We start from the raw sequence: 144,179 nt of genomic DNA, 5'->3' as shown, positions 1-144,179 counted from the left end.
GCTATTGGCAGACTCCACTAAGCTGGCAGGTTGGCTAACAGCCTGCTGCCTGGCCTGCACCCTATTTCACTGTGGGGCTAGAGGAGTTAGAGCCCTATCTATGTTGGTAGATAAGAGGAGAGCACCCCTCCAGTTAGGATGGAGTCCGTCACTCCTCAGCAGGTCAGGCTTGATCCTGTTTGTGGGTGAGTCCCAGAAAGAGGGCCAATTATCCACAAATGTTATCTTTTGGGAGGGGCAGAAAACAGTTTTCAACCAGCGATTGAGTGCTGAGACTCTGCTGTAGAGCTCGTCACTTCCCCTAACTGGGAGGGGGCCAGAGACAATTACTCGATGCCGACACATCTTTCTAGCTGATTTACACGCTGAAGCTATGTTGCACTTGGTGACCTTGGTGACCTGATGATAGTGTGACTTAATGACGTATTTTCTATTGAATAAAGGATAAAAGAGACAATGGAATCATCACAGACAGTTCAACGGCAGAACAGAGGGTTTTCCCACACTAGCAGTTGATAGAATGAAAAGTGGCACATCATACAACATTTTATTTTCTCCTACCATGCACCATTGGCTCAGCCAGCCTGTGGAATTGTCTGTTTAAAATGTCCAGCTGGCCCGCCTAACCAGGCGGCATTCACACATGTAAATACAGACGCACACACATATTCATGGAAACACCTAGGCAGGCGCGCGCACACACACCCAAACACACACTGATTTTTTTTTTTAATGTTTTTCTACTAACTCGTTGCTGTAACACCTCTATGGACCTCTCTATTGACCTTCAGCTCCCTGGACAGCTCCAGTATGTTGCTTGTCTTGTTATTGAGGAAATGAAGGGATTCTTGTTATAGGGATTCTGGCTGTGGAATTGAACAAACAAATAATGTCACAACAGGACATTTCAGGAACAGGATGCCGGCAGTTTGGTCTACAATAAGTGGTCATTTTAGTCTGTTATGCACCATAAAACCGTGGAGTATAATTAAAGCGTGTAAAAACAAAACAATATAGGAGTTCACAAATTCACATTTCATCATTTGTTATTTCCAAATTGCTCCTATGTCCTGTCAAGACCTGAGGGGTATTCTACGAAGCAAGCTAGATCTACTCAGGGTTTTCTAAAGCTAACCAGCTTGACTGTCTCTGGCCGGCTACCACCCGGTTACTCAACCCTGAACCATAGAGACTGCTGCCCTATGTACAGTACATAGACATGGAATCACTATAGTCAATGAACAGCATTCTTACATAGGTATTCCTCTTGTCCAGATGGGATAGGGCAGTGTGCAGTGTGATGGCGATTGCATCGTCTGTGGATCTATTGGGGCGGTAAGCAAATTTAAGTGGGTCTAGGGTGATAGGTAAGATAGAGGTGATATGATCCTTGACTAGTCTCTCAAAGCACTTCATGATGACAGAGGTGAGTGCTACGGGGCGATAGTCATTTAGTTCAGTTACCTTTACTTTCTTGGGTACAGGAACAATGGTGGCCATCTTGAAGCATGTGGGAACAGCAGACTGGGAAAGGGAGATATTGAATATGTCCGTAAACTCACCAGCCAGCTGGTCAGTGCATGCTCTGAGGACGCGGTTAGGGATGACGTCTAGGCCGGCAGCCTTACGGGGGTTAACATGCTGAAATGTCTTACTCACGTTGGCCACAGAGAAGGAGAGGCCACAGTCCTTGGTAGTGGGCCTCATCAATGGCACTGTGTTATCCTCAAAGCGGGCGAAGAAGGTGTTTAGCTTGTCTGGAAGCGAGACATCGGTGTCGGCGACGTGGCTGGTTTTCCTTTTGTAGTCTGTGATTGTCTGTAGACCCTGCCACATACGCCTCGTGTTTGAGCCGTTGAATTGCGACTCCACTTTGTCTCTATACTGATGTTTTGCCAGTTTAATTGCCTTGCGGAGTGAGTAGCTACACTGTTTGTATTCTGACATATTCCCAGTCACCTTGCCATGGTTAAATGCGGTGGTTCGCGCTTCCAGGTTTGCGCGAATGCTGCCATCTATCCACGGTTTCTGGTTAGGGTAGGTTTTAATAGTCACAGTGGGCACAACATCACCTATACACTTCCTGATAAACTCAGTCACTGTTTCAGTGTATTCGTCAAAAAAATTACAAGTTACCCAGAACATATCCCAGTACGCGTGATCAAAACAATCAGTTTGCATAAAGTCGAGTGAAGTTCTTTGAGGGCCGTTGTGGTATCAGCGTGAGGGGGGATATACACGGCCATGACTATAACCAAAGAAAATTATCCTGGGAGATAATACGTCGGCATTTGATAGTGAGGTATTCTAGGTCGGGTGAACAAAAGGACTTGAGTTCCTGTATGTTGGTACAATTACACCACGAGTCGTTAATCATGAAACACACACCTCCGCCCTTCTGCTTCCCGGAGAGATATTTATTCCTGTCTGCGCGATGAACTGAGAACCCATCTGGCTGGACCGATTTCGACAGAATATCCCCAGAGAGCCATGTTTCCGTGAAACAAAGTATGTTACAGGCCTTGTTGTCTCTCTGGAAAGAAATCCTTGCCTGGAGCTCGTCGACCTTGTTAACCAGAGACTGAACGTTAGCGAGAATTATACTTGGAAGCGGTGGGTGGTGTGCGCGCCTCCTAAGTCGAACCAGCAGGCCGCTCCGAGTGCCTCTCCTCCGCCGGCGATGTTTTGGGCCAGCCGTTGGAATCAGTTCAATTGCTCTGGGGAGAGCAAACAAAGGATCTGCTTCGGGAAAGTCGTATTCCTGGTCGTAATTCTGGTGAGTTACCGCCACTCTGATATCCAATAGTTTTTCCCGGCTGTATGTAATGATACAAAACATTTTCTGAGCTAATAATGTAAAAAATAATACATAAAAAAACAAAATACCGCAAATTCGTCGGTGCCAGGATCCCCTTATCCCAATTTACAGAGGCTAGGTCATGAAGGAAGGCTTGCTCATTACAAATCAGGACAGGTCGTTTAACTCAGCAGCCATTATGAATACAGGCCGTAAAACAGTGATCACTAAGGTGATCTCTAAACACCAGACTGATACCAGTGATCACAGTGGTCACTAAACACCAGACTGAGACCTATCAGGATTATTTGTGAGGATAACATCGAGTAGCCTTTTTCTGGGTGTTTGGAGTCATACCTTGTGGGATTGGTAATAATCTGAGAGAGATTTAGGGAGTCCCATTGTTTTAAGACTTGGTCAGGTGGTTTAAGCACCTAGCAAGACACATTCAGACTCAGTGTAAGGGGCCAGGAGAGAGCTTAGGGCAGGTAGGGTACAGGCCGGTGCTGATGGTGGACAATAGCTCCCAGCAACAGTCAACAAAGAGCTATTTGAAAGTGTAATGCTTAAAACCAGCAAATCAAATTGTTTGGGGACAGACTTAGTGGAGACAACCGAGCACTGAAGGTGTTCCTTTGTAAAGATTTCCACTCCACCACCTTTGAAAGATCTGTCTTGCCGAAAAAGGTTATAACCAGAAAGGTTAACATCAGTGTCTCAGTAATGACCAACTCATCTGCATTGGAGATGTGAACCTACACTTTCAATTGATACATTTTAGGTAATAAGCTTCTAGTCTTAATGTGCAGAAAACCCCGACTTTTACGAGATCAGAAAGTCAGAATTGGGGCTAGCAACAGTAGACGGGCCAGGTTGTACTATAGCAACAGTAGACGGGCCAGGCTGTACTATAGCAACAGTAGACGGGCCAGGCTGTACTATAGCAACAGTAGACGGGCCAGGCTGTACTATAGCAACAGTAGACGGGCCAGGCTGTACTATAGCAACAGTAGACGGGCCAGGCTGTACTATAGCAACAGTAGACGGGCCAGGCTGTAATATAGCAACAGTAGACGGGCCAGGGTGTGCATGCACATTTCCATATATCATCAGCAGTCGAAATAGCAAAAATGTATTTACAAAAATAGGGGGCAGGCAAAGAACAGGTCAAGGGCAGGCAGAGGTCAGTAATCCAGAGCAGAGTCCAAAAAGTACAGAAACGGCAGGCAGGCTCAGGGTCGGGGAAGGCAGAGGTCAGTAATCCAGAACAGTGTCACAAGGTACAGAATGGCAGGCAGGCTCAGGATCAGGACAGGCAGAATGGTCAAAAACAGGAAAAACAGGAACACAGGGGCTAGAGCAAAACAGGAGTACGTGAAAAACGCTGGTAGGCTTGACAAGACGAACTGGCAACAGGCAACCAGAAAACACAGGTATAAATACACAGGGGATAATGGGGAAGATGGGCGACACCTGGAGGGGGTGGAGACAAGCACGACAAGATCATATTGTACAGCAATTTCATCAGGTAACATGAATACAAAGCCACCGAGAGGGAGTTAGAAAAGGATGGGATGCCAAGTCGCGAGTGTGGGAACAAACATTGTCTGTCCCACGGTCGGGTAAACGAGCAAGTTCATAGTCAACAAAGCGTGCAGGAGTTATGGAGTAAATAGCACAAAGCACAAGAAAAAAGTAAAATGGCTTGGGGCTAGCCATTGTAAGTTCAAAAAGTCACTCGCCCCAACAAAATAACGTGAGAGTAGCTCTCTATGAATCCAGTAGGCTATAAAAGTCTGCGATAAAATAAATAAATAGTAGGCCTATGCTAGTTAATTAAAGCGTTTCTGAGTAAAGCTCACATAATAAGATTCACAAGTTAATTAGCCTACATAAAATTCAGATCAGTCCAAAGTCTGTGGTGTGTGTATGTGCGCGTGTGCTGGATGAGAGAGAGAGAGAGAGAGAGAGAGAGAGAGAGAGAGAGAGAGAGAGAGAGAGAGAGGCGGGGGTACCTGTACTAGATAGGGGGAGAGGCCAGGGCAGATGGGGAGAAGATTGCCGGATGGGATCAAAGCAGCAGTGCAGCAGGCAACAGGAGTAGCTGTCACACCTGCTTTCAACCTTACAAGACAGGTGCGTGGTGGAGCAGATAAAAACGCCCTAAGCGAAAAGCTGAACGAAAAAACGTTGGGCAAAGACAAAACCAAGATGCCAGTAAAAATGCTAAATTCCAAAGCCAGATCAAACAGCAATTAAAGTAAGGAGAGAAAAGTAAGCGTCCTTAGCCAGCAGTCATTTTCCGGCAAACAGAGCTTGTCCAAATGTCACACATAGAGGACGGGGGCATGCATGCCTCAAAGCCGGGTTGCATAGCTGGTTGCATAGTATCAGTGTCAATGCCCTGAATCTATTCTGTAGATAAACTAGAGAAAATTATTTTTTCTCGCTATATGTTTATTGACTGATGATACACTACATGGCCAAAAGTATGTGGACGCCTGCTTGTCGAACATCTCATTCCAAAATCATGGGCATTAATATGGAGTTAGTCACCCCTTTGCTGCTATAACAGCCTCCACTCTTCTGGGAAGGCTTTCCACTAGATGTTGGAACATTGCTGTGGGGACTTGCTTCCATTCAGCCACAAAAGCATTAGTGAGGTCAGGCACTGATGTAGGGCGGCCTGGCTCGCAGTCGGCGTTCCAATTCATCCCAAAGGTGTTCGATGGGGTTGAGATCAGGGCTCTGTGCAGGCCAGTCAAGCTCTTCCACCGATCTTGACAAACCATTTCTGTATGGACCTCGCTTTGTACATGGGGGCATTGTCATGCTGAAACAGGAAAGGGCCTTCCCCAAACTGTTGCCACAAAGTTGGAAGTACAGAATCATCTAGAATGTCATTGTATGCTGTAGCGTTAAGATTTCCCTTCACTGGAACTAAGGGGCCTAGTCCTAACCATGAAAAACAGCCCCAGACCATTATTCCTCCTCCACCAAACTTTACAGTTGGCACTATGTATTGAGGCAGGTAGTGTTCTCTTGGCATCCGCCAAACCCAGATTCATCCGTCGGACTGCCAGATGGTGAGGCGTGATTCATCACTCCAGAGAACGTGTTTCCACTGCTCCAATGGCGACAAGCTTTACACCACTCCAGCCGATGCTTGGCATTGCGCACGGGGATCTTAGGCTTGTGTGCGGCTGCTCGGCCATGGAAACCCATTTCATGAATCTCCCGACGAACAGTTCTTCTGCTGATGTTGCTTCCATAGGCAGTTTGAAACTCGGTAGTGAGTTTTGCAACTGATGACAGAAGATTTGTACGCGCTACGCGCTTCAGCACTGGGCAGTCCCGTTCTGTGAGCTTGTGTGGCCTACCACTTCGTGGCTGAGCCGTTACGTTACGTGCCGTTACGTGCTCCTAGACGTTTCCACTTCACAATAACAGCACTTACAGTTGCCCGGGGCAGCTCTAGCAGGGCAGAAATATGACGAGCTGACTTGTTCGAAAGGTGACATCCTATGACGGTGCCACGTTGAAAGTCACTGAGCTCTTCGGTACGGGTCATTCTACTGGCAATGTTTGTCTATGGAGATTGCATGGCTGTGTGCTCGATTTTATACATCTGTCAGCAATGGGTATGGCTGAAATAGCCAAATCCACTAATTTTGTCCATGTAGTGTATTTTATTTCATTCTAAGGCTACTTACAAAACCTGGTGGATTTGCTGTTCAGCAGTGTCGTGGGAACCCCCCTACCATATCAGGAGCAGAAGGCTGAGGCAGTACGTGGGCAGAAACCAGTCCCACTTCAGGGTGGTCACATTTGATCTGGTCACAGGTCAAAATATTTATCACTTGTCTGTCCTGGAATTCGACCTAACAACCATTGATAATGTAATCAGTGCTGTGTGTATCAACTCTACCTTGTTTTACTACAGGTGGAGGACAGGAGAGATGGTTTGTCATGGAGTCCCCTGACTAAAAGACTGGTTGATACAGATGTCTGAACTGGGACAGAGACCTTGCACTCAGCATTAAAAATATACAAGACACATCTATTACTTTTCATCATCTTTTGTTATTATCAGTGGCGGCTGGCCGATAGAGGGCGCTAGGGCGCCGCCCTTAAATAAAATTATTTTAAAAAATAAAAAAATAAAAAAATAATAATAATAATAATAAAAACATCAGTATGTCAATATTTGTGTGTTTGAAATATGGAATGCACACAGTAATATGTGTAAGATATGATAGAAAATCATATTCGCAACCTTTCCTCTGCCTGTCAAACGCCTCGTCAGCTCTGGGCGATACAGAAAGTGCCCCGAGGAGGCGGGTCTACGTAGCAGTTAAGCCAATTGCTAATTTAAGATATGAATGTATGACATAAAATGTAGTCAATAAGCGATCTTAAATCGAATCCAAGGAGGGCGATTATTTTACCGCCCCAAGCTCGCCCCTGATAAAATAAGGACCGGGGTCCAGTGACGCCATTTTTACTAGACAACAATGGCGAACGCAAACGTTACTCCTCCAAGACCCAACCCTAACTCGGTGAAATCTCTCCTCCAAGATCCGTTTGAGAGGAGAACTTTGTCAGAGAAAGTTCGGGTGAAAGAGCTGGGCCCAGATCAACCTGACCTCTCAATCAGACAGCAGGCTAGCGAGAAAGGGAAGCAGTATATGCGCGGCTTCTCCCGTAGCTGGTACACCAGGAAGGCTTGGCTAGCTGGGTGCACTGATGCTAATGCTTTATTTTGCTTTCCGTGCTTGCTTTTTAAAACGACGGGTCAGATTCAGCATGGACAGGTACCGGAGTGAGGGATATGAAGCACCTGTCAGAGAAGGTAAAGAAACATGAGAACACCAGGGCACACATGGACAACTCTGTAAAGCTAGCTGTATTAGGAAGGGTGAACATTGCTACGCAGCTGGATGACGGCCACAGGATTGCGGTGAGGAAACACAATGAGGAGGTGGATAAAAACAGGCACATTCTATCCAAAATTATCGATTGTGTGAAGTTCTGTGGGGCTTTTGAGTTGGCCTTGCGTGGGCACGAGGAGACTGACTCCTCAGACAACCCCGGCATTTTCCGGGGCTTAGTGGATTTTGTTGCCTCCCTCGACAGTGTGCTGGAGGAGCACCTGAAGACAGCTACCGTTTTTAAGGGCACGTCAAAGACGATACAGAACGAGCTGTTGGACTGTATGCTGTCAATGCTTAAGGATTACATCCTGGAGGAAGTAAAGAGTGCTGATTTTATCGCCATTCAAGCTGACGAGACGACTGACGTTTTCCACCCACTGCCAGTTGGTGCTTGTGTGAGTGATTATCATAGAGCCGTCACAATTATATTTGTTTTAGTATTTTAAAAGGAAAGAGAAGACACAATCAGACGTTGATAATAATGCAGGAAAGTACTACACAGTTTGTAATAATTATTCAGGTGTCCACCAGGTCAATTTCTAGAAGAGGCCTAGTTGTTATTGAATATTAACTTTATTGCTAAGTGAACAGCAGAACAAAATTATGTTGCATCCCTCTCACAAATGTAATAGAAAAAGGCTTTAAAACGTAATAACATCAGTTAATTATGTACATCACAGGTTAAAAGCAGTTACTAGACATAGTTTGTGTGTATATACACACTGTCTGTCTGTCTGTCTGTCTGTCTGTCTGTCTATATATATATATATAAGTCACTGGTTGTGTGTTGAGGGGGAATTACAGTGAGTTAAGAAGTCTGATTGCAAGTTATCAAATTAAACTTTATTTTTTGGACCCAGGGCCTCAATTCCCTCTTTGTGTGGGGACAGCGCATCTGACGAGCAGCAACAGCCCATCAAGCGACGGAGGATGCTGGGACCAGGAGAACAACAGAGGTTGGCTATAGAGGTAAGTTGTGATGTAATTGTCAGTGTTTCCCACCTAGAACTTTTTTCAGGCCTGGTAGTATGTAGCCAAAACCCTGAACAATCAGCACCTTGGTAATCATATACTTGAGTTGGACATAGGCATGTGTCAGTCAGGATCACTTGCATCAAAATAGCTTAATTGCAAATTAAAGCTGATGATGTATCTTTTACAGGTATGTGATACCATCCTGAGTCATGCCAAAGAGAGGTTCTCCTTCACCCAGCACCTCATCAGCGCAACACTATTGCACGGAGAGTTGTTCCCACAACACAGTGTGAAGTTCCCGATACAGCGCTTGAAACAACCGTGGAGGCGTACCCCATGTTGAACAAGGCCAAGCTCAAAACCAAACTGTCCCTCATCTATGAGAACAGTGAGTTCAAGGCTTGTAGTGGTGCAGTGCCCCTGTACCAGTTCTTCATGGAGAACAACCTTCAGAGCACTTTCACAGAGACTGCCAGCCTCCTCAAGATCCTCATCACCACACCCATGACAACTGCTGAGTCAGAAAGGTGCTTCTCTACACTGAAAAGGATCAAGACCTTCCTGAGAAACAGCATGACACAGGATCGCCTGAACGCTCTGGCCATGCTCTCCATGGAGAAGAAACTTGTCAGGGACATTCCTGACTTTAATCAAAGGGTCATTGAGAGGTTTGCCACTCAGAAGGACAGACGGGCAAAATTCCTGTACAAATAAGATGACAGACACACACACACAGAGCAGCTCTGGCCGCATGTTTCTTTGTATATAGTTGACCTTAGCATAAAAAATCCAGTTATATATGGTACTCTAGAAAGTCTTAATAGTGTCTTTGCTAATATTACTGTATATATGTTGTTTTGTATCAATTAATTGTTGCAGTTCTGGAGCACATTAACAATTAGTCACATTTAGTATGATCATAAAATACTGTATGCTATTCTTCCAGTCAAAGGTTTGAGTTCATCCACTTGATATCCATTTCTATATTATACATCCTTTCATACAGTGTAAGATTTCCTATAAACTTTATAATAATTTCATGTTATTGTCCACTTTCCACTCTGTTCTGACAGCATGCCTGTTGCGTTGCCTGTTTACTACCAATGGTGAAAAGTTCACTTTAAATGCAAATGAAAGGCTTGGGTTTGTGTAATATGTTTTTGTGTAAGAATGCCTCAACTTTTTAATATTGGCATTAAATAATTACTGAATGTTTCACTGAGCACTGCTGTCCTGCAGTTTGTGTTAAAATATATCGCGATGGTTACAGGAAAAAAAAGTATGGCACAGCCCCACCGAGAATATTTTTCACCAGCCGCCACTGGTTATTATTGAAATAAATTTAATTGAATGGTACGGGGGGATGACGACTAACATGCACCACCAGACAAAATGCTAATAGGTCCAGTCTCTGTATTGCTTGGGAATGACAATAGAAGATGGAAGACAAGTGTAATATTTGCACATTGTTATATCAGCAGAACACTGCTTCTACAGTGTTATGTGAAGGATGGTTTATTCTACATGGAACTGTTACACTTGAAAGTTATCAAAACACTTTGTTTAGAATATCTACATAAGTTCAGCAATTGCACTCTTCTTATATTACTCTGTATGCTACTGACCGATTCAAAGCTTCCTCCTGCATTCCAGCCGGTGTCTGTTCCACAAGTTACCACCGGCTAAATCTACGATGTTAAAATGACTATTTATTCTGTTCCATTTGACTGTGCAATCCACTGTCTCATCAGCCCAGCCAGGCAATTTATAAACTTGATCTCCACAATAAAAAGCATCTAGACATTATCTCACATTTCTTTTAGACTAACATTTCATTTTCAACAGCGGAGATTTGTAAAAACCTTTGCTGTCTATCTCTGCGACATTTCCAACATGGTTTCAATATTTAAATTCAATCTCCAGCTGTCCCATAGTAATGAACGTGTCGGGAGTCGGGCCTAGACAGACAGGCAGGCAGCATTTCTCAGCCAGTCAAAATCATGAATCAGCTGGCATCATTTTTATGGATATATACAAAGAAATGTTAATAGATTTATTTTTTTTACTAAATGAAGTGCAGCTAGTTTGCAGTCTTTCCAGCTTCAGTTTGAAGTGATTGTGTTAGATGTGTTGTTGGCTAGCTCCTCTGAACAACAGTGTCCTGACGAGAGAGCACATGTTCTATGCCAGGCGAAATCACGCCTCATTAGCTAATTGTTATGGATGTGTCCAAATAAATGTCACTAGAAAACATCTTAAACAAATGCAAATGCAGCTACTGTTGTTATTCTGGCTGCACTGTTTGATGTGACTGTAAATTAGCCGTAGTTGGCTAGTTAGCAAGCAAGGGATAAGAACGTTGCCAGCCAGTATGGCAATGGTCGCGACTGGGACGCGTCCATAGATACAGAACAAAAAGACTGAACGACTGGGTTGCATCTCTAGCAACCGAACCGATAGAACGAACGACCAACCGGCTTAAGTAGCAACCCTAGATTTATGTTGGGACTTCGTCTCGGGCCTAACAACACCCGTGCCAGTATATCCACCAAACACCAGCTTCTCGAGCATTATTTAAGATTTAAAATGTAAGTCATTTAGCAGACGCTCTTATCCAAAGCGACTTACAAATTGGTGCATTCAACTGTCCCCAGTGGGACAACCACCCTTTAAAAAAAAAAAAGTATGGGGGGGTGGGGGAGGGGGGGTAGAAGGATTACTGTTATACTATTCCAGGTATTCCTTAAAGAGGTAGGGTTTCAAGGGTCTCCGGAAGGTGGTCAGTGACTCCGCTGTCCTGACGTCGTGGGGAAGCTTGTTCCATCATTGTGTTGACAGCTGAGCTGACTGAAGACCGGGAATTCAACTCGCAGTTGTTGATATCATTTCCACAGTAACATGTCTTACATAACTGATAAAACTTTGAGTCGCAAGCTACATTGGTAGCAAGGTTATGATGAGGTGGTGTTGAAGGAGTCAGGCGCAGGAGGGTAAATCACAGAATAACAGGCTTTAATCCGCAAAATATAGGTTTACGCAGAAATGCGTCAAACACACTCCAGGGCACAAAACAGGCGCCCTGGAAAATACAAGGCACACGGGAAATACTCCCGTCGATACAAAATACATGAGCTCCACCGAGCTTCACTAACCTCCACAATAAACAATCACCCACACAGACAAGGAAGCAGAGGGAACACTTATACAATGACTAATGAGGGAATAAGGACCAGGTGTGTGTGATTGAAGACAAGACAAATGGAGTGATGATACATGGATCGGCAGTAGCTAGTAAGCCGGTGACGCCAAAACCTGCCCGAACAAGGAGGGGAGGCAGCCTCGTCGGAAGTCGTGACAGTACCCCCTCCCTTGACGCGCGGCTCCAGCAGCGCGCCGACCCCGGGCCTCGGGGATGGCCAGGAGGACACGGAGCAGGGCGAGCTGGATGGCGACGGTGGAAATCCCGTAACATGGAGGGATCGAGGATATCCCTCACCGGGACCCAGCACCGTTCCTCCGGACCGTACCCCTCCCACTCCACGAGGTACTGAAGGCCCCCCACCCGACGCCTCGAATCCAGGATGGAATGGACAGAGTACGCCGGGGCCCCCTCGATGTCCAGAGGAGGTGGAGGGACCTCCTGCACCTCAGCCTCCTGGACCTGATACCACCGTCCTAAGGAGAGACACATGAAACTAGGGGTTAATACGGTAATCAGGGGGAAGTAATAACCTATAAGTGACCTTGTTGACTCTCCTCAGGACTTTGAACGGCCCCACAAACTGCGGGCTCAGCTTCCCTTCCGGCAGGGCAGGCGGAGGGGCAGATTCCGGGTCGAGAGCCAGACCCGATCCCCCGGTACAAAGATTGGGGCCTCACTGCGATGGCGGTCAGCGTTGGCCTTCTGACGATGCACGGTGCGTTGGAGGTGAACGTGAGCAGCATCCCACGTCTCCTCCGCGCGCCGAAACCAGTCATCCACCGCAGGAGCCTCGGTCTGGCTCTGGTGCCACGGTACCAGAACCGGTTTGTAACCTAGAACACACTGGAAAGGCGTTAGGTTAGTGGAGGAGTGGCGGAGAGAGTTCTGGGCATATTCTGCCCATGGCAAGAACACCGACCACTCCCCCGGCCGGTCCTGTCAGTAGGACCGCAGCAACCTACCCACGTCCTGATTTACCTGTTCCACCTGCCCATTACTCTCGGGGTGGAACCCAGAGGTCAGGCTGACCGAGACCCCCAGACGTTCCATGAACGCCTTCCAGACCTTGGACGTGAACTGGGGACCTCAGTCAGACACTATATCCTCTGGTACCCCATAGTGCCGGAAGACGTGTGAAAACAGGGCCTCCGCAATTTGCAGAGCCGTGGGGAGACCGGGCAGAGGAAGGAGGCGGCAGGCTTTAGAAAAGTGGTCCACAACGACCAGGATGGTGGTGTTACCTTGGGAGAGGGGAAGATCAGTTAGAAAATCAACACTTAGGTGAGACCATGGTCGTTGTGGAACTGGTAAAGGTTGTAACTTACCAGCTGGGAGGTGCCTAGGTGCCTTACTCTGGGCTCACACTGAGCAGGAGGAGACATACACCCTCACATCCTTAGCCAAGGTAGGCCACCAGTACTTTCCGGTCAGGCAGCGCACTTTATGGCTGATACCTGGGTGACCAGAGGAGGGTGACGTGTGTGCCCAGTAGACCAGACGATCACGGATAAGAGCAGGCACGTACTGTAGCCCATCTGGACACTGAGGTGGAGAGGGATCCGTGCGTAATGCCTGCTTTATATCCGCGTCCATCGCCCATACTACCGGCGCCACAATGCAGGAGGCCGGCAGTATGGGGGTGTTGTCGCTGGGCCTCTCCTCTGTGTCATACAGACGGGACATTGCATCTGCCTTCACGTTCTACCCAGGATGTATGATAGAGTGAAATCAAACCGGGTGAAGAATAGGGCCCACCTGGCCTGGCGAGGATTCAGCCTCCTCGCTGCCCGGATGTACTCCAGGTTACGATGGTCTGTCGAGACGAGGAAAGGGTGTTTCGCCCCCTCGAGCCAATGCCTCCACACGGTCAAAGCTCGGACGACAGCCAACAGCTCCCGATCACCAATGCCGTAGTTCTGCTCCACCGGGCTGAGCTTCTTCGAGAAGAACTCACAGGGGCAGAGCTTGGGTGGCTTACCCGAGCGTTGAGACAGGACAGCTCCTATCCCAACCTCGGAAGCATCCACCTCCACTACGAACGGTAGTGATGAATCGGGGTGGGCCAGTACTGGGGCTGAGGTGATCAGACCCCGCAGTTTGCTGAAGGCCAGGTCAGCCTCAGCAGACCAGCGGAGCCGGGACAGCCCACCCTTCAACAGGGAGGTAATGGGAGCTGCGACCTTGCCAAATCCCCGGATAAACCTCCGATAGTAGTTGGCAAAGCCATGGAAGCGCTGAACCTCCTTAACCGTGGTTGGAGTCGGCCAATTACGCACGGCTGAAATGCGATCTCCCTCCATCTGCGGTCTGATGGAAAAACATACACTTCTCTGCCTTAGCATGAAGATCATTTTCCAACAGTCGGGCCAGCACCTTGCGAACCAGGGACACATGCTCAGGCGCGTAGCGGAATACACCAGGATGTCATCGATGTAGACCACTACAACGCGACCAAGCATGTCCCGAAACACCTCGTTCACAAAGGAATGGAAAACTGAGGGAGCATTCATCAAACCATAGGGCATCACCAGGTATTCATAATGCCCCATGGTTGTGCTGAATGCTGTCTTCTTCTCATCTCCTTCTCGGATACATACCAGGTTGTACGCACTCCTGAGATCTAATTTGGTGAAGAAGCACGCCCCATGCATTGATTCAATCACTGAAGGAATGAGGGGGAGAGGATAACTAAATCTTATCGTCTCCCTGTTCAGTGGTCGATAATCAATGCACGGGCGCAGACCTCCGTCCTTCTTCTTCACAAAGAAGAAACTCGAGGAGGCAGGTGAAGTGGAGGGACGTATATACACCTGGCACAGGGACTCGGTGACATATGTCTCCATAGCCACCGTTTCAGCCTGTGACATGGGGTATATATGACTCCTGGGAGGTACAGCGTCTACCCGGAGGTTTATCGCGCCCAATGAGGTGGTAACTTAGTCGCCTGCGTTTTAGAGAACGCTTGCGCCAGATCGAGGTATTCAGTGAGAATGCGCACGGTGGAGGTACTGTCTGGACTTTCTACTGTGGTTGCACCAACGGAAACACCTAGACATCTACCCTGACACTCTCGCGACCACCCCGTGAGAACCCTCTGCGGCCATGAGAAGGTGGGGTTGTGGAGTGCTAGCCAAGGGATACTTAATACCACAAGGAAAGCAGGAGACTCAATAATGGAAAAAGTAACCTGCTCACAATGAGTCTCCTGAGTAATCATGGTGACTGGTGCAGTAACTTCCTTAACCAACCCGGACCCTAATGGTCGACTATCAAGTGCTCTGATGGGGCGTAGAATGGATAGGGGGAGTGCCTATACGGTGGGCGAATGCGCTGTCCATAAAGTCCCAGCTGCGCCTGAATCGACTAGCGCCTTACACTGGGGAACTACCATGTGCTCAGGAAAGGAGATGTGTATTTTACAGTGCGCAGCAGAGGGCTCTGAACGAGTGTGGGTGTTCGATACCTGGGGTGATGCAAGAGTGCCCTGCCTGCCGCCTCCAAACCCAGAAGAGCGTTGATGAAAACGTGTGGTGAAATGTCCATTCGCGCCACCAGTGTGGCACTGGCACTGTAATCCTCCGCTCTCTCGGCTAGCGGTTCCACCCATCTCCATCGGTTCTGGATCCGAGTCGGCCGGGATGGAAACGGGCAGACCTCCTCCAGGACGTCCTCTGGTTGCCAGCAGGTTGTCCAAACGAATGGCCATGTCCACCAGTTGCGAGAAGGACAACATGGTGTCACAGCAGGCTAGCTACCGTCGGACATCCTCTCGCAGATGGCACCGGAAATGGTCGATCAAGGCCCGCTCATTCCACCCGGACCCAGCTGCCAGAGTTCGAAACTCCAATGCGAAGTCCTGCGCAGTCCTCGTCCCCTGCCTCAGGTGGACCAGCCGCTCGCCCGCCTCTCGACCCTCGGGCGGGTGTCCCGTCGAACTCCCGTGGTCGGGATATCTGGATCCCTCCGGATCGGGCTCTCTCCTCTCCAGGCGTTGGACGACCTGAAGAACCCGATCCATCGCTTCACCCAAGCTGGCTAGCATAGTTGAATGCTCCTGGACCCGTTCCACGACTCCAGGCATGCGTGTCTCTCCCGCTGACTCCATAGCGGGTGGGTGATTCTGTGATGAGGTGGTGTTGAAGGAGTCAGGCGCAGGAGGGTAAATCACAGAATAACAGGCTTTAATCCGCAAAATACAGGTTTACGGCAGTAGCTAGTAAGCCGGTGACGCCGAAACCTGCCCAAACAAGGAGGGGAGGCAGCCTCGGCAGAAGTCGTGACAAAGGTGTTGTAGAACGAGTGTCTCATGAAACACATTCCAGACACTGGTACTTTTTGCTATCTTGGCATAACTGTGATTTGACATAGAAATATCAGCTAGCTAGATAGCCTATCCAGCTGTAGCTATCCCCAAGCTATGCTAGCTAGCTAGTTAGCTGCTGTCAGGGTGGCTAAGCACAAGGTCAGTGCAGGCTTTAGTTTACACATAGAACTGAATTAGCAGATTATCTTGAGATGGTGAGTCAGGAGGGGAGAAGTCCTCAACTTCAAAACTTCTCTCCGTAGCAAAGCTAGCTTAGCTTACCTCGCTGTCACTAAGTTACTCACTACTGCCCTTGTTTGTTGTGATTGAATGGCAAAGAAACACCCAAGAAACACCCACATTAAACCACATCCCTAAGACAACTCTCGTTTGGGCTTCAGTAATGGCCGCTGCATTTCTTAATGAGCACCGGAAGAAACGGAATTGGTAGGTGCAGTTCACCTTTAAGATGAATGCACTAACTTAGTCACTCTGGATAAGAGGGTCTGCTAAATGACTAAAATGCAATAAAATGACGTCCATGTGGTGTGATGGTGCTCTTTTCCACTGAATTGTCCATGTCATCTAGATGGTAATTTCAGGTTCGAAAAAGTTACTTATCATTATCAATCTGGTTAAGGGAGTTTCAAGGTCTGTTTGGAATTAGTCAATAACAACGTTTCAGTCTAGTGACATTTTGATCATTTTTGTCTTGCCATGCAAACAATAAGAGGTTTGCCATACAGTATTCCACCACATTATTTCCTAAAGTATTATACATCAAAGCAAAACTTTCAGTTGTTTTTCATGCTCAAGTAACCGTGTCCGACCTCTCATAACATATTGCATACTAATAACAGTTGTGGTCCGACAGGGGGTCCCTCAAGGCTCGGTCCTGGGTCCACTAGTGTTTTGTATCTACATGCTGCCACTGGGACACATCTTGAGGAAATACCAGTGGTGTAGTGGAGGGTATACACTGTATACCCACTTATGTTTCAGCGTATACTCACTTCTTAATCCCCACTGATACGTATCAAAGTAGTGTAGTGGAGGTACTGTATACGCTGTATCTATTAATAGGGCTGATGCAACAGATTGAAATGTTTAGCTTAAAATGTTGATAAACTATTATTTCTTCACATTTTAGGCGCAGCAATGTACACACTGCAGTAGGCCTATGTGTGAATGTTCCAAAATGCAATTTGCGGGAAAACACCTTTCTAAAATGAGCACTGCACATGCAAGCGGTTTCATGGACTGAGATGGAAATATCAGTTAGGAAGAGGGGGGATTAAAAGTGTTGCTAATCATGGGTTGCTAATATAATTAGGATAATGCCATTTGGCTGCTAGACAATGAAAGAAAGTTTAAAGAAAACCAATAGAACAGGAGAACGCATAATGAGTACATCTTTATACAAATAATTGCCTCCACGTTTCTATGGTGGGATTTTGGCTATTGTCTACTTTGAAGAAAGGTAAGACATGCCTCATCAATCAATCAATCAATTTTATTTTATATAGCCCTTCTTACATCAGCTAATATCTCGAAGTGCTGTACAGAAACCCAGCCTAAAACCCCAAACAGCTAGTAATGCAGGTGTAGAAGCACGGTGGCTAGGAAAAACTCCCTAGAAAGGCAAAACCTAGGAAGAAACCTAGAGAGGAACCAGGCTATGAGGGGTGGCCAGTCCTCTTCTGGCTGTGCCGGGTGGAGATTATAACAGAACCATGCCAAGATGTTCAAAAATGTTCATAAGTGACAAGCATGGTCAAATAATAATCAGGAATAAATCTCAGTTGGCTTTTCATAGCCGATCATTAGAGTTTAAAACAGCAGGTCTGGGACAGGTAGGGGTTCCATAACCGCAGGCAGAACAGTTTAAACTGGAATAGCAGCAAGGCCAGGCGGACTGGGGACAGCAAGGAGTCACCACGGCCGGTAGTCCCGACGTATGGTCCTAGGGCTCAGGTCTCTCAGTTGGCTTTTCATAGCCGATCATTTAGAGTTGAAAACAGCAGGTCTGGGACAGGTAGGGGGTTTCGTAGCCGCAGGCAGAACAGTTGAAACTGGAATAGCAGCAAGGCCAGGCGGACTGGGGACAGCAAGGTGTCATCATGCCCGGTAGTCCTGACGTATGGTCCTAGGGCTCAGGTTCTCAGAGAGAAAGAGAGAACGAGAGAATTAGAGAGAGCATACTTAAATTCACACAGGACACTGGATAAGACAGAGAAGTACTCCAGGTATAACCAACTAACCCCAGCCCCCGACACATAAACTACTGCAGCATAAATACTGGAGGCCGAGACAGGAGCGGTCCGGAGACACTGTGGCCCCATCCGAAGAAACCCGGACAGGGCCAAACAGGAAGGATATAACCCCACCCACTCCGCCAAAGCACAGCCCCCCGCACCACTAGAGGGATATCCCCAACCACCAACTTACAATCCTGAGACAAGGCCGAGTATAGCCTACAGAGGTCTCCACCACAGCACAAACCAAGGGGGGCGCCAACCCAGACAGGAAGATCACGTCAGTAACTCAACCCACTCAAGTGACGCACCCCTCCCAGGGACGGCATGAAAGAGCACCAGCAAGCCAGTGACTCAGCCCCTGCAACAGGGTTAGAGGCAGAGAACCCCAGTGGAGAGGGGAACCGGCCTGGCAGAGACAGCAAGGGCTGTTCGTTGCTCCAGCCTTTCCGTTCACCTTCACACTCCTGGGCCAGACTACACTCAATCATATGACCTACTGAAGAGATAAGTCTTCAGTAAAGACTTAAAGGTTGAGACCGAGTCTGCGTCTCTCACATGGGTAGGCAGACTGTTCCATAAAAATGGAGATCTATAGGAGAAAGCCCTGCCTCCCGCTGTTTGCTTAGAAATTCTAGGGACAATTAGGAGGCCTGCGTCTTGTGACCGTAGCGCACGTATTGGTATGTACGGCAGGACCAACTCGGAAAGATAGGTAGGAGCAAGCCCATGTAACGCTTTATAGGTTAACAGTAAAACCTTGAAATCAGCCCTTGCCTTAACAGGAAGCCAGTGTAGGGAAGCTAGCACTGGAGTAATATGATCAAATTTCTTGGTTCTAGTCAGGATTCTAGCAGCCGTATTTAGCACTAACTGAAGTTTATTTAGTGCTTTATCCGGTAGCCGGAAAATAGAGCATTGCAGTAGTCCAATCTAGAAGTAACAAATGCATGGATCAATTTTTCTGCATCATTTTTGGACAGAAAATTTCTGATTTTTGCAATGTTACGTAGATGGAAAAAAGCTGTCCTTGAAACAGTCTTGATATGTTCGTCAAAAGAGAGATCAGGGTCAAGAGTAACGCCTAGGTCCTTCACAGTTTTATTTGAGACGACTTTACAACCATCAAGATTAATTGTCAGATTTAACAGAAGATCTCTTTGTTTCTTGGGACCTAGAACAAGCATCTCTGTTTTGTCCGAGTTTAAAAGTAAAAGTTTTCAGCCATCCACTTCCTTATGTCTGAAACACAGGCTTCTAGCGAGGGCAATTTTGGGGCTTCACCATGCTTCATTGAAATGTACAGCTGTGTGTCATCCGCATAGCAGTGAAAGTTAACATTATGTTTTCGAATAACATCCCCAAGAGGTAAAATATATAGTGAAAACAATAGTGGTCCTAAAACGGAACCTTGAGGAACACCGAAATGTACAGTTGATTTGTCGGAGGACAGACCATTCACAGAGACAAACTGATATCTTTCCGACAGGTAGGATCTAAACCAGGCCAGAACTTGTCCGTGAGACCAATTTGGGTTTCCCAGTCTCTCCAAAAGAATGTGGTGATCGATGGTGTCAAAGGCAGCACTAAGGTCTAGTAGCACGAGGACAGATGCAGAGCCTCGGTCTGACGCCATTAAAAGGTCATTTACCACCTTCACAAGTGCAGTCTCAGTGCTATGATGGGGTCTAAAACCAGACTGAAGCATTTCGTATACATTGTTTGTCTTCAGAAAGGCAGTGAGTTGCTGCAGCAACAGCTTTTTCTAAAATTTTGAGAGGAATGGAAGATTCGATATAGGCCGATAGTTTTTTTATATTTTCCGGGTCAAGGTTTGGCTTTTTCAAGAGAGGCTTTATCACTGCCACTTTTAGTGAGTTTGGTACACATCCGGTGGATAGAGAGCTGTTTATTATGTTCAACATAGGAGGGCCAAGCACAGGAAGCAGCTCCTTCAGCAGTTTAGTAGGAATAGGATCCAGTATGCAGCTTGAAGGTTTAGAGGCCATGATTATTTTCATCATTGTGTCAAGAGATATAGTACTAAAACACTTAAGTGTCTCTCCCGATCCCAGGCCCTCGCAGAGCTGCGCAGATCCAGGGACAGCTAAGCCCTGGAGGAATACGCAGATTCAAAGAGGAGTCCGTAATTTGCTTTCTAATGGTCATGATCTTTTCCTCAAAGAAGTTCATGAATTTATCACTGCTGAAGTGAAAACCATCCTCTCTTGGGGAATGCTGCTTTTAGTTAGCTTTGCAACAGTATCAAAAAGAAATTTTTGGATTGTTCTTATTTTCCTCGATTAATTTGGAAAAGTAGGATGATCGAGCAGCAGTGAGGGCTCTTCGGTACTGCACGGTACTGTCTTTCCAAGCTAGTCGGAAGACTTCCAGTTTGGTGTGGCGCCATTTCCGTTCCAATTTCCTGGAAGCTTGCTTCAAAGCTCGGGTATTTTCTGTATACCAGGAGCTAGTTTCTTATGACAAATGTTTTTCGTTTTTAGGGTGCAACTGCATCTAGGGTATTGCGCAAGGTTAAATTGAGTTCCTCAGTTAAGTGGTTAACTGATTTTTGTCCTCTGACGTCCTTGGGTAGGCAGAAGGAGTCTGGAAGGGCATCAATGAATTTTTGTGTTGTCTGAGAATTTATAGCACGACTTTTGATGCTCCTTGGTTGGGGTCTGAGCAGATTATTTGTTGCGATTGCAAACGTAATAAAATGGTGGTCCGATAGTCCAGGATTTTGTGGAAAAACATTAAGATCTACAACATTTATTCCATGGGACAAAACTAGGTCCAGAGTATGACTGTGGCAGTGAGTAGGTCCAGAGACATGTTGGACAAAACCCACTGAGTCGATAATGGCTCCGAAAGACTTTTGGAGTGGGTCTGTGGACTTCTCCATGTGAATATTAAAATCACCAAAAATTAGAATATGATCTGCTATGACTACAAGGTCTGATAGGAATTCAGGAAACTCAGAGAGGAACGCTGTATATGGCCCAGGAGGCCTGTAAACAGTAGCTATAAAAAGTGATTGAGTAGGCTGCATAGATTTCATGACTAGAAGCTCGAAAGATGAAAACGTCATTTTTTTTTTGTAAATTGAAATTTGCTATCGTAAATGTTAGCAACACCTCCGCCTTTGCGGGATGCACGGGGAATATGGTCACTAGTGTAACCAGGAGGTGAGGCCTCATTTAACACAGCAAATTCATCAGGCTTAAGCCATGTTTCAGTCAGGCCAATCACATCAAGATTATGATCAGTGATTAGTTCATTGACTATGACTGCCTTTGAAGTGAGGGATCTAACATTAAGTAACCCTATTTTGAGATGTGAGGTATCACGATCTCTTTCAATAATGGCAGGAATGGAGGAGGTCTTTATCCTAATAAGATTGCTAGGGTGAACACCACCATGTTTAGTTTTGCCCAACCTAGGTCGAGGCACAGACACAGTCTCAATGGGTATGGCTGAGCTGACTACACTGACTATGCTATTGGCAGACTCCACTAAGCTGGCAGGTTGGCTAACAGCCTGCTGCCTGGCCTGCACCCTATTTCACTGTGGGGCTAGAGGAGTTAGAGCCCTATCTATGTTGGTAGATAAGAGGAGAGCACCCCTCCAGCTAGGATGGAGTCCGTCACTCCTCAGCAGGTCAGGCTTGATCCTGTTTGTGGGTGAGTCCCAGAAAGAGGGCCAATTATCCACAAATGTTATCTTTTGGGAGGGGCAGAAAACAGTTTTCAACCAGCGATTGAGTGCTGAGACTCTGCTGTAGAGCTCGTCACTTCCCCTAACTGGGAGGGGGCCAGAGACAATTACTCGATGCCGACACATCTTTCTAGCTGATTTACACGCTGAAGCTATGTTGCACTTGGTGACCTCTGACTGTTTCATCCTAACATCGTTGGTGCCGACGTGGATAACAATATCTCTATACTCTCTACACTCGCCAGTTTTAGCTTTAGCCAGCACCATCTTTAGATTAGCCTTAACGTCGGTAGCCCTGCCCCCTGGTAAACAGTGTATGATCGCTGGGTGATTCGTTTTAAGTCTAATACTGCGGGTAATGGAGTCGCCAATGACTAGGGTTTTCAATTTGTCAGAGCTAATGGTGGAGCCTTCGAGTCTCAGACCCCGTAACGGGAGGAGTAGAGACTAGAGAAGACTCAGACTCGAGACTCCGACTCGCTACATAATGGGGAAAACCGGTTGAAGGTTTCTGTCGGCTGAATGAGCGACACCGGTTGAGCATTCCAACAGTATTTCCCTCCAGAAGCCATGAGAAAGTTGTCCGGCTGCGGGGACTGTGCGGGGGATTTATACTAACGTTACTGTCTGTACTTGCTGGTGGCACAGACGCTGTTTCTTCCTTTCCTACACTGATATTACTCTTGCCTAACGATTGCGTCTGAAGCTGGGCTTGTAGCACAGCTATTCTCGCCGTAAGGCGAGAATTCTCCTGTATATTATGAGTACAGCGACTGCAATTAGAAGACATCATGTTAATGTTACTACTTAGCTTCGGCTGTTGAAGATGTTGATGAACCATGTCCAGATGAAGCGTCCGGAGTGAAAAAGTTGAATAAGGGAAAAAAGTTGCGATGGAAAAAGGAAAATAACGTAAAGTTGTAGCTAAAACGCACAGGAAAGTGACTCTTCTGTCTCGGGATAAACGTCCGGGTGAAAAAGTTTAACGAAAAAAGATGAGTGAGGACAAAACTAAAAAGTTGGTAAATTTGTTGAACACAGAGATTAATTAAACGTTTATTAAAAGTAAACGTGAATAGTTTGGCAGGTAGCCAAGTAGCAACAAACAGCAGAGCAGCACGGAGACAATGTTAATACATATTAAGTGAAACATCCAGGTTTCAAACAATTAAGAAACAGGAAGAATATAGCGATGCTAATGATAGGCCTAACCTTATGTTAGATGGAAAGGGTTTGCCAAAAATCTTCTCTATTAAATGTTAACTAGCTACAAAGTAGCCTATGCCTACCTGGCAGAATGATATCATGATTATTTGCGTTAATCCAATTATTTTGCAAACTCCATCTCATGTGCTACAGAAACACCTCTAATCAAACAATAGTGCTAGGTGCCTGCACATTTGAATTAAAAGTGGTCCCCTGATGTGGTTTTAGAATTGTTATGGACTTAGAACTCACAATTTTGTTGTTTTTCTGTTAAAAAAGTGTGACTTTGAGAATGAAAACCAGAAAAAATTGAAACCTGTGAATTTCTGACTCAGTTGACAGACTAATTTATCTGTTTCAATAGTAGGCCTACAATTAGCCTACTTGCACAGTACAGTTTGTGTTGGCCTGACTGTGAAATACCAATATGGGATTGCTCCTTTTAGGTCATTGAGTGTATGTCACTGTTTCTCATAGAATTCCTCACAAGGGCGGGCGCCTTTCCTTCGCCGGGCGCGCCGCTTGGATTTCTTTTGTAAAATTAGAGTATACACACTTCTCCAGGCACCTCTACACCACTGGGAAACACGGACTGGGCTTTCACTTTTATGCTGACGACGCATAGCTGTATGTCTCCACAAACACTGACACTGCCAATGCTACTGCACTCCTGGTCAGCTGCCTGCAGGACATCAAAGCGTGGATGCAGTTGAGTTTCCTGCAGTTAAACTGCAAAAAAGACAGAGGTCGTCCTGATTGGCACTCACACCATCATAACTAAATCAACAGCTACATTCTCAATATTGGTGGTGTCAAGGTCCTCCCCTCCAGTGAGGTTCGCAACCTGGGTGTGATATTTGACAGTCAGCTCTCGTTTGAGGCCCACATTAAGAGCGTGACCAAAGTCACATTTTTCCATCTACGGAACATTGCCAGGTTACGACCTATGCCATCACAACCTGCAGCTGAGCGACTCATCCTCGCCTTTATTGCATCCCGTATGGACTATTGTAACACCCTTTTTGGTGTCTAAACAGTCTACAATATGTCCAGAACTGTGCTGCACGTGTCGTCACCCACACCTCCCCCGCGAGCACATCACTCCAGTGCTGTTCAACCTCCACTGGCTCCACTGGCTCCCCATATGCTCACTCATCGACTACAAAATCCTGGTTCACACCTACCAAGCTATCCACAACTCTGGACCTAAGTACCTGTCTGACCTCATTCTACCAGCCCCGCACCGCACCATTCGCTCCTCCAGGTCCGTCTCCCTTCAGCAGCAGACTAAAAACTATGGGTGACAGGGCTTTCAGTTGTGCGGCTCCGCGGTTGTGGAACGCACTTCCAGACACTATTAGGGCTGCAGAGTCTCTGTCCTCCTTTAAGGCACAGCTCAAGACTGTGCTGTTCAGAAAAGCTTTCAACGACCACTGCTAATTCTGTTCTCCAGTCCACTGGATCTGACAACACCTGCATATAGCTTTGTTTGTTGTCTGTGTTCTATGTTCTGTGTTTTGGATTGTTTTGATTATATTCATATTATTATTATTAAACTAAATTAGTGCCTTGGGTGTGAGAAAAGTGCTTTACAAATGAAGTGAATTATTATTATTGCTAACTGTTGTGATTGGCCATAAAGATGAATGAAGATGATCCGGCAGCCTAGGATCAAAGTCATTCCACTGGGGTGAATGGGCTTTAGTGGGCCTTGGGGACCTATTGACCCACTCATAAATACTACTGTACCCTGACAGCATGACAAGGAGAGAAAATACATTACAAGGAGAGACGTTACATAACAACAACAAGTAAGCAGAGATGGCCTGGGGCTTATATTTCTATTGCATTTAGGCCAAAAACCCAGGAAATGTAAAGAAATCTAACTCCAAGTGAATGTTTATTTGGCATCATCCAACCAGTGTAATAAAAAATAGTGTAAATGCTAAAATAACGTGTTTTAGTGAGAGCACCTTTGTTGAAACGGATAACTAAGACACATTATCAAACATACTTGATCAAATGGCAAAAGACCTGAAAAACATATACATTTCAATTGAAACTAACCAAATACAAAATATGCTATATACACAGTACAGTTTCATAACATTCGGGGCTCAGTCCTGAAGACCAGGAGCTGAGGGGTTTGCGGGTGTGACACTCTGGCTCCGGGACTTTTGTATTTGAGCCAGGGTGTATTTGTTTTGTTGGGTTTTGTTGTGGGGTTTTGGTGTATAGGGTGTATTCGTTTGGTTGTGTTTTAGGTGAGTAATTGTAGTGTCGTGTGACTCCCAATCGGAGGTAACGAGTGTCAGCTGTCGGCTCGTTATCTCTGATTGGGAGCCATATTTAAACTGTTTGTGTTCTCATGAGGGTTGTGGGTTTTTGTTCCGTTTTCAGTATTTGTACTGTTGGACTTCACTAGCCGTCTTTGTTTATTGTTTTTGTCGTTCGTGTCTTTACTCTAATAAAGTCATGTTTCTTGGACACGCTGCGCCTTGGTCATACTTAGACGACATAGACGACCGTGACAGAAAAACCCACCTTAAAAGGACCAAGCAGCGTGTCAAGCGGCAACAGGACCCAGCTCCAAAGGCTTCCTGGACATGGGAGGAGATTTTGGACGGAAAGGGGTCCTGGACTTGGGAGGAGATCCTGGATGGGATGGATCGCCGTCCATGGAGCGAAACGGTGGAGAGGCGACGGCGAGAGGAGCAACGGGCGTCAGCAGGGCCATCGTCGGAAGGACGAGAGGCAACCCCAAAAAGTTTTGGGGGGGCACATGGCTTGGCGGCTGGGCAGCAGGAGGCTGCCACAGGGCTGACGGAGGCAGAGAAGGGGCGAATTCAAGAGGCAACCAGGTTACGGGGGTCACTGGTCAAAGTAGGGAAAGGAGATGTAGGGCACGGCGAGTGGTACTGGGGTGTATTACCAGTCCGGTCCGGCCCGTTCCAGTTCCCGGGGTAGAGCCAGTGGTGTGTGCCTCCAGTACGGTCCGGCCTGTTACGACCCCTCGCACCAAGGGATACGGTGCGCTGCGCCAGCCCGGCCCGGCCTGTTCCGGCCACTCGCACCAGGGATACGGTGCGCTCGCCAGCCCAGCCCGGCCTGTTCCGGCCACTCGCACCAGGGATACGGTGCGCCGCCAGCCCAGCCCGGCCTGTTCCGGCCACTCGCACCAGGGATACGGTGCGCCCCGCCAGCCCGGCCCGGCCTGTTCCGGCCACTCGCACCAGGGGATACGGTGCGCGTCGCCAGCCCTTTCCCACCAGTGCCTACACCACGCACCAAGCCTCCTGTGTGTCCCCCGAGTCCTGTGCGTCCTGTTGCTGCTCTCCGCACTAGGCCTTATGTGCGTCCCCAGGGTCCTGCATGCCCTGTTCCTGCTCTCCGCACTAGGCCTTATGTGCGTCCCCAGGGTCCAGCATGCCCTGTTGCTTCTCCCCGCACTAGCCCTGAGATGCGTGTCCTCAGCCCGGTACCTCCAGTTCCGGCACCACGCACCAGGCCTACGGTGCGCCTCAGACGGCCAGAGTCTGCCGTCTGCCCAACGGGGCCTGAACTGCCCGTCTGCCCTAAGGCGCTTGAACTGGCCGTCTGGACTGAGCCTGCAAAGCCGCCCCGTCTGCCATGAGCCTTCAGAGCCGTCCGCCAGACCGGGCCGCTAGAGCCTTCCGCCAGACAGGATCAGCCAGAGCCTTCCGCCAGACAGGATCAGCCAGAGCCTTCCGCCAGCCATGAGCAGCCAGATCCGTCAGCCAGCCATGAGCAGCCAGATCCGTCAGCCAGCCATGAGCAGCCAGATCCGTCGGCCAGCCAGATCCGTCAGCCAGCCATGAGCAGCCAGATCCGTCAGCTAGCCATGAGCAGCCAGATCCTTCAGCCAGCCATGAGCCGTCCAGCCAGGATCCGCCAGAGCCGTCCAGCCAGGATCCGCCAGAGCCAGCCAGCCTGGATCCGCCATTGAGTCCGGTGCTGTCCCTTAGCCCGGTGCTGCCCCTTAGTCCGGTGCTGCCCCTTAGTCCGGTGCCGCCCCTTAATCCAGTGGGGTTTAGTTGGGGGGTGGTCATGTGGAGGAGGCTAGGGAAGCGGGTGGTGACTAAGGTGGGGTGGGGACCACGACCAGGGCCAGAACCGCCACCGTGGACAGACGCCCACCCAGACCCTCCCCTAGACTGTATGCTGGTGCGCCCGGAGGTCGCACCTTTAGAGGGGTACTGTGACACTCTGGCTCCGGGACTTTTGTATTTGAGCCAGGGTGTATTTGTTTTGTTGGGTTTTGTTGTGGGGTTTTGGTGTATAGGGTGTATTCGTTTGGTTGTGTTTTAGGTGAGTAATTGTAGTGTCGTGTGACTCCCAATCGGAGGTAACGAGTGTCAGCTGTCGGCTCGTTATCTCTGATTGGGAGCCATATTTAAACTGTTTGTGTTCTCATGAGGGTTGTGGGTTTTTGTTCCGTTTTCAGTATTTGTACTGTTGGACTTCACTAGCCGTCTTTGTTTATTGTTTTTGTCGTTCGTGTCTTTACTCTAATAAAGTCATGTTCACTCAACGCGCTGCGCTTTGGTCTGCTCCTTTTGAAGACGGTCGTGACAGCGGGTCAGAAAAAAAAAAAGAGCCTTTTCTAAAATAATTTCCTGCAATTCTATGTCATTTTACATGACTGGAGACGTCACAATAATACTTTTTTATACAACACAAATGACAAGCCACTCTGACATTGACATACTGAGATCAATAAAACTAACAACCCATGTCTTCAATGCAACCAATAGCATAGGCCAATGAAAAGAGTGGATACACAGATTCTTGGCCTACAATATGAGGAGGAATTTAAAGTCCACCAACTCTCCAGTGGCACTCACTTATCCAAACTGTTTTTTCCCGCAGTTCTATTTTTTAAATATTGCGAAAGACCGTTTAGCTGCTGCCTGCTGTCCCCAAGGCAAAATAATCAACACTTCCTATTATTATTTAAATGATTGTGGTTAGTAACACCATATTAGTTTATTGTGTAGGTAGGCCTACTGTTAATCATATTTAAAATAATCTGCAAGTAATCAGCAAGTAGCCTAGCCTACAATTACAAGAGAATAAATTCAGTAAGTCAATGAAGCCAATAGTGGTTTCAGATATATTGTTACTGAAACGATGTAGGCCTTATGACCTTTTTAACATTTACATTTTAGTCATTTAGCAGACGCTCTTATCCAGAGCGACTTACAGTTAGTGAGTGCATACAGTTTTCATACTGGCCCCCCGTGGGAAATGAACTCACAACCCTGGCGTTGCAAGCGCCATGCTCTACCAACCAATAAGAAAATATGTCAATTGAATTGAATAGCTTATGGAAAAGGTGTACAAATGTGTATTCGCATCAGTAGGCTAAGTGACTGCAAAGCATCAGAAAATCTGCATTGCTTTCAATTGCTAGACTAATGATCATGAGCCTCAACTTAGCTAACATTTCCCAGCCTAATTGTAACCAAATATCAAAAGGAGATTCAGTGAAAACAAAAATCTGACGTTGATTGATTTATAAAGACTAGTTCCCATGCTTGTCTCAAAGCAGTGCAATGATGCTGTCCCAATCAAAACGGTGCTGGAATGATCAGTTGACCACACATAGCAATTCCTTTACATTTACCAGTGTTGTAGTGCTATTTTTTAGGTAGTCTACCTGAGCACATTTTTTTATTATTATCATTACATCATCATTTCTGAATGAAAGTTGGCACAGACATGTAGCCTATTGTATAAAATCTTTAAAAGATATAGCCTACATACAGTATCTCACAAAAGTGAGTACACCCCTCACATTTTTGTAAATATTTGATTATATCTTTTCATGTGACAACACTGAAGAAATGACACTTTGCTACAATGTAAAGTAGTGAGTGTACAGCTTGTATAACAGTATAAATGTGCTGTCCCCTCATAATAACTCAACACACAGCCATTAATGTCTAAACCACTGGCAACAAAAGTGAATACACCCCTATGTGAAAATGTCCAAATTGGGCCCAATTAGCCATTTTCCCTCCCCGGTGTCATGTGACTCGTTAGTGTTACAAGGTCTCAGGTGTGAATGGGGAGCAGGTGTGTTAAATTTGGTGTCATCGCTCTCACACTCCCTCATACTGGTCACTGGAAGTTCAACATGGCACCTCATGGCAAAGAACTCTCTGAGGATCTGAAAAAAATAAGTATTGCTCTACATAAAGATGGCCTGGGCTATAAGAAGATTGCCAAGACCCTGAAACTGAGCTGCAGCACGGTGGCCAAGACCATACAGTGGTTTAACAGGACAGGTTCCACTCAGAACAGGCCTCGCCATGGTCGACCAAAGAAGTTGAGTGCACGTGCTCAGCGTCATATCCAGAGGTTGTCTTTGGGAAATAGACGTATGAGTGCTGCCAGCATTGCTGCAGAGGTTGAAGGGGTGGGGGGTCAGCCTGTCAGTGCTCAGACCATACGCCGCACACTGCATCAAATTGGTCTGCATGGCTGTCGTCCCAGAAGGAAGCCTCTTCTAAAGATGATGCACAAGAAAGCCCGCAAACAGTTTGCTGAAGACAAGCAGACGAAGGACATGGATTACTGGAACCATGTCCTGTGGTCTGATGAGACCAAGATAAACTTATTTGGTTCAGATGGTGTCAAGCGTGTGTGGCGGCAACCAGGTGAGGAGTACAAAGACAAGTGTGTCTTGCCTACACTCAAGCATGGTGGTGGGAATGTCATGGTCTGGGGCTGCATGAGTGCTGCCGGCACTGGGGAGCTACAGTTCATTGAGGGAACACTGTTACACTGTTACACTATTACACTGTTATACAAGCTGTACACTCACTACTTTACATTGTAGCAAAGTGTAATTTCTTCAGTGTTGTCACATGAAAAGATATAGTAAAATATTTACAAAAATGTGAGGGGTGTACTCACTTTTGTGAGATACTGTACAATGCATCATCCAAATGACATGATTGCCTAGGCCTACACATGTAGCTCAATGAAAATAAAAATATTTGTAAAATCCTAAAACACCAAATTAGGCCTACTTTATTATAAATTAGGCCGTCATCATGGTCAATCGTGAATTATAATTCTTCACGTTTCACAGGTGAAAAATCCATGTTGCATGAATGCCAACCATTTGATCCCAATTAGAATATGCATTTCGATCTTCTTGAATTATGTAGGCTAAACAGCCTAACTACTGTTTAATCTAATTTTAGAGCAGATGGAGTTAACACAGCCACCTGTATTTTGTTTAAATCAAAGCACATTTGAACCTATGGCGCGTGCTGTTGAATTCTGTCCGCATGAGAAAAAAAAAATCAACATTTCAGCACAATCATCTTAAATTGTCATAAAAAATGACGTGGTATTTTTGGTATAACAGTATAATACTAGAGTACTAATTAACTTCTACAGGATCAATGTCCCGAAATCGGGACAGTTAATGCTCAATATGCGATATGTGACTAGAATGGCGTTGTAAACAACAGCCAACTTTCCGTGACATAGACATGTCTTATATCGTCAGAAAGCTTAAATGATTGTTAATCTAACTGCAGTGTCCACTTTACAGTAGCTATTAAGGCAAAATAAATACCATGCTATTGTTTGAGGATAGTGCACAACAACAAAAAACTTTTATCAAGGCAACTTTCACCTCTGACGGTAAATAATGTACTTACATTCAGTAATCTTGCTGTGATTTGTCATCCTGAGGGTCCCAGAGATAAAATTTAGCATAGTTTGGTTTGATAAAATCAATTTTTATATCCTAACACGATCCATGTTGTAGACAGCGTTTTGCATGAATTCTGACTCTTTGTAACAAAACTATTTATGAAATCAAAATCAGCAAAACGTTGTTTAACCCGGTCAAGCTCAGTTTCTGTGCAATCCTCAGACACTCTAGAAGCAACCAAACTTGTTTCAGCATTCTACATTACGTATTGGCTACACAATACGTCAATTAGCCCATGAAGGTCAGCCATCATTACGCACCAATGAGACAAGCAGTGTTCACTTGATTGACAGTGTCTTGGTCCAATGACCACCTATCGTTTTGAAACATAGCTAGGTAGATAGCCAATGAGCTGTGCTTTCCAGCAGTATGTGAATGCCCTTTGTCCGACAAACAGCCATCATGCTAGAGCTGTGCGCAACAGTGTTTATGTTACGCAGTGGTACATTCTCTTCTACAAACTTTTCTCAAAACTAAAAAAGTAAAACATGGCTACCTAAGAGTGGAAAAGCTCAATCGAAGTCTAAGTATACAAATTTGGATGAGATCATTGCAGAAATTGACCAGGAGAGTGACACAGAACGAATGGATGAGGACTCTGTGAGTGAAAACAGTTTTGATTCCAGCACGGAATACATGTTTTTGGAAGGAAAAGATCCACTTTCAGTGAGTAAAATACGTTTTTGCTTCTCATGCTAATGCAGTTGTTTAAATGGTTGCATATTTATTTATTGATTTGAGATATTTTTCTTTGATTTATATATACAGTACCAGTCAAAAGTTTGGGTTTTTCTTTATTTGTACAATTTTCTACATTGTAGAATAATAGTGAAGACATCAAAACTATGAAATAACACATATGGAATAATGCAGTAACCAAAGAAGTGTTAAACAAATGAAAATATATTTTATATTTGAGATTCTTCAAATAGCCACCCTTTGCCTTGACAACAGCTTTACACACTCTTGGCATTCTCTCAACCAGCTTCACCTGGAATGCTTTTCCAACAGTCTTGAAGGAGTTCCCACATATGCTTAGCACTTGTTGGCTGCTTTTCCTTCACTCTGCCGTCCGACTCATCCCAAATCATCTCAATTGGGTTGAGGTCGGGGGATTGTGGAGGCCAGGTCATCTGATGCAGCACTCCATCACTCTCCTTCTTGGTAAAATAGCCCTTACACAGCCTGGAGGTGTGTTGTGTCATTGTCCTGTTGAAAAAACAAATGATAGTCCCACTAAGCCCAAACCAGATGGGATGGCGTATCGCTTCAGAATGCTGTGGTAACCATGCTGGTTAAGTGTGCCTTGAATTCTAAATAAATCACAGACAGTGTCACCAGCAAAGCACCCCCACACCATAACACCTCCTCCTCCATGCTTTACGGTGGGAAATACACATGCGGAGATCATCCATTCACCCACACCGCGTCTCACAAAGACACGGCGGTTGGAACCAAAAATCTCAAATTTGGACTACAGACCAAATGACATATTTCCACCTGTCTAATGTCCATTGCTCGTGTTTCTTGGCCCAAGCAGGTCTCTTATTCTTATTGGTGTCCTTTAGTAGTGGTTTCTTTGCAGCAATTCGACCATGAAGGCCTGATTCACACAGTCCCCTCTGAACAGTTGATGTGTCTGTGACTTGAACTCTGTGAAGCATTTATTTGGGCTGCAATTTCTGAGGCTGGTAACTCTAATGAACTTATCCTCTGCAGCAGAGGTAACTCTGGGTCTTCCACAACTGTGGCGGTCCTCATGAGAGCCAGTTTCATCATAGCGCTTGATGGTTTTTGCCATTGCACTTGAAGAAACTTTCAAAAGTTCTTGAAATGTTCCGTATTGACTGACCTTCATGTCTTAAAGTAATGATGGACTGTCGTTTCTCTTTGCTTATTTGAGCTGTTCTTGCCATAATATGGACTTGGTATTTTACCAAATAGGGCTATCTTCTGTATACCCCCCTCCTAACATGTCACAACACACCTGATTGGCTCAAACGCATTAAGAAGGAAATAAATTCCACTAATTAACTTTTAAGAAGGAACAGCTGTTAACTGAAATGCATTCCAGGTGACTACCTCATGAAGCTGGTTGAGAGAATACAAAGAGTGATTATAGTGATTGTGTTTCCCATACTCTATATAATATACTGTGTATGTTTATAGATATGTGTTGTGTATTTGATGTATTGATGCAGGGCTCATCCGTAAAAGTATTGATGCAAGGCCCTGCTAAAATAAAGGTTAAATAAAATAAGTAATAGTAAACTTGAGTTCTAACTGAATTTGTTAAAATCCTCAATAGTGGTAGAGACTCTGACTCAGATTACCTCTGGGAGCCAACTCCAAAGAGACCACATTCAAGTCCTCCATCCCCCACTCATTCAAACGTAGGAACTGGTTCCTCCAGTCTGACCCCTGCCGCTGTCTCTGGCTCCACACCCACCCCTGCCCAGCCATCTAGAGGTGTGAAGAGGCCAGCCCAGAAGCGGAGGAGGGCCAGTTCACCGGCGGAAACTACCACAGAGGGAGAGGACCGTTGGCACACTGTGCTAGAGGATGATGTGGAGCCACTTCCACCAACATTTCAAACTAAAAGGCAGCCAGGACCTCAGCTGGACATGACTGGAAAGTACAGCCCCCTTCATCTTTTCCTGATGTTTTTCTCCTTGTCAGTTCTTGGTTCGCTGGTGTCTAACACCAACAAGTATGGGGCTAAGAAGCAAGCAGGCAAGAAAGAGTTATGGAAGCCCATTTCCATCCAGAACCTATACTGTTACATCTCACTGGTCACTTACATGGGGCTTGTGAAGTTGAAAAACCTGAAGGGCTACTGGAGAAGCTTGTTATGATGAGTTTCTAGGGTATCAAGTAATTCATGATGCAATAAGATATTTAACACTTACCTGGGAAGTTCATATAAGTATTTAATAGGTACCATGGTTCGTTATAAGAGAAGGACAGGGCTATGCCTCTTGCCATTTCGAACTCTCTTGAACAAAGAGACCCTCTCACTTATATACTGACTATCTCGCGGGCGCTTCATATCAGTGACCCACAAGCTGACGATGACATTGAGAAGATGAGAGGCACAGCAAGCTTTGATAGGCTCTGCAAACTCCAGCATTGTTGAGGCCTGCAAGACCCATTTTCAGCCTGCCCAGAACCTGTCCATAGATGAGAGGATGGTAGCCTCAAAGGCTAGAACAATATATGCGTAACAAGTCAACAAAATGTGGTTACAAACTATTTGTTTTGGCCAATTCTATGTGTGCCTACACTTGGAATCTTTTTGTTTACGAGGGGAAATCCATCTCAGCCACCGGTAAGGGACTTAGTTATGATTCTGTTATGGAATTATTGGATTTTCCACTGCTGGGGGCGGGCTACAAACTGTTTGTGGACAACTTTTACACAAGCCCTACCCCGTTTACAGACCTGAGGAAGCTGAATGTAAGGTCTTGTGGCACCATTTGTCCCAACAGAGTGGGTAAAAGACATACCTAAGAGGGCTGATAGGGGGGCCATGCGATGGATTCGTAAAGATGACCTGCTCTTTGTAAAGTGGATGGATACCAGAGAGGTGGTCATGTGCTCCAGTATCCACAAATCGTACAGTGGCAATCACGTCAGAAGGCGTGTGAAGGACGCTAATGGGGCATGGACCAAGAAAAATGTCCCCACTCCAGCTGCTGTAAAGGATTACAACAAGAGCATGGGAGTTGTGGACCTGTCAGACACGCTGATAGGCTACTACAATGTTCTCCATAAGACAATGAAATGGTACAAGACATTGTTCTATCACTTCATCGACATTGCTGTGGTGAATGCATTCATCCTCCAGAAGGAAATGGCTAAGACAGACCCCCATGACACAGCTAGCCTTCAGAGAGCTGCTGATCCAGGAGTTTGCTGACTACGGCACAAAGTCCCCTCTACTCTGTCCCCTATACTCCTGCAACCAGTGGTGTTCACCTGCCAAAATACATAACTGCAGACCTGAATGTGCCTAAGGGCCAAAAGAGCACAGCAGGGAGGCGTCGCTGTACTCTGTGCCACAAGAAATCTCCCATTACCTGCACTTCTTGTGCTGTTACCCTCTGCTTCACAGCAGAAAGAGACTGCTATGGGACTTGGCATCAGCAGCACAATCTTGTGTAGAGGACTGTGGGTGTTCTAAATACTCAAATTGTAAATAGTGTGTAAATAGTTTTTTTTTCTCACTTTGTGTGTGGTTTGTGGTGTGTGCACTTATGACATTAGATCAGTGTTGGCTGCTGACTTGGCCCTTATCTTAAATAGTTCACTTCTGTGTTGGGAGGCATTGGATCAGCGTTCTCGTCACGTCTCTTGTTAGTACCTTTTATGTAGGGAAGCTAATGATCCATCATGTATGACATTCCTAGGAGTGTGTAAACGTTATTTTTGTCTTACCATAGCATTTTTGTATGTTCTCTATATTATGTACTTGCAAATCTATCATTTGACCAATTCGGCCACTTGGAGGCCACTTTTGGGCAAACTCGTGAGGGACACCTGGGAGACTTCATACTAAATATTATGTTGTTTCCTTTCAAATAGTATCAAGAATATGTATATCCTTGCTTCAGGTCCTGAGCTACAGGCAGTTAGATTTGGGTATGTCATTTTAGGCGGAAATTGAGATGAAGGGTCCTATCCAGAGGTTAATCATTAAGTGATCTTGCGAGACATAGCACCATTCTGAGAAGTGGCGGAGCGTTGCGGAGCGTGGTGGAGCTGTGCACCAGCAGCACTACATCCATGATTATAACGGTTGGATGACTTCGTGAGTTTCATGTAACCACAGCTCCGAACTAAGCGGCGTATTCAGTTGACAATTGTTTCTCATACACCATCAAACACAGCACAAAAGATTTGGGGCTGACCCAAAATCATTCGAAGCTAAAGCCCCAAAAGCCAGTTCCTAGTAATGTCCCTGACAGTGCTTGAGACTGTATCAAACTACTTAGTTACAATGTAATTACTCCTGTGTGGACCTTACTGCAAGTAATGGAGGGCTCAACATGGAAAGTATACATATTCTATCAAGTTTACATCTAAATGTTGTATAAAATATATGATTAAGTATGAGAGTATTTTGGTGAAGATAGGAATGTGATTTTAGTCTTCTAATGAGAGTTTTTCATATAAACTATGCACACTGACTAGCCACGCCCCGAGTGAGATCGTGTAAACATGATGGAACGCCCCTTTTACCCCGAGTGCATAAAAATCCTTGAAAAACAAATCAACCTTTAGACCAGCAGACGTGAAGCGTGAGCTAAACGTTGCGAAATCGTTTAAAACTACAACTCCATTACCAAAGGAAGACCAGCAGACGTGAAGCGTGAGCTAAATGTTGTAAAATGGTTGAATTTCTACAAGACCAGAAAGACCAGAAAACGTGAGACGTTAGTCCACACGTTTCAAATGGAGAAACTCTGAAACTCTCAACCTCTACACGAGGTGAAGAAGGAGACAATGCACTAGACCTTATCATTTCAGTCTGCAGCTGGCATGTATAGTCGTCTAGAGGACTTTCACTAAAGATACGAAGTGGGAAGGACAATCCCTCTCAGACAACCACATGTACATCTGAAGTATTCATTCTAACCAGCACTATGACCAGAAACTCTCCCAAGGACATTGGGATCTCTGGTGGGCAAACCAGAGTCCTACATCATCAACTCGACTATCGAGGACAGCTACACGTAAATACATGTTGCATTTCTAATCCGAATGAGCGTTATTAGGGTGCATAATTATTATGATTACTGTGAGCAGTCTCCAAAGTAACCACGATAGTTTGAATCTCTGTCTCTCCCTTCCACTCTGACCCTCCTTCTACCCAAGCAGTCATGCGATTGTTAGTCCAGTCCACTAGGGACCTGTTTTAATTTTATTACGTTAGTAATCAATAACCTATGTCTGTTTGTATTGTGTTATTATTTAGTTAGTTAGTAAATAAATAATTAAGCCAATTTGTGTATTGCTGATTCATCAATAAGGTTAAGGTTCTTGCAGGTTCAAGGATTATGCGACGTTCAGAATGAGACTGATAAGAGGTAATTATTTGATAAGTGACTGTTATCGATATATAACATATCTTCTAAGAGTTTAATTTGGGAGATGGTAACTCGTTAAACAACATCTTCCGTGGTGCCCCAAATTCCTAATGAGTTAAGTGTTACATGATTAATTTAATCGAGTGACAATTAAACATATTTAGGTGATTCGATGAATAACAGTCATACATTAAAGTAAGTCACGTCACGACAAGGTGGAACACTGACAGTTTTGTAGCTACAATGAGTCTTACAGAGGTGTATGATTCCTCAAGAGCCTCTTTCAACTACAATGTTAGCTGCTCGACAGCCCGTTGGTTTAAACATTCAGGGACCTTACTGCCACTGGGACAAAGGATCATTTGGCCCAATTTCTTTTGTGCCTTGTTACCCTGTAACGTCGCCTCGAGGGGAGTAGCTCAAACTCCTGGTTAAGAGGATATCTGGGGTCCATCAGTACCTTGTGGGCTTTTGTGAAGGCTCTTAAATCATAAATGACCTCCAGACCTTACTAGCAGAGCTAACATTTTTTCTTAACATATTTCTCTGAGAGACATTAGCATTTCCGAACCAGCAAATGATACAATATGTTAAGATACTTTCAATGAATGACTTGTAAAACAGTGACAATAGACCACGATCAACATTAAAAGAGCTTAGTTTCCTTAAAAAGTACATCTGCTTAGTACACTTTTCCCATTGTAGCTTGTGGTCAAGTACAACCCCCAGGTATTTATACTCCTCCACTACAGTATTGTCGCTTAACAACAGTCGGTGGGGAAGGTGTTACATTTCTCCTCAAATCGATGTGCATCTTAGTGCTAAAAAAAAAAAAACACCAGAGTGAGAGTCTTCACACCATGTTAAAAAGTTATCCAAGACTGGCCCGTGCTCCTCCTCATCACCCTGGAGTAGACTGACCAGTGCTGTGTTGTCTGCAAACTTTACCAGGAGTCTTTAAAGTCATTAGTGTACAAGATGTACAACAGCGGAGAAAGCACACAGCCTTTAGGAGATCCCACGCTAGTGGTGCGCTTGCACTGTCCTATCTTGACCTGCTGTGTCCTATTGCTAAGGATATCAAGGATCCACAGCACCAGGCCTCCATCCAATGAGAAATTGTCTATTAGTCTCTGGGCCAAGGTGGAGGGCTGGATTGTATTAAAAGCAGAGGAGAAATCAACAAATAAGACCTTAGCATGACATTTAGCTCCCTCTATGTGTTTGTAGATAAGGTTCAGTAGCATGAGGATGGCATCATCAACCCCACTACCAGTCATATAGGCAAACTGAAGGGGATCAAGATTCTGCTGGGTAGAGTGCAGGATGTGGTTTTTGACAGTCTTCTCAATGCACTTCATAACCAGGGACATTAAAGCTACCGGCCTGTAATCATTTGGTAGAGATGGTTGTGTTGATTTGGTGATGGGTACTATAGTAGAGCTTTTCCATAGCATAGGTTTTTGTTGCTGATCCAAAGAGGATTGAAAAATAAAATAGAAAATATCCGCCAGTTGCTCTGCACAGTGTTTTTAAACATGACCACAGATGTTGTCTGGGCCTGGGCTTTTGTAGGCAATGCATCGTTTTCAGTGGTGTGAAGTACTTAAGTAAAAATACTTCTAAGTACTACTTAAGTAGTATACTTTTGGTATATGTACTTTACTATTTAGATTTTTGACAACTTTTACTTCACTACATTCCAAAATAAAATAATGTACTTTTTACTTCATACATTTTCCCTGACACCCAAAAGTACATGTTACATTTTGAAGGATTACCTAGGACAGGAAAATGGTCTAATTCACACACTTATTAAGAGAACATCTCTGGTCATCCCTACTTCCTCTGATCTGGTGGACTCACTAAACACAAATGCTTCATTTATAAATGATGTCTTAAGTGTTGGAGTGTGCCCCTGGCTATCCGTAAATTAAAAAAAACAAGAAAATGGTGCCGTCTGGTTTGCTTAATATAAGGAATTTGAAATGATTTATACTTTTACTTTTGATACTTAAGTATATTTTAGAAATTACATTTACTTTTGATACTTAAGTATATTTAAAACCAAATACTTTGACTTTTAATCAAGTAGAATTTTGGGTGACTTTCACTTTTACTTCAGTCATTTTCTATTAAGGTATCTTTGCTATTACTCAAGTATGACAATTTGGTACTTTTCCTACCACTGATCGTTTTATGGCATCTGACTGATTAACAACAATTTATCTGTCATCTCCAGTGGAGCTTTAACATGATGGACCCCAGACAGGAGGGTCATCTGCCTCAAACCTTGAGAATAACACATTCAAGTCATTTGTCATGTTAAGTCCCTCTCCACCTCCAAGGGCAGCACTGACTTTCCCTTTGCCCTTGTGGGGGCACTTGCCATGGTTTTAATTCCCTGCCAGGCAGCTCTATAATTGCCTGATGAGTCTTTTCACCCTGAGTTTGTATGCATCATCTATCTGGATCTGTCTTTTAACCTCTCTCTGTATGTCTTTCATTGCCTGTGGATTTCCCTCTGCATGTACTAACTTTCTTATTTGGCACTGCTTTCAGTTTCTTAGATACCCATGGTTTATTATTAGGGAATATTTTGCTGGTCTTGGTGGGCACTACTAAATCCACACAAAAGTTGATATATACTGAACAAAAATATAAACGCAACATGCAATAATTTCAAAATGTGTATTGAGTTACAGTTTATATAAGGAAATCAGTCAACTGAAATAAATAAATTAGGACCTAATCTATGGATTTCACGACTGGGCAGGGAAGCAGCCATGGGTCGGCCTGGTAGGGTATAGGCCCACCCATTAGGAAGCTAGGCCCAGCCAATCAGAATTTGTTTTTCCCCACAAAAGGGCTTTATAACAGACAGAAATACTCCTCAGTTCCATCAGCTGTCCGGGTGGCTGGTCTTAGACGATACCGCAGGTGAAGAAGCCAGATGTGGAGGTCCTGAGCTGGCGTGGCTACACGTGGTCTGCGGTTGAGGCTGGTTGGACGTACTGCCAAATTCTCTAAAATGACGTAGAGAAATGGTAGAGAAATGAACATTAAATGATCTGGCAACAGCTCGGGTGGACATTCCTGCAGTCAGCATGCCAATTGCACGCTCCCTCAAAACTTGAGACATCTGTTGCATGGTGTTGTGACAAAACTGCACATTTTACAGTGCCCTTTTATTGTCCCCAGCACAAGGTGCACCTGTGTAATGATCATGCTGTTTAATTAGCTTCTTGATATGCCACACCTGTCAGGTGGATGGATTATCTTGGCAAAGGAGAAATGCTCACTAACAGGGAAGTTAACAAATTTGTGCACAACATTTGAGAGAGATAAGCTTTTCGTGGGTATGGAACATTTCTGGGATCTTTTATTTCAGTTCATGAAACATGGGACCAACACTTTACATGTTGTGTTTATATTTTTGTTCAGTATAGCTTGAAACATCTGTCAATTTATATCAGCAGAGGTCTCCTCAAAAACATCCCACATTGTACAGTCAAAACAACCCTGTAAATGGGTGATGCTGTCCTCGTTCCAAACATGCACAGTTTTTAACAGATTTCTCAAGAAGTCTTTGGTAAATTGTGTGTAGATACATGACATTATGCTCCGAGCTTCCCAGCAGGGGGCTTTGTAGTGGCAGAGTATGCATTCGGTATAGTTCCATAGCAAAGGTCTAGTGATTTAATTTTTTGTCGTTTGGCATTTGACATACTGATGGTACGTGCATAAAGTATTGATACTGAGCAACTGATAAAGTCCCTGAGGATTAGTTTGGGAGCGTAAAAAAAATATATATATATATTTGAAGCTTTGGCTGTGTTTGCTTTAGAATGTATGTAATAAAGCAATTGTACACGAGAGGGCATGTTAAACAAGTTTTTTAGCATGTCTGTTCTGCGGTCATAGTACAGTACGAGGCGGAGCAGAGTACCGTAGATCAGCACAGTCGGGCTAAAAAAGTTGTTTTGCACAACCTCGACTTAACAATTGCTTTTCTACAACAGGTTACCAATTAAATAAACGTTATTTTGATGTATTCATAGGCTACTAATTTCATCCCTCAATGAAAACATAGGCCTAGTCCCGACATCTATAGTTGCAAAACAATTGTGGGAACTCACAGGGCAGGTAAATGGGGGTTGTAGGGACACCGACAGCAGTTCAACGTCTGGTCCCTGATAAGTAAACAGACCCCACCACCGTGATGTTTCCCACTAGTAGCAGGGTCTCGATCCTGTTTGATCATAGTGAAACCAGCTGGCTCCACTTCGCTGTTAGTCACCCGATCATCCAGCCAGTGATTGCAAGGATGTAGGTGTCCCCGGTCCTCATGCAGGTAGCGCAGGTTAGCCGTCAGCTCGTCCGCGTTTCCCCTTAAGGATTGGGCAAGGGAAGTTTATTCCTCATCGCTTTCAATCTCCGCCGGATCCCCCCGTATTTCCCTTGCTTGCATTTGAAAGTTGTCTTGTGATTCGCTTTCAGGAAGTCTGGAATTAAATCCACCACTGGGCTTTCCAGCGCGTTGGAATTATATTGTAGCAGGAACTCTCTACGATAGTACTGGATACCCCTGCCCGCAGCGTTTCCATAGCTGAGTCCATTTGTGCTTGCAAATATACTTAAAAGTATTAGGATCAGTCCATTGCTCCACAATTTAATTGCCATGATTAAACACTGACGATCAAGTACAGTTGATAAAATGTAGCAGTGTTGCTTCCGTCCCTCTCCTCGCCCCTACCTGGGCTTGAACCAGGGACCCTCTGCACACATTGACAACAGTCACCCTCGAAGCACCGTTACCCGTCGCTCCACAAAAGCCACAGCCCTCGCAGAGCAGGGGAAACAACTACTTCAAGGTCTCAGAGCGAGTGACGTCACCGATTGAAACGCTACTAGTGCGCACCGCTAACTAGCTAGCCATTTCACACCGGTTACAAAAACATCACATGAAAACAAACAAAAAGATGCCAAACGCAAACTGCGGGTTAGTTAACACTTTATTACTATATTAAATAATCAATGTTATTATTATTAGAATATGTAATATGCATAAATATTCAATAACTTTTTTTGTTGCAGTGTACAAACTTAACATGAAGAGGAATTACATTTACTCTAACCGGTGGCCAAAAATAACTACCTGAAAGCCACACCTCAAATAAGCCACGCCTTCAATGTTCTGATATGCTGCCACCTCTACAATGTTATTAAAAATTAAAAAAAATGGAACCCCTCCATCACGAAAGGGTTCCGGTTTGAAAATGTACACAGGGGTTCCTCAAAGACCCTTTTCAGACAGGTTCCTCGAGGAACCTTTTTGAATTGGAAAGAACCCCAAAAAGGTTATTCCAGGCACCTTTACTTCTAAGAGTGTATAGCCTCAAAACATGGCTAAAACTATAATTTTGATATCAATAATGCATCCACAGCTCTGTGTATTATTTTGAGAGTGGTGACATTTCTCCAGGCTCATCCCTCAGCTTTTTACCAAAACAGAGGCGGGGTGACCACTTTGTTATAGTTTCAATTAAGGACTCTAGCTTTAATGACATACTGTATTTATGTCAGTCTGAATTACATATTTTATGTCAGTGTTGTGAAGTTAGTATATTTCCTGTGTTATTAACCACACCAATCAAGCTACTGTCTGAAGACACTCAGAGGTAATGAGTAGTCTCTCTGGTTAGCCATGTATGTTGAATTGGGTACCAGACATGGGTTAAAGTAGTATTAGACATTTTCCAAACACTTGATTGAGCTTGCCTGGTAAAATGGACCCGATGGAATAGTCCCAAAAGTGCAAACCCTGCCATCTGGCAGTCCAGGCAGGCTCTAACACTCACAGCCAATGCTATTTGAACCAAGGTATGTTGGACACCACGTGGTGACCTGTGGTGGTAGTGCATTACCCTGCACACAGCCTCAGTCAGTGCAAAATGAACCGTTACTTTGATGGGATTTTAACAATGATGGGACAATAATCATATTGTAATGTCTATATAATGGGGTGTTCTTTCAGACAAATATTCTAATGCGCTAACCACACAATTCCTTAGAAACATGGCTGATGGCTTAAGGACAAGGTGATCACGGACAAAAACAATTAAAACCGTTCCACATCCGTACTCTCCATGACCCAGAGTGAGGACCACTGGGTAGCACTTTATTTTACGGTACAGAAAATAACAAGGTATTTGCTAAGACATTTTATGGTGAATTCACATGAATTACGTATGCATTACTTGTTTGAGATTCATTAAAACAAGCACTACTAAGCACCATTCAATACCAGATAGTTACCAATTGTGGTGAATTCTTGAATAAAATACCAGAAAGTACCTGTTAGCAAATACATTTCATGTTAAATACCATGTAAATACCAGTGGAAACAGTACCATAAAATAAAGTGCTACCGACCACTGACCTACACTACCTGTCACATCCCCATAGGCCAGTCAATCTCCTTAGCCCCTCCTCCCAATGGTAATTTCCCCAACTCTTATTCCGGCCCCTGGCACTGTTCAATAGGGTTTCCTGCAGACGCGGCAGCGACTGATGACATTCTCTAGAAGACGTCCCTTCACAGTCTGTGGCACAGGCTTACTGCAGGGGAGGGGCACAAAGAAGAGGAGTTTAGTGTGGTGTATAGGTAAGGCCAGACAGAATGACCTAAACCACCCTAGAAATGATTAGATTAATACTGAACACTGTCACAAAACATAAATAACTACAGTTATCTTGATAAAAGATAATGCTGTACAGGTATTGAAAAGAAAACATCCCCGTATGTGGCCATAAATATTGATAAGTAAAATCAAATCAAGCTTTATTATACAGTACATTTCAGACATGGAATGCAACACAGTCTGCTTCACGGGAAAAAACAAATAAAAACGGATAAAAAAAATGAACGACTAAAAAGCACCCTACCGAAAAGCAAAGCTAACAAAAAGAGCACTCAAAATAAAGCTTGATTTGAACAGTTTAGTATTGTATACAGTGATGTAGTGGTAAAAAAAAATAGGTGGGTAAACGCTAATCACCGTTTGCGGTGAATAAAGTAACGCTCCATATATGTTCTATGCATTTTTCCACAATAGGTGGGTAAACGATCATGCAAAATCTAAAAATATATGCATAAACTGCGTTTACTTGCGTTTACCCTCCACTACACCACTGATAGTATAGTATAAACACTGAATCGATCTCTGATGTGATGATTCTAACCTGAACATGCGATTGGGGTCGAGCGAGGCCAGCCAGTAGCTGTAGGAGTCAGGGAAGTAGTTGCAGGTTCCCCGGCCGTGGCACTCGATGAAGGGGACCTGGCGGAAGTGTTCCAGACATGAGCCTGGAGAGACTAGGGGCTGCCCCGACCCCTCAGCACCCGCACCCGTTTGCTGGGAAGAAGAGAGAGGGGGGCGCAATGGGGTATGGAAAGGAGGAGAGGAGTATAGAAAACAAGCAGAGGTGAGGAGAAAGAGGAAAGAGATGACAAAATGAAGGGCAGGATGGGGCAGAAGAAGTGACGGGGAGAGAAGTATAGAGAAGGTAAAGGAGAGTAAGTTAGACTGAGTTTTGAATTATGTCACAATGGAGTATGCTACATTATGCTCCTACTATGATGTTTCATTTGCATCATTATCATTCATATCATTATCATCATCATCATCATCATCATTCAACCCCAAATCCAGATGTGCAAAGCTGATAGAGACATGCCCAAGACGACTCAAAGCTGTAATCGCCGCCAAAGGTGCTTCTACAAAGTATTGACTCAGGGGTGTGAATACTTATGTAAATGTATATTTCTGTATTTCATTTTCAATAAATATACAAACATTTCTAAAAACATGATTTTACTTCGTCATTATGGGGTATTGTGTGTAGATGGGTGAGAGAACAAATCTATTTAATCTGTTTTGAATTCAGGCTGTCACACAACAAAATGTTGAATAAGTCAAGTGGTATGAATACTTTCTGAAGGCACTGTAAGTACAGACATTAAACAGTATATCGATAGAATACAGGGAGCAGGTTGTTACCATGACAAAGGAGTATCCAGTCCAGAGGGATTCCCAGTCACGAGGACAGTCTGGGGTCTTGGTGGTCTGGCTGTGGATGGCGATGGCATTGGAGCTGCCCTCACACACTGAACACCTAAATCACACGCCACCAACAAGTGTAGCATATAGTGTCATTTCAGTGCAACATGTCAAAATGTGTTCCAAAATAAAGAGTGCAGACTGTAGAGGCCCTGTATTTTTTAGACTGCAAGTATGTGTGTGTGTGTGTGTGTGTGTGTGTGTCTGTGTCCCTCCTCCCAGGACTGTGTACCTGCTGATGTAGCTCCCTATCTCGTCTCCTCTGATCAGGTCCATGCTGCGCGGCATGGACTTCTCCGTTGACAGCCAATAGGAGTAGTCATTGCGGGCGGCGTAGCGACAGGTGTTGTCCGTGTCACAGAACAGGAAGGGCATGGTGGAGAAACGAGGTAGGCAGCTGCCCATGGAGCCTGGGGGGGACAGTGGTGAGGTCATCAAAGAGAGACAATGTCAAATTAACAGCAAAAGTAAGAGTGCCGAGCTAACATCACAATTTTAGGACCTCATTTGCTCAATCCCAAATCGACCTGTACCCTCTAGGTAGATCTGAGATGATTGGATACATTAGGTATTAACCAAAATGTTATTAGCTCCACATTGCCTTTTGATATGCTTTGTAAGAATTTCACCATATTGCACCTATTCATGGGTTGCATGTTCAAAAGGAGGCAATTCATTAGCAGGAAAACCTTTTGTCATCCTTTGGATATCATCAGACTGACTTTAAATGTAGTATAACCTTAGATAGTTAGCTAAGATTGAGGGGAGGACACCGGATTATAGCTAGCTAATGTCAGCATTGCTAGCCATTTTTGACAAACTTTGCTAGCTAATGACAACATTGCCATCTGTCTAAAGTACATTTGATGACATGATAATGCCGTTTCCTACTAAATATTTGACTACTTTAGCAAAGTCATTGTATTTCCAGGCACTACAGTGTAATTTAGACTAAACAGTTGTTAGCCTCCATCCAGAATGACTGGGCTTATCACAAGTTTAGAGCACCACTATTGTGCCGGTAGAGCACAGCTTGAGAACGTTCAGAACAATGGCATGACGTCGCCCAAATGACAGAGGTGCAACCTATGAATACAACCGCTCTGCGTTTGGTGACTTTGTGTTGAGCAGTGTGTGTGTGCCTCATTACTATTAATGTGTGACTCCATGCTGTTTACCTAGGTCTTGTCCGTGGGCTCTCTCATTGCCATTAATGAAGAGCAGAGAGTATCCGGAGTAGATGAGGGTGGTGCCTCTGGGGCAGTCAGGCACTCTGATCGTCTGGCTGTGTCGGGCCAGCAGGAAACTGTCAGCCAGACCTGCCGTGCTGGAGCCCCACGGGCCACGAGAACCCTTCTGACCCGGAGGCCCCTGGTAGCCCACCGGCCCTGCCCAAGCAAAAACACTTAGATAAAATACATGTTTTCCAACGGTTCGCCTCATGTTCAACAAGATCACTGGCAAACACATTTATATAAATACCTGTCTGTCCCTGTGATCCCTTGTCTCCCTTGCGCCCGGGGAAGCCAGGCAGGCCTGGAGGGCTGTGTCCGTACTGACCCTTAGGGCCTGTGGGGCCTGGCAGTGAGAGGGGCAACTTGATTTTGGTAAGCAATTTAGTTAGCCAAAGCTAAAGTAGGAGCTAATGAGACCATTTGTGCCAATGTTAGCCTGTGGTGCCCGTAGCTAAGACATGGCATAGGTTGCATTCACTCCTTCCCCATAGACTACTTCATTAGTTAGAAAGAATATGACATTTGGTTGAAGTGAATCATGGTTGGCCTGGCCATGTGGCTTGTAGTTGCAGATGATAAAAGGATACTGAACCTGCAAATCCTGGCCGTCCTGGCGGCCCACTTGGACCTGGAAATCCTTGGTTCCCGGGGTGACCTGGAGGGCCTGGATCCCCTTGATGGTGTCTCACTTGTCCAGACACGTCAAGCCCTGGACGACCTGTAGATGTGCATGAAAAAACCTTTGATTTGTTTTGACTAACTACTTAAGAATAAATTGTGCTAAAGATACTGTTTAGAGTTAGGATGCTTTGGTAAATTGAATATTGACCCAATGGTTTTCAGTGTTGAATGTTGAGTTTTGAATTTTCAGTGTTAAATGTTGAGTTGTCAGTGTTTAATGTTGAGTTGTCAGTGTTTAATGTTGAGTTGTCAGAGTTTAATGTTGAGTGTTAAATATTGACCTGGTGGTCCTGGCTGGCCTTTGGCTCCATTTGGTCCTTTGGGGCCGGGGTTATAACTAGGATCACCCGTCTCTCCTAAAACACCACAGTTCATCAAGAGACACTGAATCACCAACTGCACCACACACACACACGGTTGGGTAGGTTACTTTCTAATTGTAATACTTTACAGTTACTAGTACCTGTCCAAAATTGTAATCAGTAACGTAACTTTTGGATTACCCAAACTCAGTAATGTAATCTAATTACTTTTGGATTACTTTCCCCTTTAGAGGCATTAGACCAGGGCTGCCCAACCCTCTTCCTGGATATCTACCGTCCTGTGGGTTTTCAGTCCAACCCTAATTTAACACACCTGATTCTACTTATTAGCTGCTCAACAAGACCTTAACTAGCTGAATCAGATACGCTAAATTAGGGTTGGACTGAACACCTTCAGGACAGTAGATCTCCAGGAAGAGGGTTGAGCAGACCCTGCATTAGAAGAATGCAAAAATGATCCATCAAACGCATTTGGTGTCATCATAGTGGTCTCAGACTTGTGGTCAGACTCGCTCAAGTGAAACAAACCAAACACATTTTGTACACACACACACACACACACACACACACACACACACACACACACACCATCTAGCATGTCAAAGAAAATCTAGGGATGACGTTTTGATGGCTACAACACACGGCACACATTAATAGGCACAGGAGTTTTTTCCAGAGCATGTGAATTTACCAGGGAAAAGTCTTTGCCCTAGAACTAGAACCAGAACCCAGAGTTCTTCATGGTCAGGATAAACTCTTGGCTGCACTCAATACTATGGTGTAATGACAATTTAGTTTTTGTAAATAAAAAATGACAATGCAGAGGATTGTTGTTGATGCAATAAGATTACCGGGGAATCCTTGGGGTCCAGGGTGACCTGGTTCACCTATTGGTCCCGGAGGTCCAGGGATAGCTCTTGGTCCCTATGGGGTAGAAAGCAATTCAAGCAATAACTCAGACTTTAAATTATACACAGAATTACTTAGAACATCTATATTTTCCAGCGTTTAAGAGATGTTCCAAAACATAAGCAACATTTAGTTGGTCTTGTACTCTTCAGTGGAGTGACTCACCCATGGCCCTGGAATCCCTGGGTCCCCTCTGGGCCCGTCGAAGCCTCTGCCCCCTGGAGCGCCTGGGTCTCCCCTGTCCCCTTTATGTTCATAGCCTCCAGACCCTGACTGGCCCCGTGGGCCCCGGTGTCCTGCAGACAGAAAGACCCATTTCAGTCAGAGGCATGTTTTGATAGAGTAGCATTCAGGGCCGTTGTGAATAAGGGAGAGGTTGAGTTAGAGTCAGAGATAAGAGTTTGACTTACTAAGTCATAACTATTGAGTTTGTTAGTCAGAAGGAATAAGAGTTTGAATGAGTGAGTTAAAACTAGCCAATAGTGTGAGTGAATCTGGGATAGTTGTTCATAATGAGTCCAAGCCTAGTCCTTGACTAAGAAGCACTTTATTCTCTATACTGTCCAGATGTAGGTTTAATCTGTGTCTGGGAAACCACCTATAGAGTCAAGGATAGAGATTGAATTTGATTCAAGGGTAGAGTTTGTGTCAGCACTAACTGCTACAGTTTCAGTTAGATTCAGGTATAGAGCTAATCAGTGACAGAGTTGGTGTCCAAAGCCACAAAGAACAGTGAGTCCTCACCAGGGCTTCCAGGTCTGCCATGAGGACCAGTTTCTCCTTTCAGCCCGTTGAGACAAACAGCACCACGCCCTGGCTCACCACGAGGACCTTGGGGTCCTTCGACGCCCCGGTCTCCTGTAAGCCCTGGGGGTCCAAAAACAGTGGGGCCAGGAAAACCCACATCTCCCATTGGACCTATAGGGAAACAGAAAACAATTTTAGCCAATTAGACCAATTTTAGCCATGAACGGAGCCAATAGTAACTTAAATCAAGTTTATTACAGAACCAATTCGAATTAATAATATAGGTTTAGCCAATAACAAATCCAAATGTTGAGCTAGTGGTACATGTCTGAAGGTATAGGAATGATGTCATCAATCTGAGACTCACCTGGTTGTCCATTCTCTCCACGTAGGCCAGGAGTCGACCCCACAATCACTAGAGAGAGCACCAGAAGATATATTATATCCACAAAATGTTAAATTATTACATATGCATGGGGCAAGAAGTATTGATTTAAACACAACGCAAGTAGAAGTCAAGGTGTCTTACGTGTCTCTCCCTTCTGACCAGCAGGTCCAGGAATGCCATCATGACCTTGGTTACCTTTAGCACCACAGGGACCAGGAGGGCCAGGTAACCCTGGTTGTCCTATGAAAGAGTACATGGTCAGACACTCCAACAACATATACACACACACGTCATAGAGACATAAAAACATACACATACTGTATTTTCATTGATATACAGTATTTCTTGAATAAACCTTAGTGATGTTCTGACCTGGAGCTCCATATGACGGAGTGGGTCCTGGGAGGCCTGGAGGACCATCGGTACCTGGTGGCCCTGCAGGACCTTGGGGTCCTGGATCACAGAGAAGAAACAAAAAGAAAGAAAGACTAAGAAAATTACAAGCATCATCATCCTCATGATCATCTATCATAATTAGTATTTCAGTAGTAGTAACCATGATGTCCATAATGTCCTGGGTCTCCTTTGGCTCCAGTGGGACCTTGGGAGCCTGGACGACCTGCGTAAGCAGGAGAGCCTTTCTCTCCCTTAGAACCATGTCTGCTCCACACTGCTGGCTCGCCCTAAAGAGAAGGAGAGAGAGAGAGAGAGAGAGAGCGAGAGAGAGAGAGCGAGAGCGAGAGAGAGAATAGTGTTATCAGAGCCAGGTAACAGTCACATTGGTGTTTAAATGGTGTCTGTAGTTATACAGTATTGTGTTGCACCTTGGCAGTGATTTCAATAGCTGGTAATAGACTGTGGTTCTGTTTGTTGAACACACCTTCTGTCCAGGTGGTCCTAGGCGGCCTGGTTGAGCATAACTGGCCTCTCCTTTAGTTCCTTTAGGCCCGTATGGACCGGGTCTACCGTCTTGTCCCGGGCCTCCGTGGTAACCTGGAACTCCCTTTATTCCATGGGGACCTAAGATATCACATCCACACAACTCAATAAGAACAGTAAGAACATAATCAATTGGATTTTAATTTGTTTGAACCATTTTCAGTATGATATCATAAGTTGGTATGCCATGCATACAAGAATACTTTTTGTTGTGATTGTGTGTGTGTGAGTGTGTGTGTGTTACCTGGTAAACCCATGATCCCAATATCTCCCCAGGGTCCAGATGGGCCTGGTCCTCCTACTGAATATAGGTCATCGGCTCCACGATCACCTGGGGGACCTAACATCACGTCATTAGTTTGCTTGCTGAAAGGCAACTCTAGCAATCTGACATACTCTTGTTATAAATCATACTAAAACAGTCACTACTATTACTACTGTAGTCACTACCAATTAAATTACTACTGCAGTCATTACCACTTCCACTGCATGTTGTTTTACCCCACTACCATTTATTTCACAAGTATAAATATTCAAAGACAAGCAAGCACACACATTTTATTTAGGAAAATGTCCTATTCCATTTTCTACTGGTCAACTTAAGAGAAAGGTAATAATGGGTTATGTGCACACTGCACAGTCATCATTCAGGAAGTAAGGACACAGGTGTGTTGTGTCACTGGGTTTGTTCAGCCTATCCTCTACCTCCACAGGGCTGGGAATCTGCCCTGTATCAATGGTCCCTAATAGCCAATGGGTGGTAGGGTTTCTGCAGGGCCGACTCCTAACATTGGAGTTGCTAGAAAGAATAAAAAGTGCATAATCTATAGGAAGGTTGTGATTGTATTTAACATATGATTTCGTTAAATCACCTTATCAGGTTTGAATATGATTTATTATGCGTTTTGTTATCATCAATATGTTTTACCACTGGTATCAGCAGTGTGATTTTCTCGTCTTAAGTCATTCTTAAGATTATTAAGATTATTTTAAATTATTCTCTTTTGTTTTTACCCCTGAAATGTATCCGGTTAAGCTCGGTTAATGTATTTTATGGTCCCCTTGGTTTCATTAGCATATAGTATAGCTGAACTCTGTGTGAACTCTTGTTGATGGTTCTGACTTCTGCAAATCAGGTTCCGGACAATTACCACTCCCACTTTATCCTTGATCGATAGAGTGACTACCACCTTGATTGATAGCGTGCTGCTCCTTATGCTGAGTCTACATACAGGAGGTTGAGTGTGTGTCTGTAATGCTGAACTTTGCTTCACCTATGGGCACCGCTGTACTGTTGATTATGTTATAAATATTTGTAATTTAGCGCTGTGTTTTTTTATTTATTACATTGTGTGAACAAGCGTGTGCATTGTCGATCTTGGCCACCTGCCATATTGTTTGCCAAAGAGGATCACAATAAAATAAGACTTTATCGTGTTTTTACCGTCAATAATATTTAATGTATGCAATGTTGTCTCTGACTGGAGCAGCCTACTACTTTTAATGATCAAATCAATCAATCAATCAAATCTAAAATGATGCCCAGGCTCCACACGTGTGTCCTTACTTCATCCTACAAACAGCTTATCATACGGATCATAGGCACGCAAACGTAGAAGATTGATTGTGCAATGTACACATAACTCATTACCTTTGTCCTCAGTTGAGCCAATAGAAATTAACCTCTACTGTATACTGTAGGTCTGGTGACATCATTGAGAGCAGAGCATGTGAGCGGAGTTGAGCGGTTGGAAATCCTGCTCATCACTCATGGAGCAGTGCTCCGGTGCTCCATGTCCTTTCCTAATCTCTGCTAAAAACCGCTCCTCCCTCACAGGAAAAGAAACTCCCGCTCCAAATTTGCCCCATTCATTAAAATCACATTTTAACCAACACCCATCTACAGTGGGGGAAAAAAGTATTTAGTCAGCCACCAATTGTGCAAGTTCTCCCACTTAAAAAGATGAGAGAGGCCTGTAATTTTCATCATAGGTACACGTCAACTATGACAGACAAAATGAGAAAAAGAAATCCAGAAAATCACATTGTAGGATTTTTTATGAATTTATTTGCAAATTATGGTGGAAAATAAGTATTTGGTCAATAACAAAAGTTTCTCAATACTTTGTTATATACCCTTTGTTGGCAATGACACAGGTCAAATGTTTTCTGTAAGTCTTCACAAGATTTTCACACACTGTTGCTGGTATTTTGGCCCATTCCTCCATGTAGATCTCCTCTAGAGCAGTGATGTTTTGGGGCTGTCGTTGGGCAACACGGATTTCAACTCCCTCCAAAGATTTTCTATGGGGTTGAGATCTGGAGACTGGCTAGGCCACTCCAGGACCTTGAAATGCTTCTTACGAAGCCACTCCTTCGTTGCCCGGGCGGTGTGTTTGGGATCATTGTCATGCTGAAAGACCCAGCCACGTTTCATCTTCAATGCCCTTGCTGATGGAAGGAGGTTTTTACTCAAAATCTCACGATACATGGCCCCATTCATTCTTTCCCTTTACACGGATCAGTCGTCCTGGTCCCTTTGCAGAAAAACAGCCCCAAAGCATGATGTTTCCACCCCCCATGCTTCACAGTAGGTATGGTGTTCTTTGGATGCAACTCAGCATTCTTTGTCCTCCAAACACGACAAGTTGAGTTTTTACCAAAAATTTCTATTTTGGTTTCATCTGACCATATGACATTCTCCCAATCCTCTTCTGGATCATCCAAATGCACTCTAGCAAACTTCAGACGGGCCTGGACATGTACTGGCTTAAGCAGGGGGACACGTCTGGCACTGCAGGATTTGAGTCCCTGGCGGCGTAGTGTGTTACTGATGGTAGGCTTTGTTACTTTGGTCCCAGCTCTCTGCAGGTCATTCACTAGGTCCCCCCGTTTGGATCATTTTGATCCCACGGGGTGAGATCTTGCGTGGAGCCCCAGATCGAGGGAGAATATCAGTGGTCTTGTATGTCTTCCATTTCCTAATAATTGCTCCCACAGTTGATTTCTTCAAACCAAGCTGCTTACCTATTGCAGATTCAGTCTTCCCAGCCTGGTGCAGGTCTACAATTTTGTTTCTGGTGTCCTTTGACAGCTCTTTGGTCTTGGCCATAGTGGAGTTTGGAATGTGACTGTTTGAGGTTGTGGACAGGTGTCTTTTATACTGATAACAAGTTCAAACAGGTGCCATTAATACAGGTAACGAGTGGAGGACAGAGGAGCCTCTTAAAGAAGAAGTTACAGGTCTGTGAGAGCCAGAAATCTTGCTTGTTTGTAGGTGACCAAATACTTATTTTCCACCATAATTTGCAAATAAATTCATAAAAAATCCTACAATGTGATTTTCTGGATTTATTTTTCTCAATTTGTCTGTCATAGTTGACGTGTACCTATGATGAAAATTACAGGCCTCTCTCATCTTTTTAAGTGGGAGAACTTGCACAATTGGTGGCTGACTAAATACTTTTTTTCCCCACTGTATTTTTGTGACTACCTGGACCTACCAATTGGTTTTTAAGTATTTAAACCAAACCATTTTGAATGAAAAGTATTTGAATAAACATGAAAAGGTGAATGTAGGAAGCGAACATCATTTCAAATAGGCTACATGTCCTATTAAACAGCATATAAACACTCTAAATAGGTCAGGAGCCAGATGGAGACTAAGAAGGGAAGAAAATGAATTATTTAGGCTATATTATTTAAATTTGTTCAAGGCTACAGCCTACAAAGAAATACATTGTGAAGCATTTGCGAGTGCAACACAATAGGCTGGTAGGGACATAAAGGGCTCAGCATTTAAACAACATTTTGTTGTATTAAATCAGTGTAGTCTATACATTGTGCATATAGGCTGTGACTTACTTAGAATTAAATACAAATTAAATGAAAAATGACTTATTAGTGCCTTTGAATTCATTTTTAGAAACACGAGTTTGGCCAGTCTGTGGCTTCAGGCTCATGGGGATAATAGACACCCTTTGGCCATTCTTGCCAACTGAGATTTATTCCTGATTATTTTTTACATTTACATTTACATTTTAGTCATTTAGCAGACGCACTTATCCAGAGCGACTTACAGTTAGTGATTACATTTTTTTTTTTATACTGGCCCCCTGTGGGAATCGAACCCACAACCCTGGCGTTGCAAACGCCATGCTCTATCAACTGAGCTACATCCCTGCCGGCCATTCCCTCCCCTACCCTGGACGACGCTGGGCCAATTGTGCGCCGCCCATGAGTCTCCCGGTCGCGGCCGGCTGCGACAGAGCCTGGATTCGAACCAGGATCTCTAGTGGCACAGTTAGCACTGCGATGCAGTGCCTTAGACCACTGCGCCACTCAGGAGATTCAGGAGATTATTATTTGACCATGCTTGTCACTTATGAACATTTTTGAACATCTTGGCATGGTTCTGTTATAATCTCCACCCGGCACAGCCAGAAGAGGACTGGCCACCCCTCATAGCCTGGTTCCTCTCTAGGTTTCTTCCTAGGCTTTCGCCTTTCTAGGGAGTTTTTCCTAGCCACCGTGCTTCTACACCTGCATTACTAGCTGTTTGGGGTTTTAGGCTGGGTTTCTGTACAGCACTTCGAGATATTAGCTGATGTAAGAAGGGCTATATAAAATAAAATTGATTGATTGATTGATTGCCAGGCTGGGCAGAGATATTATTGTTTTTTTAGGCCAAAATAATCAAATCGAAACGGAAAGCTCCTTGAACGTGGGAATATGCCAGGCCTATTGGGCCAAAAATAAATTATGGCCTATTGTATAGGTAATAGAACGAAAATTAACGAAACGTTTAAGAGATCTGATTTTTTGTTTATAAATACTTTGCTACAATGACAGTTATCTACCCACCTCATTCCTTTCTTTTAGCATGTGCACATAGTAAGTACACCATCAAGTGTCTTTTCAGATTCCACAATGATTCTTTAGTTTTGGACACTACATCACCACACTCCATCTCTTGCTCTTAGTCCTCATCTTTCTAAGTCACCTTGATTTAGCACCTGTGTGTTTTATCATAAAGAAAATATTTAGCGAACTCCATGACAGTAGCTAAAGCAAAAGGCTATAGCAGCACACAAGTAGACTACAAATGCATGCTGGGGCGGGCATGCCCTGAGCTGGTGAAGTGAGCGCTCCTGGAGCGGGCGAGAAGGCCGACACTCCAGCCTTTGGGAATCTCACTCCAGTCAAATTGGGCAGGCTCCGCTCCTCACTCCGCTCCTCGCTCCACTCCAGCTCCACTCACATGCTCGGATTGACAGAGAATAGTTGAACTCAACTTCCTCATTATATTTTAGCATTGTGTGATTTTTCTCTTGTTTAATCATTGTTAAGATTGTTAACATGGCCAAGCTCATTTTAAAATGATAATTTTTCTTATTTGAAACCCAACCCAGTATCACAGACTACTGTGAAATAGACACAAATTGCTTATTGGAAATTCGTGACAGGCACACAAAAAAGTTTATTTTCATAAGCAGTACAAGATTTTGTATACAGTAAATTTCAAAATCACAGATAATGAGTAGGTTACTTAAGACAGAAACGATAGGAGAGAGGTTGGTTGGGGAGGATGGGTGGGCGTATAACACGAACGTCTTGCAACCCAAAGGTTGCATGTTCAAATCTCATCACGAACAATTTTAGCTAATTAGCAACTACTTACTACTTTTTAGCTACTTTGCAACTACTTAGCATGTTCGCTAACCCTTCCCCTAACCTTAACCCTATAACTACTTAGCTAGCATATTACCTAACCCTAAATCCTAACCCCTAAACCTAACCCTAACCTCTAGCCTAGCAAACGTTAGCCACCTAGCTAGCCTAGCTAATGTTAGCCACAACAAATTGGAATTTGTGCAATGTACACGAATGCGTTACGAAGAAAGAAAATCGTGTTATACACATGAAATGCTTTGTGATGAAAGTCGTGTAATACACACAAAAAATGACTTTTTCGTGTGCCTGTCACAAATTTGGAATAAGTAATTTGTGTCTATTTCACAATAAGCTGTGATAGTGTGTTGTTGAAACCTGTGAAATCAGACAAGTTAAGTTCCATTTGTGTATTTGATGGTTCCCTTGCGTTTATCCTACTTTAATAAATCCGGTTAAATAATACAATCTGTGTGAACTCTTGTTGATCTTTCTGACATTTGCAAATCAGGTCATGGACAATTAACACCATCATCCGGGGATGATCTCTTTATTTTGAAAGTTACATATCTTGAAAACTTGATTGCTGACAAGCAAAACAACAAGTCAACAATGGACTATTGAAACAAATACCAAAATATAGCTATTGAGTGGAGATTTCCTTTAAGTACACAGGTGTGATGTAGAGAACTTTGGATAGCAATATCCTGTCAACATCCCCAATATGAGCGTGTTTTGCATGCCATGTCCACATCATCCCAAAGTGTCTGAAATTGATTGTCAAACTGAATAAAGATGATTTGGATATGACTGGACATGATCATATTTAGTATCGGCCATGCTGATATCGTGGATATTGACTTGCATTATTTTTGTTAGTATTTGGAAACAGTGGCCACTACTATTACCAGAACTACCATCACTACTGCAGTCAGTACCACAAAGCAGGACTTTCCTTTTCGCACGCACACACACCTCTAGGTCCATGTTTTCCTGGGTCACCATCCCTCCCATCAATGCCTTTTGGACCAGAATATCCAGGGTCTCCTCTAACACCAGGAAAACCAAGCATACCTATTGTACAACAGATAATCCACATTAAATGACCATATTACTCACAATATTTGATTACATATTTTGGTCCGTGATTCAAACGGGACCTGTCATAGCATTTTTTTGCACAGTATCCTTATGCATTTGCACTCTGACAACTGGAAACATCTGCACACTGTACATGTGAGCTGAGTATACCTCGTAGTAGTATCTTTTTACACAACCTTGTTTCCATTTGACCACGAGTAATAAGATCTTCTGCGTAAATACTCCATTGTGGGTTTGATTGAATTGATCGCAGAGTCTCTATGGTGCTCACCAGGCTGTCCAGGGTCCCCTGGGAACCCATATAAGTCTGTGATAGGTCCTGGGCTAGGAGGACCTGGGATTCCGTTGTCCCCCACAGGGCCTGGTACACCTCTATGGCCTTTATCCCCTTCACGGCCATCCGACCCTGCCCAGAAACACACAGAATAATAATCCTTATACTGTATATCAGTATCATCACCACCTTTATGTTTTACAGTATATTTGTACTTGTGAGTGTGTGCGCACGTCTGTGTGTGTGTTTGCAAGTCCAAGTGTGCGCGCGAGTGTGTGTTTGCCAGTCCAAGTGTGTGTGTGTGTGTGCGCACGCCCGTGTGCGTACGCGTCTGTACATATGTGTGACCTCTGACCTCTGGGGCCGGGTGGTCCTCCAGATCCAGGGGGTCCGTCAAGGCCAGGTCCAGATCTTCCATCCAGCCCAGGGTCACCTCGAGGACCTGTAGTAGTTAACATACACTGCATCAACTACTGTAGTAGTAAAAAATACATTACCCAGGTCCCTGTGAAGTATTAGACTAACTCAATGTAATGACACCGGAGCACATTCAATTTAATCAAACTTTATTTGTGACTGGTTACAGAATCCTATGCGTTTGACACTAGTTCCTACTTCACAGGAGGGCGGTTTGATTTAAAAAAAATGCTTTTTTGGGGTATGATATTTATGCTTCTAACTTTCTCACTCATCATTCACAATTCATTCATGATTATCCTTAATCATGGTAGCATCCATATTAATGTAGAAGTGTTTAGAAACATATTATATTCTTATTTACAATAAAAGTGACTCCAAAATTACACAAATTATTTACCGTTCATTTCTATTGGGCACAACATAATCTGAAACAACCAAAACAAACTACAAATTAATCCAACAAGTTTGTAGAGTCACAAGCTTGATGTAATCATTGCGTGCTAGGAATATGGGACCAAATAATAAACATGTGACTACTTTAATACACTATAAGTGAATTTGACACCTTCAAATGGGGGTACTAGATATATTTTAAAAAATCATTTCTAAAAAAGTAAAACCAATATGTATCAAAATACCCAAATGAAAAGGTGACATTCTGTACTGTCGCCTCATACACTGAACAAAAATATTAACGCAACATGTAAATTGTTGGTCCCATGTTTCATGAGCTGAAATAAAATATCCCAGAAATATTCCATATGCACAAAAAGCTTATTTCTCTCAAATGTTGTGCACAAATCTGTTTACATCACTGTTAGTGACCATTTCTCCTTTGCCAAGATAATCCATCCACCTGACAGGTGTGGTATATCAAGAAGCTGATTAAACAGCATGATCATTACACAGGTGCACCTTGTGCTGGGGACAATACAAGGCCACTCTAAAATGTGCAGTTTTGTCACACAACACAATGCCACAGATGTCTCAAGTTTTCAGGGAGCATGCAATTGGCATGCTGACTGCAGGAATGTCCACCAGAGCTGTTACCAGAAAATGTAATGTTTATTTCACTAGCGTAAGCTGCCTCCAACGTAGTTTTAGAGAATGTGGCAGTACGTCCAACCGGCCTCACAACCACACAACACGTGTAACCATGCCAGCCCAGGACCTCCACATCCAGCTTCGTCTGAGACCAGCCACCCGGACAGCTGATGAAACTGGGTTTGCACAACCAAAGAATTTCTGCACAAACTGTCGGAAACCGGCTCATCTGCATTCTCGTCGTCCTGACTAGGGTCTTGACTGGACTGCAGTTCTGTGTCGTAACCGACTTCAGTGGCAAATGCTCACCTTCGAGGGCCGCTGGCACACTGGAGAAGTGTGCTCTTCACGGATGAATACCGGTTTCAACTGTACCGGGCAGATGGCAGACAGCGTGTGTGGCGTCTTGTGGGTGAGTGGTTTGCTGATGCCAACGTTGTGAACAGAGTGCCCCATGGTGGCGGTGGGGTTATGGTACGGACAGGCATAAGCTACAGACAGCGAACACAATTGCATTTTATTGATGGCAATTTGAATGCACAGAGATTGCGTGACGAGATCCTGAGGCCCATTGTCGTGCCATTCACCCGCAACCATCACCTCATGTTTCAGCATGATAATGCACAGCCCCATGTCGCAAGGATCTGTACACATTTCCTGGAAGCTGAAAATGTCCCAGTTCCATGGCCTGCATACTCACCAGACATGTCACCCATTGAGCATGCTTAGGATGCTGTACGACAGCGCGTTCCAGTTCCCACCAACATCCAGCAATTTCACACAGCCATTGAAGAGGAGTGGGAAAACATTCCACAGGCCACAATCAACAGCCTGATCAACTCTATGCAAAGATGTGTCGAGCTGTATGAATAAATAATAATTGGTCATTTAGCAGACGCTCTTATCCAGAGCGACTTACAGGAGCAATTAGGGTTAAGTGCCTTGCTCAAGGGCACATCGACAGATGTTTCACCTAGTGGGCTCGGGGATTAGAACCAGCGACCTTTCGGTTACTGGCACAATGCTCTTAACCACTAAGCTACCTGCCGCCCATGGTGATCACACCAGATCCTGACTGGTTTTCTGATCCATGCCCTTACCATTTTTTAAAAAGGTATTTGTGAGCCAACAGATGCACTGTAACTTTGCTAAGCCTTATAAGACAGTGTACTATAAATGCTCAGACATGCTTACAACATATCTTAGCACATTATTAATGGCGCCGGAGGAGATGGCTGCCTTTTTAAGGCCCCCTAACCAAATGTGCTATTATGTGTGTTTTTTCGCGTTATTTGTAATTTATTCTGTACATAATGTTTCTGCCACCGTCTCTAATGACCAAAAATAGCTTCTGGATATCAGGACAGCGATTACTCACCTCGTATTGGACGAAGATTATTTATTCAACGAGTCGGACGCAAAGGATATTCTACAGACACCTGATAAAGCCCAAATCCTCGTCATTCGCATGAGAAAGAGACGGAGATATCGTGGATGTAGGTCGGGGTGCCTTGTAAGGATCCGACGGCGAGTGAGTAATCTGTCTCTACCATCAGTCCTACTAGCCAACGTACAATCATTGGCTGGTCATGGCTCACATCAACACCATTATCCTAGAAACCCTAGACCCACTCCAATTTGCATACCACCCCAACAGATCCACAGATGATGCAATCTCTATTGCACTCCACACTGCCCTTTCCCACCTGGACAAGAGGAACATCTATGTGAGAATGCTATTTATTGACTACAGCTCAGCGTTCAACACCATAGTGCCCTCAAAGCTCATCACTAAGCTAAGGACCCTGGGACTAAACACCTCCCTCTGCAACTGGATCCTGGACTTCGTGACGGGCCACCCCCAGGTGGTAAGGGTAGGTATCAACACATCTGCCACGCTGATCCTCAACACGGTGGCCCCTCAAGGGTGCGTGCTCAGTCCCCTCCTGTACTCCCTGTTCACCCATGACTGCATGGCCAGGCACGACTCCAACACCATCATTAAGTTTGCTGACGACACAACAGTGTCCTATAGGGAGGTCAGAGACCTGACCGTGTGGTGCCAGGATAACAACCTCTCCCTCAACGTGATCAAGACAAAGGAGATGATTGTGGACTACAAAAAAAATGAAATAAAGAGGACTGAGCACGCCCCCATTCTCATCGATGGGGCTGTAGTGGAGCAGGTTGAGAGCTTCAAGTTCCTTGGTGTCCACATCACCAACAAACTATCATGGTCCAAACACACCTAGACAGTCGTGAAGAGTGCACGACAAAGGCCATTCCCCCTCAGGAGACTGAAAAGATTTGGCATGGGTCCTCAGATCCTCAAAGTTATACAGCTGCACCATCGAGAGCATCCTGACTGGTTGCATCACTGCCTGGAATGGCAACTACTCGGCCTCCGACCACAAGGCACTACAGAGGGTAGTGCGTACGGCCCAGTACATCACTGGGGCCAAGCTTCCTGCCATCCAGGATCTCTGTACCAGGCGGTGTCAGAGGAAGGCCCTAAAAATTGCAAAAGACTCCAGCCACCCTAGTCATAGACAGTTCTCTCTGCTACTGCACGGCAAGCGGTACCGGAGCGCCAAGTCTAGGTCCAAAAGCCTTCCTAACAGCTTCTACCCCCAAGCCATAAGACTCCTTAACAGCTAATCATGGCTACCCGGACTATTTGCATTGACCCCCCACCCCACCCCCTCTTTTACGCTGCTGCTACTCTCTGTTTATTATCTATGCATAGTCACTTTAACTCTACCCACATGTACATATTACCTCGACTAACCTGTGCCCCAGCACATTGACTTTGTACCGGTACCCCCTGTATACAGTGGGGAAAAAAAGTATTTAGTCAGCCACCAATTGTGCAAGTTCTCCCACTTAAAAAGATGAGAGAGGCCTGTAAATTTCATCATAGGTACACGTCAACTATGACAGACAAAATTAGATTTTATTTCTCCAGAAAATCACATTGTAGGATTTTTAATGAATTTATTTGCAAATTATGGTGGAAAAGAAGTATTTGGTCAATAACAAAAGTTTCTCAATACTTTGTTATATACCCTTTGTTGGCAATGATACAGGTCAAACGTTTTCTGTAAGTCTTCACAAGGTTTTCACACACTGTTGCTGGTATTTTGGCCCATTCCTCCATGCAGATCTCCTCTAGAGCAGTGATGTTTTGGGGCTGTCGCTGGGCAACACGGATTTCCAACTCCCTCCAAAGATTTTCTATGGGGTTGAGATCTGGAGACTGGCTAGGCCACTCCAGGACCTTGAAATGCTTCTTACGAAGCCACTCCTTCGTTGCCCGGGCGGTGTGTTTGGGATCATTGTCATGCTGAAAGACCCAGCCACGTTTCATCTTCAATGCCCTTGCTGATGGAAGGAGGTTTTCACACAAAATCTCACGATACATGGCCCCATTCATTCTTTCCTTTACACGGATCAGTCGTCCTGGTCCCTTTGCAGAAAAACAGCCCCAAAGCATGATGTTTCCACCCCCATGCTTCACAGTAGGTATGGTGTTCTTTGGATGCAACTCAGCATTCTTTGTCCTCCAAACACGACGAGTTGAGTTTTTACCAAAAAGTTATATTTTGGTTTCATCTGACCATATGACATTCTCCCAATCCTCTTTTGGATCATCCAAATGCACTCTAGCAAACTTCAGACAGGCCTGGACATATACTGGCTTAAGCAGGGGGACACGTCTGGCACTGCAGGATTTGAGTCCCTGGCGGCGTAGTGTGTTACTGATGGTAGGCTTTGTTACTTTGGTCCCAGCTCTCTGCAGGTCATTCACTAGGTCCCCCTGTGTGGTTCTGGGATTTTTGCTCACCGTTCTTGTGATCATTTTGACCCCACGTGGTGAGATCTTGCGTGGAGCCCCAGATCGAGGGAGATTATCAGTGGTCTTGTATGTCTTCCATTTTCTAATAATTGCTCCCACAGTTGATTTCTTCAAACCAAGCTGCTTACCTATTGCAGATTCAGTCTTCCCAGCCTGGTGCAGGTCTACAATTTTGTTTCTGGTGTCCTTTGACAGCTCTTTGGTCTTGGCCATAGTGGAGTTTGGAGTGTGACTGTTTGAGGTTGTGGACAGGTGTCTTTTATACTGATAACAAGTTCAAACAGGTGCCATTAATACAGGTAACGAGTGGAGGACAGAGGAGCCTCTTAAAGAAGAAGTTACAGGTCTGTGAGAGCCAGAAATCTTGCTTGTTTGTAGGTGACCAAATACTTATTTTCCACCATATTTTGCAAATAAATTCATAAAAAATCCTACAATGTGATTTTCTGGATTTTTTTTTCTCAATTTGTCTGTCATAGTTGACATGTACCTATGATGAAAATTACAGGTCTCTCATCTTTTTAAGTGGGAGAACTTGCACAATTGGTGACTGACTAAATACTTTTTTCCCCCACTGTATAGCCTCCCTACTGTTATTGTATTTTACTGCTGCTCTTTAATTATTTTGTACTTATCTATTTTTTACTTATTTTTCTTAAAATTGCATTGTTGGTTAAGGGCTTGTAAGTAAGCATTTCACTAAGGTCTACACCTGTTGTATTCGGCGCATGTGGCAAATACAATTTGATTTGATCTGTTAGCTTTGAAGTGTTACCAATGTGTTGAATGTATCCGTTCTGTTAATGTACCTGGTGCGCCTGTTAACCCATCTCTCCCTCTGCCTCCCTTCTGTCCATCCAGCCCCTGCACTCCGGGTCCTGAGACCCCAGGAGGCCCAGGGTCACCCGCCGGGCCTGAATGTCCAAAACCTTGCGCGCCAGGGGCCCCAAGCTCACCCGTCTGTCCATATAAACCTGGGTGAGAGGAGGGACTGTGGTCGATTAGTGGATGGAGAGAAAGAGAAACAAGAGAGAGAAAGAAAAGAGAAGGGAGGAGAAAAGAGGAAGTTGAATGGAGAGGAAGAGAGAGGAAGCAGTCAGGAAAGTATTGGCAAAAGAGAAGAGAGGACCCACTGGGCACAAACTGGTTGAATCAACGTTGTTTGAACGTATTGTGACGTGGAATCTCCATGGAAAAGACATTGGATTTTTAAAAAAAGTAATAAACGTAAACTGTTGTTTTGAGGGTGAAATTTCAACCACAGGATTATGTCATCATGTTAACCAAATTTAAACATAGAAAAACCTTGAATAAAATGTGAATTTGTACCTTTAAAACAACGTCAGATCTTCAACGTTATATCCGCTATCAGAAGAAGAAAAAAACTATAGGCTGGGCAGCACCTCCTACTGGAGAATTTATCCATCTACAGCCACCCTTTGGTCTCCCATCCAGGGTTTTAATCCAGTCTAGCCCTGCTAAATTATGATATTTGTCATTGACTATTACCAATGTTCTATTGTGAGAATGATTGTTGAGCGATCTCCACTTAAAAACTAAACAGATTCACTGTTGCTATTGCAGTGCGATGCAGTGCCTTAGACCACTGCGCCACTCAGGAGTTCTCGCCACTCAGAAGTAATACCAAAGGGTAGGTTTAACAGAGCAAATTAAATGTGACCATACTTTATCACTCATATCATCAATGATGCTATTTAGGCCTATATAGCGTTTGTAAAGTTATCAACAGCTATTGTTTCAATTCAATCCAGAACCAAACTAACAATAGACAATACAATAGGCCTAGGGTTTCAAGCTCTGGTTGATTTAAAATGTAATGATATTTAGTGATGTTGAATTATGTTTGGTTGTCAATACAACCAGATATCAACATTTGAAGATGTATCTTCTACTTGGATAGTTTCATCTGTACAACTGATTTAGTCTGGCTTTAATTGCACTTTGTCTACAAATTAATAAGTTGGATTCACATCTCCCTCTCAACCAAAAATCAAAGTTAAAGAATAGGACTAAATCAAATCAAACTTTTTAAAGTGCGTTTAAAGTTTGATTTGATCCTATCCTTTAACTTAGATTTTTGGTTGAGATGGAGACGTGAATCCAACATATAATTATTAATTTGTACACAAACTGGAATTAATTATAATAATAATAATAATAATAATAATAATAATAATAATGCCACTTAGCAGACGCTTTTATCCAAAGCGACTTACAGTCATGTGCGCATACATTTTTACTTATGGGTGGTTCTAGGGATCGAACCCACTACCCTGGCATTACAAGCGCCATGCTCTACCAATTGAGCTACAGAGGACCAATTAGTCCGTGGCACAGGTGGAACTATCCAAGCAGTAGATAAATCTCCCTTAAATAATGATATTTGGTTGCGTTGTCAACCAAACACAATATTACTTTTGTAATACAGTGAATAGCCTAAAGTTAAGGCTATGTTACAAACAAACTAATGTAACATTAAACCTTAAAATGAGTAACACATCCACTGCCACATTTTAAGGTCACTAACTATACATTTCTTCTGATGTAATCATATAAAGCGTGCCTGTTCAGAATAGCATGCACAGGTCGCCGCAGGTCTGTGGAGATCGTCACACTTGCTGTAATAATCTGATCACTTGCACCATGTACTTTTAATGTAATCTCAACTGTAATCCAGGTCATTTGGTTCTGCTATTAGATGAAGCACAGTGATAACACATTAATATGTTGTATAAATAAACTAAATATCTGACATTGTATTCCCATTTGAACTTTGCCGTGCTTTTAAATGGTTGAAAGCACAGTGATAGACATTTGGGTGATGATTTAACCAAAACATCAGACATTGATTTCCCATTGGAATTTGGTTGTGCTTTTAGATGGTTGAAAGCATAGTGATAACACATTGGAAATTCAACTAACTTTTGGCTGTCTTTTTGAGTGGGTGAATATAGATTTTATTCTCATTGATCAATGTCTCAACCAAATATTACCCAATTATCCACGTTGAAATGACACGGTGTGCCTATTGGGGAAAGAGAAAGAAGAGAGAAGAAGACAGAAAGGGAAGAAACCACATAAGAATGAATCAAGAAAGAAAGAAACCGAGTGAGATGCCTAGAAGAAAGATGTATTTTCTGACACTGTGTGGGGACATTAGCAGGCTCCACGGGCTCACCTGGAGGTCCGCGTCTGCCTGCTGGTCCTGGTGGACCAGGTGGTCCGGTTGTAGCCCCTGTACTGTTAGTACCTGCGTAACCAGGTGGTCCTTGGGAACCTACCCCACCTTTACTTCCTACAAACAGACAAGGCCATAACTGCTTTGGGAGTATGTGCACCAGTGTGTAAATGCATGTGTGTATGCTGTTGAGTGTGGATGAATTCGTTCAGAGAGCTTAAGTGTGATAGAAATGGAGTTAGCAACAAAATGTGGGTGTGTCCCATGTCCGTATCTGTGTGTCCCATGCCCATCCCGTGTCTGAGTCTGTCTTATCTCTGTGTCCATCTGTGTGTAAAGTAAGTACCTTTCGGGCCTGGCGAGCCATTGAGGCCTAGTGGTCCTGGATTCCCTGGTTGTCCCGGTAGCCCTGGGTCTCCTGGAGGACCCTGGGCCCCAACACCACCTGGGAAACCTTTAGGGCCCACTGGACCTGGGGCCCCAAACCCACCATCACCCTGAAAGTAGATGGAAGGATGCATAATGGTTAGCGGGATGGATGGAACGACTGAGGGAATTTTGAAGGCTAGATGGATGAAAGGATGGGTAACGACAAACATATAGACAGACACAGATCGACAGAAACATGGCAGGGTCGGTGTTCAGTACTGACCTTTGACCCTGGAGCCCCAGGGATTCCCGGTGCGCCGGGTCGTCCAGGGTAGCCGCTTCCAGAGGTACCTGGGGGTCCCGGGTGCCCTTTGTCACCTAGGAAACAGACCGCAACACTAGTCCTACTAACAAATGCATACACCTACATTCACAAGTAACTGGATCTAAAATATGGGGGAAAAGCTTGAATATAATTCAATATAAAATGTATATTTAAAAGAGATGTAGGCATGACTCACCTTTCTGTCCAGTGGGTCCTTGTCCTTCCAGGGTGGAGAATCCACCACTGACTCCTTTCTCCCCTCGGTTACCATCTACTCCTGTTAAACCAGCATCACCACGAGGACCTGTGTGGACAAACAACTCTATGATTATTTTCTATCATGTTTTGACCATAATGGTCTTTGTCAGGTTCTAATGGCAGTAAAGCAAAGCTTACATTCGGGTCGGAGTGGCTCCACACTACACTGAGTTTGGTGGCATTTCAGTTCTAGCCTGGAACCAAAGATGATTTGCTTCGTTTAACCATTGTTACGAAGCATATCGGTTTGGATCCAAGCTAGAACCGAAATGCCACCAAGCGCAGTGTAGTATAGACCTCCAGCCACCCCTCTCATGCTGTGGTTCGGTCCCCATTTGGATTGCTCACCTGGGGGGCCCTGTAACCCAGGCAGCCCCATCTGTCCTGGTGGGCCTGGGACTCCCTGGTCAGCCTCTCTTTTGCTGGGCTCACCCTTCTGACCTGGTGGGGATAGAGGGGGGAGAACACTGGGGTCAGACCATCAGCATAAATAGGGGCAATTATCAGGAAGACAGTAATTTATTTATTTTATTGTAATCATACACACAAACAAGAGTATAGTATACGCAAAGGAGGCAGGGTCTCAAATGTAGTACAAGTGTGTGTGTGTGTGTGCGCGCTAATGACTGTATATGAATGGTCAAAGCCATCGATCACGTGACATCATTTATTTCTATGTGAAGACTCAATAGCGCATTTGAAGCCAAGTAAGTCGATTTTTGCGACTAAGATGGCATCTCATGGGGGAGATTTAAGACATAACATGCGTATGAGCAATTCCAGGAAGCGACGTTGCAGGCTAGCTCAGTGCTGCCCCCTCATTGAATATCTCAAGTTGGCCAACTGGGCTACTGCAGGCTTTTGCTATTAGCCACTAAATTATCCTTATAACTTCTTCTGAGTGCAATTTTTTTATAAAATTGGTTCAAGGCAATACATCTGGTGTAATAGTAGTAATTATTGGTTCCATGATTGTCTTCAAAGTTGTTGTTTATTTACACGAATATTGCCCAAGATGATTGCAATTTTCACATTGACTATAATGGGGGATTCTGCTTTCTAAAAACAACAGCCTGCAGTACCCCGGTCGGCCTTGAACTTCATGGCTTCAATGAGGGGGGCCCTGGTGTGTACATGCATGTGCAGGCAAGTGTGTGTGTTGCTTTACCTGGGATGCCAGCTCTGCCAGGGATACCTGGTACCCCACTATTGCCTTTGGGTCCTGGGTGGCCAAGCAGTCCTATGCCTACTGGACCTGGTGACCCATCTGGTCCTTGGTATCCCTGTGGTCCGGGAGGGCCTGGTTCGCCAACATCTCCCTTCAGAGCCGGCGGCCCATAGTACTGGCAGAGGGGACAGACTATAACCTCAGTCCATCATCAAACATTAGGTCTTCACAAAACATTTGTTCACATATCATTACTGCTTCACAGTTACAAATGTTCAGCATTCATAAAAGGTCATTTCCATGTAAAAGGACCCATGAGCACCAACATGTAAAGTTCATAGGTGCATGTCAAATTGGGTGTCAAATGAAAGCTAAGAGTCTATATTTTTGGGAAATGAAGGCATAGATACATTTTTCAACCATTTTCCATCTAAAAAATTTGACATGATCAAAGGCTTTGATTTCTGGTCAAACAGATGGAAAAAGGGTGTTAGAAAACATCTCCCAGAAAGTCTTAAACGGTATTAGAAATACATCAAAACACAATAATGTTGAAGTAAAGACCCCTGCCAACTAATATTAACACTTTATTTAGTTTTGGAGAAATTATTTCCTTGTGCCTTTTAATTCCGTTACCAAAAACCCACATATCTTTAAGATATTTTCTAATTTCTCTCCCTCATGAGGGAGGATAATGAAAGTTCACAGAAGTAACAAGTAAAGGTAGACCTACCAATTAGTTAAAGCGTTTTTACTGATTTACATTTTTGTTTAGGAATTATTAAGTGATTAAAACTCGTAATTGTTACCAAATCGATAACAGAATTAACAAAAAATTAGTAACGGAATTACTTGCAATTGAATTGGCTACAATGGGAAATGATAGTAGTAACAAACCACAGTTGGGTCGCCTGCTAAATTGCCCAGAGACAACATGCTGTGGTCCGCCCCCAGCTGCCATGCAGACATGTTGTAAAGTCTGTATATGGGTGCAACGCACATTTCGTTCATCAAACAGGAGTGAAAATGGGCTTCCATAAAGTTGGTGCAAACTTCCAATGCATTTCAACAATATTGCCAGATGACCAGGAATGGATTACATCCAACACTACCACTTCTACTGGCTGTCAACCGTCAAACCTGTGACTGCCATTGGTGAGTAGCTAGGTAGATAGCTAGCTACCAGTTACTTTTGGTTATACAACATTATTTGATAATGCTAGTGAGCGAGGCTAGCTTTGATACCACAGATGAAAGGGGAATGATACTCTAGCTAGCTAAATACATCAATCCAACTTAAAATAAATATATGGCTCTGGCAGCAAAGAGCAAAACTTGTCAGCAAGCATTCAGCAATGTACACAGCTGGCAGTTGCATAGTAACGGTGTCAGCGTCACCGGCCTGAATCTATTCTGTACTTACAGTCCCTCTATAATTACTTCCAAACTAGAGAAAGTTATTTATCTTGTTATATGTTTATTGAGTGATATTTTATTTCATTCACAGGCTATGTACAAAATCTGGTGGATTTGCTGTTCAGCAGTGTCGTTGGGAACCCCCCTACCATATCAGGAGCAGAAGGCTGAGGCTGTACGTGGCCAGGCACCAGTCCCACTTCAGGTTGGTCACATTTGATCTGGTCATAGCTCAACATGTTCAACTGTGTATTTACTGTTGGCTTCCATGACTGTAGGGTGACAGTCTCTCTCCCTCCCTCTCTTTCTCTGTGATAGGAGCTGGGTCGGATCTATAAGTCAGGCTCCTTCATGACCAGTCCTGTGGCCTGGAGCTGATCTACGCTGCCATGCCCATCAGGCGCTGGCAAACACCTCTGAAGGAACAGGAGGTGATTTCTAATAAGACGGTACATCACAAGTGTTTAGTAATACATGTCACTCAACTCTACCTTGTTTTTCTACAGATGGAGGACAGGAGACATGGTTTTGACAGGTTGATACAGGTTGTCTGAATTGGGAAAGACCTTGTACTTCGCATTAAAATGATACAAGATACATCTATGACCTTTCAACTTATTTTGTTATTATTATTGAATTGAATGTATTCTTCAAACATGTCAGGGAACTTATAAAGGGACACCATACAGGAAGAGAAGAGATGGACATAATGCTAATAGGTCCAGTATCTGTATCAGCTGTGAATGATAAAAGATGAAAGACAGTGTAATATCTGTACATTGTTACATCAGCAGAACACTGCTACAGTATATGATGTGAACCCAAGGGGTCTGTGGAACAAGTTTAGAGGGTGCAATACAATGTAATATTATTAAATCTACAATATAGGCTACCGTTAGATGCACAACATATATTTCACAGTGGTTTAGATGGTACAATGATTCTCTACACCCCTGGTCTTTGTAGTTGAATCTGTGCTTGAAATTTAATACTTGACTGTGGGACCTTACAGATGTTGTATGTATGGGGTTAGTCATTCAAAAATCATGTAAACCCTTGTAACTTATGTGAATTGTTGAGCCAAATTTTATTCCTTAACTAATTTAGGCTTGAATACTTATGCAACGACTATATTTTAGTTCCACATTTTTTATTTGTCTTTGACAGAGTATTTTGTGTAGATTGTTGACAAGAAAATTACAATTAAATCAATTTTAATCCCACTTTGTAACACAATAAAATGTGAAGAAATCCAAGGGTTCTGAATATGTATTTACATGACGTGATTAATCTTTGAAACTAAGTTTCAAGCTACTTTCGTAGCAAGGTGATGTAGAACGAGTGTCTCATGAAACACATTCCAGACACTGGCTCTTGCTATCTTGGCATAACTTTTCACAGAGAAATATCAGCTGGATAGGCTAGTCAGCTGCAGCTATCCCCAAGCTATGCTATCTGCTGTCAGCTTGGCTAAACACAAGGTCAGCGCAGGCTGAATTCGCTGACCATCTAGAGATGGAGATTGAGGAGAGGAGAAGTCTTCAACTTCAAAACTTTTCTCCATAACAAAGCTAGCTTCGCTTACCTCACTGTCACTACTCTCAATTGGCCCTTTTGTCCCACATCAAACCACACCCCCAAGACAACTTACGTTTGGCTTCAGTCATGGGGGCGGCAGGTAGCTTAGTGGGTAAGAGCGTTGTGCCAGTAACCGAAAGGTCGCTGGTTCTAATCCCCAAGCCGACTAGGTGAAAAATCTGTCGATGTGCCCTTAAGCAAGGCACTTAACCCTAGTCGCTCTGGATAAGAGCGTCTGCTAAATGACTAAAATGTAAATGTAATGACCGCTAGCATTACTTAATGAGCATGCTAAAAAACAAGGCCAAATCAGTAAGCTCAGCCCCCCTTTAAAGGGACAGTTCACCCAAATTACAAATTTCCTTCAGTTTAAAGATAACCTAAAAATGCATTCAAATCATTGCTCTGCATTTCAGAAGAAAGATACATTTAAGTGACAGACATCGTAACTATTGAAAATCCTCACCGGATCACCCTTGGGGCCTCGTTGGCCCTTGCGTCCAGGGAAGCCAGGGGCCCCGTGATAGCCGTCCGGCCCCGATCTGCCAGCTGGTCCTGGGGCTCCTTTCTCTCCCTTTATCCCCTGGTGGTTGTGGGAACCTGGATTTCCCTTCAGCCCCGGGGGCCCTGGAACACCGGAGGGGCCGTGGGGACCCTGTAAGACAGACAGGAGGAGTTGTCATAGATACAGTAACCTAGCAACCTTCGATAAGTTATCGCAGCAATACCATAGATATGGTATCCTAGCAACACCATGGATATGGTATACTACCAACACCATGGACACGGCATACCAGTAACACCATGGATACGGTACCCAAGCAGCACCAATGATATGGTATCCTAGCAACAACATGGATACAGGATCTGAACCAGTGGTTTTCAACTGGTGTGCTGCGGCACACTGGTGTGCCTTGAGGAACTCAGGTGTGCTGCAAAACGTTTCCTAATCTTGATAATATTTTGGAACACTTAGAAACGTGACCTGAGGAATGCACATGGAATTTTGAATTGGGAGCACCAGTGCCGCTCAGATAATATATTGAATGGCACATGGTTACATCTGTATCGTTGTTTCAAGTCCAATTCGCTCAGGCTATTACATTTGTATCATTTGAGGGGCGCGCATCACGAGCAAAGTCCTTTGTATAATTTTTACGCTTGTGAGAACCATTAGCACAGGCAAGTCTGATTATGCTTAGTTGTACCACAGCCCAGATCTGCCATAGAAACAGAGTATTTGGCTTTGTGTCCATGGTTGCACCTTTACAATGCAGACAACGTCTGGTCTATAGCTCAAACCGTTGAAAATTAAAGACCTATTTTACTGGAGCTTCTTTCTTTCTGGCGAGGATTGCTGGACGCTCTTAAAAGGGGTACACACAAATGAATAATCTTGAGTAAGGAACTATGCACTATATTTCAAATAAATCTCATTTCATCTATAAAAAATGTTTGTCACAGAAAAATAGATGATTTGCAGTATGGATCAGATGAGATTAATAGGGAAATTTAACGGTTCAAAAAAGTTTGGGAACCACTGATCCAAGCAACACAACAAAGGAAGTGTATAACTGCAAAACCACAGGCCATTGCAAGGTAAAATACAATTGCATTTAGTATCTGTATAGTGGAGGAATGATGCAGGTAGTCTTACCGGTCGTCCAGGTGGTCCTGAGGGGCCTTTGAATCCTGGCTCTCCTTTGGGCCCTGGTCCTGCATTAACGCCTGTGTGACGAGGGTGTATTTAAATAGACTTAGATTGTTACAGGTAGAAAAATAATGAAGAGCTGACACCATCCCCTGTTCTATGTGACAGACAATCCGTTTTGTTCTACACATACATTTCTATGTGGAAGTATTTTTTATGCTGCAGGTGTTGTTACCTGGGAGTCCAGGCTGACCGGGGGGTCCCAGCTCTACAGACCCGTTTCCCGTACACAACCTACAGACCTCTCCTTTCTGACCTGTAGTGGAGAGACACACACACTTGATACCAAAATGACAACATAATAGCAACCAAAGACCTTTCGATATTCCACCATTATATTTTCCACCCAATAACACGCCACAATGCCAATGTCGGTGGAATTCCACCAATGAGACAGAAGGGTTTGTGGACAGGCTCATTAACAAGCAGTGACGACCCAGAATGTCCATCCAATAGGAATCAGAGGGAGCTCACCTTTCAAACCATATTGGCCACTGTACCCTTGTTCGCCTGTCAGGCCCTTGGCTCCCTTATCCCCCGGGGGTCCTATAAGGCCCTTAAAATTTTCTGCAACAACAAAAAAATAAGTACATTATTTTTAATCAAATAAGATCCCAGCGGGATCAAAAATGTGTCTCAAGCAGCCGGCCGCGAATGGGAGACCCATGAGGCGGCGCACAATTGGCCCAGCGTCGTCCGGGTTAGGGACCCATCGCGTTCTAGCGACTCCTTGTGGCGGGCCGGGCGCATGCACACAGACTTCGGTCACCAGCTGTACGGTGTTTCCTCCGACCCATTGGTGCGGCTGGCTTCCGGGTTAAGCGAGCAGTGTGTCAAGAAGCGGTGCAGTTTGGCAGGGTCGTGTTTCAGAGGACAAATGGCTCTCGACCTTCGCCTCTCCCGAGTCCGTACTGGAGTTGCAGCGATGGGACAAGACTGTAACTACCAATTGGATACCACGAAATTGGGGAGAAAAAGGGGTAAAAAAAATGAAATACCCCCCAAAAATGAAGTGTCTCAATAAATGACTGTGGGAGTAATTTAGTGATTTGTTTCACTTCTCGTGTGAAACAGAATGTGAGCTCGTGAGATCAGGTTGATTTAACAAGGCTAGAACATCAGAGCTGTGAACATTACTTTATTTCTGGAGTAAGTCTACCTGAGTCTCCAGATGGTCCTGGGGGTCCAGGGTCTCCCCTTTCCCCAGTTGTTCCTGGAAAGCCCTCTCTGCCTGGCTCGCCGTGGATGATGGGTCCTTGGTCTCCTTTATCACCTTTAGGTCCACTGTGGCCCTTCGCTCCGCAATCTCCTCCAAAGTTAGGAGCTGTGTAGGGGGAGATAGAACCCATGTACACACTTGATTGCGATGGAGAATGAGCGAGTGAATGTGTGTGTGTGTGTGTATCAGCACTTACCTGGAGGTCCAGGAGGCCCCTGGAAACCGGTGATACCTGGAAAACAGGTTGATATGTTTAGCTATACAGACACGCTTATTGGTCATGTTGGTGAATGAGGTGGGATTATACAGTGCTACTCCACGTCTGATTGGATAGGAGGGTGAATATCAATATCAATATCAGTATGCGTGTATGAGCGTAGAGTACCTGGAGGACCAGTAACTCCAGTGGGTCCCGGATGGCCAGCCAACCCTTGTTGTCCTTTGGCACCCCCGGGGCCAATCATGGCCCCGCCAATAATGGTCACCTATGGGGAGACCAGAGAGACCAGGGCATGTGTTCATAAAGCGTCAGAATAGTTCATGTAATCTTAGTCCTTCTAATCTTATCATTATGATCTAAAAGGCTAAACTGATCCCAGATCAGCCCTCTCTGAGATACTTCTCTACCGATATTGATACTGACATTATCAGGCACATTGACTCACCTCCCCGGGGTCACCATCTTGACCCTGACTACCTTTCTGTCCCTGTAGACACACAAAAATAATTATTGGCAGACATGCACACGTACAGTGCATTCGGAAGGTATTCAGACCCCTTCCCTTTTTCCACATTTGGTTACATTACAGCCTTATTCTAAAATGGATTAAATACACATTTTCCTCAATCTACACACAATACTCCATAATGACAAAGCGAAAACCAGTTTTTAGAAATGTTGGCAAATTTATAAAAAATACAAAAACGGAAATACCTTATTTACATAAGCCTTCAGACCTTTTGCTATGAGACTGGAAATTGAGCTCAGGTGCATCCTGTTTCCATTGATCATCCTTGAGATGTTTCTATAACTTGATTGGAGTCCACCTGTGGTAAATTCAATTGATTGGACCTAATTTGGAAAGGCACACACCTGTCTATATGAAAGTCCCACAGTTGACAGTGCATTACAGAGCAAATACCAAGCCATGAGGCCTGAATGCCAAGCGTCACGTCTGGAGGAAACCTGGCACCATCCCTTTGGTGAAGCATGGTGGTGGCAGCATCATGCTGTGGGGATGTTTCTCAACGGCAGTGACTTGGAGACTAGTCAGGATCGAAGGAAAGATGAACGGAGCAAAGTACTGAGAGATCCTTGATGAAAACCTGCTCCAGAGCGCTCAGGACCTCAGACTGGGGCGAAGGTTCACCTTCCAACAGGACAACGACCCTAAGCACACAGCCAAGACAATGCATGAGTGGCTTCGGGACAAGTCTCAGTGTCCTTGAGTGGCCCAGCCAGAGCCTGGACTTGAACCCGATTTAACATCGCTGGAGAGACCTGAAAATAGCTATGCAGCAACGCTCCCCATCTAACCTGACAGAGCTTGAGAGGATCTGCAGAGAAGAATGGGAGAAACTCCCCAAATACAGGTGTGCTAAGCTTGTAGCGTCATACCCAAGAAGGCTGTAATCGCTGCCAAAGGTGCTTCAACAAAGTACTTAATAAAGGGTCTGAATACCTATGTAAACGTTATCTTTTCATTTTTTATTTTTTATAAATTAGCAAACAATTGTAGATGGGGGAAAAACAATTTAATCCATTTTAGAATAAGGCTGTAAAGTAACAAAAATGTGGAATAAGTCAAGCGGTCTGAATACTTTCCAAATGCACTGTACACGCACACATTTTAAACATTAAAATAATTGTGGTAATGACTGACCCATGGTCCAGGGATTCCATAAGGTCCTGCTGAACCGTGATTCCCCTTTCTCCCCTAAAGGGCAAAAGTGTATAATTAAACTAACCTTACAAATAGCATTGTTAGGAGATGTGGAAAGCCATAGTCAATCAATCAACAGTATAATAGTCATTCCTAAAAATATTGATCTTTAACAATCTGTAGTTACTATGCGATTAGAATGGTTCCGAATTGATGTAAAACATCACAGTTGAAAAATATATGGCACATGGAAATCAAGAGGGTGGTTTATGGAAATAGGTGGGATGGGCTGAGTGGGACGATCATTTGTTTTTCAACAGGACAATGACCCAAAACACACCTCCAGGCTGTGTAAGGGCTATTTGACCAAGAAGGAGAGTGATGGAGTGCTGCATCAGATGACCTGGCCTCCACAATCACCCGACCTCAACCCAATTGAGATGGTTTGGGATGAGTTGGACCGCAGAGTGAAGGAAAAGCAGCCAACAAGTGCTCAGCATATGTATGAAAAATAAAAAATGCACTCACTAACTGTAAGTCGCTCTGGATAAGAGCGTCTGCTAAATGACTAAAATGTAAATGTAAATATGTGGGAACTCCTTCAATACTGTTGGAAAAGCATTCCTCATGAAGCTGGTTGAGAGAATGCCAAGAGTGTATATAGTTATAAATAAATAAATGTACACCGGATATGTTTAAGTACTATCTATCCAGATATATGTGGGTCAGAAGTTTACATACACTAAGTTGACTGTGCCTTTAAACAGCTTGGAAAATTCCAGAAAATTATGTCATGGCTTTAGAAGCATCTGATAGCCTAATTGACATCATTTGAGTCAATTGGAGGTGTACCTGTGGATGTATTTCAAGGCCTACCTTCAAACTCAGTGCCTCTTTTCTTGACATCATGGGAAAATCAAAAGAAATCAGCCAAGACCTCAGAATTATTTTTTTTTACCTCCACAAGTCTGTTTCATCCTTGGGAGCAATTTCCAAACGCCTGAATGTACCACGTTCATCTATACAAACAATAGTACGCAACTATAAACACCATGGGACCACGCAGCCATCATACCGCTCAGGAAGGAGACGCGTTCTGTCTCCTAGAGATGAACGTACTTTGGTGCGAAAAGTGCAAATCAATTCCAGAACAACAGCAAAGGACCTTGTGAAGATGCTGGAGGAAACAGGTACAAAAGTATCTATATCCACAGTAAAACGAGTCCTATGTCGACATAACCTGAAAGGCCGCTCAGCAAGGAAGAAGCCACTGCTCCAAAACCGCCATAAAAAAACCAGACTACGGTTTGCAACTGCACATGGGGACAAAGATCGTACTTTTTGGAAAAATGTCCTCTGGTCTGATGAAACAAAAATAGATCTGTTTGGCCATAATGACCATCGTTATGTTTGGAGAAAAAGGGGGAATGTTTGCAAGCCAAAGAACACCATCCCAATCTTGAAGCACGGGGGTGGCAGCATCCTGCTGTGGGGGTGCTTTGCTGCAGGAGGGACTGGTGCACTTCACTAAATAGATGGAATCATGAGGAAGGAAAATTATGTGGATATATTGAAGCAACATCTCAAGACATCAGTCAGGAAGTTAAAGCTTGGTCGCAAATGGGTCTTCCAAATGGACAATGACCCCAAGCATACTTCCAAAGTTGTGGCAAAATGGCTTAAGGACAACAAAGTCAAGGTATTGGAGTGGCCATCACAAAGCCCTGACGTCAATCCTATAGAACATTTGTGGGCAGAACTGAAAAAGCGTATGCGAGCAAGGAGGCCTACAAACCTGACTCAGTTACACCAGCTCTGTCAGGAGGAATGGGCCAAAATTCACCCAACTTATTGTGGGAAGCTTGTGGAAGGCTACCTGAAACGATTGACCCACGTTTAAATTGTTTAAGACAGTGCTACCAAATACTAATTGAGTGTATGTAAACTTCTGACCCACTGGGAATGTGATGAAAGAAATAAAAGCTGAAATAAATCATTCTCTCTACTATTACTCTGACATTTCACATTCTTAAAATAAAGTGGTAAACCTAACTGACCTAAGACAGGGAATTTTTTACTAGGATTAAATGTCAGGAATTGTGAAAAACTGAGTTTAAATGTATTTGGCTAAGGTGTATGTAAGAATCCTAAACCTAACCCCTAATTTAACTCCTAACCCTAAAGCCCAACCCCTAATTCTAATCCTAACTCTAAACCCTAAGCTTAAAATAGCCTCTGTCCTCATGGGGACCTGGGAAATGTCGCCACAAGGGACATTTTCCTTGAATTACTATCCTTGCGGGGACTTCCGGTACCCACAAGGATAGTACTACAACCCCCACCCCCACCCCACCCCCCCACACACAAACAGTAAATAAAAAACGTTTATAATTTATGTTTGATAAGACAGCTACCTTATATCCAACGAGTCCTTGATCCCCATCCTTCCCTGGCTTTCCCTAAAAGGGAATTAATGATAGTCAGTCCTCCAAAAGGAGAAGGCATATATCTCAATCCACTTATCACTTAGTACTGTTTCTCAGCTAATCATCAAAACCACCACCACATTTTTACATTGCATCACATGTTCATTCTATCACACTGCTCAGAGGCATGAAATCCTCCCATCACTGTCATCATCATAACCGTAAGAGTCATAACATCACATATGTCAGTCACTTATACAGTATAATGGCATAATGCTCATATTACATTTATACCATATGTGGAGTCAGTGTTATACCTCAGTACCAAGGTCCCCCTTGTCCCCTTTTGCTCCTTTAAAGTTGATGTGGCCAGCATAACCCTGAGGGCAGACAGACACAGATAGACGTCAGGACAGAACAGTTCATCTAATTGCCTGTTCAACTTCTGAATCTCAAGCCAGGATTCCAGGTAACACTATATGATAGCATCACTATGACCTGAACATAACGGCATTATAACATGTCACGACAGAGGTAGCGGTTTGCATTACAACTGTACTGACGTAACACCCATGGACAGCAACCTTCCTACGTCAGGGGGTGTCATATGGTAGACTAAAATGTCATAGTGAAACGACACTGTCATATGCATGTCATACGACCCTGTCAAATCAAATGTAACTTGATTCTGCCCATAAAACATACCGTAGATGATTAAAAGCGAGATATGTATGAGGAGTGGGAAACAAGGAGATTACTTACAGGTAAACCGTTACAGCCCTTCTCACCCAGGTCACCAATCTCTCCCTGCAGAGAGAAAAGACAAGGGTCAGCTGACCTCCATCACACCAATCAGTGAGGTTTTCAGATTGGTCAAAGGTCACAGATTTCTTAAAGGGTAGATTTTACTCCACACACACACATCACAGTATTTATTGATTAATAACAGTAATGATCATCTTAATCTCTTAATGATTATTATCAGGTCACAGTTGCGGGCATTAAAAAGGTCACGTTGTGGTATTGGTAATCTCTCGTGGACAGACTACGTAAACATAAATGGTACCATAGATCTGTCCTGTGCTTTGGACAAATCCCGATTTCGCAGGTGTTAGCATCTTATGAAATTCTGAAGGGGAGGGGACATAGACTTGCCCGTAACTTGCAAAGAGAGATGTTGGAGCTCTTCATTCCAGCTCCGATCCTCGTTTCATCTCTTCTCTTAACATGTAAGGACCCAAAACTTAATCGAGCATCTGACCAATTACGCAATACTTTAGATCATGGTTAACCGAGATTATGGTAAAACTTTAGCTGTGCTCTATTGAACTTGCCTGTTGCAATGAAACCAACAGAAAAGTCCAAACCCCACCCACTTGGCACTCCAAGCAGGCTAAAGCAAATGCTCAAAGTAGTTTAAAGACTTCAAATAGTATTTGAACCCAGGTCTGACTTGGCGTGACTGTACCTTCAATTCGAAGGGAGCGTGGGCGTATAGTTTGATCCCTTTCGGTCCCGGGACTCCAGGGGGCCCTTGGTGTCCCTAGAAGAGAAATGGAACCAGTCACACATATATCCTGTAGTTGGAATAGAATTCAAATTTAATCCACCTGTATGTGTAAAGGACGTCACACTGCTTGCTTAGCGAGTACCACCTCCTTCCATTTTGGCCCATTCCTGGCGCGAACTCGGGACCTCTGTCTCACAAACACACGTGACCGTCCTCCCTCAAGCGTCTTAGCCTATCGTGCCACCTCAAAAGCAAGCTAATAAGTCGATGCAAGCTGTACACTTCAGGCTGAGGAGTAGTTCCACATCCCCATGTGCTACACGTATATGAAAGTGATGTTAGGATGCTAGGATGATCTAGTCATTGCGATCAAATCTCATGAATGAGAGAAACCTAGTCCAAGAGGACAGCAGGGTTAGTATTACAGATACCGGTAATCACAAACATGAACACACATTTACATTATACAGTACCAGTCAAAAGTTTGGACACACCTACTCATTCCAGGGTTTTTCTTTATTTTTACTATTTTCTACATTGTAGAATAATAGTGAAGACATAAAAAACTATGAAATTTACATTTTAGTCATTTAGCAGACGCTCTTATCCAGAGTGACTTACAGTTAGTGAATACATATTTTATTTTTATTTTTTTATACTGGCCCCCCGTGGGAATCAAACCCACAACCCTGGCGTTGCAAACACCATGCTCTATCAACTGAGCTACATCCCTGCCGGCCATTCCCTCCCCTACCCTGGACGACGCTGGGCCAATTGTGCGCCGCCCATGAGTCTCCCGGTCGCGGCCGGCGGCGACAGAGCCTGGATTCGAACCAGGATCTCTAGTGGCACAGTTAGCACTGCGATGCAGTGCCTTAGACCACTGCGCCACTCAGGAGATAACACATATGGAATCATGTAGTAACCAAAAAAAGTGTTAAACAAATATAATATAATAATATATTTGAGATTTGAGATTCTTCAAATAGCCACCCTTTGCCTTGATGACAGCTTTGCACACTCTTGGCCTTCTCTCAACCAGCTTCATGAGGTAGTCACCTGGAATGCATTTCAATTAACAGGTGTGCCTTCTTAAAAGTTAATTTGTGGAATTTCTTTCCTTCTTAATGCGTTTGAGCTAATCAGTTGTGTTGTGACAAGGTAGGGGTGGTATATAGAAGATAGCCCTATTTGGTAAAAGACCAAGTCCATATTATGGCAAGAACAGCTCAAATAAGCAAAGAGAAAACAACAGTCCATCATTATTTTAAGACATGAAGGTCAGTCAATACGGAACATTTCAAGAACTTTTAAAAGTTTCTTCAAGTGCAGTCGCAAAAAACATCAAGCACTATGATGAAACTGGCTCTCATGAGGACCGCCATAGGAAAGGAAGACCCAGAGTTATCTCTGCTGCAGAGGATAAGTTCATTAGAGTTACCAGCCTCAGAAATTGCAGCCAAAATAAATGCTTCACAGAGTTCAAGTAACAGACACATCTCAACATCAACTGTTCAGAGGAGACTGCGTGAATCAGGCCTTCATGGTCAAATTGTTGCAAAGAAACCACACCAATAAGAAGAAGAGACTTGCTTGGGCCAAGAAACACGAGCAATGGACATTAGACCGGTGGAAATCTGTCCTTTGGTTTGATGAGTCCAAATATGAGATTTTTGGTTCCAACCGCTGTGTCTTTGTGAGACGCAGAGTAGGTGAACGGATGATCTCCGCATGTGTGGTTCCCACCGTGAAGCATGGAGGAGGTGGTGTGATGGTGTGGGGGTGCTTTGCTGGTGACACTGTCGGTGATCTATTTAGAATTCAAGGCACACTTAACCAGCATCGCTACCACAGCATTCTGCAGCGATACGCCATCCCACCTGGTTTGCGCTTTGTGGGACGATCATTTGTTTTCCAACAGGACAATGACCCAAAACACACCTCCAGGTGTGTGATGGAGTGCTGCATCAGATGACCTGGCCTCCACAATCACCCAACCTCAACCCAATTGAGATGGTTTGGGATGAGTTGGACCGCGGAGTGGAGGAAAAGCAGCCAACACGTGCTCAGCATATGTGGGAATCATTCGTCATGAAGCTGGTTGAGAGAATGCCAAGAGTGTGCAAAGCTGTCATCAAAGCAAAGGGTGGCTACTTTGAAGAATCTAAAATATATTGTGATTTGTTTGGTTACTACATGATTCCATGTGTGTTATTTATAGTTTTGATGACTTCATTATTAATCTACAATGTAGAAAATAGTAAAAATAAAGAAAAACCCTTGAATGAGTTCTCGCCTTCATATTTCAACTGCAGCTCCACAGACTGGCCACACAGCGGCAGTGCAGAGGTGGCCATGTCTTAATAACTACAAAACATAGCCTACTCTAAAAGCCATTCAGTGCCACCATTTAAAAGGCCTTTTACTGAAGTAACTGGATTCTGTATAGGTAGAAATGATATGTATGGGTATGAGTTTTAGCATAAGAGAAACATATGTGAGATATAATCAAGCATTAAACGTAAGCATGATTTCAAGTATTCCAATTGAGAGATTCAGCTAATGGAGATCTGAGGACTAGGAGATGTAGGAGAGTTATACATAGGATGAATGGAGCAAAATGATGAGTTAGAATGAAGGAGTTTCTTTACCTTTGCACCCCGAGGGCCAGGGATACTAGAGCTACGTCCCTCTTGACCCTACAGAAAAGGTCAACAGTTACAGCACAGCTGAGCCACCTTCCATTGACCTCAAATAGCCCAATGTCATAATGTTAGCACACACACACAGTAACATATTACCTTTAATCCTGGGGCCCCGGGTAGGCCTAGCAACCCCTTGATAAAGAGAGTAACAATAAGGCACAACAAGACATAACTACACACAGTATGTTACAACAAATAAGTATTATGTATTGCACCTCAATGTGATACAACCCAATGGTATATCTGTGAAAAACCTAATAAAGAACATGTTGCTACATTTATATAGCGTAAGGTATGTGTAGCATAGCCAAGCTCAGTCCATGCAAAACAATTAACTCACCTCAACCCCACGATGTCCACCTTCCCCTGGTGTTCCCGGTGGCCCAGAGATACCCTGTAAGACACCACAGAGAGATGGGTTAATGCCTATCGCTGATAAAAAAAGAAGTGACATGCCCAGTCCCAAATGCCCCCAGCCCATAATGCACTAATGGATGGCAGAGGATTTGATAAGCGTAAGCATGGCAAACATTTCATCTAGCCTATCAGTAGGCAAGGGAATCCATATCGCTAATGTAAAGGACGTCACACTGCTTGCTTGGCGAATAAAACTTCTCCTTGATCCAGCTCAAGTGCAGGAAGTAGGGGTCCATTTTGGATGGAGGAAAAGGATGAGAACATACAGAAGAAGGAGACATAGAGGAGAGGAGATGGAGGGTAAAAGAGAAGCAGCGTATGGAACTGGAGTTTGAGGAGGGACAGAGAGAAGGAGAACAATGAGTGATGCTATATTATGGGATGCTGCTGGCTACCTGGTCACCGTCCCTTCCTCTGGGTCCAGGCCGTCCTATTCCAATTGTTTGGGATTCACCCTGCACAGAACATTTTAATTCTGCCGATTATTTTAATGATGATGATGATGGATGATGATGGATGATGATGATGAAGGTATGAGCAGGAGAAGGAGGAAGAGGTGGGGAGATTACCTTTGGTCCAGATGCTCCAGGTGGACCCTGTAAAATAAAATAAATATGAACGTTACAGTAAAAACTGGACTTTGACAGACAGTAGTGAAACACACAAGTAAAGATGTGTATGTATCCAGCTTACTGTTAATCCAGCACTGCCATGGGGACCAGGTGGACCAATGGGTCCCCTCTCCCCCTGTAAAGACACATTGTTAGCACCAGTTAGAATGACTGTTAGCCTGACGACTCACACTAAATTATTCCGCTGCGCTGTCGTTCGCTACATATTTTAGTCTGACACTGCCATCATTGAAGTCATTTGTGGTGACGAGGGGCGTGGTACAAAACAAAGTCATCAGCGATTGGATGGTCTCTAACCAATCACAGTATCAAAGCTAATGATGAAGGTCCGGGGCAATACTCAGATCCAGACTGATTGTGGAGAATAAAATAACGTCCTAGCGTTTGACTGGAGCAAGGAGTCTGGGTAGCCATGCAAAATGACTGTGGCCCTGCATCCCAAATGCCACACTATTCCCTATTTAGTGCACAACTTCTGCCGAGAAAACCCAGGGCTCCGTAGTGCACTATATAGGGAATAGGGTGCCATTTGAAACACACTTTGGGTGTCTCATTATATGTCATGATTGTGATACTATATGATGATAAACAGTAGTGATACACACTACTAATACTGCTGTCTACAGTAGTTATAGTGTGTGCCTATAATCGTGAATCTGTCCACATCTGCATAGAAAGACTGCATACATATCTAGCTTGGTGTGCTACCTTTTGTCAGAGAGGTTCACATAGAGAGAATATGGTGACAATCGCCACTGTTACTGCACCTCTGTTCCATTGCATCCTGGGACACCTTGTTGCCCCATTGGTCCTTGAAGGCCTGGGATGCCCTAGAGTAACAGTTAGGCAAATATTACACTGATGAACACACACACACACACACACACACACACACTTACTTACCGGTAGACCTGGTGTCCCAGCAAATCCTTCTTTACCCTCAGGTCCCTGAAGAAATAAAAATGATTGTAGTCTTAAGAACTGCAGGATTAAACAAAATAAATAAATAAATAGAAAAACACATGCACGCACACACACATTACACAGCACACATTACACCGCACACATTACACAGCACACATTACACAGCACACATTACACAGCACACATTATACAGCACACATTACACAGCACACATTAAACACACACATTATACAGCACACATTACACAGCACACATTAAACACACACATTACACAGCACACATTACACAGCACACAAACTCAGACATTGTATTGTGGAAAGTTACTCGATTGCCATATTGTCCTGGAGGTCCATGAGGGCCCACATCCCCCTGGGAAAGACAATCAATGATTCAGTTATGCTTCTTTTCGCAGGTATTGAATGTGCAACCTTAGCAGTGTACTAGCCTTGAGAACCTAACTGTATCAAAATCTTGGACAATTGAGTAATGTGTTGACTTAGTTTCAATTGCTAACTGTGCTAATCAAATATCAGGTCCCCTCTGTCCATATAATCGTTTATAAAAGGCCAAACTAATCCTAGACCAGCACTCATTTTAGAAGCTCTATGAATACGGGCCCTGTATAATGCCCTGTTAAAGGCTATTTATATCTTGAGCATGGTGCAGGTAAGGAAAGTACCTTTAGTCCCACTGATCCCCGCTGACCCTCTGAGCCTGGATAGCCAACCAACCCAGGTGGACCATTCTCTCCTGCGTAACCCTTTTCTCCCTGTGTGTGTGAGGGAAAGAGAGCGAGAGAGACGGAGATAAAAACAGAAACAGAAATAGACAGAAGGCAGGGAGAGAAAATAGAATAACTGTCAAGCATGTTGTGTAGAATATTTAACAGTGTGATGAGAAAAAGGATGGCAACAGTTCCTCCCAAGGCCTTGGCTGGTGGTCTGCTTACCTTATTGCCTTGGACTCCTTCACAGTGACACCTCGACTTCCCAGTACACACACACTAGAACAAAAAACAGCACACACTCATTATAGCTGGCGTTTTTTTTGGGGGGCAGCACAGAAACACTGTCCTCAATTTATTGTACATGTAAAACGTTTGTGTAGCCTACAATGTCAAGTTAAGATTCGGTTGGTATGTTTCTCTCAAGTTGAAGTAAAATAGCCTAGGGGCCTTGTAGTGGTCATAGGGGCGGGAAATCAGCAGAAGTAAGGCAGGTTGAAGTGCTCAGTGTGTAGATTTACAGTTCTTGGTGATTCAACGGTGAAACATAATACAATAACATATATCAAATAGGCATAGTACACTAACAATACACTGGCAACCGCTAAAAGAAAAAGCTTCTGAATCAGGCAATTTCCATATATACTGAACAACAATATACAGTGGGGAAAAAAAGTATTTAGTCAGCCACCAATTGTGCAAGTTCTCCCACTTAAAAAGATGAGAGAGGCCTGTAATTTTCATCATAGGTACATGTCAACTATGACAGACAAATTGAGATTTTTTTTCTCCCGAAAATCACATTGTAGGATTTTTTATGAATTTATTTGCAAATTATGGTGGAAAATAAGTATTTGGTCACCTACAAACAAGCAAGATGTCTGGCTCTCACAGACCTGTAACTTCTTCTTTAAGAGGCTCCTCTGTCCTCCACTCGTTACCTGTATTAATGGCACCTGTTTGAACTTGTTATCAGTATAAAAGACACCTGTCCACAACCTCAAACAGTCACACTCCAAACTCCACGATGGCCAAGACCAAAGAGCTGTCAAAGGACCTGCACCAGGCTGGGAAGACTGAATCTGCAATAGGTAAGCAGCTTGGTTTGAAGAAATCAACTGTGGGAGCAATTATTAGGAAATGGAAGACATACAAGACCACTGATAATCTCCCTCGATCTGGATCTCCACGCAAGATCTCACCCCGTGGGGTCAAAATGATCACAAGAATGGTGAGCAAAAATCCCAGAACCACACGGGGGGACCTAGTGAATGACCTGCAGAGAGCTGGGACCAAAGTAACAAAGCCTACCATCAGTAACACACTATCCCGCCAGGGACTCAAATCCTGCAGTGCCAGACGTGTCCCCCTGCTTAAGCCAGTACATGTCCAGGCCCGTCTGAAGTTTGCTAGAGTGCATTTGGATGATCCAGAAGAGGATTGGGAGAATGTCATATGGTCAGATGAAACCAAAATATAACTTTTTGGTAAAAACTCAACTCGTTGTGTTTGGAGGACAAAGAATGCTGAGTTGCATCCAAAGAACACCATACCTACTGTGAAGCATAGGGGTGGAAACATCATGCTTTGGGGCTGTTTTTCTGCAAAGGGACCAGGACGACTGATCCGTGTAAAGGAATGAATGAATGGGGCCATGTATCGTGAGATTTTGAGTGAAAACCTCCTTCCATCTGCAAGGGCATTGAAGATGAAACGTGGCTAGGTCTTTCAGCATGACAATGATGCCAAACACACCGCCCGGGCAACGAAGGAGTGGCTTCGTAAGAAGCATTTCAAGGTCCTGGAGTGGCCTAGCCAGCCTCCAGATCTCAACCCCATAGAAAATCTTTGGAGGGAGTTGAAAGTCTGTGTTGCCCAGCGACAGCCCCAAAACATCACTGCTCTAGAGGAGATCTGCATGGAGGAATGGGCCAAAATACCAGCAACAGTGTGTGAAAACCTTGTGAAGACTTACAGAAAACGTTTGACCTGTGTCATTGCCAACAAAGGGTATATAACAAAGTATTGAGAAACTTTTGTTATTGACCAAATACTTATTTTCCACCATAATTTGCAAATAAATTCATAAAAAATCCTACAATGTGATTTTCTGGATTTTTTTTTCTCATTTTGTCTGTCATAGTTGACGTGTACCTATGATGAAAATTACAGGCCTCTCTCATCTTTTTAAGTGGGAGAACTTATTAGTAATTAAAGTTGAGTTGAGTTTATGTCCCATCTTACATCCTGATATTACCAGATTCTTACTTTGGATCTATGGTTGCGTGGTGAGAGATGTCCACAAACAAAATTAATGCACAATGAAAAGGTTTTGAACGTAAGACCGGCTGCGTTACAAGTGTTACCAGCTTCGAGTTTTGTACTAACAGTTTTGAAAATGTACCACATACTTGTGAAAATAGTACCAAAGCGTTAAAAAAATAAAGCCTATTTCTCAGAGATCGAATTATATTTCAAAAAAGTAATGTTGAAGGAATGCTAATCTCATCAGTTTCTAACAGAAATGATTTCAGAACAATATGAGATTGTGGGTCTCAAAATCCTCTTTCTTGTGCTTTTTGCGGTGGAATGACCCTGCAGCTAAACAGCAACAATTCTGCTTAGTGTATGAGGCCAGGGTTATGGGTAACCAAATCCACAACCCTGCACTGTAAAAAAAAAAAAAAGGAACAGTATGTTACCATACTTTATGTTATCTAATAATGTTGCTACTCTAATTGATTTACAGTACCAATAATGCTACTGTAGACATTTTAAGGTAACATACTCTTACTGTAAAGCTTTATTTGCATATTTCCCAGAGTGCCTCGTCTTTCAAATAAATTGCAGTACCACCCATGACTGTATGTTAGTAAAAGAGACATGGTTGTTGCATTCATCCATGTTCAGTCCTGTAGCTTTCACCAAGTGAGATCCTAAGCGAATTTCATAAAAAATATATGTTATAAACACAATACGTATTCATAAGGCCTTATTTTGAGGGCCTAGTTTTACTCTTATACAGTTGCCTGAAAATCATGGTTTACAGAAATCCTGGAGGAATCTTCCAACTGGAATTTCTGGAAAACCTGGGAATTTTGGGAAAGGTACCAACATTTTGCAACCCTACCTACAAGTCACATTATGCGGTCTTGCAAAGTGATGTGTTTTGGAAACCAGTCAGAGTTAGGATATCCAACAGTTTGAATATATTCACCTGCAACCTGCAGTCGGAATGACTGCCAGGGTCAGGAACTTTGTGAGGTGACTACCTAAGCCACTTAAAAACTGGAACAACCATTTCAGTATAAGGTGCAAATTTTTTTTTTTTACAATTATTTATCTTTGTGTAGCATAAGATTAATCAATTAATCATTTTGAATATTCACAAATACAATAAGTGAACTGCTACTGTGTTTTACATAGCATTTTTAACGGTAATGTCTAAAATACATCTAATATTTCCCGGCTGTTAAATTTCTCACAACGCAATGTAATTTACGGTAATCAACTGTATTAGGTTTATACAGTAAGTTACTTGATTATACAGTCATTTATCATGACAATTACAGGATATTTGTTTGTTTTTTTACAGTGTGGTAGTGACACAGCATTGTGCATCAACTAACTGAGCCATCTAAGCTTGTACTTGCTGTCCTCACTCATTTCCCCTCCACTTTTCCACATATCCTGTCCTGAGTTTCCCTGATCCCTTCAAATGGACAACCTAAGTGTCCCTATACTCAGACTAAACACACACCATCCTCCATCCTGCGTCCCCAAAATGCACTCATCTACCTCCTCAAACTTGACTTAGTACGGAAAGGTGTAAACCCTCAAGTCCTAATGCAGTTACGGCACCACAAACAAAAACACTGGGACTCGCACACGTCTGTTTACCGGCCCATCCACATGATTGATGCTGTTTGCAAATCAATGCAAACACTGTGAACCAGCGGTGTATCAAACCCCCCTAAGTAGGCCAGATTAAGACATTAAGTACAGTGTGTTCATCTTTAATAGCTTTTTAGCAGACTGCATGCTTGTGAGACACTGACATACTTTACATGAAAGGACATTTACTGAGAAGTTAAGTTAAGTCAGTTACGTCAGATATCCACTCCAAACATTGCCAGCCTCTATACTGTAAATGTTTTTCTAGAGCTATGGTCAAATGTATATTTCAAATCTATCACTAAATCATTTGACTTTCTTTGACAGGTGTTGTACTATCCATAAATAAGAATGACAGCAATTGATTGACAAACACCTGAATATTCTTGGCCACCGTCCAACTTCCGAATATTAGTTCAGAGGGTCACACTTTGAATGCAGTATATCTTGTAAAGGATTATTAAAGTCTACATAAACATTTAAGACCTAGCTTCACAAATCATTTATAATGTCATAGGGTGACATGTCTCAACTCGTTCTTTTCCACATCCTTATATGACATTAGCTTACAAATGATTTATTAAAATCTATGTAGGCTTTATAAAGAGCTTATGAAGGCTTCATAAAATACATTAAGAAAAAAAGGGTTCTTTGGGAACCTCTTGGTTCATTGGACGAGGTAAAATAACCTATATAGAACCTACTAAAAACTGTTCTATATACTGTATATAAACCCAGTGAAGGCAAAGAAACTTGAGGGTTCTATGTGGATTTTAGCCAACAACCGCTAGCAAAAGCTAACAGTCACGTCAAACTCCCTATGAGATTCAAGGCTGTAATAAGTGGCATCATGCATAAATTGCAAAGTAAATACTGTTTAATGAGCTAGCTAAGTTAGATAGTAAGGTATACCAGTTTTCAAACAGGATACTTAGCTAGCTTTGCATGCATGGCAGGACCAGAGTTGTCAAAGATGGTGTCTCTGGTGTTGTGTCAACATTACAACCAGGATGGACTGTCCTATGGCATGCAAAGATGCCGGCACATATACACATGCAGCTCTCATGCAATGCAATTATCTTTATTTTATTAGCTGTAGTTAATAACAGTCAGTACACATAAATTAGGACAAAATCTCTCTCAATACATTGAAAAATTGTGGACTTATTTGCAGACATTTGGCTCATAGTTTTCAGGGACCTACCAGATCACAACAAACAGTGAACAGCGACCCAGTTAGCAATGAGCACTCGAGCGCTGTGCGACAGCTTTTTTCATTCACATGGCACCCGCCAAAGGCCGCTATGTCAAACGGCAGCCTTGCTCCTGCCATTCACGTGCCGTTTTACCCCACACAGCCCACCCGCGCTTCTCGAGACAGGCAACACTACAGCTGCCAGTCCCTATCACCACTTACTTTAATATATTTATTGATTATTATTTAAAATACATCGGATGCTATTTGAAAAAGGTTTGTGGAAAAGTACTGTATATTTCTGTGTGTGCAAAATATATAACCAGGGTCAGTCCTGGTCACAAATCCAAATCCAGTCAAATCAAATGTTATTGTCATGTACTTGCAGGCTTCTCTCACAATGTTCCTTAATCAAATAAGTAACATAGGAAGGCAATCAAATAAGTGACCTTGTCGTGGTCAAAAGTTTTGAGAATGACACAAGTATTGGTCTTCAAAGTTCTGCTTCAGTGTTTTTAGATATTTATGTCAGATGTTACTATGGTATACTGAAGTATAATTACAAGCATTCCATAAGTGTCAAAGGCTTTTATTGACAATTACATTAAGTCTATGCAAAGAGTCAATATTTGCAGTGTTGACACTTCTTTTTCAAGAACTCTGCAATCCGCCCTGGCATGCTGTCAATTAACTTCTGGGCCACATCCTGACTGATGGCAGCCCATTCTTGCATTATCAATGCTTGGAGTTTGTCAGAATTTGTGGGTTTTTGTTTGTCCACCCGCCTCTTGAGGATTGACCACAAGTTCTCAACGGGATTAAGGTCTGGGGAGTTTCCTGGCCATGGACCGAAAATGTCGATGTTTTGTTCCCCGAGCCACTTAGTTATCACTTTTTCCTTATGGCAAGGTGCTCCATCATGCTGGAAAAGGCATTGTTCGTAAACTAGAGCCTCTCCCTAAATAGCAGGATGTAGATTGTACAGTCAACTTGACTATGGTGACACCATTTACCAGATTGCAGCAGCCACTACTCTTAAACTTCTGGATGCCATCTACCATAACACCCTTCGCTTTATCACAGGTGACAGTTCTAATACTCACCACTGCATCCTGTATCAAAAGGTTGGCTGGTCCTCATTAAAGTCCCGTAGATCACTTCATTAGTCCCTTTTGGTTTACAAAGCTCTACTATACAAGCTTCCGACTTAACTTCGTTGTTAAAGTATAAAAACATGAGATACCAAACCCATTCACAGGGTTGGTTAACTCTTGAGTCCTTGGGTCTCCACCGAACTACAGTAAATACATCAGCTTTTAGTTTTAACGCTCCACATTTTTGGAATCGCTTACACATTTCATTACATTTGGATTCCCTGGTGCCACCAGGGCAGTTTAAAACCCTGATGATAAATGAGTTCACCAAGGTGTGCAATTGTTTTGATTGACTTTAATTTACATTTATGTTTTGTCATTTAGCAGATGCTCTTATTCAGAGCGACTTACAGTTAGTGCATTCATCTTAAGATAGCTAAGTGGGACAACAACATATCACAGTAAACATTTTCCTAAATTAAAGTAGATATCAGCAAAGTCAGGGAACAAAAAAAATTCAAATTAGACCCTGGTCTCAATTGGGCTCAACCGAAAAAATTAAAGTTAATAAAAACATTGTAATATATATATATATATAAAAAAACATACTAATAAAAATTATAAATCAAATACAAGAGGCATGCAGATTTTAAAAAATAAGATTAAAAAGAAAATAGCTTTTAGGGATAAAGTATGGACTTTGTTCGCGCCCATGTGCATAGTGAGTGGAATAAGGTACACTACAGTCGCAGCATCGAATTATATGAAAGTATATACATTAGTAGTGCAGTTAGGTGACATAACTATTGCATTGGTCTGGTAGACAAAAGTAAGTTCAGTGTGTACAGAATAGGAATAAATAGTAAGTGTGTATTAGGGTGCAGTAGGCAGCCCAGGGTTCAGCTGTTGAAACAGTCTTGTGGCTTGGGGGGGTAAAGGCTGGCTTTGAGACAGGTGCTCCGAGACTCCCCCTTAACACTCCCCTAAAGTTTACCTAACATTTGTGACTTTGTTTGTTTTGTTGTTTGGCAGGTTTTTTTTTCCAGCTGTTCGAGTACACAAAACATTTGAGGCATAAACACATACACCCTTCATCTGTGATTGGTCAACTGTAGGGATTTTTCAATGAATTGTGTGGTCATTCAAATACAACTAGTTTATGCACATTCTTTCACTTGAGAAATACTGCACCAAACATCTTACTTAGATGTAAAATTGCGCGACTAAGACCTCCTTGGCAAAAACGTAAATATTAATGACAGATTTCTTGATTTATCTTAGATTGATTCTGACTATTTTGAGGAAGTGTTACTGTATGTGGCTGCGTACGGCATCTCAAGAAGGACCAACATCTTTTTTCATGTTTTTCAAGTTAAGTTATTTTAAAATGAATATGTGAGCACAGACGTTCACTTCGCCTAGCCGAGTTCTGCTAGGAGGAAACCAAACCTATGTATACAGAGGCCTTTAGCCCGCCCCATCAGTTTTGCGCGAGTTTCCTGCATGTGGGCATTCCTGCATCTGCATACTTCTATATACACATTATCATTCTACTGGTACATTTTTAAGCTATGACTCCAGTACATGGGCAGGAGGCAGGGGTACATGGTACAGTAGATGGCTGCAATGCACCATAATGTTGGATGCCAACCGTTGATAAAACTCCACAGAAGAAGAAGTGGAGGGGCGACACGATAGCTAGCTATAGCTAGTACACACCGGTAGAGTATCCTTCGCCCTTGCCTGTCGGCCACTGTTTTCCCGCAGTTCTGTTAACAACGGCAAGGGCAGATGTTCAGGAGGCACTGTGTGCTAGCTTAGCCAGCTAGTCCTAAGGAGGACTCTGGTACACATCAGGCGAGGGTGACATGTGTGCTAGCTAGCAAGCACACAGTGTCGCTAGCACAGTGTCGCCCCGCCTTCCGCCTGCTGTGTACCGAAGTAGTATCCTTTGCCCCCGCCTGTCGGGCACTGTTTTCCCGCAGTTTTGTTAACGATGGCAGGTGTTCAGCTAGCGGGAGCGAAGGACACTGCAGGAATGCCCACATGATGCAGGAACGCCCTGAATTGCGGGATGCAGTTGCACACTATTGAATCGACATGCAGCCTTCCTGTCGAGTGGTTATACAAAACTCCCATAAAGCCCTGTGACCCAAGGCTCTAAAGTTGCTTCAGGAAGATGGCTGACAACAATACTAGGATGGAAACAAATTTAAGTAATTCAACTTCATAACGAATCATGCCCAAAATTTACAGTTGAGAGGAATATGTTAGTTAACGTAGAGAAAAACGATTATGCTTTTTTTTTTGGGGGGGCATAAAGTTAATTTACGAAAAGCGCTATTTAACAAGATAGCTGGCTAGCTAATGTTAGCCAACTAGCTATACATTTAGCTTGCTATATGGGCGTTCGACATTTGTATGAATTGTCATACGTGTTGTTTAATGTATTAGGGACTCCTGAGCAAACCAGGCTGTCATCTTATGAAACACAGTGGATGTAAAGAATCTAGCTAAAGCATTTACTGCAAATTGAATGTACAATCTTGCAAGATTGCCTTGTTGTTCATAAAAATAAAAATACATCTAACTAAATCACTTGTCATTGTTCTTTGTTGTAGTAACCCAACGTTAGAGATTTAATATATTTTCCAACGCAGGTAACATAGCAGTAGCTTACTCTTTTCTTGCTGATTGTGTAGTGGAGGATAAAATGAGCTGTATGGTATGGATTTGTAGCTATGTAGCCGATCTGTGTATGGACCTAAAACATTTGGTATTAATATTAGTTCAGAACAGTGGTTTTAATTGTTCTAGCTACAATGCTTCCACTGGTAATGAGTGAGTGAAGGAAATGCGACTGTTACATGTCAAACTGCTATGGAATGAAAGTCCTGCTTCAGTACTACTCCACATTGAACCACAGCCAGAGGATGGGTACATTACGGGCATTGTTGTTCTTCTGTTCTCATTTGTTGCCCATATGGTAAGTATGTATTTGTTGCATGAGAAATATATGGAAAGCTATTACTGCCGCCAGTACAGGCATTGTGAAAAACACATGTCACGCCCTGACCTTAGAGATCACCTGTATTCTCTGTTTGGTTAGGTCAGGGTGTGATTTGGATAGAATCTAGTGTATTCTATTTCTATGTTGGCCGGGTGTGGTTCCCAATCAGAGGCAAATGTCGATCCTTGTCTCTGATTGGGGATCATACTTAGGCAGCCATTTTGCCTACCTATGTTGTGGGATCTTGTTTCTGTTTAAGCTTGTTGCTGTTAGCCTTTAGAACTTCACGTTCAGTTGTTTTTGTTATTTTGTCGGTGTTTCTTAAAATAAACGACTATGTACGCATACCACGCTGCACGGGGGAGACATTTTGGACATGGGAGGAGATATTAGCCGGTAAAGGACCCTGGGTGAAGGAAGAAGCCCACGTAGGAGAGGATCAACGCTGACGGTGCCGACCGCGAAGGAAGCACGAGAGGCAGCCCCAATAAAACAATTTTTGGGGGGGCACATGGAGCAAAAGGAGGCCCTGAAAGGGCTGACTGTGAAGGAAGAGGAGGCATCTATTATAGAGGTCCTCCAGGACATGCAGCTCAGCACTCAGAGAGGAGATAACTACCTTACGGGGGCTGTTAGCTAAGAGAGAGCAGGAGAGCTCCCTTCAGAGGGAGGCGCTGCAGGAGGCCCACAGGGAGAAGGAGTCAGTGGATGCACGGAGAGAGGAGCTGGCCAGGCAACAGGAGGAGCTGATAGAGGAGTTAACCCTCCAGCAGCAGAGAGCTCAGGCCTTAGAGCAGAGGCTGGCGGAGCCAGGTTTAGCAGAGCCAACTCCCCGCACTCGCTTTGAGGAGCGTATGACCGTGCAGGCACCAGGCTATGCGCCGGCTTTACGCACTGTGCCGCCAGTGCGCCTTCACAGACCGGTACGGCCCGTGCCTGCTCCTCGCACTAAACCAGTGGTGCGTGTCGCCAGCCCGGTGCGCCCCGTACCTGCTCCTCGCACCAAACCAGTGGTGCGTGTCGCCAGCCCGGTGCGCCCCGTACCTGCTCCTCGCACCAAACCAGTGGTGCGTGTCCACAGCCCAGTGCGTCATGGGCCAGCGCCCCGCACTTGCCGGGCTCCAGTGATGATCCATGGCACGAAGCCTCCAGTGATGATCCATGGCACGAAGCCTCCAGTGATGATCCATGGCACAAAGCCTCCTGTGATGGTCCATGGCCCGGAGCCTCCTGCGACGGTCTGCAGTCCAGAGTGTCCAGCTCCGGTTATCTGCTCCCAACCAGAGCCGGGGCAGTCCGCTCCACCGGTGCCCAGTCCAGCTCCGGTCAGCTGCTCCACTCCAGTGCCAGAGCAGTCCGCTCCACCGGAGCCTAGCCCAGCTCCGGTCAGCTGCTTCACTCCAGTGCCAGAGCAGTCCGCTTCACCGGTGCCCAGTCCGGGTCCGGTCGTCTGCTCTTCCCCTATGCTGGAGCCGTCCACTCCACCGGGGTCCGAGCCGGAGCCAGACGTCAACCCCTCTCCAGGGTCGGGGTCTCCCACACCGGGGTCCAGACAGGACTTGGTGCATCGCGGGAGGACTGCCGAGCCGGGACCAGACGTCAACCCCTCTCCAGGGTCGGGGTCTCCCACACCAGGGTCCAGACAGGACTTGGTGCATCGCGGGAGGACTGCCGAGCCGGGACCAGACGTCAACCCCTCTCCAGGGTCGGGGTCTCCCACACCAGGGTCCAGACAGGACTTGGTGCATCGCGGGAGGACTGCTGGGCTGGGACCAGACGTCAGCCCCTCTCCAGGGTCAAGGGCTCCCACACCAGGGTCCAGACAGGGCTTGGTGCATCGTGGGAGGACTGAGAGGGGGAGCATCGCGCGGTCCAGACTGGACCGGGTGTGCAACGGGGAGGCAGGATGGGAGAGGAGTTTACTGCCTACGTCACGTCCGAAGCCGGAACTGGAGCCGCCACCGAGGCTGGAAGCCCACCCAGACCCTCCCCTAATGTGTCAGGTTTTGCGGCCGGAGTCCGCACCATTGGGGGGGGGTACTGTCACGCCCTGACCTTAGAGATCACCTGTATTCTCTGTGTGGTTAGGTCAGGGTGTGATTTGGATAGAATCTAGTTTATTCTATTTCTATGTTGGCCGGGTGTGGTTCCCAATCAGAGGCAGCTGTCGATCGTTGTCTCTGATTGGGGATCATACTTAGGCAGCCATTTTGCCTACCTATGTTGTGGGATCTTGTTTCTGTTTAGGCTTGTTGCTGTCAGCCTTTAGAACTTCACGTTCAATTGTTTTTGTTATTTTGTCGGTATTTCTTAAAATAAACGACTATGTACGCATACCACGCCGCACCTTGGTCCGACCATTTACTCATCGTTCGTGACAACACAAGGCTCAGTGTTAATGAATTGCGTGGTATCTGTTGGCAGTTTCGCAGTTTCTGATGTGAGCGAGTGATGTAGTGATGTCCCAATCCCTAGTCCTAATTTAGCTCTCCTTAGCACCAGTTTTCGAGTGCCACTCCCCCACAGAGGGACACTCGAAGACGAGGGGGAGGGCTAAGGGGATTATTAGGATTGAGCCTTGATGTTGACCCTCACTGCAGCGGATCCATCTACCCTGTGCGCTGTCGCCTCCCGCCTTCAAAATCGGAGGCCCCTCTCAGGTAATGGGTGACCTGAATATGGATCCCCTCAACTTTGGCATTCCGGGTTGCAGGGTTCTTCCAAATGGCTCCTATACACAAAGAAAGAACATTGTTACATTTGAATCACACATGGTCTTACACGAGTTGAAGAATTTACTTAAAAAGTACAGAAAACAAGTATAACACATTTAATATTATCAAAACTTACTGTGAAGAATGGTCTTCAGAAACAAGTCCCTGAAACAAGCCTTATAACCTTCCCCAGTCCAGGTTGTGGCGATAGCAAGACAGTTTGATAGAATGTAAGGTAGCATCTCCAAACTGTCGACTTCAGGTCCTTGGCATTACAGCCAGAAACCTAATCTACACAATCCAAGAAAAGTACTAGAAATGACACACTTAACAAATGTCCCTCCCCCACCCCCTATATTTATATACACTCAGTCTGTAAAGACAGCTGGCAGATATTTCCAATAAGTATTTACATTTAAGCGGGTATGTTCTTATCTTCATGGCTACGGCCCAAACTTGCCATCGTCTTGTTGTAGTGTCTCATTCCTGGCCCTGTTTTAAACAAAGTTACATTGAAATGAAGTAAATACTGTGCAAGAAAGAACATAGGCAAAATCTGGGCTAAGTGAATGTAAAGTTGCATACAGTACCTCCATGGCTATAACATCCAGATGTAGCCCTGGATCATAACTCTCAGTTCCATTACATTACACACGAGTCATTAGATGAAGGCGTCTTATGTATGGGGGAGTTTTGTTAAGAGCCTCGACGCTCGGTCTGAACATTAACACGCATCGCTTGCAGGACGGTTCTGGAAGCATAAGGACCTTATCTTTCATATCAGCAAGAAATAATAAAAAACGGATAAACACCTTTATAGGGTTAGTGTTCCCACATGGCATATCTCCATGTTACAGCGCTTGTTTATGGAAAACAGACGGAAGACAGAGGCAACCACCGGTGCTACTTAGCTATCTAGCATGCTCTGAACACCAGTGTGTAAGCGTAACTTGGGAAGTGTAGTTTCATTGGATGGAGGCACCCATAGCTGTATGGATCTGTGCAAAACTGATACAGACAGTAAGTTTCTTTATTTGAAGGATTCTTTCTCGCTGATGAAAGGGCCATATGTTTCGAAAGCGATGATTATTTACATTTCTAAACATTAAAATGCAGCGTCGAGATTGTAGTTCACATGAGCCAGTCGTGGGCGAAGCTAACCGCTGAACTGTAGGGAGAAGGCAGAATGCCGCCTTCAGTTTGAGAGCTAATCCACATGGTGTTGTGATGCATACAATGCTGGGGCTGGCCATTGCCCTAATTGAAAGACACACCAGATTAGCTACATGAATAAAGGGGCTTTTTTCTCCTCTGTATGTATATACAGTTGAAGTCGGAAGTTTACATACACTTAGGTTGGAGTCATTAAAACTCATTTTTCAACCACTCCACAAATTTCTTGTTAACAAACTATAGTTTGGCAAGTCGGTTAGGACATCTACGTTGTGCATGACAAGTAATTTTTCCAACAATTGTTTACAGACAGATTATTTCACTTATAATTCACTGTATCACAATTCCAGTGGGTCAGAAGTTTACATACACTCAGTTGACTGTGCCTTTAAACACCTTGGGAAATTCCAGAAAATGATGTCATGGCTTTAGAAGCTTCTGATAGGCTAATTGACATAATTTGAGTCAATTGGAGGTGTACCTGTGGATGGATTTCAAGGCCTACCTTCAAACTCAGTGCCTCTTTGATTGACATCATGGGAAACTCAAAATAAATCAGCCAAGACCTCAGAAAAAAAATGGTAGACCTCCACAAGTCTGGTTCATCCTTGGGAGCAATTTCCAAATGCCTGAAGGTACCACGTTCATCTGTACAAACAATAGTACGCAAGTATAAACACCATGGGACCACACAGCCGTCAAACCGCTCAGGAAGGAGACACGTTCTGTCTCCTAGAGATTAATGTACTTTGGTGCGAAAAGTGCAAATCAATCCCAGAACAACAACAAAGGACCTTGTGAAGATGCTGGAGGAAACAGGTACACAAGTACCTAAATCCACAGTAAAACGAGTCCTATATCGACATAACCTGAAAGGCCGCTCAGCAAGGAAGAAGCCACTGCTCCAAAACCGCCATAAAAAAACCAGACTACGGTTTGCAACTGCACATGGGGACAAAGATCGTACTTTTTGGAGAAATGTCCTCTGGTCTCATGAAACCAAAATAGAACTGTTTGGCCATAATGACCATCGTTATGTTTGGAGGAAAAAGGGGAGAGCTTGCAAGTCGAAGAACACCATCCCAACCGTGAAACACGGGGGTGGCAGCATCATGCTGTGGGGGTGCTTTGCTGCAGGAGGGACTGGTGCACTTCACAAAATAGATGGAATCATGAGGAAGGAAAATTAGGTGGATATATTGAAGCAACATCTCAAGACATCAGTCAGGAAATTAAAGCTTGGTCGCAAATGGGTCTTCCAAATGGACAATGACCCCAAGCGTACTTCCAAAGTTGTGGCAAAATGGCTTGAGGACAACAAAGTCAAGGTATTGGAGTGGCCATCACAAAGCCCTGACCTCAATCCTATAGAAAATGTGTGGGCAGAACTAAAAAAGCGTATGCGAGCAAGGAGGCCTACAAACCTGCCTCAGTTACACCGGCTCTGTCAGGAGGAATGGGCCAAAATTCACCCAACTTCTTGTGGGAAGCTTGTGGAAGGCTGACCCAAGTTAAACAATTTTAAAGGCAATGCTACCTAATACTAATTGAGTGTATGTAAACTGACCCACTGGGAATGTGATGAAAGAAAAATAAAAGCTGAAATAAATCACTCTACTATTATTCTGACATTTCACATTCTTAAAATATATTGGTGATCCTAACTGACCTAAGACAGGGAATTTTTACTAGGATTAAATGTCAGGAATTGTGAAAAACTGAGTTTCAACGTATTTGGCTAAGGTGTATGTAAACTTCAGAGTTCAACTGTATAACGTCAATGTTGTTAGCTAGCTAGCTAGCCGTTAACATCTAATGTCAGCAAGCTAGCTAGCTAAGTAACTCGGCTAGCAAGGACATACTCAGATTGCAAACTAGCCAATTTAACAGCATTTACAGTACCATCATTTAGCTAGCTAATGTTACCAAGCCATCTAACGTTAACAAGCTAGCCAAGTAACATTAACTAGCTTGGCTAGCTACATTAGCTTGCGTTATTATTGTCCTCGATGTTAACGTGACACAAGTAAAACTACACACAAATAAAGGAAAGCAGTAACATTACTTACTTCAGCAAAAAAACGTTGCATTTTCAAACCATGTGTTGCAAAATGCGAGATCCCACTGCAGTTCTGGTGCTTTCTTCGATTCCAAGCTGCTTTGAAACACCAGCCTCTACTGGACACCGTGCGTACAATGTAGTTAGGATTGTTTCATGTAGCATGTAGATTCAGGTAGCTCAGCAGGTAGAGTTGGGGTCTCGGGGACCAGAACACTCAGATGACAGGGTCGAATCCCGGCGAAGGCAATATTATTTAGAAAATCCTAAATAATGCCATATAGATTCGGTTTGACAGCAAAAAAAAGGAAGCATTATGGAAGGCGCAAACCTGCAATGGTAAAATGATTGCTATGAAGACTTGCGAATAACCGCTGCGCCATAGAGATTTGATGAATAGTGTGGAAAAAACGTCTATAAAAACATCAAACGCTGCTTTCATTGCTGCTCTGAATAATGAACCGTTTTTCGGCATGATTTGTTGAAAGCCCCAAAGGCTTCAGAAAGCCTCGGTTTCCCATCCCTAAAGCTAGCTGGCTAACTAACGAGGTCTATTGTCTCCGGCGAATGATCCACTATATCCATGCAAAATTCAAAATCCAAAGTAGTAAATTGGTGCTCCATTTATCCATATCGACTGGATGGGTGCCGCTAGTGTATTATTGTTCAGAATTTCAAACAGTTTGGTGGTGATAAATACAAACAATTAAAACGCCAGAGATCCAAAAGCAGCCTGCCATGGGCTTATAGCGGTCCTATGTGTGGGGGCCAGCTACCCACCAGAGATGCAAATCACATCTTGAACAGCAAACTCCGCTCGCCTGCTGGCGGTATGAATTCATAGCCTTGGGTTTAGGGAAAGCGGAAAATAGCAAACGGGAGGACATTTTTTTGCATACTGGGGAGGGGGGAGATAAAATGTGATGCACTTTTTGATGGTTAGGGAGATATCAACCATACAACCTCTAGGTGTCATCTTATACCCACAGATCAAGTTGATTTCAACAGTACTTGATAGAGTCCACTAGCGTGCTGCACTGGTGTAAAATGTAACTGTTGCATTTGATTTGTATTACAGTTGTTTTTTTATCACTTCGATGCAATTTTCACAATACAGTGTGGAGAACAAGTATTTGATACACTGCCGATTTTGCAGGTTTTCCTACTTACAAAGCATGTAGAGGTCTGTAATTTTTATCATAGGTACACTTCAACTGTGAGAGACGGAATCTAAAACAAAAATCCAGAAAATCACATTGCATGATTTTTAAGTAAATAATTTGCATTTTATTGCATGACAAAAGTATTTGATCACCTACCAACCAGTAAGAATTCCGGCTCTCACAGACCTGTTAGTTTTTCTTTAAGAAGCCCTCCTGTTCTCCGCTCATTACCTGTATTAACTGCACCTGTTTGAACTCGTTACCTGTATAAAAGTATATAAGTACTCCTGTGTGGCGCAGTGGTCTAAGGCACTGCATCGCAGTGCTAACTGTGCCACTAGAGATCCTGGTTCGAATCCAGGCTCTGTCGCAGCCGGCCGCGACCGGGAGACTCATGGGCGGCGCACAATTGGCCCAGCGTCGTCCAGGGTAGGGGAGGGAATGGCCGGCAGGGATGTAGCTCAGTTGATAGAGCATGGCGTTTGCAACGCCAGGGTTGTGGGTTCGATTCCCACGGGGGGCCAGTATAAAAATAAAAAAAAAGATGTATTCACTAACTGTAAGTCGCTCTGGATAAGAGCGTCTGCTAAATGACTAAAATGTAAATGTAAATGTAAAAGACACCTGTCCACACACTCAATCAAACAGACTCCAACCTCTCCACAATGGCCAAGACCAGAGAGCTGTGTAAGGACATCAGGGATAAAATTGTAGACCTGCACAAGGCTGGGATGGGCTACAGGACAATAGGCAAGCAGCTTGGTGAGAAGGCAACAACTGTTGGCGCAATTATTAGAAAATGGAAGAAGTTCAAGATGACGGTCAATCACCCTCGGTCTGGGGCTCCATGCAAGATTTCACCTCGTGGGGCATCAATAATCATGAGGAAGGTGAGGGTTTAGCCCAGAACTACACAGCAGGACCTGGTCAATGACCTGAAGAGAGCTGGGACCACAGTCTCAAAGAAAACCATTAGTAACACACTACGCCGTCATAGATTAAAATCCTGTAACACACGCAAGGTCCCCCTGCTCAAGCCAGCGCATGTCCAGGCCCGTCTGAAGTTTGCCAATGACCATCTGGATGATCCAGAGGAGGAATGGGAGAAGGTCATGTGGTCTGATGAGACAAAAATATAGCTTTTTGGTCTAAACTCCACTCGCCGTGTTTGGAGGAAGAAGAAGGATGAGTACAACCCCAAGAACACCATCCCAACCGTGAAGCATGGGGGTGGAAACATCATTCTTTGGGATGCTTTTCTGCAAAGGGGACAGGACGACTGCACCGTATTGAGGGGAGGCTGGATGGGGCCATTTATCGCGAGATCTTGGCCAACAACCTCCTTCCCTCAGTAAGAGCATTGAAGATGGGTCGTGGCTGGGTCTTCCAGCATGACAACGACCCGAAACACACAGCCAGAGCAACTAAGGAGTGGCTCCGTAAGAAGCATCTCATGGTCCTGGAGTGGCCTAGCCAGTCTCCAGACCTGAACCTAATAGAAAATCTTTGGAGGGAGCTGAAAGTCCGTATTGCCCAGCGACAGCCCCGAAACCTGAAGGATCTGGAGAAGGTCTGTATGGAGGAGTGGGCCAAAATCCCTGCTGCAGTGTGTGCAAACCTGGTCAAGACCTACAGGAAACGTATGATCTCTGCAATTGCAAACAAAGGTTTCTGTACCAAATATTAAGTTGTGCTTTTCTGATGTATCAAATACTTATGTCATACAATAAAATGCAAGTTAACTACTTAAAAATCATACAATGTGATTTTCTGGATTTTTGTTTTAGATTCCGTCTCTCACAGTTGAAGTGTACCTATGATAAAAATTACAGACCTCTACATGCTTTGTAAGTAGGAAAACATGCAAAATCGGCAGTGTATCAAATACTTGTTCTCCCCACTGTAAGCACAAAAATCTAAACAGATCATTAAATTAACTCATGTTTCAAAACTACGCACATTTTCAATTGACTGAGGACAATAAATTCACAAAGTAACTTCACTGCACCAAATCACTCTTTCACTTTGGATACATATGCTTTTCAAAATGCAATATTCACTTTACTTTGGATATGATTCTTGTAATTTTTAACAATACAATTAACTATAATTTAATCAAACTGCTACTGAACCAAAATTATGTAGTGCCTAGTTAGTTTTTTTTTAAATCACTTTGGTACTATTTTGCAGAAGCCCTGACGCCCAAGGCAACAAAAAAAAGAACAGACTTGGAATTCTCTCCTTTGAATGACTCAGTATTTCATTTGAAGTCTTTTTCATTTTGTCTAATTTGGCCTCATTTGTTATGCAGATTGTCAGACCTGTAATGGTTGCTGGCTTGCTGCAGCCATTCATTCACTGATTCCATCCATTTATATGATTATACATTGAAAGTCCTTTGAAAGTCTAAACAGGGCTGCCTTTGAATGCCAGAGCATGTAAGTGTGGAGCAAGGAACAAGCAGAGCATAATTCGAGCATTATTTTTTTTTTTTTATGGTCTCAGCCTGCTCTCCCGCTCAAATTTTTGGTACTGCTCAGCCACAAGCTCTGGGCATGCTCTGCCTAGCATTTTTCCTTTCCTTTATCACTATTCTTTTAATTAGGCCTATTCTGTTGTAATTATTTAGCCTGCCCCACCCACAGTAGCCTATATCTAGTTTATATTCTACTTTCTAACATTAGTATAGTAGTTTCTATTTTGAAGGACTTCAAATGTATTAACGGATGTTTTAGGTAGGCAATACATAGGCTACTGTAAAATGTATTTTCGTTTTTCTTGGAATACAAATGCCATAATATAAATCAATTTAATTAAGCTAAAATATCAGAAATGAATGCTAAATAATAAAAGGACAGTATCAGCTTATTTTCATCAATAAAATGAATAAATAATCTCAAACTGCAGCGGTCAAATGATTTGCGCACAGAAGCAAGCACCAACTAGCTTCAGAAGTGCATTGAGTGTGGGAAATGCGCTTTACAAATTATGATTATTATAAAGACAAAGCTTAATTCCATAAAGGAATTTTAGTTGGAATATAGCCATAATAAACAAGAGAAAGGAGAATTGAATATATTTGAAAATCAAAAAAATACATTGAGATGAAGCCCCCGTATGTGGATGCTATTTCTTTAAAATCTATTACATTTAAGTAGAGACTAGCACAGAGTCCAGTAGGACATTGTCACAAAGCTACATAGTCATTGGCCTACACGTCCCCATTGCTGGAGAGAATACAGTCGTCCTTGATTGTGAGCTAGAATTAAATGTTGGATGAAATGTGTCCGACAAGAGGTAAACAACGGTTTTCCATCAATAGAATCAACGTATGTTGGAATTACTTAGACCGCAGCGGTAGGACTAGTTCTCTCACACAATCAGGCAGAGAGGAGCGCTTTAACAGTAATAAATATAATAATAATAAGCCTTTTAGCAGACACTTTTATCCAAAGCGACTTACAGTCATGTGTACATACATTTTTACGTATGGTTGGTCCCGGGGATTGAACCCACTACCCTGGCGATACAAGCGCCATGCTCTACCAGTTGAGCTACAGAGGACCACAAATGTACAGTTAAAGTAACCATCACCAATAAATTAACTTCAGAGATAATCGGCTGGTTTATGCTGAGAACACATGCTTTTATTAGCCTAGGTTTGTGATAGGCCTTCCATTGAAAGGTTTAACTTATAGCCTACAGTTCAAAATAACAGGGAAATAGACTTTAATCACCGAAATAAAATGGAGATTGTAATCTTTCATGATGACACTTTGTTTAATCTTTGAGGTGTTGGCTAATGGTTTACTGAAACATAAGAAAGCTATCCGATTTTCAGTAGCATCATGACAACAACCTATTAATTTGATGAGGCAAAGCAAAAAAATATTGATTTGAAAGCATCCTCGAGAAGGAGCGCTTGAGAGGGAGAACCGTGCGTAATATAAGGATTTGGCAGACAGGGTTGCAAATCCTGGCATTGCAGGGATCAACTTATTGTGGCAGTTGTATAGCCTCATGCAGTAGTAGCAACAATAATCTATTACTACCTTACTATTCTGCGCAGGCTGATTTATCACATGCACCGAATACAACAGGTGTAGACCTTATTATTTAGATAATTAAACAGTATTTTAGGGATTGCAGATTACTGGTGTGGAGCTGTTTTTAACACACCAATAATCTGTGTTCTCTTTTGGTGATATCACCATTGCGCATGCCCTTGTTGAGTCTCTTCGATTACAGCCAATAGCTGTTTTGTGGGGTTTGTAGTGAGTCTCTTATAGAACATCTGATCATTCAGTTACCGGAGTACTTCAGTCTTAAAGACAGTGTAGTATTGTACAGTAACAGTGCTTTCCTTGTCTGCTGGGTGGATGACTATAGGTGTCATTCGGGAGATTTAAGGGCTTGTTTCTCAGAGTGTTATTCCTGGAATAAGGGATAGAGGCCTATATCTTGGATATGTCTTTACGCACCAATCTGTAGTATATATCCACAGCTGCAGTTGTGCGTCCTGATATTTAGGCTGATTTGCTCCTATATGTATTATTTTGTATATATATTTTCTGTAAATAGCTCACTGAAGTTTATTGCACAGTACTGGCAGCCTCCTTGTTTTCTTTCTACAATCAAATTAGCACAATAGACACTAAGAAATATCAACATTGAGAAATAGCATCAACACAGGGGCGGCTTCACCTCAATGTATTTTTCAATTTAAGCTTTTCAAATATATTCTATTCTCCTTTCTATTATAGCTATATTCCCACTAATATTCCTTTATGTAATTAAGCTTTAACATTTGTATCTGTCTTTTTATTATAATTATAAAAACATGTAATTTGTAGCTCAATGCACATGTGAAGCTTGTTGATGCTTGCTTCAGTGTGCAAATCATTGGACTGCTGCAGTTTGAGATGTATTCCTTTTTATTAATGAAAATAAGCTGATACTGTCCATTATTTACCATTTATTTCTGATATTTTAGCTTAAATTGATTTATATTATGGTGTTTCTAGTCATTGTAGTGGCTATTGATGTTTTTGATGTTTGCTTAGTGACATTTAATCTGGTTTCGGCATGAGAAAAACTACTGAAGTTCCAAAAATTCCTGCGAGATACTGCGAGAATTTGCACACTCACGGATACGGAGCCTCAGAAATAAAATATACGGTCACGGATTAGGAGCCACTCTTAATTCAAATACAGTGGGGAGAACAAGTATTTGATACACTGCCGATTTTGCAGGTTTTCCTACTTACAAAGCATGTAGAGGTCTGTAATTTTTATCATAGGTACACTTCAACTGTGAGAGACAGAATCTAAAACAAAAATCCAGAAAATCACATTGTATGATTTTTAAGTAGTTAACTTGCATTTTATTGCATTACATAAGTATTTGATCACCTACCAACCAGTAAGAATTCCGGCTCTCACAGACCTGTTAGTTTTTCTTTAAGAAGCCCTCCTGTTCTCCACTCATTACCTGTATTAACTGCACCTGTTTGAACTCGTTACCTGTATAAAAGACACCTGTCCACACACTCAATCAAACAGACTCCAACCTCTCCACAATGGCCAAGACCAGAGAGCTGTGTAAGGACATCAGGGATAAAACGACTGCACCGTATTGATGGGAGGATGGATGGGGCAATGTATCGCGAGATCTTGGCCAACAACCTCCTTCCCTCAGTAAGAGCATTGAAGATGGGTCATGGCTGGGTCTTCCAGCAAGACAACGACCCGAAGCCAGGGCAACTAAGGAGTGGCTCCGTAAGAAGCATCTCAATAATAATAATAATAATAAGCCATTTAGCAGACGCTTTTATCCAAAGCGACTTACAGTCATGCGTGCATAAATTTGTGTATGGGTGGTCCCAGGGATTGAACCCACTACCTTGGCGTTACAAGCGCCGTGCTCTACCAGCTGAGCTACAGAGGACCCTGGAGTGGCCTAGCCAGTCTCCAGACCTGAACCCAATAGAAAATCTTTGGAGGGAGCTGAAAGTCCGTATTGTCCAGCGACAGCCCCGAAACCTGAAGGATCTGGAGAAGGTCTGTATGGAGGAGTGGGCCAAAATCCCTGCTGCAGTGTGTGCAAACCTGGTCAAGACCTACAGGAAACGTATGAGCTCTGTAATTGCAAACAAAGGTTTCTGTACCAAATATTAAGTTCTGCTTTTCTGATGTATCAAATACTTATGTCATGCAATAAAATGCAAATTAATTACTTAAAAATCATACAATGTGATTTTCTGGATTTTTGTTTTAGATTCCGTCTCTCACAGTTGAAGTGTACCTATGATAAAAGTTACAGACCTCTACATGCTTTGTAAGTAGGAAAACCTGCAAAATCGGCAGTGTATCAAATACTTGTTCTCCCCACTGTATATCAGGACTGCCCAACCCTGTTCCTGGAGAGCTACCGTCCTGTAGGTTTTTGCTCCAACCCTAATCTAGCACACCTGATTCTAATAATTAGCAGGTTGATAAAATGAATCAGGTTAGTAACGCCTGGGGTTGGAGCAAAAACCTACAGGAGGATAGCTCTCCAGGAACAGGGTTGGGCAACCCTGAAATATATGAAGCCAAAGTGATATGGTAAACTATAGGCTAGATAGATAACGTTGTTTCAGAATTTGATCACCATTTGTAAACTAACTAACTAGCTAATGTTAGCTAGCTAGCTAGATAGGAAAAGGGTACTTTAATTAGCCACTTTACAAGCTAGCTAGCTAACTCTTACAAATAAACACACACTTATTTTTGAATATGCCAAATAGATTTACAAAACCAGCCTGACAATTAGCAAATTGTTACTTTTATTTCCATATTTCAGTGTGGAGTCAGATGACTGTTTCATGAAGCCATTACTAGAAGACTGTTGCTGACTGTTGAATGAACGTGATGGACAGTTGGCTGATTGAGAGGAGGTACAGTATGAAAATGTATGCACTCACTAACTGTAAGTCGCTCTGGATAAGAGCGTCTGCTAAATGACTAAAATGTAAATGTACACATCTAAATTATTTATAATAAATTATGAATAATAAGTATTGGTGATTCAATAGTTAATCATGACTTAACACTGTGTTTTGCTCAGAGTCTGGCAGTAACCGAACTATCAAAGGCAGAGGATCTACTCTTTTGGCTACTGCTAATGACAACGGCATGTAAGTTGTTGTTCTACATCATAATAATTATATGTCTGCATAGCATTTTGTCTTCATTTCTGGAGATTAACTCATGTTTTTGCCCTCTTCTTCTCAGGAAACAGCCAGGCAACAACCCATACTGTAACCTACTGTTCCATAAAGAAGTCAGACAGAGTTGGTACCAATATTGAAGTGGGACATCATTCAAACAAAGAGATTCCTCCCTGGCCACCAGTGCATTTTTCCAACTATGTTTGCATATAATGACAATAAAATCTCAAAACTATGCTGGTATTCTTTTGTCCACTATTTAAAATCGCTTCTTATATTCTATTCTTAGCTAGAAATATTAATATTTATTAGTAGCAGCCATAATTCATAAATGGCACCATATAGGGTTCTATATGGAACCAATTTTGGTTCAGTGAAAAAGAACCCCTGGGGTTCTGATCAAATAACCCTATAAAAGGGTTCTATAAAGAACTTTTAGGGGTTCCATACATGAAGCAACGATAGAACCAAAGGTTCTATATGGAAACTTTTTGTCTAAGAGTTTGTTGTGACCATTCTGAGTGTACAAAACATTAGGCACAACTGCTCTTTCCATGACAGACTGACCAGGTGAAAGCTATGATCCCTTATTGATGTCACTTGTTAAATCCACTTCAATCAGTGTAGATGAAGGGGATGAGACAGGTTAAATAAGGACTTTTAAGTCTTGAGACATGGATTGTGTATTTGTGCCATTCAGAGGGTGAATGGGCAAGACACAAAATGTAAGCGCCTTTGAACGGTGTATGGTAGTAGGTGCCAGGCGCACCGGTTTGTGTCAAGAACTGCAATGCTGCAGGTTTTTCACGCGCAACAGTTTCCTGTGTGTATCAAGAATGGTCCACCACCCAAAGGACATCCAGCCAACTTGACAACTGTGGGAAGCATTGGAGTCAACATGGGCCAGCATCCCTGTGGAACACTTCCGACACCTTGTAGTCCATGCCCCGATAAATTGTAGCTGTTCTGAGGGCAAAAGGGAGGGGTGCAAGTGCAACTCAATATTAGGAAGGTGTTCCTAATGTTTATTATACTCAGTGTAAGTGACCTACTGCAGTGCAGTCAGGGGTGGGGTCAGTTCCATTCCTATTGTCAATTCAGGGGATGAATTTAAATTAATGTGGATTAAATATATATTCAATTGACCCCAATCCTGTTTACGAGAGGATACATCACAACCTAACCCACCTCACACTTATAGGGCTGGTTTCCTAGACACAGATTAAGCCTTGTCCTGAACTAAGGCCTTCTCAATGGAGATTCTCTACGACACCAATGTAGCGAACAGAGGGACAAGGAAATGAACCCGGGTCGCTGGCGTGAAAATGCAAACACCCTACGCATCGCGCCAAAAGGTTTAACTCACTTGGTAGGAATTGTAACGTGGCTCATATTAGCGAGGATCTCTACAATATGAATAATTGAATGTGGCAAATATCTCAAGCTCAGCACAGGTGACTAAAGTGAGAGACATAGGCCTAAGTATAGTCACACTCACACACCAAAAGCAAATACCAAAGCCTACTTAAGCATATGTTTTCTAGGCTGTTTATGATACCCGGTTATGCATGACTCACATAGGCTAAATATGTTTAAGTCACATGCTTGACCCCATTTTCATGCCCATGTTGCCTAGCTTACATTTCCCTTTAAATGTCTGCCCTATATAGGCCTACCAAAGTCTGCTTGCAAATTAGCTTGCCTTGCAGCATCATCACCAACTAGATTCAGCCGCCGGCTGATTTTTTCTTGAGCAGATGGTCAGGGAGCCAGAACATAATTACAAATAGCTTAATTTGTAGACCGCAAACAGCAAGAAGCCCAAGCATATAATATTTGAGTAAAACAGTCACTTCAAACCTTGCTTACATTTGTATATGATCACATATGTATATTATGCGTGGGAATACTTTGGAACAGACTTCCAAAATTAAAATCACTTGGAGCTGATTTGCTGGTGTTTTTAGTCATATGTCCAACCAAGATTTGGGTGTGCCAAATAAAATCACCTACGCCCGAGGCCAGTTGGGGAACCCTGCCTTACAGTTTTCCTTTTCAATAACATTCAGTGAAAAAACATGTAATGATGCTTACGTCCTTCGCCTCAATTCCTAGCAGCATCATCCCCAGGAACACGAAACAAAGCAACGCTGTCCTCATTTTTCCGCTGCTCTCCTCTACCTCGTGCCACGCACAATAAACCAACGCCAACAACTATGTGGGCGGCAAGCAACAGGCGCGTTAGTGCCGTTGGTCACCTGTGGTGTTAACTCATCTATTGTCCTCTTCAAATACGCCAAACGACCCTCGAGCTCACCTTTACCGTGAAAAGACGCCTATAAACTTCTCAAACGTGCGACAAAAGTTTGAAAAGGTTCAAAAAATATGTTGAAGCTTCACCATAGTTAGTTAAGTGAGTCTGCAGTAGGAGTTAGAATTTGTGGAAGAGCACAGGTTGTGAAGCGGGGCGCGGACTAGCCTAGATTGTCTCGGGTTACCCAACCCTCTCCTTAGGCCCCAGATACATTTCACATTTTAGTTTTAACCCTAAACTGGCACACCTGATTCAATTTGTCAAAGGCTTGATGAATAGTTGATTCAATATTTTTGCTTCCGCAGCAGGTGTTGTCATATATGATAACGTGGAGTGAGAGTTGCAGCATTTCCCTCTACAAAATGTACACATATTATTATTAATTTTGGATGTGGAGGAGCCAACACAGGAATAAGGTGAGCGCTTAAAAACTGCTCTACATGAAAAATGGATACATGTTAAGAAATGTAGCCAGTGAATATTAGGCTATAGCCTACTCAAACATTTTAAGAACATTGGTATATGTATGAACCTGTCAATTAAAATCAGATGGTGTGCAGGACGTTTCAAACTAGTAACCTGGGAAGTTCAAACTAGTAACCTGGGAAGTTCAAACTAGTAACCTGGGCCTGGTTTCCCAAAAGCATCTTAAGGCTAAAATCATCATTAGAACTGTCATAGGAGCACCGTTAAATCTCCGAACTGTTTCCCAAAACCATCGTTCTTAAAGTTGCTCTTGAAAACGCTTGTAATCTAACGCCAGCCTCAGACCACTAGCTGGCATTGGTGGGCTAACTCTCTTGTGTTTCCACTGCCAGAAATGAGATTGTGTCATGTTACTAGATAGCCAATATGTGACTGCAGCTGGCTTCGCTAATGTTGCTAGCTAGCAAGACGTTGAATAATTTAATTCACCGTGCTGTAACTACCTTTACCCCGGCCATACTCCTGCCAGTGCCAGCCAGACTCAGAGTCATGTATTTAGCTTGCTGACGTTAACTACACGGTTAGCGTCATCGCTAACATAACAGGCTAGTTAGCTAGCTTAATTCCTACCTTGCTTGCCATGGCATTGGCTATTAGTTAGATGGCTAACCAGACGACAGGTTTGATATGTAGATAGCTAGTTACTGTGTAGCTTTCAATACGACCTGGCCAGCTAAAATTCCTGCTAGTTCACGATAACTAGCTAGCTTTTTTCAACTCTGATTTGCTAGCTAACGTGAGGTAACTAGCATTCGAGGGCTGACCTTTCTCATATCTGTGTATTGCAAAAATTAAGGATCCAGCTATGTTGGTTATTCGTGTCATGTCTGACTACTACAGTACTGCTTGTCTGGCATATGCTAGTAACGAAAATGTTAGCTAGCGAAATGTTGTCAGCATCCAGCAGTGATCAGCTTGGTGGTTGCATAGTAACGGCGTCACCAGCCCGAATTCTAATCGATCTGGCACCAGTTGTGAAACTGGGCTGCCTTGGCCCGGATTTCCCTTGACCCAACCCGAATTTTTGAATTCCTTTCAAGCCAGCTCGACGTTGGCCCTCCACATGGTTTATACAGCTCTCTGTCACCGCCGTTAACTTCAGAATAAAGTTGACTACAAATACAAAGTTGCCCATGTCTTTGCAATTGATACAAACAAGCGACGTATAAAATGATGCTTCAAATTAAAACTGAGATTTCATTAACATATAAATACAGTAGGTTGTAGGCCTATTTCAATCATATTGAAATACATTTAATGTTCAATCGAGTTATATGTTGCTACTTGTAGGTTACTGTCTCAATATAGGCTATTTCTTGTAAAGCCTAATGTGCACAATGACGTGCCAAATATTGATTTAAGGCTAAGTTCATCATTAGAACCTTGTAGAAGCTTCATTAAAGCGGCAGAGAGCTTAGCGGTTAAGAGCGTTGGGCCAGTAATTGAAAGGTCGCTGGTTCGAATCCCCTAGCTGACTAAGTGAAAAGTCTGTCGATGTGCCCTTACTGCTCCTGTACGCCGCGTCTGCTAAATGGGAAACTGTACGCATTTGAATAAGCCCCCTCAATATTTGCAGCCATACGCAATATCTTTCTTTCTAGGAGCTGATCCGTCATCAGTAGCCTATTGTGGAATAGCCTGATTCTAATGTTAAGGTAATATTTGAATGGAGAAAGCTGATCCGAAAGCAGCGTTGCCTTTCTTTCGATCCTATCAGTATTGACACATGCCTCAACTATGCACTTAGTGAATGTTCTCTCTGCATGGTGTTTAGGGAAACTGTATGTTAGGCCTACATCTTCGGCCGTTGTAGGAAATATGCATAATTAAAACACTAGTAATTCTAAATTCAATCGCTATCGGGAAACCGGGCCCAGAACAGTAAGATTAGCTACTATTTAATGAGAAAGTGTATTTCGAAAAATTTGACAATGTAAACATATAGGCCTTTTCATAATTGTTTTGAAATATTCTGCTTCAGTTTGTTGGTTCTAGTGATATGATGCTGTCTGCCTCCAAAATGACATTGTAGGCTACTATGTGGTCATCATAGGTCAATGCAGTAGTGATGCGCGTGTTGACTCATAACCCGCAGTCCACGCAGTTATATCTGTGGGCGGGTTTAGGGTGATCAAATATTGTGTGGGTGGCGGCCTGTTGAATAAAGAGAACAATACATAATTATTGTGCAATTTGTATCAATAGGCTACATTTGAGTTTATTCTTTAATTATTTTAGGCTTTCTGGCATTAGTGGGTAAGCCTGATCTTCAGGGCCTAATTGTAGGCACGCCAAATGTTTTTGGGAACGGGCAGAAAGTTAATGTCGGTCCACGGAGGCAAAAAGGACAATGTCAGAGTTTAATTTAATAAGGGAAAAGCTGCGAAATGGAGAGTTGAAAAATAAAGAGAAGGCCACAAAAGTAACGTTTGGGGAAGATTTGGTGGTAAAAGAGTATGATGGCAGTGCAGGTTATGTGTGATGATTGTGAGGCGCTTTACAAATTCGACAGTCACAAGACATGGACTTCAGATATGCCTATGGCACGTCAAGGGAACTGTAACCTACTATTCAGATGGGTTAAATGGAAACTGAAATCTGGACACTGACTATAGGTCTATAGCCTCTCGCATAGCCTTAATATTACACCAAATGTAGGCGACATTTTTATTTGGGAACAGGAGTGGAGAAATTATTTATTTATTTCAGCATCTTGAGAGAATGCTGAATGTGCAGTTAGATAGCACCTGCACAGATGGTAGGCCTATCTTGCATAGCAGCAGGAAGATTTTGAGTAGGGTGTGCTGAGTGCAGGGGTTGAAAAATTCCCTTTATAGCCTAATAAAGTATTTGCAGGCTAACCATAACATACAATTCCTAATGTGATGAGTAGCCTAAGCATAGGACAAGATTCGGTAACAGTATCACTGCAGCCTAAAGTAAATGGAAATACATTTGCTGTGGATTATTTCAAACCACAAGCATGTAGGCCTATGCCTAGTTGGGAAGTCCGCAATTTGGGCAGCGCGCGTGGCAATAGGTCTATATTATTGAGATGCGGCTGCATCTAAAATGCATCTAAAATATGTGTGAAGATAATGTCTCGAGTCTAATTTGAAATGTTGAGACAAGAAGGGGAGGGGTGTGTGGCGACGATATTGGTATGTCTCTCCAGAATGCGCTCAGCTCTCCAGAGCTGAGCTGTCTCCCGCCAAATCTTGCGCATTCATTGTTTGTTAATTGTTTGCCCTTTGCTTGTTTGTATCAATTCCCCATTACATATGTCACCAGTAGTAAATGTACCGTTAATCCCTGTCATTTGGTGACATTAATTTCTGTTGATGAATGGATTAATTAGGCCTACAGTCATTTACCGTTCTCATTCTCAGGGTGGAAACGTTGTTTGCAGAGTTCAAAATATGCTACACTTGTGAGAAACACGTTTTGGTTTATTTTGTACCGTAATTTAAGAGTTGTCAATTTATCCATTGTGTTTTGTTTAGAGCGCTCCATGTGGCTGGTTTCTCTGTCCTCTTGATGTACCTGGCCTGCTGCCTGCAAATCCAGGAAAGTGCCCATTTGGGGATATCTGATTGTCTTAACTCACAACCACTAATAAGTTGAACTTCTTAGTAATTTTTTTATTCACCTCATACAGTAAGTCAATGGTCATTAAAACAAATCCATTGTGAATGATAATAGTTCCTCACAGTATTTGAAAAATCTTCCAACACTCCCCCCCGATAATCACCAGGCCTTGGTGTGAAAGCGCAAAATGTCATGCTCTGAGGATCCCAAATATCCAGTGGAAACGTCATAAAATACCTGAACATATTTCCCTTTGCGCAAAAACCGCTATTTCTTTCCCGAGCTCACTGGCGCTGGAAACTGAGGGCCCGGAATAGGGTAGTTGACACAATGTTTGCAAGCAACAGCTTACCGGACCTTCATATATATTTGATGTTGCACTTCACTAGCAATAGCTCAAGTCAAGAGATGGAAAGGGAGGCAGACAGGCGGAGTAGAGAGATGAATGCGATTGAAAGAACCTGCATTTATCAGGATATTTTCTGTTTTTATTTTGTCGGCTTTATGTATTTTGACTTAGTTGACAATGGAAATTATAGGCCTACTGCTACATTGGCCTAGGCTATCTCTTAGTTCCATGCGCTCATTTCTTTAGCCACCAATGGTCACGGTCCAATCAGTGTCCATATAGCAAAGTCTGGTGCTCTCGCATTAGTGGCATTTTAACTTTGAGATTTTTATCATTTTAATTCCGATTTGTATAAACCATGTGACAATGATTTTGAGATGGTATTATTGAAATGACTATCGTAACTGGCACACAGATCTGTAGACATGCTAGGATAAATTGTAAGCTTCCTCAAACTTGAAACTCACATTTGAAACTCAAGCGAAACCTAGGAATAGACCGATGTGAACAGAGCACGCTTTTCTTTGTAGGCCTACTACATAATTCCAACGTGTGTGAGAGCGAGAGATAACTAGAGGAGTGTTGTAACTCAGATTGTTCCTATGCGATCCATCGCGGAGAAAAGCACTCACCGGTGGAACGCACCACTTGCGGGTGGAACGCACCACTTGCTGGGCCGCGCCCAGCACTGTATTGCTTGTTAGACTAGTGGGCTAGTACACCTACGTGTTTGACAAGGGCCAGAGCAGTCCTGCGAGCCGAGGGCGAGAGAATGCCATGTTCCTTATTTGATATTGTTCCCATTCCCTTTTCTCCAGGTTTAGAATTGTAAACTAATAAAAAAATAGACGTGGAAAATTATTGCGAGCGCAGCTTCAGCGCACTTGATATCCACCACAAGGGCAGAGGGAGGGAGAGCGAGAGACCTGACTTAACTCAAACTAAACTGTCTATCGTACAGCAGGGCGCTTGTCCAACTCCAAACCCCCATAACTGAATAGATAAGAGCATATCATGAGCACATCACTTACAAAACAGGGCTGTGAGCTCTCCATGCAGAATGAGGCCCATATATATTTTTCTCTCCCCTACCAATCCCATTATCATATCAATAATGCAACAGAAAAATAGTTGAGTAGTTTTTTTAATCCAACAGCACAAATCCTTGCAGTTTTACCATCACCACCAGGGGGTGCTGCAGCACCTCCAGCACCTGCACTTCCCGCAGCCATGCTAACTTTATCAGCATCATATAGTCGGGCAGTTGCGGATGGGTTATTACTATCAGCAATTGTGGGCGGGTGCGGGTGAACAAACAGCTGACCCACGCACCACTACAATGCAGATTCATTGCTCCGTTATGGTGGCCAGGGTTCCGTTTCGGAAGCACGCCATTTAACAAGTCCTAAAAAGACCCTTATCACGTGTGTCAAAAATATCCTTTTAAAGTAATTGTCTTTCGAGGTCAATTTTTTTGGTCTTTTTTCTCCATCACTCACAGCCGAAATTATTAACGTTTTATATTCATGCTGTTACATGGACGAGTGTGTCACATGCACACGCAGAATGAAAACTATGGAAATCACTCAAGCTCTCGTCTGGGACCTGCTCGTTCTTATTATAGATTACATTTACATTTTAGTCATTTAGCAGACCCACATCCCTGCCGGCCAAACCCTCCCCTACCTTGGACGACGCTGGACCAATTGTGCACCGCCCATGGGTCTCCCGGTCGCGGCCGGCTGCGACAGAGCCTGGACTCGAACCAGGATCTCTAGTGGCCACTGCGCCACTCGGGAGTATAGCTCAGTGATCTCATCTCACACAGTGAGTGTAATTTGTGTTCGTGGCCAAATGAACACAACTGTTTGTGGCTAGACAAGCTAGCTAGTTGAGTGACTTGATAATTGTAGCTAATGTTAACTTAGCAGCTGTGCAAATAAGTTAACAAAATACTCTAGCTAGCATTTGTAGCTAGCTAATTCTACTGTACTGGTAGACTTGCTACTTGCTATCTAGCTAATGTTAGTAAGGGTTTGTGTGTCTGTGGAAAAGATAGCTAACATATCCTATTGACTAGCTAGCTACTGTAATGTTACTGTACCAGTGGACTTGCTATTGTGTGTCTCTGTGAAAAAGATGGCTAGCTAATCATTTATACACAGCCTATTTATTTGGCTACTATAATAATAATATGCCATTTAGCAGACGCTTTTATCCAAAGCGACTTACAGTCATGTGTGCATACATTTTTACGTATGGGTGGTCCCGGGGATCGAACCCACTACCCTGGCGTTACAAGCGCCATGCTCTACCAATTGAGCTACAGCTACAGCTACAGTGGTGATGTGTTTGCTTGATAGCTACTTGAATTGAGTGTTGGTGTGTGCTCTGTGTAGGGACCGCGGAGGTGCATTGTGTGTGTGTGTGTGTGTGTGTGTGAGGGGAGTGGAGAGCTGGGAGAGTTCAAGGTGACTGTGGAGATGAGAGGGCCAGTTGTGGGAAGTATACTGCTGTAATCACACAGCCTTGGAGCTGTCACAACACTCCATGTGGTACAGGGAGCCATCACTGGAACGACAGAGGGGAGGAGATACAGTGTGGGAAAAAGTATTTGATCCCCTGCTGATTTTGTACGTTTGCCCACTGACAAAGAAATGATCAGTCTATCATTTTAATGGTAGGTTTATTTGAAAAGTGAGAGACAGAATAACAACAAAAAAATCCAGAAATACGCATGTCAAAAATGTTATGAATTGATTTCCATTTTAAAATGAGGGAAATAAGTATTTCAACCCCTCTCAATCAGAAAGATTTCTGGCTCCCAGGTGTCTTTTATACAGGTAACGAGCTGAGATTAGGAGCACACTCTTAAAGGGGGTGCTCCTAATCTCAGTTTGTTACCTGTATAAAAGACACTTGTCCACAGAAGCAATCAATCAATCTGATTCCAAACTCTCCACCATGGCCAAGACCAAAGAGCTCTCCAAGGATGTCAGGGACAAGATTGTAGACCTACAGTTGGTGCGATTATTCGCAAATGGAAGAAACGCAAAAGAACTGTCAATCTCCCTCAGCCTGGGGCTCCATGCAAGATCTCACCTCGTGGAGATGCAATGATCATGAGAACGGTGAGGAATCAGCCCAGAACTACACGGGAGGATCTTGTCAATGATCTCAAGGCAGCTGGTACCATAGTCACCAAGAAAACAATTGGTAACACACTATGCTGTGAAGGACTGAAATCCTGCAGCGCCCGCAAGGTCCCCCTGGTCAAAAAAGCACATATACAGGCCCGTCTGAAGTTTGCCAATGAACATCTGAATGATTCAAAGGAGAACTGGATGAAAGTGTTGTGGTCAGATGAGACCAAAATGGAGCTCTTTGGCATCAACTCAACTCGCCGTGTTTGGAGGAGGAGGAATGCTGCCTATGACCCCAAGAACACCATCCCCACCGTCAAACATGGAGGTGGAAACATTATGCTTTGGGGGTGTTTTTCTGCTAAGGGGACAGGACAACTTCACCGCATCAAAGGGACGATGGACGGGGCCATGTACCGTCAAATCTTGGGTGAGAACCTCCTTCCCTCAGCCAGGGCATTGAAATGGGTTGTGGATGGGTATTCTAGCATGACAATGACCCAAAACACACGGCCAAGGCAACAAAGGAGTGGCTCAAGAAGAAGCACATTAAGGTCCTGGAGTGGCCTAGCCAGTCTCCAGACCTTAATCCCATAGAAAATCTGTGGAGGGAGCTGAAGGTTCGAGTTGCCAAACGTCATGAAAATATAAATACTTAAGGACTACTTAAGTAGGTGTTTGGGGTACCTGTACTTTACTTTACTATTTATATTTTTGACAACTTTTACTTCTATGTTCTTAAAGAAAATAATGACATTTTTACTCCATGCATTTTCCCTGACACCCAAAAGTACTCGTTACATTTTGAATGCTTAACAGGACAGGAAAATTGTCTAATTCACACACTTATCAAGAGAACATCCCTGGTCATCCCTACTGCCTCTGATCTGGCGGACTCACTAAACACATGCTTAGTTTGTAAATGATGTCTGAGTGTTGAAGTGTGCTCCTGGCTATCTGTAAATAAATTTAAAAACAACAAGAAAATGGCGCTGTCTGGTTTGCTTCATATAAGGAATTTGAAACAATTTATACTTTTTACTTTTGATACTGAAGTATATTTTAGCAATTACATTTACTTTTCATACTTAAGTATATTTAAAACCAAATACTTTGACTTTTACTCAAGTAGTATTTTACTGGGTGACTTTCACTTTTACTAATAATATGCCATTTAGCAGACACTTTTATCCAAAGCGACTTAGTCATGCGTGCATAATTTTTTTTTGTGTATGGGTGGTCCCGGGGATCGAACACACTACCTTGGCGTTACAAGCGCCGTGCTCTACCAGCTGAGCTACAGAGGACCACAGTCATTTTCTATTAAGGCATCTTTACTTTTACTAAAGTATGACAATTGGGGACTTTTCGCCTCCCGCTGACCCCCGGGTGGCACCTTCAACACCTCACCTTTAGGACACTCACTGTGGCTGCTATCAATAGTCTAGTAGCTTCCTTACAGGCACTTTTAATGAGGACAATACCATTCTGGTAAGCAATTGACACTAGTATGTACTGTGTCCCTCGATCTAGAGTATTGATCAAATATGATTTGCTTTTATGGATGTTTTTTATTTTGTGATACTGTTTTTACTGTCTACTGTTTTTGTTTGCATGAGCTGTATTGAAACAAATTCCAATCAACTCTTGATATAGCAATTGCAAGAGGTCCTAATGTCAGTTGGTGTGAATGAATGTATTTTTTCATGTCTTGTATATTTCCCATGGTTAATACTGTATCTGCTAATCACTATCTTCTAGTGAGAATTCACGTAACTGCTACTTTCCTACATACATTTGTAAGAATAAAGTTATAAATGAAATTATGCTCGTCTGACTTAACAAGTAATGCTATTGTTTGTTTAACCATTTGAGTGCAAATTAAAAGTAACATTACATCCGTGTACATGTATCTACTGATGTACTTAAGGGGCAGGGTCAACTCCGTGGCGGCAGGTCAGGATGGTGAACCCACACCAGCTACTGCATTATTACACGCTTCCACTATACATTGTCTACATGCTTTAGTTTCAATGTAAGGGAATGTATTATGACCTAAAAACAAACTTGAGCCACCGGGAAGGAGACCCAAGTCAGAATGTACTGTAGAATACACAAGTCTGAACTGTTATCTTTTTGATTTGGTGTGATCTATCTTCAACAAAAAAATTAAACAAACACCTTTGATGTGCTGAATTAAAAGGACTACAGTTCCCAGAGTACACCTGTTGGTACTGGCTGTGTCATGTTGTTGTGTTAAATAGAAAATATCATACAACTGTCTCCTGAGGTGCACATATAGAGCAAGTTAGAGCACAGTACTCTTAGTCCTGAATAACTTACTTGCATACACATTTTCTTCATGTTTCCAGTGGTTATGTTGGTGCTTCGTGTCTGCAGATTTCCCCTCCCCCACTAGTCAAGGTCCAAGACCCTGCACACGCTGAGCTCCAGTTCTAGTGCGCATGTACTAATGGCCTCCTGAAACCAGACCTAGCAAGATGTCAGCCCCCATGAGTAGTTTCATTGAAAACAATGGTCGGCCATCTTGGAGGCTGTCTCTAGTTCTTATTATAGCTCAGTGTGATAGACCCACTACCGACCCACTACCATCTTGTAACAGGGGTGGGGGGGTGTTTGAAGTGACTCTGACCTATCGCAGGGGGCAACACTTAGGTGGGTGGAATCATCTGAAGGAGTGACCAATGAGACACTTCGCTTGCTGGATAACTGTTCTCTATGCCTATCTGGTGACGCCACGTTCAAAACAACCGAGAACTCGGGGAAAAATACGAGGTCAAATCAAGACGTCAGTGATCTTCAGGTAGGAAAGTCGAAGCTCTAGAAAGAGGCCCGAGTTCCCGAGTTGGATTTCCGAGTTGGATGACTGTTCAAATTCATTTTTCCCAGTTGGAGCTGGGTTTTTTTCTAAGCTCCCAGTTGTTTTGAACGCACTGAAGTCAGATTTCCGCATTCCGAGCTCACAGTTGTTTTGAACATTGCAAAAGTCCTGCTTCAGCACCTAGGGTCACATCTCAATCACACAATGTCACACAACTGACGTCTAATACAGTTTTTCTCAATTGTGTAAAATCCATTTTTGGATCTGTGTTGAAAATGTATCTATAACAGAACAGTACATTTATAGAACTTCTGATCATTGTCTTGTCTTCAGTACCTGCCCACTGGGAACAGATGTCAGCCTAAAGAGAAAGCAATGCAGATGTAGAAGCACAGTGGCTAGAAAGGCAGGAACCTAGGAAGAAACCTAGAGAGGAACCAGGCTTTGAGGGGTGGCCAGTACTCTTCTGGCAGTGCCGGGTGGAGCTTATAAGAGTACATGGCCATTAAGGCCAGATCGTTCTTCAGGATCTTCAAACTTTCATAGATGACCAGCATGGTCAAATAATAATCACAGTGGTTATAGAGGGTGCAACAGGTCAGCACCTCTAGAGTCAATGTCAGTTGACTTTTCACAGCCTAGCATTCACAGGTCGAGAGAGGAACAGTCGGTCCGGGACAAGGTAGCACGTCCGGTGAACAGGTCAGGGTTCCATAGCCGCAGGCAGAACAGCAGAATATGGATCAGCAGCACGACCAAGTGGACTGGGGACTGGGACAGCCAGGAGTCATCAGGCCAGATAGTCCTGAGGCATGGTCCTAGGGCTCAGGTCCTCCGGGAGGGGAGATGGAGAGAATTAGAGGGAGCGTGCCTAAGATCACACAGGACACCAGATAAGACGGGTGAATTACACCAGATAGAACAGGCTGACCATAGCCCACCGGCACATAGGCTATTGCAGCATAGATGGGGACTGAGACGGGGGGTGCCGGGACACTGTGGCCCCGTCCAATTTAGGTTAGTATTCTGCAGTAACTACATCGTCAGTTTTCTCCTATCACAGCCATTCAACTCCGTAACTGTTTTAAAGTCACCATTGGCCTCATGGTGAAGTCTCTAAGCAGTTTCCTTCCTGTCCTCCGGCAACTGAGTTAGGAAGGACGCCTGTATCTTTGTAGTGACTGGGTGTATTTATACACCATCCAAAGTGTAATTAATAACTTCTTAATGCTCAAGGGGATATTCAATGTCTGCTTTTTTTACCCATCTACCAATAGGTGCCCTTCTTTGCGAGGCATTAGAAAACCTCCCTAGTCTTTGTGGTTGAATCTGTGTTTGAAATTCACTGCTCGACTGAGGGACTGAGGGTCCATACAGATAATTGTGTGGGGTACAGAGATGAGGTAATCACTTAAAAAATCTTGTTAAACATTATTATTGCAAACAGAGTGAGTCCATGTAACTTATTATGTGAATTGTTAAGCACATTTTTACTCCTGAACTTATTTAGGCTTGCCATAACAAAGGGGTTGAATATTTATTGACTCAACCCATTTCAGCACAACATTTTTAATTAATTTGTATGGGGTATCGTGTGTAGGCCAGCAACCCATTTCAGCACAACATTTTTAATTAATTTGTATGGGGTATTGTGTGTAGGCCAGTGACACAAACATTTAATCGTTTTTAAATTCAGGTTGTAACACAACGAAATGTGGAAGAAGTAAAGGGTGTGTGAATACTTTCTGAAGGCACTGTAGGTCTCAAAAAGCAATGAATGAGAATTCCTGTCTCTTAGTAGTTTATCGGGCTGAAGTACAGTGCCTTCGGAAAGTATTCAGACCCCTTGACTTTTTCCACATTTTGTTAGGTTACAGCCTTATTCTAAAATTGATTTAAACTGTGTTTTCCTCATCAATCTACACACAATACCTCATAATGACAAAGCAAAAACAGGTTTTTAGAAATTTTTGCTAATTAATAAAAAAAAAAGAAAAAGGAAATACTACATTTACATAAGTACTCAGACCCTTTATTCAATACTTTGTTGAAGCACCTTTGGCAGTGATTACAGCCTCGTAATCTAGGGTATGACGTTACAAGCTTGGCACACCTGTATTTGGGGAGTTTCTCCCATTCTTCTCTGCAGATCCTCTCAAGCTCTGTCAAGTTGGAAGTGGAGCGTTGCTGCACAGCTATTTTCACGTCTCTTCAGAGATGTTTGATCGGGTTCAAGTTCGGGCTCTGGCTGGGCCACTCAAGGACGTTCAGAGACTTGTCCTGAAGCCACTCCTGCGTTGTCTTGGCTGTGTGCTTAGGGTCGTTGTCCTGTTGGAAGGTGAGCCTTCAGCCCAGTCTGAGGTCCTGAGCACTTGTTCCGTTCATCTTTGCCTCGATCCTGACTAGTCTCCCAGTCCCTGCCGCTGAAAAACCTCCCCACAGCATGATTCTGCCACCACCATGCTTCACCGTAGGGATGGTGCCAGGTTTCCTCCAGACGTGACGCTATGCATTCAGGCCAAATAGTTCAATCTTGGTTTCATCAGACCAGAGAATCTTGTTTCTCATGGTCTGAGAGTCTTTAGATGCCTTTTGGCAAACTCCAAGCAGGCTGTCATGTGCCTTTTTACTGAGGAGTGGTTTCCGTCTGGCCACTCTACCATAAAGGCCTGATTGGTGGAGTGCTGCAGAGATGGTTGTCCTTCTGGAAGGTTCTCCCATCTCCACAGAGGAACTCTAGAGCTCTGTCAGAGTGACCATCGGGTTCTTGGTCACCTCCCTGACCAAGGCCCTTCTCCCCATATTGTAAGGTGGACTCCAATCAAGTGGTAGAAACATCTCCTTTGCTATGAGCGCAATTTCGAGTCTGTTTTTTATTTTATAATAAATTAGCAAACATTTCTAAAAACCTCTTTTTACTTTGTCATTATGGGGTATTCTGTGTAGATTGCTGAGGAGTTTTGTTTATTTAATCCATTTTAGAATAAGACTAATGTAACAAAGTGTAAAATGTCAAGGGGTCTGAATACTTTCCGAAGGCACTGTATGTCACAATGATCTCCTGTATTTAGATAATGTGAGACGTTTACGAGGAACATGTTATAGCATTACACCAGTGTAAATTGAGGAAATGCCTTGTGACAATAGTTGCCCTGCACGTTTACTTTTATATTCCCAACCCACACAAAAATGTCTCTGGAGACACAAGGTAGATATACGTACTTAAACATACAGCTTGCAGAGACGCCAAACTAAACAGCAGAGTTAAGATGTTTAGTGTTTTTTTTGTGGGGGGTGGTGTAGATGGGGGGGGTGGTCCTCTGTAGCTCAATTGGTAGAGCATGGCGCTTGTAACGCCAGGGTAGTGGGTTCGATCCCCGGGACCACCCATACGTAAAAATTTATGCACACATGACTAAGTCGCTTTGGATAAAAGCGTCTGCTAAATGGCATTATCTTATTATCAGCTTTAATATTGCAGCTAGATTATGGGTTCTATCAATGTAATTGTTTGCATCATTTCAAATCCCCCATATATATATATATATATATATATACTTTTTTATTTTTCCCTAAACCTAGCTCCCCTCCCCTAATTGGAGTAAACTACTGGACAAAAATACTTAGCTCTGCCAGTTTATACATACTATAAACAGTTGAAGTCGGAAGTTTACATACACTTAGGTCGGAGTCATTAAAACTCGTTTTTCAACCACTCCACAAATTTCTTGTTAACAAACTATAGTTTTGGCAAGTCGGTTAGGACATCTACTTTGTGCATGACACAAGTAATTTTTCAAAAAATTGTGTACAGACAGATTATTTAACTTATAATTCACTGTATCACAATTCCAGTGGGTCAGAACTTTACATACACTCAGTTGACTGTGCCTTTAAACACCTTGGGAAATTCCAGAAAATGATGTCATGGGTTTAGAAGCTTCTGATAGGCTAATTGACATAATTTGAGTCAATTGGAGGTGTACCTGTGGATGTATTTCAAGGCCTACCTTCAAACTCAGTGCCTCTTTGCTTGACATCATGGGAAAATGAAAATAAATCAGCCAAGACCTCAGAAAATAAATTGTAGACCTGGACAGGTCTGGTTCATCCTTGGTAGCAATTTCCAAACGCATAAAGGTACCACGTTCATCTGTACAAACAATAGTACGCAAGTATAAACATCATGGGACCACGCAGCCGTCAAACCGCTCAGGAAGGAGACGCGTTCTGTCTCCTAGAGATTAATGTACTTTGGTGCGAAAAGTGCAAATCAATCCCAGAACAACAGCAAAGGACCCTGTGAAGATGCTGGAGGAAACAGGTACACAAGTATCTATATCCACAGTAAAACGAGTCCTATATCGACATAACCTGAAAGGCCGCTCAGCAAGGAAGAAGCCACTGCTCTAAAACCGCCATAAAAAAGCCAGACTACTGTTTGCAACTGCACATGGGGACAAAGATTGTACTTTTTGGGGAAAAGTCCTCTGGTCTGATGAAACAAAAATAGAGCTGTTTGGCCAAAATGACCATCGTTATGTTTGGAGGAAAAAGGGGGTTGCTTGCAAGCCGAAGAACACCATCCCAACCGTGAAGCACGGGGGGGCAGCATCATGCTGTGGGGCAACATCTCAAGACCTCAGTCAGGAAGTTAAAGCTTGGTCGCAAATGGGTCTTCCAAATGGACAATGACCCCAAGCATACTTCCAAAGTTGTGGCAAAATGGCTTAAGGACAACAAAGAGTGGCCATCACAAAGCCCTGACCTCAATCCTATAGAACGTTTGTGGGCAGAACTGAAAAAGCGTGTGCGAGCAAGGAGGCCTACAAACCTGACTCTGTTACACCAGCTCTGTCAGGAGGAATGGGCCAAAATTCACCCAACTTATTGTGGGACGCTTGTGGAAGGCTACCCGAAACATTTGACCCAAATTAAATAATTTAAAGGCAATGCTACCAAATACTAATTGAGTGTATGTAAACTGACCCACTGGGAATGTGATGAAATAAATAGAAGCTGAAATAAATCACTCTACTATTATTCTGACATTTCACATTCTTAAAATAAAGTGGTGATCCTAACTGACCTAACACAGGGAATTCTTACTAGGATTAAATGTCAGGAATTGTGAAAAATGTATTTGGCTAAGGTGTATGTAAACTTCCGACTTCAACTGTACATTCTACGGACAAGGTACACGGCCAGAACATGGTACATTAGTTATCTATTTTTATCCCACCCTTCAGCTACCCTTAACCCATCTCTAAAAAACATCCAGTCTTGACTTCTACTTGCCAAATATTGTTCAACTGTGCTGTGATGTTTCACAAAAGTTCTGAACCTTTGTATTCTCATAGTTTCCACAGATTCTAAATTAAAGATGAACACCTTTACTAAAGGTACTATTATATTATTGATCGACTGACCATGGCTTTTCAAGTCACCCAGCAGTGCTATTTGCAAAGATAGCTTTAAGTAAATGTTGTGATATTTCAGCCATTCCTGAACCTGCGACCAAAATCAAGCTACATATGGGCAGTACCAAAACAAGTGATCTAATGATTCTGTCTCTACTGAGCAACATTTGCAGCGCTGGGATGGTGACTAGATTGATTGAGCCTCCGCCATGTATGCTACCAGTCAAAAATGTGGACACACCTACTCATTCAAGGGTTTTTCTTTATTTTTACTATTTTTTACATTGTAGAATACTAGTGAAGACATCAAAACTATGAAATAACACATGGAATCATGTAGTAAACAAAAAAGTGTTAAACAAATCAAAATATATTCTATATGAGATTCTTCAAATAGCCACCCTTTGCCTTGATGAAAGCTTTGCACACTCTTGGCATTCTCTCAACCAGCTTCACCTGGAATGCTTTTTTCAACAGTCTTGAAGGAGTTCCCACCTATGCTGAGCACTTGTTGGCTGCTTTTCCTTCACTCTGCAGTCCGACTCATCCCAAATCATCTCAATTGGGTTGAGATCTGGGAATTGTGGAGGCCAGGTCATCTGATGCAGCACTCCATCACTCTCCTTCTTGGTAAAATAGCCCTTACACAGCCTGGAGGTGTGTTGGGTCATTGTCCTGTTGAAAAACAAATGATAGTCCCACTAAGCCCAAACCAGTTGGTGTGGCATATCGCTGTAGAATGCTGTGGTAGCCATGCTGGTTAAGTGTGCCTTGAATTCTAAATTAATCACAGACAGTGTCACCAGCAAAGCAACCCCACACAGTAGCCTAAGAAAAGTTCCTGAATAACGCGCTGATCATCCACATACCTGACGATAACTGACAACTGCAAGCAGACTGGTGGTACCATAGGTCCCAGAGTGGTTGGACAATTTTCACCCCCTGGGGCCTGGAGTTTTTCCTTATCTGTTAACCTAACCAGGTAAACTCTGGAACCTATAAGGTGTGACAGTGATTAATCAGTTGTAAAAAGGTTTTATAAGGGCTATGATGGGACCAGTGTTTCCTAATCAGGTCACATGGTTTTAAAAAACTCCTGGCCCTGGGGGGGATGAAACCCTGTCAAACTGCGGCAACCTTATACTTGTACATATGAATTATATTTAGACTAGATTAGGAGGGGGATTTCCTCTACCCAGACACAGAGACAACAACTGATAGACATTAGACTTCACAGGGCTGAGCTTGCTTTATGCATGTTTGCATCATGCATGCCTATGCAACTTTAGGCTTTATAAAATTTTTTACTCACATCTGTCATCACTTATGTTGCTTGATTAATTCTAGTTAATCATTTTTGATTGAAAACGTATAGGCAGCCTAGCCAACCCAATTTTGAATATAAACCAAATTTGATCACTTTCATATCTCCTGACACACAAATGGACTATAAATATGTAACTTTACCAATTAGTTTACCCTGACCATATGGACAGGCACATAGGCTGTATGCATCTGCTCTTATTAGCAGCATACAGTTGATCAGAATGAAACCGTCTCGTCTTCATCCCATACAGCACGTCAGATTTCTAATGTTTAGGTGTAGCCTAGGCTGCTGCAAAATGTATGGAATTCGTTTTTGCTTGTCCGGAGTGATTATGTGTTATCATCTTTGCTAAATTAGTACCGGAGGAAAGTGGAAAGCCTACTTGAGCGCGCACAAAAAAAAATATGCTCCGTCAACCTCTCTTTTTAATCTAACTTTTAATGGATGAGGCGAATGAAAGCGATCAAATAATTCTGAATTGATTTCGACATCCCAGAAAACACAGTGGAAAGTTCCATATGTTCAGCATGTAAAGCATCGTAATGTGCAAGCTCCTTGTAGTTGTCCTTGTTAGCGGAACTTTCCCTCTTGTCATGTCCTCTAAAAGCCAATTCTTGCATGCACCAAAACGCAGTGGTGTTGATAAGCAGTTTGAGAACATCCCTGTTTCTTCTTACTTTCTCGTTGTGTTGCGCAGTTTGAATACGCAGACCATAGTCATGATCGATGCAGCTTTTTCCCAGAAGCTTGAATCAGTGTTCCCAATTTAGCGACTTTGTCGCTATATTTAGTAAGTATTCAGACCCCTCTAGCGACACATTTTCAAAAAATCGACTAGCGACAAATCTAGTGACTTTTTCTGGTGTTATTGGAGACTTTTGGAGACTCTGATGTGAAAGCACGTATCGTTCTTACTCTTCTCAACGAGCAGCGGGTACTGACGTGGGCCCCACCCCCCTGGGCCCCACCCCACGTCCCAAAGCACTCATAGGCGGCCCAGTCCTCGCGCAGCAGTCCCTCCCAGCTGCAGTCAGAGAAGGAGATGTTCACCCCTCCTGCAAATGAATTGTGCATGCAGGAAGCATATATGTAAATATAAAATGTTCTTTGTCTACCATAAATCACTGCACAAAAATAAATCTCTGCATTTGACTCTCACAGCCTCAGTCACTTACTCACCTCGTCCACTGTGTGTGTGCCTCTCTGTGACATAAGCTAAACATCTAGCTGGCTAGCTCATCATGTCTCAGTCTAAACTGTACACTCAAAAATACAGAAAGGAGTGGGAATCAAACCCTGAATTCAAAGGCTGGTTGAAGCCGTTTATTGGAGATGATACACGGGCATACTGCCTGTATTGTAAAGCTGATTTCTACGCCAAACTTAGTGATGTAAAAAAACACATGACAACTCAAAAAAATACTCAAAAGGCAAAGCCTTATAACAGTTCCACCCAAACAAGCTGCCATTTATGGTTTAAAAATTTGAAAAATTGGCTAATGCCACCATTAGCTATCGCTGAACACTGTTCCATGCTGGCATGTGATCACATTGGAGAAGCATGTAGAGCTGCTTTCTCAGACTCCACTGCTGCTACCCACTTCAAAATGCACAGGACAAAGTGCACAGAAATTATTAATGGTGTTCTAGCGCCATACTTTCTGAAAAAGTTGGTCGCAGATGTGGGTGACCAGCGTTTCAGCCTCTTCCTCGATGAGTTCACGGATGTAAGTGTTTCTAAGTACCCGGGGGTTGTGATAAGGTACTTTAGTGACACCAAGCAGACAATTGTATCAATATTTCTGGGGCTTGTTGAGTTGGAGGGAGGAGATGCCAAATCTATAGCCTGTGCTGTTGTGGCTTTCCTCGAAGCGTACTCCTGGGGATATGGACTGACAATGCCTCTTATGACGGGGATTAACAATGGGGTCCATAAAGTGCTGAAGGAGGAGTACGGCCTCAAAGATATGGTTCTCATTCGCTGTGTGTGCCACTCTGCAGCTTGTTGTAAGTCATGCTTCCAATGACACCATCCCCCGTAGTGTGGAGTACTTGGTGCGAGAGACTTATAACTGGTTGTCAGTGTCTCCAAAGCGCAGGGAGGCCTACAAGGCCATATATGAGACCATCAACTGTGGGGAGAAACCTTTACAGATAACCAAGGTGTGCCACACGTTGGCTCGCCATTGAACCCGCGGTTTCACGCATTTTGGACCAGTGGGAGGAGCTTAGGTTGCATTTCACAGTCACCAAGTCCAGTGAACACTGCTACATGGCTGAGGTTTTATACTCCATGTACAGTGATCCTCAAAACATATTGTATCTGACTTTTTTGAAGTCAGTGCTGGGTGAGGTACAGTTGGCCATCAAGGCTTTTGAGGGAGAGCAAGTAGATCCTCTTAAGCTACTTGACAGCTTGGTTAGCCTGATCAAGTCTGAGCAGCAGGGTGCTGAATCCACTGGCAAATGTTGATGTACTCAAAGGGCCAATAGATGGATACATCAGGCCCAAACCGTACCTTGGTTACCTTTTTGAGTCAAAGGCAGCTGAGCTCCACCTTGCGCTTGAGGATGAAAACAATGTCTGAAAGCGGTGTGTAGCCTTCACCATCTCCCTCACTAATGAGTTGAGGGTGAGACTGCCGGACAACATCGAAGCATTGCAGTACATGTCAGTTTTCAATGTGGAGGAAACTCTAAAGCACAAGAAGAGCCCTGGAGAAATAGAAAAAATAACCAAGCTCCTTGGCTACTCCCCTGCAGAGATAGACAAGATTGTCCAGCAATGGTGTGCCATCCATCTTAGTAAATGGAATAAGACAAAAAAACACACTGGACTTCTGGAGTGAGATTTGGAAGTTCAGGGATGCAGCTGATATCAACCCGTTTCAAGAACTTGCCATGGCTGCTGTGTCTGTGTTGTCCTTGCCACACTCGAATGCTGAAGTCGAGAGAGTATTCAGCCAGATGAGTGTGGTAAAAAGCAAACTTAGAAATCTGATGTCCTTACAGACCCTTAACTCCATCCTGTACATTCGATATGGCTGAAGCTGTCTGGTGAGGCTTGCAATGAGCACCAGCTGCCTGATAATGTTTTGCAGCTTTTTGGCACATCAGCTGCTTACTCATTTGTCACCTCCCTCAGTTGCTGAACCTGCCATAGAGAGCCATGGCCCACTCTTTCTGTGAGCCAGCACAGCCTGTGTGTGTGTGGAGGGGGGTTATTTTTACCTGATCGAACATCTCTGGAGAGACCTGAAAATAGCTGTGCAGCACTGCTCCCCATCCAACCTGACACAGCTTGAGAGCATCTGCAGAGAAGAATGGGAGAAACTCCCCAAATACAGGTGTTCCAAGCTTGTAGCGTCATACCCAAGAAGACCCGAGGCTGTAATCGCTGCCAAAGGTGCTTCAACAAAGTACTGAGTAAAGGGTCTGAATACTTATGTAAATGTGATATTTCGGTTTTATATTTTTTATAAATTAGCAAACATTTCTAAAATCCAGTTTTTGCGTTGCCATTATGGGTAAGATTGAGGGGAGAAAAATTTTCATACATTTTAGAATGTTGCAACCTAACAAAATGTGGTCTGAATACTTCCCGAAGGCACTGTATGCATCCAAAGGTGAGTGCGATTTATAACAGAGTAGAATTTAACAGGTGAACAGACAATTGATCTTTTGCATTGGTGTGTTGGCTACCACTATAAGTAAGTAGGCCTACTGTAGTTTTCATAATTATCCTTCAATTCGCAAGAGGCTGAATGAATCTCACCGGAGAAATCATCCTAGCGAGTGAAACAGCGCCCCTCTGTCGCTGTATGTGTAGGCCATCTATCTGATGCTGTCTGGTCAAAAATAGTATTACATTGTTGCCGCCCGTAGCATTGAATGCAAGGGAAGCCAGCGAGCATTTTGCCTCCCTTGATAAAAAATATAACAAATAATAGCCAGTCATTTTGAGCTCAACAGTGAATGGTCCTGGCGCACCAAAAAAAAGTGTCAAGGGAAGCCAGTTTGGATTTGACTTCACTCCTATCACATCTTTGACAGAAATACGTAATTGCCAGAAACAACTTGAACTGTTGCATCTCGTTGTGGTGTTGTCCTCCGGTGGCTAGCTAACTAGCTAAAATCATCCCTTTCCTAAATTAGCCATGGATGGAGATAGGGATTTGGACTTAATTCTCCGTACTGGCCAATGATTATAACAGCGATTCTGATCCAACCATGAACTCATACATTGTGCCCCTGGACTGAGAGGATGGAAGTTCAATATGTAGCTAGATGTAAGTTCTAATGTTAACTAGCTAACGTTGTCCATGAAAGGAAGTTAGGCTAGTGAGCAAGCATTTTAGCCAGGTAGCCTAGAACAACAACAAAATAAGTGTCAGACCGTTTCATCAACATGAAAGGAGGATGGCACTGGCGTTTCTCTACAGTTAGGGTGAGTCAACATGTTTTTTCTACTTGCACGAATGCGCACACACACACACACACACACACACGTGTCTTTTAGTTGTCACTGTATTAGACTAAGCATAGGTGATTTGATGATGTTGAAATGGTGCTGGAATAGTGGCGGCAGCTCCTTTTTCTTGTGACTTGCGGTAACTCTCTGTGGTTCTAAATCAATAGTTGTTTAGTAGTCCGAAAATGTCGGAAAAATTAACTTGCTTGACCATGCTGTAGGTCATGTAACTGTTTGTAACATGCAATATGCTTTGTGGACTTCACCAGACAGAGGTTGCTCTCCGGTTTTGTGACAAAACAAAGGTGTGGTTGAATTTATTCTGCCACTGTGTCTTTTTATTGTCTTGGCCTTAGGCCAATATACAGTGGGGAGAACAAGTATTTGATACACTGCCGATTTTTGCAGGTTTTCCTACTTACAAAGCATTCCAAACACGGCGAGTGGAGTTTAGACCAAAAAGCTATTTTTGTCTCATCCGACCACATGACCTTCTCCCATTCCTCCTCTGGATCATCCAGATGGTCATTGGCAAACTTCAGACGGGCCTGGACATGCGCTGACTTGAGCAGGGGGACCTTGCGTGCACTGCAGGATTTTAATCCATGACGGCGTAGTGTGTTACTAATGGTTTTCTTTGAGACGGTGGTCCCAGCTCTCTTCAGGTCATTGACCAGGTCCTGCCATGTAGTTCTGGGCTGATCCCTCACCTTCCTCATGATCATTGATGCACCACGAGGTGAAATCTTGCATGGAGCCCCAGACCGAGGGTGATTGACCGTCATCTTGAACTTCTTCCATTTTCTAATAATTGCGCCAACAGTTGTTGCCTTCTCACCAAGCTGCTTGCCTATTGTCCTGTAGCCCATCCCAGCCTTGTGCAGGTCTACAATTGTATCCCTGATGTCCTTACACAGCTGTCTGGTCTTGGCCATTGTGGAGAGGTTGGAGTCTGTTTGATTGAGTGTGTGGACAGGTGTCTTTAATACAGGTAACGAGTGGAGAACAGGAGGGCTTCTTAAAGAAAAACTAACAGGTCTGTGAGAGCCGGAATTCTTACTGGTTGGTAGGTGATCAAATACTTATGTCATGCAATAAAATGCAAATTAATTACTTACAAATTATACAATGTGATTTTCTGGATTTTCTAGATTCCGTCTCTCACAGTTGAAGTGTACCTATGATAAAAAATTACAGACCTCTACATGCTTTGTAAGTAGGAAAACCTGCAAAATCGGCAGTGTATCAAATACTTGTTTTCCCCACTGTATCACGGTCGCAAGACATATGAACGAACAAGTTATAGAGGGAACAAGGCAATTATCACAACACATTGGTTGTAATATGTGTTTATTGGGGGGGCTTGGCTTCCCCAGTGATTTTACCCATGCACCGCTACTGTATGTGACGTAGTAAGCAATTTTCAGGGACAATGTTTGGCTCGTGAGCGCTATTTTCAGAACTACTGAAGTATACAAAAGTACCTGAGTATCTCTTTAAGCATTGCATGTACAGCTGAAGTCCGAAGTTTACATACACCTTAGCCAAATACATTTAAACTCAGTTTTTCAAAATTCCTGACGTTTAAACCTAGTAAAAAATCCCTCTCTTAGGTCAGTTAGGATCAACACTTTATTTTAAGAATGTGAAATGTCAGAATAATATTAGATAATTATTTATTTCAGCTTTTATTTATTTGATCACATTCCCAGTGGGTCAGAAGTGTACATACACTCAATTAGTATTTGGTAGTTAGTAATACTCCTGAGTGGCGCAGTGGTCTAAGGCACTGCATCGCAGTGCTAACTGTGCCACTAGAGATCCTGGTTCGAATCCAGGCTCTGTCGCAGCCGGCCGCGACCGGGAGACTCATGGGCGGCGCACAATTGGCCCAGTGTCGTCCAGGGTAGGGGAGGGAATGGCCGGCAGGGATGTAGCTCAGTTGATAGAGCATGGCGTTTGCAACGCCAGGGTTGTGGGTTTGATTCCCATGGGGGGCCAGTATAAAAAAAAAAGGTATTCACTAACTGTAAGTCGCTCTGGATAAGAGCGTCTGCTAAATGACTAAAATGTAAATGTAAAAATGTAATGGTAGCATTGCCTTTAAATTCTTTAACTTGGGTCAAATGTTCCGGGTAGCCTTCCACAAGCTTCCCACAATAAGTTCGGTGAATTTTGGCCCATTCCTCCTGACAGAGCTGGTGTAACTGAGTCAGGTTTGTAGGCTTCCTTGCTCGCACACGCTTTTTCAGTTCTGCCAACACATTTTCTATAGGATTGCCACAACTTTGGAAGTATGCTTGGGGTCATTGTCCATTTGGAAGACCCATTTGCGACCAAGCTTTAACTTCCTGACTGATGTCTTGATGTTGCTTCAATATATCCACCTAATTTTCCTTCCTCATGATGCCATCTATTTTGTGAAGTGCACAAGTCCCTCCTGCAGCAAAGCACCCCCACAGCATGATGCTGCCACCCCTGTGCTTCACGGTTGGGATGGTGTTCTTCGGCTTGTAAGCAACCCCCTTTTTCCTCCAAACATAAATGGTCATTATGGCCAAACAGTTATATTTTTGTTTCATCAGACCAGAGGACATTTCTCCAAAAAGTACAATCTGTCCCCATGTGCAGTTGCAAACCGTAGTCTGGCTTTTTTATGGCGGTTTTGGAGCAGTGGCTTCTTCCTTGCTGAGCGGCCTTTCAGGTTATGTCGATATAGGACTCGTTTTACTGTGGATATAGATACTTTTGTACATGTTTCCTCCAGCATCTTCACAAGGTCCTTTGCTGTTGTTCTGGGATTAATTTGCACTTTTCGCACCAAAGTATGTTCATCTCTAGGAGACAGAACGCGTCTCCTTCCTGAGCGGTATGACGGTTGCGTGGTCCCATGGTGTTTATACTTGTGTACTATTGTTTGTACAGATGAACGTGGTACCTTCAGGCATTTGGAAATTGATCCTACGGATGAACCAGAGTTGTGGAGGTCTACACATTTTTTTCTGAGGTCTAGGCTGATTTCTTTTGATTTTCCCATGATGTCAAGCAAAGAGGCACTGAGTTTGAAGGTAGGCCTTGAAATACATCCACAGGTACACCTCCAATTGACTCAAATGATGTCAATTAGCCTATCAGAAGCTTCTAAAGCCATGACATCATTTTCTGGAATCTTCCAAGCTGTTTAAAGGCACAGTCAACTTAGTGTATGTAAACTTCTGACCCACTGGAATTGTGATATAGTGAATTATAAGTGAAATAATCTGTCTGTAAACAATTGTTGGAAAAATGACTTGTCATGCACAAAGTAGACTTGCCAAAACTGTAGTTTGTTAACAAGAAATTTGTGGAGTTGTTGAAAAACAAGTTTTAATGACTCCAACCTAAGTGTATGTAAACTTACGACTTCAACTGTATAATTTAAGCATTGCATGTATCATCTACTTTTCCATTTTAATTGCATTTATCATTTTGCCATTCTAATTTAGCATAAACATTGCATTTATAATTCTAGCATTTCAATTTAGCATTCAAGCATTGCATTTTAGAATTGGCCTATAACCCTCCATAATTCTGTGCCATGATCCGCACAAACAAAAAAGACTGCGTCTGTACGTACAGAGACAGATCTAGAATCAGCTTACCCTCGCCAAACTAACCTGACCTTATTCGTTGACCATGCATCTCTCTCCTTCATACCTTCACCTGTAAACATTGGCAGGAGCCTCTTTCTAGGGAGGAATAGTATTCTGTGAATTATTGCTGTATTTGCTGGAAATGTGTTTGGCTTCACTGGTGGAATGTAGTTGTTTAAAGCTAGGATCAACTTAAATCCATCACCTGGGGAATTTGTGTTGACCTTAACTCCACCTGTTTCATGAAGAGTGATTATGCAGTGTCAGTAGGTTTGTCTGTCTGGGTCCGTGTTCAGTATTGCACATTGTGAAACCCGATGGTACATGGTACTGTCCAAGGGTTGTAGTGATCTAGAGCAATAGGATCCCAATGGAATTGCCCTACGCCCTTAGCACTTGCATCAATGCTTACATTAACTGTTTGGACTACAGCTACACATTCATGATAATAAAATAATTAAGGCATTAACAAACTGTTAAATGTAAGTCTGGTTTAAGAGTTCACATAGGGATTGAAACTCAACTCATTTGGAAAGTGAAAATAGGCCAGTTTTATCAGCAGATGTGTAGTGGGAGCCATCCTGTCCAACAAAATAAATCCCACAAATATCCAAATATTTAGGAAACATAAGCAAATGTTGCTCCATGTTTGTGCAACTGACTTCCAACACAAGCTATGGAGAGGAGACAGATAGGGTTAGTTGATAAAAAAACACAGGCTGTGAAATACCTTTCTCACACACGAACACTCACATGCACACACATACACTTTCATGGGGATCTACGACGGATGTAATGACCACGACTGTGTGTGACCCATACAACTTTAATTTTTATCGTTGAAACTATGGCTGAAAATATTAAAAGCAATCAAAGAAATTCCATTGCATCTTTAGGGTCTTCTGTCATAAAACGTGCATGCAAAGTTTCACAGTTCAAAGTAGTGATGGGTGCTGATTTTGTTACATTTTTCAATTTGATATCATATTGGAATACTGTATAACAGAAACACTTTTTACCCCAGTTTACCCCAGTTGCAATGTTTGAAAACAACAATATTGAAACTGTGTAAATGTTCACTTTTCTTTACAGTCCAGACAACTTGTTGCCCATTAGGCCAGGTGTGAATGTTCTGGGAGCCTTAAACCTACCCAACCAGTTTAAATACAATGGAAAGCCCATCTACCATTGATGCCCCATCAGTAGGCTAGGTTGATAGCCTATGAGTAGGGCTGTGAGAGGGTTTTGTGCATGCAGGAATAGTGATGTATGCTTTTTTACATGGGTTAAAAGGAAGGTTGAACCGATATTAAGCCTTGCTCATATTGATATCTTATTGATATTGGTGCCCACCACTAGTTCACACAGTAAAGTCTCTCTGACTAACTAATCTGTTCAGTGCATCATTGGTCAATTTTCATGTCTGTCAGCATCTCATTGGTCTGTGTGTGTGATATGTGTTTTTCAGGGAGAGACGCTGGGCCTGTGTGATGGTACACTGCTCAGTGTGCAGCTGTCTCCCGCCAAGGGAGACCAGCTACGACCTTTCAACTCTCACCTCACTCCACTGGACCCCACAGTCCACCACTGTGCCACCATGACACTGAAGCCCAAAGAACCTCAGACACAGACAGACATGAGTCTGACATTGTAGTGAATATACAGTGACCACCATGAGCTAGTGCTCAATCATAAACAGTAGCCTACACTCTTAGAAAAAAAGGTTCCAAAAGGGTTCTTCAGCTGTCCCTATAGGATAACCCTTTTTGGTTCAAGGTAGAACCATTTTTGGTTCCATGTAGAACCCTTTCTACAGAGGGTTCTACATGGAACCCAAAAGGGTTTTACCTGGAACCAAAAAAGGTTATTCAAAGGGTTCTCCTATGGGGACAGCCGAAGAACCCTTTAAGGTTCTAGATATGACCTTTTTTTCTAAGAGTGTAATGTATTGGGTATATAAGTTTGATAAGAAACTTAATAAGAAAGTGATGTCTGCACACTTTTCTGAAAATACAGAGCTGAAGCTGCAGACTTATTGATAGTATTACATGATGGAATGACCAAAGGGTAATATTGTGCTCCATGCAGTAGCAGCGATTCAGCACATGCTTTCAGCTCATACATATCCATGTTTTGCAGACCTGAATACTCATGTTAGCTCCCATAGCTCAAGCCTTTAGCTTAATAGGCTAATGTGTTCTTGAGGACCACTACACCTGTAACAGACACATTAGATGTGTAAAGTATTTTCCTCTCCAGGGGGCACCAGGGAGGCTGGAGAAGCAGGGGCCACAGGGCCCAGATTGTACAAAGGCTCTTTTCACCAAGTTATCTGTGGGAAGCACCTGACAACCAATCCCACTCAGGGTTGGCATAAAAACAGGCTGCCCATGGAGTGCTGTTAACTTCATCCTAGCCATCAACCAGTGGCTGGCTATGCCAGTATGTCCCAGCCCATTTGCAGTCCCCGAACCCAGTACAGGGGTAGGCTAATGATGTCCAGATCTCCTCCAGAGAGGAGCATGTTATCAAAGACTCGCACAGATGATATTTCAATTGGTCTGGGCTGGAAGTGAAAGACACAAAATGTGCAGTGCTCTATGAAAGACGCAGAGGCGGCACATGCTGGTACAAGTCTAGAACTGATAAGCCCCCAACATTTACATTAAAGAATTAACCAATCAGAGTGTACTCTCATCACGAAACATACAGCTATCCTGGACATTTCCCCTCTGCCTGTGGTCATGAAGCTAGAGGCTGTAAGAGAGGTGGCCCTAGCAAAGATTCAACACCAATGTGCATATCCCACAGAATGTTCTGAGGTAAATGAATAACACAACTGTTCAAGTGGTGAGAAAGTCGCTATTGTGGCGGTTTCGGCTCCAAGATCTTTGTAAGGCAGGGTTTACACATACAAACACACACCATCAGTCCAAGTGTAAGGTTCAACCGGTTTGTTACTATCAGGTTTCAGCAGCGTTCCTGATATACTAAACTCAAAACAGACAGAGTAAACACTTCGTCACCAATGGACGTTCCTCCAATCTTGGTCTTTGGGGGTTCAATCCATGTTGAAATCATACGTTCCTTTCTTCCGTTAATCCTCCTTCTCCACCGTACGTTCTGTCTCCCCAATAACCTCCTACTCCTTCACCTGCCGGGGTCAAAGAAAGAAAACCCAGGGCGCGGTTAAGTAGAGGCCCTGATTGGTTTCACCTGTCTGCAGTTTCAGGTCTACGTCACCAGCCTTCTAGGCGTCACTGACCTGGTTCATTACCACCAACCCCGGACTGTCTTGTCTCATTACGCACACCTGATTGGTTTCACCTGTCTGCAGTTTCAAGGCCATCAGACTGTTAAATAGCCATCACTAGCACATTAGAGGCTCCTGCTGCCTATTGAAATCACTGGCCACTTTAACCCTCGTGTTGTCCTCCCAAATGCCTTACGCCTTTTGTCCTCTGGGGTCAAAAATGACCCCGCCTGGTTTGACTGTTTATAAAGCATACAGTATACATTTTCAATCAATTCTGTGTTACATCTTTAGTCTTACTTCTGTTCAACCCATTACTAGAATTTTTTTCATTTGTTTTGGAATTTAGAGCCAATAGACCTTGTTTACATAAAATTATACCCTGTTTTTAGGTAAAATTACAATGAAACAATGAATTATTTTGACCTATTATTATTTTGACTATTTGACTTATCACTGAGTGGTATTTGTAAAAGTTTAGTGAGGATGCTGTTTTTGAATCATTTTATTTTTATTAATGACAGCCCATAATCACACCTTTTGTCCTCTGGGGTCAAAAATGACCCCGCCTGGTTTGACTGTTTATAAAGCATACAGTATACATTTTCAATCAATTCTGTGTTACATCTTTAGTCTTACTTCTGTTCAACCCATTACTATAATTCTTTTCATTTGTTTTGGAATTTAGAGCCAATAGACCTTGTTTACATAAAATTATACCCTGTTTTTAGGTAAAATTACAATGAAACAATGAATTATTTTGACCCTATTATTATTTTGACTATTTGACTTATCACTGAGTGGTATTTGTAAAAGTTTAGTGAGGATGCTGTTTTTGAATCATTTTATTTTTATTAATGACAGCCCATAATCACACCTTTTGTCCTCTAGCGTCAAAAATGACCCCGCCTGGTTTGACTGTTTATAAAGCATACAGTATACATTTTCAATCAATTCTGTGTTACATCTTTAGTCTGAAAATAACGGTAGTTGTTTAATACTATGTTTTTTATGATTCAAACAAATTTGAAGTAATTTGATTGAATTATGGGTGTTTTACTAAATGTAATAACTTCTGTTGTCCTCTGGGATCAAAAAGACCCCGAAGCACAAAGTTTACATACTGCTTGGCAAAACATCTTTGATCATGTTTCTTTGATGTGTGGGGTCAAAACATCTTTGATCATGTTTCTTTGATGTGTGGGGTCAAGCAATGGTTATGACAACAACAACAACAACAACAACAAAAAAGTATTTTCTCACAGGTGTTTGGGCATTTCACATTTTAGTCTGAGAGAGACAGGCAGCACAATGAGGAGGCAGAAGTTTTATAATGCACAGGAGGCTTGCAAGATAATTTTTGAAATAAAAGAAAATAATGACCAGGAGGACAATGCTGCACATAATGAGGATGAATCAACTGATGAAGAGGGTTCAGGGTCAGAAGAGGAGGAACATAATGATGAGGTGATAGATCCAACATACAGACAGCATGCTACTTCTTCCTCCGAAGATTCCCCCACATCTCCTGCTGCAGAAATGGAAGATGATTATGAATATAAGGAAATGGATGAACGTGATGATGACGTAGAATCTGAAGCTGGTATGGAAGAAGTGTCAGAAGTGGAGCACTGCACCTATTATGATGAAGAATCAACAGATGAGGTAGAATCTGAAGTTGAAATGGAAGAAGTGTCAGAAGTGGAGGACATCATCTATTATGATGAAGACGAAGAATCAACAGATGAGGTAGAATCTGAGGAAGAGGACCGAGCTGAGATCGGAGCTAGAAGCACAAACATTTCGCTACACACGCAATAACATCTGCTAAACACGTGTATGTGACAAATAACATTTGATTTGATTTGGTTCCCATTCTCCCTGATTAGTATGTGTATATATGTGCCCTCTGTTCCCCATTGTCCTTGTCGATTATTGTCCCATGTCCGTTGGTCTCGTGAGTACATTGTATTACAGTTTACATACCAAGTATTGTGCACTTGTTATTACGGGTCCCGTGTATTATTTAGAGGTTTACACCTCGCTCTTTTGTTTGGGTTATATCCCTGTGTTATGTACAGTTGAAGTCGAAAGTTTACATACATTTAGGTTGGAGTCGTTAAAACTCATTTTTCAACCACTCCACAAATGTCTTGTTAACAAACTATAGTTTTGGCACGTCGGTTAGGACATCTACTTTATGCATGACACAAGTCATTTTTCCAACATCAGTCAGGAAGTTAAAGCTTGGTCGCAAATGGGTCTTCCAAATTGACAATGACCCCAAGCATACTTCCAAAGTTGTGGCAAAATGGCTTAAGGACAACAAAGTCAAGGTATTGGAGTGGCCATCACAAAGCCCTGACCTCAATCCTATAGAACATTTGTGGGCAGAACTGAAAAAGTGTATGCGAGCAAGGAGGCCTATAAATCTGACTCAGTTACACCAGCTCTGTCAGCAGGAATGGGCCAAAATTCACCCAACTTATTGTGGGAAGCTTGTGGAAGGCTACCCGAAACGTTTGACCCAAGTTAAACAATTTAAAGGCAATGCTACCAAATACTAATTGAGTGTATGTAAACTTCTGACCCACTGGGAATGTGATGAAAGAAATAAAAGCTGAAATAAATCATTCTCTTTACTATTATTCTGACATTTCACATTCTTAAAATAAAGTGGTGATCCTAACTGACATAAGACAGGGAATTTTTAAATGTCAGGAATTCTGAAAAACTGAGTATTGTATTTGGCTAAGGTGTATGTAAACTTCGACTTCAACTCTATATACGTGTTTGTTTTGGGCTTCGTCCCCGTTGTTTTCCATGAATGTTGGGTAGAGTAATAAAAAACCCTATTAAGCATTCCTGCGCCTGTCTTCTATCAGTATACAATGTGACAGAATAATCGACCCATAAAAATGGAGACAGTGGGAAAGGCTGAGCTGGCGACCATCGTAGAGACAGTCCAGCATCACGAGGACTGTCTCTCCAGACTTGGCAGCGCCATGGACAGCATGCTGGCAACCATCCTGCGGTTGGAGGGGAAAGTGCAGTCCCTCCAGTCTCCAGAACCGGTTCCGGCACCAGCCCCCACACCACCACTACCTGCCCCCGTCCCATCTGAGCCGGTCCACGGAATACCCCTGTCCCTCCTGGAGCGCTTTGACAGCACGCCAGCGAGATGCAAGGGTTTCCTTCTGCAATGCGACCTGTACCTCGCTCGCTACGCTGAGGCTGTCTCCGGGAGAGACAGGGTTGCCACAGTCATCTCAGCACTGACCGGACGGGACCTGGACTGGGGTGCCGCGGTCTGGGAGACTGGCGGACCCGAGGTAGAGTCCTACGAGCGCTTCACCCTCCTCTTCCGCTCAGTGTTTGATCATCCTGTGGAGGGCCGAGAGGGGGGTGAGCGTCTACTCAGACTACGGCAGGGATCTAGGACCGCCTCCGAGTTCGCCCTGGAGTTCCAGACCATCGCGGCCTCCGTCAGATGGAATGAGTCGGTTCTGGTCACCGTTTTCCGCAGCGGACTGCAGGAGCAGGTACAGATGGAGTTAGCCTGCCGTGATTACAACCTGTCACTCGACCAGCTCATCAGCATGGCGATCCAGTTGGACAACCTCCTGCGGTCATGACAAAGACCTGCGTGGAATCCTGAGCCCATGGCTACACCTGCTCCGTGGCCAGAGCCGATGGAGGTGGGCTCTGCACGGTTGCCCGAGGCAGAGCGTAGGAGAAGGAGGAATCTGGGCGTCTGCTCCTATGGTGGAGAAAGGGGTCATTTCTCCCCGACCTGCCCTATATCCACTAATAGGCGAGGAGGTGACAAGCCAGGGAATTCCCCTGCTCCAACCCAGGGAGGATGCAAGATCTCCTCTCCTTTTCTGTCAACGCAACCAGTGGCTACACACCTGCCTCCTCATCGCCCCTGGGACTGTGCCATTGGCCTGCTGTCTGACGCAGTTCTCCCGAGAGGACACGTCTATCCCCTCTCCTTCATGGAAACCGAGGCCATGGAGACCTACATACAGGAGAGCCTCCAGCAGGGTTTTATCCACCCCTCTACGTCACCAGCCTCCTCAAGCTTCATTTTTTGTTAAGAAGAAAGATGGGGGACTGCGCCCCTGCATTGATTATTGAACACTGAACAGAGTCACTTATGTTCAGCTGTCCTTTACCCTTCATCCCAACCATCATCAAACAAATGCACAGTGCGCAGTACTTCATGAAACTGGACTTGAGGAGCGCCTACAATCTGATCCGCATTTGCACAGGTGACGAATGGAAAACGGCCTTTTCCACGTCCACGGGGCATTACGAGTATCTCGTAATGCCCTTTGGCCTGTCTAATGCTCCTTCAGTCTTCCAGGCCTTTATTTAACGAAGTGTTTCGGGACTTGCTGGGACGGGGTGTAGTGGTTTATCTAGACAAC

At 43.5% G+C, this 144,179-nt stretch overlaps 1 protein-coding gene across 1 annotated transcript; it reads right to left on the bottom strand.

Moving 5' to 3' along the window:
• Nucleotides 1-42,238: 42,238 nt before the first annotated feature.
• On the bottom strand, nucleotides 42,239-111,362 carry LOC121534939 (collagen alpha-5(IV) chain). The gene is made up of 52 exons (XM_041841571.2): nucleotides 111,016-111,362; nucleotides 85,634-85,687; nucleotides 85,364-85,453; nucleotides 85,009-85,053; nucleotides 84,664-84,708; nucleotides 84,528-84,590; nucleotides 83,822-83,875; nucleotides 83,698-83,724; nucleotides 83,524-83,583; nucleotides 83,052-83,105; nucleotides 82,808-82,843; nucleotides 82,658-82,705; nucleotides 79,965-80,039; nucleotides 79,259-79,303; nucleotides 78,814-78,876; nucleotides 78,485-78,529; nucleotides 76,071-76,124; nucleotides 74,853-74,894; nucleotides 74,573-74,672; nucleotides 74,384-74,419; nucleotides 74,128-74,292; nucleotides 73,443-73,535; nucleotides 73,144-73,224; nucleotides 72,915-72,985; nucleotides 71,724-71,912; nucleotides 68,264-68,438; nucleotides 67,444-67,536; nucleotides 67,034-67,141; nucleotides 66,796-66,890; nucleotides 66,490-66,640; nucleotides 66,144-66,260; nucleotides 63,754-63,918; nucleotides 57,980-58,066; nucleotides 57,622-57,756; nucleotides 57,225-57,323; nucleotides 50,824-50,919; nucleotides 50,521-50,660; nucleotides 50,197-50,323; nucleotides 50,013-50,093; nucleotides 49,782-49,880; nucleotides 49,620-49,667; nucleotides 49,250-49,423; nucleotides 48,671-48,801; nucleotides 48,448-48,520; nucleotides 47,555-47,629; nucleotides 47,185-47,310; nucleotides 46,840-46,935; nucleotides 46,536-46,745; nucleotides 45,590-45,767; nucleotides 45,298-45,412; nucleotides 44,480-44,652; nucleotides 42,239-43,855 (listed from the first exon to the last, which is right to left on the bottom strand). The coding sequence occupies exons 1-52, from the start codon at nucleotides 111,079-111,081 to the stop codon at nucleotides 43,774-43,776; spliced, it is 4,950 nt and encodes a 1,649-aa protein (XP_041697505.1). The 5' UTR covers nucleotides 111,082-111,362; the 3' UTR covers nucleotides 42,239-43,773.
• Between the last annotated feature and the right edge of the window lie 32,817 nt (nucleotides 111,363-144,179).

The sequence above is a fragment of the Coregonus clupeaformis genome, chromosome 21 (assembly GCF_020615455.1).
Source record: "Coregonus clupeaformis isolate EN_2021a chromosome 21, ASM2061545v1, whole genome shotgun sequence".
Taxonomy (NCBI): Eukaryota; Metazoa; Chordata; class Actinopteri; order Salmoniformes; family Salmonidae; genus Coregonus; species Coregonus clupeaformis.
The sequence above is the reverse complement of the archived record's forward strand: the minus strand, read 5'-3'. Positions and strand labels throughout refer to the sequence as shown.

Coding starts and splice junctions, on each gene's coding strand:
- LOC121534939 (XM_041841571.2), bottom strand. CDS start 111,081: ATGAGGACAGCGTTGCTTTGTTTCGTGTTCCTGGGGATGATGCTGCTA. Junction 84,591..84,663: donor CTGGGACACCAGGTCTACCG/GTAAGTAAGTGT, acceptor CTGTTACTCTAG/GGCATCCCAGGCCTTCAAGG. Junction 74,293..74,383: donor GGGGCCTCCTGGACCTCCAG/GTAAGTGCTGAT, acceptor CCCCCTACACAG/CTCCTAACTTTGGAGGAGAT.